At 50.6% G+C, this 139140-nt stretch overlaps 6 protein-coding genes and 2 long non-coding RNA genes across 15 annotated transcripts; 4 read left to right on the forward strand and 4 right to left on the reverse strand.

Annotated features, from left to right (window-relative positions):
- Positions 1 to 1990: 1990 nt before the first annotated feature.
- Positions 1991 to 56624, reverse strand: VAV1 (vav guanine nucleotide exchange factor 1). 2 transcript variants are annotated; one of them, XM_045548485.1, is made up of 27 exons: positions 56311 to 56624; positions 26017 to 26133; positions 25480 to 25538; positions 25295 to 25363; positions 25029 to 25137; positions 24823 to 24918; positions 23554 to 23622; positions 23288 to 23391; positions 22652 to 22751; positions 21873 to 21968; positions 21559 to 21627; positions 21323 to 21409; positions 21134 to 21219; positions 20412 to 20544; positions 19318 to 19427; positions 18505 to 18606; positions 18193 to 18290; positions 18081 to 18103; positions 17871 to 17916; positions 16994 to 17130; positions 16589 to 16654; positions 13042 to 13073; positions 9339 to 9455; positions 7494 to 7581; positions 4623 to 4737; positions 3749 to 3900; positions 1991 to 2299 (listed from the first exon to the last, which is right to left on the reverse strand). In XM_045548485.1, exons 1-27 carry the CDS (start codon positions 56512 to 56514, stop codon positions 2246 to 2248), a joined length of 2538 nt encoding a protein of 845 aa, XP_045404441.1. In that variant the 5' UTR covers positions 56515 to 56624; the 3' UTR covers positions 1991 to 2245. The 2 variants fall into 2 exon arrangements, with proteins under 2 accessions (XP_045404441.1, XP_045404450.1); XM_045548494.1 differs by having other exon boundaries at positions 3749 to 3897; positions 56311 to 56587.
- A 2618-nt stretch (positions 56625 to 59242) lies between these two features.
- SH2D3A (SH2 domain containing 3A) lies at positions 59243 to 69020 on the forward strand. Of its 2 annotated transcripts, XM_045548508.1 has the most exons (10): positions 59243 to 59359; positions 61920 to 62056; positions 63166 to 63515; positions 63880 to 63956; positions 65765 to 66258; positions 66369 to 66484; positions 66671 to 66845; positions 66934 to 67045; positions 67464 to 67649; positions 68421 to 69020. In XM_045548508.1, the coding sequence occupies exons 2-10, from the start codon at positions 61988 to 61990 to the stop codon at positions 68579 to 68581; spliced, it is 1740 nt and encodes a 579-aa protein (XP_045404464.1). In that variant the 5' UTR covers positions 59243 to 59359; positions 61920 to 61987; the 3' UTR covers positions 68582 to 69020. The 2 variants fall into 2 exon arrangements, with proteins under 2 accessions (XP_045404464.1, XP_045404474.1); XM_045548518.1 differs by lacking the exons at positions 59243 to 59359; positions 63166 to 63515 and having other exon boundaries at positions 62004 to 62056.
- Positions 69021 to 69191: 171 nt separating this feature from the next.
- On the reverse strand, positions 69192 to 78119 carry TRIP10 (thyroid hormone receptor interactor 10). Of its 4 annotated transcripts, XM_045548556.1 has the most exons (15): positions 78031 to 78119; positions 76682 to 76797; positions 76534 to 76590; positions 75555 to 75702; positions 75411 to 75473; positions 75166 to 75270; positions 74950 to 75078; positions 74209 to 74355; positions 73910 to 74104; positions 72693 to 72860; positions 72320 to 72429; positions 70327 to 70459; positions 69955 to 70097; positions 69743 to 69864; positions 69192 to 69608 (listed from the first exon to the last, which is right to left on the reverse strand). In XM_045548556.1, the coding sequence occupies exons 1-15, from the start codon at positions 78052 to 78054 to the stop codon at positions 69460 to 69462; spliced, it is 1809 nt and encodes a 602-aa protein (XP_045404512.1). In that variant the 5' UTR covers positions 78055 to 78119; the 3' UTR covers positions 69192 to 69459. The 4 variants fall into 4 exon arrangements, with proteins under 4 accessions (XP_045404512.1, XP_045404494.1, XP_045404485.1 ...); XM_045548538.1 differs by lacking the exon at positions 72693 to 72860 and having other exon boundaries at positions 76534 to 76587; XM_045548529.1 differs by lacking the exon at positions 72693 to 72860.
- Positions 78120 to 80184: 2065 nt separating this feature from the next.
- Positions 80185 to 86875, forward strand: GPR108 (G protein-coupled receptor 108). The gene is made up of 18 exons (XM_045548567.1): positions 80185 to 80353; positions 81105 to 81224; positions 82308 to 82358; positions 82681 to 82763; positions 83504 to 83628; positions 83771 to 83817; positions 83920 to 83988; positions 84083 to 84187; positions 84416 to 84549; positions 84646 to 84721; positions 84858 to 84931; positions 85030 to 85147; positions 85240 to 85370; positions 85474 to 85517; positions 85782 to 85831; positions 86010 to 86093; positions 86193 to 86317; positions 86563 to 86875. The coding sequence occupies exons 1-18, from the start codon at positions 80234 to 80236 to the stop codon at positions 86633 to 86635; spliced, it is 1629 nt and encodes a 542-aa protein (XP_045404523.1). The 5' UTR covers positions 80185 to 80233; the 3' UTR covers positions 86636 to 86875.
- On the reverse strand, positions 84061 to 85697 carry LOC123635919. The gene is made up of 3 exons (XR_006734251.1): positions 85261 to 85697; positions 84399 to 85103; positions 84061 to 84284 (listed from the first exon to the last, which is right to left on the reverse strand). It is a non-coding gene; the product is annotated as an uncharacterized LOC123635919 (long non-coding RNA).
- Positions 86876 to 88296: 1421 nt separating the features above from the next.
- On the reverse strand, positions 88297 to 90949 carry LOC123635921. 3 transcript variants are annotated; one of them, XR_006734255.1, is made up of 4 exons: positions 90768 to 90949; positions 89335 to 89397; positions 88670 to 88778; positions 88297 to 88326 (listed from the first exon to the last, which is right to left on the reverse strand). It is a non-coding gene; the product is annotated as an uncharacterized LOC123635921 (long non-coding RNA). The 3 variants fall into 3 exon arrangements; XR_006734252.1 differs by lacking the exon at positions 88297 to 88326 and having other exon boundaries at positions 88398 to 88778; XR_006734253.1 differs by lacking the exons at positions 88297 to 88326; positions 90768 to 90949 and adding an exon at positions 89917 to 90027 and having other exon boundaries at positions 88398 to 88718.
- Positions 90950 to 92729: 1780 nt separating this feature from the next.
- C3 (complement C3) lies at positions 92730 to 120590 on the forward strand. Its single transcript, XM_045548605.1, has 41 exons — positions 92730 to 92863; positions 93828 to 94017; positions 94598 to 94760; positions 94861 to 94931; positions 96571 to 96665; positions 96769 to 96851; positions 96934 to 97024; positions 97221 to 97323; positions 97414 to 97540; positions 97751 to 97866; positions 97964 to 98113; positions 98747 to 98956; positions 99105 to 99311; positions 99436 to 99594; positions 100082 to 100211; positions 100391 to 100462; positions 100621 to 100818; positions 102428 to 102542; positions 102778 to 102863; positions 105477 to 105619; positions 105712 to 105924; positions 108759 to 108825; positions 108932 to 109018; positions 109683 to 109886; positions 110044 to 110119; positions 110475 to 110634; positions 111925 to 112023; positions 113321 to 113477; positions 113885 to 114048; positions 115134 to 115292; positions 115426 to 115485; positions 115622 to 115712; positions 115832 to 115883; positions 117395 to 117482; positions 117597 to 117686; positions 118720 to 118825; positions 119226 to 119315; positions 119518 to 119601; positions 120003 to 120086; positions 120187 to 120322; positions 120402 to 120590. Exons 1-41 carry the CDS (start codon positions 92790 to 92792, stop codon positions 120541 to 120543), a joined length of 4992 nt encoding a protein of 1663 aa, XP_045404561.1. The 5' UTR covers positions 92730 to 92789; the 3' UTR covers positions 120544 to 120590.
- A 6621-nt stretch (positions 120591 to 127211) lies between these two features.
- TNFSF14 (TNF superfamily member 14) lies at positions 127212 to 132635 on the forward strand. The gene is made up of 4 exons (XM_045548619.1): positions 127212 to 127554; positions 129320 to 129356; positions 129612 to 129653; positions 130570 to 132635. Exons 1-4 carry the CDS (start codon positions 127336 to 127338, stop codon positions 130995 to 130997), a joined length of 726 nt encoding a protein of 241 aa, XP_045404575.1. The 5' UTR covers positions 127212 to 127335; the 3' UTR covers positions 130998 to 132635.
- The last annotated feature ends 6505 nt before the right edge of the window (positions 132636 to 139140 follow it).

The following is a 139140-nucleotide window of genomic DNA, read 5'->3' on the forward strand; positions in this document are numbered from 1 at the left end:
TGTAAAGACCTTATTTCCAAATAAGGTCACATTCTGAGATCCTAGGGGTTAGGATTTCAACGTATGAATTTGGGGCAGGGGGCCTGCCATTCAACCTGGAGACATACACACACACACACACACACACACACACACACACTGTATACAAAGGCCCTTATAAAATACACAAGCAACTGGCCAAAACAGGCACACAGATATTCATGAAAAAAACATCCCCAAAGATACACACAAACACTGACTGCCACGGAGCTGGTTGTGACAGCAAATTAGCTAACGGGTATGAAGCACTTACTGTCATGGCACCAGGCAATGCTGAGTGCTTGACATGGTGCACTGTTTCCATTCTTAGTGTGGTACGGTGACATTTGAAAGTACTAACTTTTTCCCCAAATTAACCTAAAGCACATGGTCCTTCCCCAGGATTGGCTACTCGTGCCAGCCCATCTCTTTGCTTACTAAGGGTTATTCTGGCCACGGTGGTGGCCAGGGGCTGGGGGAAGAGGGAAATGGGGAGTTGCCTTTTCATGGATACAGAGTTTCAGCTTTGCACAATGACAAAGTTCTGGAGGTAGGTGGTGGGTGATGGTTGCACAACGTTGCAAATAGACTTAACACCACTCAACTGCACACTGAAAAATGGTTAGGCTGGTAAATTTTATGTGATGTGTATTTCACCACAATTTTTAAAATAAATAAAGGCTATTGAATAAAAAAGAAATCTGGCCATAAATAATCTATGTAGAAGAACATTCAGCAGTCTGAATGTGCAGGCTATTTTGTTATAACAAGACAGAACAGGGTTCCTCATTGTAGATAAGAACAGTTAGACAGAAAATAGAGTTGAACTCTGAGGAGGTCCAGATCCAGATATGGATGCATCCCTTTACCCTATCAGGCTACACAGATAGCTTCAGGGTGATATAAGAAAAGAGGGTTCTCTGGATCCCCCCCAGAGTCCAGGCTTTTTGTTTGTTTAGAGACAGGGTCTTGCTCTGTCACCCTGGCTAGAGTGTAGTGGCGTCATCATAGTTCACTGCAGCCTCGAATTCCTGGGTTCAAGACATCCTCCTGCCTCAGCCTCCTGAGTAGCTGAGACTATAGGTGTGTGCCACCACGCCTGGCTAATTTTTCTTATTTTTCATAGAGATGGGGTCTCGCTATGTTGCCCAGGCTGGTCTCGAACTCCTGGCCTCAAGTGATCCTCATGCCTCAGCCTCCCAAAATGCTGAGATTACAGGTGTGAGCCACTGCACCCAGCTCCCCTTCCCATCTTTCTTCCCCACTCCTTCCCAGCTGCTTTTTGGAATCATCTCCCAGATAAAGTTTGTACCCCCACATCTTGTCTTGGGGATCTGCCTCAGGGCCAGGGGAGGGGCAAACCAACCTAAAACAGTGACCATGTAATATATCATCCAAACTAGAACACTTTGGTGAATGAAAAGTATCATGATTAATGACACCAGGAAAACAACCAGCATCAGCCCAGGCAAACCAGGATGTACCGTCTGTCGTCTCACCCTGCATTTAGGGGGAAACAGCCAGGTGTCTTGCATGTGCCAACAGGGCAGGTAGAAGTTGCCAAGGACCCAAGGGCCAAGCAGAAAAAACAATGACATCTCAGCAGGTGGCAGTGTGATAAGAGACAATCACTGAGATCCAGCAGTCTCAGCAAAGCCCCTGGAATTTAAACAGGATCTTAAGGAGAACTGGCTGAGATGAAGTTCCTACCACTCAGCAAAATTGAGAGGGGAGATGGACTCAAAATAATATAAGTTCCATTATAGAAAAAAACAAACGAGTTGTACCTATCTGTGACCCTGCATCTGCGAGTGTAGAACTCTTTCCTGCTACAGGGGAATCCCACTTCCTCCCTCCAAGTCCTATTGTAAATAAACAGCAATCAAGTTGGGAGACAGTGGTCGGTAAGTGGGCGTTTTATGATGCTCTCTCCTCATTTTCCCCTTCTAGGTCCTCCTCAATGACACCTCCATTCACTTTCATTGTTTTATTAAAAGTAACCACTTGAGCCCTGCCTTCTTGAGGGGACCCAAAAGGAAATCAGTGTGTTATAAATTAACCACAGCAGGGCATCGTCCCGGGAGCAATGCCAGCTGGACGCTGGCCTCCTACAGTCTATCCTGAACTCTCCACCTGCCTGGGACCTGTCACAGCCCCTGGCCCCGCTGCATGCTCGCCCTGGGCTCAGAGCCTGGAGTTTCTCATCTCTCTGCCAGCACTCCAGGCCTCAGCAGTATTCGGAATAGTCTTCCTCCACATAGTTGGAAGGGAACCAGCCAATCTGAAAAGAGATGAGAGATTCGTCAGGACAACCTCCTTCCTGCTTCTCAACACACCACCTCAGGGCCTTTGCACCTGCTGTTCCTTTTTCTACTCTGGAAAAGCACTTCACCCGCACATACACAAGGCTGACCTCCCTCCCCAATCACCTCCTCAAAGTCTCTGCTTATGTGGCACCATATTGGTAAGGCCTTTCTAACTACCCTATTTAAAATTGCAAGCCCCACCCACCCAACACTTCTTATCCACTTTCTTTGCTTGATTTTTCTCCATAGCATTTATCCGCAACTGATTGATTATATATTTTGCTTATTTATAGGCTTGTTCACTGTGCCCCTCCCCCCACTACAATGTGAGGTCTACAAAGGGGGGGGGTGTCTGTCTTATTCAGCACTGAATTCCAAAGGCCTAGAACAGTTCCTGCCATGCAGCAGACACTTAATAAATATTAGTTGGATGGATGCATGCATGGGTGGGAACTGGAAGGATGGATGCATGGATAAATGGATGGACGGATGGGTAAATTAATGGATAGCTCAATGAATTGATCAGTAGGTGGATGGATGGATGGATGGATGGATGGATGGATGGATAGATGGATGGATGGATGAATGGATGGATTAATGTATAGATTAATGGATTGATGAGTAGCTGGTTGGATAGATAGATTAATGGATGGATGGATTAATGAATGCATGGGTGGGTGGATGGGGATTGGATGGATGCATGCATGGATAAATGGATGGATGGATGAATTAATGGACAGATTAATGAACTGATAGGTAGCTGAATTGATGGATGCATGCATAGATGGATGAATGAATGCACAGAGATGAATGGATGGATGGATGGATCCATGTTGGATAGATGAGTGGATAGATTAATGGATTAATGGGTAGGTGGATGGATTGATAGAAAAACAGATGAATGCATGGATGGATGGATGAACAGATGGATGGAAGGATGGACAGACACATAGGTGGACATGAACAGATGCATGGATGAATGGATGATTTGTGCATGGATGGATGGATGAATCCTTTACATCCCAGACCTTCCTCGAACTCCAAAAAGCTCCCTCAAACCCTAATTGCCCTCCACTGCTCACTAAATTTACCCTCCAATGTCCTTAACAAAACTGTTCATCTAAGCAATCATCTAGATCATTTTTTCACATGTGTTTCCCCCAGTAGAATATAAGCTCTAACCAGTGTCCCCATCTTCATTCAACAGATATTTTTGAGAAATCATTATGAGCAAGGCTGAATTCTAGAGGCTGGGAATTCGTCAGTGGATAAAAAAAAAAAAAAAAGAAGGTTCTCTGCCTTTGTGGAACAAAACTAAGAACTAGGTTTGAAGCCAGTTTGAAGAGTCTTGCAGACCGTTCGACTCCTGACAGTCTGAATTCAAACAGGCAAATGCCCTGGTTACCCAGCCCCGCCTGTCTCACCCGGCCATAGATCTCCCCTCGCCACCAGCCCTGTTGTCCCTTCTTGTTGAGGATCTTGATGATGTCACCCTCCTTGAGGGACAGCTCCGACCGGTCCCGGGCACAGAAGTCATAGCGGGCTTTGGCTGTGCCAAAATATTTGGTGCTTCCTGCTGCAGAGAGAGAACGGAGGTTAGAAGAGGGTCCGTGGCAGATACCCACCCACCGCCTGGAGGCAGTGCTGGGGACACACGCTCTCAGGAGGGCAACTCTGGGATGAAGGCTCCTGAGTGCTCCCTTGTGCAGAGTATTGTGTGCCCTGTACTTTGAGGGAACACCACTGTGCTCCCAGCATCATCCTCTCGGACCAAGCAAGGGCCAAACTTAGGAAATAAGATTGTCTTCGAATTTTTCATGACTCATATATATTTACAGGAAAAGAAATAAGAGGGAAAGCATGAAAAAGTCATCATAGACTGTTAATTTTAATTATTATTATTATTATTATTTTTGAGACAGAGTCTTGCTCTGTCGCCCCCAAGTGATAACAATAATTATCACTTGAGCCTAGGAACTTCAGGCTGCAGTGAGCTATGATTGTGCCATTGCACTCCAACCTGGGAGACAGAGCAAAAAAAAAACAAAAAAAGGTGCAGGTGGAGTCCCCTTCTGGTTCCTGGGATCCTCATCTTCCCTGCCCTGCCTTGCATTCAAGCCAATAAATATGCAAACCACTCAAGAGCAAAGGGACAGACAGGAGTGGGAAGGAGTTCCTGCTGTTGCACAGATACGATCCCTGCATGACCATTGGAAGGGATGTCCATGGCATCCCCAAACCTTCCCTCCAGAATGGGAAGGGGCTGGGGCTGCAAGCTCCCAGCCTGAGACCGCCTACCTGGTGGCTTGCTGATGGCTCTCCTCTCAGGCTCCTTGAAGGGGAACTGCAAGGTGGTGTCCAGAGACTTGAAGCAATCCTTTAGGGAGTTCTGCTGGTAAAACTCCACCAGCTCCTAGAAGGGGGACAACAAGACAGATGCTATCCCAGCTACCCCAGCCCACAAGAGGGCAGAGCTGGGAAGAGCCATATCCAACTCCTCCTATGAAACAAGATTCTGGTCTCCCTGGCAAGTGACTCCTTGAATGCTCCCCCCGATGGGGAGCTCATTACCTTCCTGAGCAGCCAGGACTATTTTATGGGGAAGAGACCACATTGCCTAAAGCCAGCTCTCCTAATAGCCAACTAATTCACTTCATGATAAATTTACCAAATAATCAGCTCATCTGATTCAAAGCCTTCTATGGGGGTACTAAGTGCCTTATTTTTACAGTTAACACATTGACTGCCACGCTAGAAAAAAAGATTTTTTCCCCTGGGGCCATGGTGTTTTATTAAAACAAAACAACTCTTTCTAATTTGTTATTTTGTATTGTTTTCTGTGAGTGAGTTATGTGCAACCCAATCCACATTTTTAGAATTAGATTGTAATATTACTTGTAACAATAAGAACATCAACAAGTAAGATTTTTCACCAACCCACTTCAGGGTTTTGCTTCACGAGGCCCTGGGCTCAAAACTAGCCTGAGTTAAATACAACTCACAGGGCAGTCCATGTGTTCATCATCATCATCACTGTTATTTAAGCACCTACTATGTGCTGGCCAGTGTGCACACCACACATCACCAAAATCTCCTAACAATCCTGAGAGGTGTATACATTCATGATTCTCCCATTTTGCAAATGGAGAAAGCGAGACATCGAAAAGCCAAGTTCTTTGTCCAGGGTCCCATAGCTGGAAAGAAAAAAACCTGGATTTAACCCCTAGGGGAGGCAGTCGAGTGTGGTAGCTAAGAGTCAGCCTCTATAATAAGACTGATCTGAATTCAAGTCTCAGACTTGTTGCATTTATAAATATTTCTTCTGCAAATGTTTGGATGGATTCTAATAGTGAAAAAACAATCAAGTGAGTCAAAATTAAAGGACGTTCTGCAAAACGAAATGCCCTGTGTTTGTAGTTATAGACTCCAAAAACACCAATATCATGAAAGATCTCCCCCCCCCACCCCACCCCCAAAAAAGACTAAGGAGCTATTGAAACCTAGGAGGAGATTAAGGAGGTAAAAACTAAGTGCAACATGTGATAACTAATTAGATCCTGGGGGTGGGGGAACAGATTTTAAAAAGATATGGTAGTAAAATTCAACAGAAATCAAGCAGGTGGGAGAGGGGAGGAGGGGATGGGTAAATTCACACCTAACATGTGCAATGCATGCTACATGGGTGATGGACAAACATAACTTCAACTCAAACTGTACAAAAGCCAATTCATGTAACCAAAACGTTTGTACCCCTGTAATAGTCTGAAATAAAAAAATAGTTACTTTTGTAACATCCAAGTATTGACCAGTATATATTTAAAGTAGATAATAAGACACAATAATTGAATATAAAAATATTGTATTGGAAAGAGCGTAATGAACATTTTGATTTTTTCCTAACCCTTTTTGTGTGTGTCATATTAAACAAGATAACAAGGGTAGCAGGTATCATTTACAGTTATGTCGTATCTTTGTAAAGTCTTTTCAGTTTACCTCCCAGATATTGAGAAAATGTGGATCGCCATGACTGGGCAACAAATCATTTTCCAAGTAAGGTGGTTTTTAATTCTTTGCTTTTGCCCATTTGAAGTGCAACTTCACGAAAAATGGCTCACAATAATTTTTGGTAATATATTACTGTGATTTTAGTCTTCCATGGTGTGTTAGTGAGTCTATAGTTAAAAATAATTTTTATGATAAAAAGATATAATTGGGGCAATTGGGGAGTTTGGCATATGGATGGTATATTAAATGATAATTTTCCATCAATGTTCAACTTCCTGAGTATAATAATGACATTATGGTGAAGTATGAGAATATCTTGGCTCTTAGGGCATTCATGCTAACATATTTATGGCTGAAGGATATTGATGCCTCCAACTTACTCTTAAACTGCAAAGTAAGTGTATGTGTGTGACAGTAAAAGAGGCAGAATATTAACAATTAGTAAACCTAGGTGAAAGGTTCACAGGTGTTCAGGACACTATCCCAGCAACTTTTCTGAAATTTCTTGGAAATAAAAAATTGGGGGAGGGAAATGTTTCTGAATAAAAAGTTTGGGGGAGAAAAAAGATTTGTGGAATGAATTAATCTTCTGGGGAGTCAAGAATCCCTTAATCTAAGACACCCTCTCCAAAAACAATTGCAGATACATGCCATATTCTGGATTTTCTTTAAGAGAACTCACAGCTCCTCAAGGACCCATAGACCACAGGTAAGAGCCATGTGCCTTATACCAATAGGCTTAAAATGTCTAAAAGATGATCAAAAATTACAGGGCACGGAACAGAAGTGAGAACACCTGAAAGGCATTTGAACGCTCAGTGAAATGGTCGTTTGGCAGATTGGGCAGAGCTAAGCTATGGGCTGCTAGTCTGTGACACCAGATGAGAACGAAGCCTCAGTTTTACCCATCTGTGAAATGGACATTCAGAGAGTAGGATGAGGGGATTAATCAGAGTCTGTCTGTAACGTGTCTGACCATAAATGCTCTGTAAGTACTCACTGCTCTTATCCACTATTACTTTTATTGTTGGTCATTAAGAGAATACGTTTAAGGCCAATTGCTCCATAGCACCTTGGAGGGAGGAGGGAGTCCCCATAGAGAGGTGCAGGGAGGGTCCCACCTAGGTCCTGGGAGGCCAGGGTTTGGGGGACACTGGCCCTTACCGTAAGCCCCCGGAAAGCCTTTTTCTCTGTGATTCGGTATAGTCCTTCGGCCGTCATGATTTTAATGTGCTTGACCTCGACGTTATACCTGGAAACGAGGGAGAAAGAGGACCAGGTGGTCACTGAGCCCTGAGTTCGAGGACCAGGCCCATCCCCTGCCAAGCCCCAACTGTGGGAGAAGCAATCCTGGCTTCTCCAGGGAGGGGTGACCACGGGAACCCAAAGACGGAGGCTGTCCAGCAGAACCCCTTCCCTGGAGCCTTTGCTAATCTAAGCCTTGATGTCTTCCTCTCATAGAAGAGGAATCATATCCCCTGACTCACAGGTTGGTTGAGAAGCCAATAAGACCTGGTAAAGAAAGGGATGTTCTAGAATAGACAGGAAGAGATCTCCATTTCCGCCAATATAGACGACCATAGACTATAAAGGATATGGGAGGAGAGACCCATTTATGGCAATACAGTGAACCTCAGAATAGAAAAAAAATATAGAAGACATCCACTTCTGCCAATATGGTGGGCCAGGACATGGGAGAAAACATCTATTTCTGTTCATATGAAAAACTAGATAGCAACAGCAACAAAAAATCCTCCTACTCCAAAACCCCTTGAAATGCTGAGAAAAAAATTGCTGAGCTCTCAAAAAAGTAAGGGAAATCCCCAGTAGCGAAAAATAAAGATGAAACAAGAGGTGAATGTTAAACACACACTGATGCTAGGGCTACCTGAGTGGGTCTGCTGATCTTGGTAACCAAGGAGCTCACACCTTGATGATCACGTGAAAACATGAAATGTATTACTGGGTTTGTGTACAGTGGGGAGTTGGCACTGAGACCTGCTCATACCCTGTAATGCTGGACTGTCAAAGAGCCACATCTGGCTGGGCACGGTGGCTCATGCCTGTAACCACAGCACTTTGGGAGGCCAAGCTAGGAGGATCACTTGAGGCCAGGAGTTTGAGACCAGCCTGGGCAATATAGCAAGACCCCTCCTCTATAAAAATAAATTAAAAATTAGCCAGGTGTGGTGGTGCACACCTGTAGTCCCGGATACTTGGGTGGCTGAGGTAGGAGGATCACTTGAGCCCAGAAGTTTGAGGTTGCAGTGAGCTGTGATGATGTCACTGCACACTAGTCCCAGCAACAGAGTGAGACCCTGTCTCAAAACAAAACAAAAAAAGAGCCACATCCTCAGGAAAAGGGATGGGCTGGAAAAACTCCACCCATCAACATAAAAGAAATGATAAGAAAGCTTGCGTGTCTCAGACCCAAAGCACTCTTGAGAATTCATCACTTTCTACCATGTACATTTAGAGTTGGAACTTAAATCACCTGTGTAGGCTGGGAAGCTAAGAAATTAACCTTAAACACAATTAACCTAAAAAATAAATTAGCCTATCATTGATCCCAACAGAAGCAAATGCAAAATGTCTCTGGAGACCAAAGCAGCATAAGACTCCCACAGGTAAAGCCCCACTTAAGACTGCAACACAAAATTATAAAGCTGACAAGGAAACAAGTCACCATGAGTGAGAAGCAGCACACTACACTACACACAGAAAAGCAAGGGAGCCAGGATCTGCGATCCTTCAGTTCCAATTGTGTTTCAGCCTCTTCCTAGAGGATGCTAAAGGCCTTTTTCAGCCTCTGTAGGACTCCTATCTCCTTGTCGATTTTCAGTCAATTAGAAAAAAATAAGACAGGTCAAAGCACTCAGGACCCAACAGGAGCTCAGAAAGGTGGCTGTTACTATGGTACACTAAAAAGCAAAAACTGAATGCCCTGCTTCCCAGGCACCTGAAGGGCCCAGGTCATGAACAGAGATGGGTCAGGAAGGGAGGAGTTACTTAATGCTGATGGCAAATTCTGCAGCATCCTTCACCCTCTGCCGCACCAAGAACGTCCCATCCGAGCGGTTGGTGAGGATGCTCTCTGCCCCTGCGCGCTCCATGGGGCCAGCGTACCTGCAGAGATACACCAAGGAGAGAGGTCACACAGTCCCCGTACCTGGGCCCTAATATTGCCATATTGATGTTGCTTTCCCCCTGCCCAATCTCCTGATTTTTTAAGTTGGTGACAGCCTGGGTCTAACAGCCCTTAAACATCAAGATAGCCCCATGGGTGGAGGAGTGGCCAGAGCCCAGACTTCTGTAAGTTACTCCCAAGGTTTGACACACAGATTGTGGGGGACAGCTCAGCCCTCTGGGGCTTGCTGGATCTCTGGAATTTGGTGACTGCTTCGATGGGCATTTTACTGAGTCCTCACTGTATGCTGGTCTCTGAGGTCATCAGGATGGAAGTCAGGTAAGGAGAGTAAGGCATGAGCCTCAGGTGCAAAATTTAAGTGGGAGACAAAAAAACACAGTCATCAAGATAAATAACAATAAATAAAACAAATAGTATTTTAATGCAATATTTTTAGAAGTCAAAATGAATGAAAAATCAGCCATAAAAAGAAATGAAGCATCTGATGCATGCTGCGACGTGGATGGACCTTGAAGACATGCTCACTGAGAGACGCCAGACACAAAAGCCACCTGGTGTGTGATCCTGTTTACGTGAAATGTCCGGAATAGGCGAATTTGCAGAGATGGGGCGTGGATTCGTGGGTGCCAGGAGCAGGGGAAGGAAATGGGGAATGACTACAATGGGATGAGGTTTCTTTTGGGGATGACGACAATATTTTGGAGCTAAATAGAGGTGATGGTTGCACACCAGTTTGAATGCACTAAATGCCACCAAATATAATGCAAACATGAATTAACGATGTGAATCTAAATATGCAATAGGAATCATAAACATTAACTATATGTAATATATGATTATATATAATATATAACATAAATGCAAGTATGTAATACAAATGGAAATATATATTCTAATATATAATGATTTAAATGTTAATGTACAATATAAATGATAAATACTAATTATATATGAAATATAATATAATATAATATAATATAAATGTAAAAGTAAAAATATAAATATATTGGCCGGGCACAGTGGCTCATGCCTGTAATCTTAGCACTCTGAGAGGCTGAGGCAGGCGAATCGCTCGAGGTCAGGAGTTCGAGACCAGCCTGAGCAAGAGCGAGACTCTGTCTCTACTAAAAATAGAAAGAAATGATCTGGACAGCTAAAAATATATATAGAAAAAAAATTAGCCAGGCATGGTGGCACATGCCTGTAGTCTCAGTCACTCGGGAGGCTGAGGCAGAAGAATTGATTGAACCCAGGAGTTTGAGGTTGCTGTGAGCTAGGCTGACGCCATGGCACTCTAGCCCGGGCAATAGAGTAAGGCTCTGTCTCAAAATAAATAAATAAATATTATTATATGGTATATAACAATATGACTTAAATGTAAATGCACAATATAAATAATAAATATTAATTATATGTGATAAATGACATAATGTAAATGTAAAAATATATATTATAATATGATACATAATAATATGCTATCCACATAGATATGCAATATAAAATAAAAACAAAAATAAAAAATGTGTGTAATATATAATTATATATAATATATAATATGTAAATATGTAATATAAATGTAAATATATTATAATATATGATATATAATAATATGATATAATTCAATATATAAATAATAAATATTGACGATATATCATATGTAATTATATATAATATATAATATAAATGCAAATATGAATATTAATAGAAATGTCATTAATATTTACATGGTTAATTTATATTAAGTGAATTTCACCTCCATTTTTGAAAAAATAGATGCAAAAAACCTGTGATGAACAAAATGCCAAAATTTTAAACAAAGACAGAATCTGACTGTGCTGGGCTCCCCTCATTCCCCTCCTCCTCCTATGTCCTTTTGGATCCTGCTTTTATTTATTATTTTGTTCTCTCATTTTTTTGCCTTGTTCTTTATTTTTTAAAATATTGCATTAAAATATTATGTATCTTGATCACTGAGTTTTTTTAGCGCTCCCTTACATCTTGCACACAAGGTGACAGCCTCCCTCCTCTCACTAGGGTCTGCATCTCAGTGGGGAAGGGCAGAGCAAGCCCAGCCTCGAGAGACCAGGGTTCAAATCCCGGCTCTACCCTTCACTCACTCTAAAACCTTAGGAACTGATTTTGCCAGTCAGAGCCCCCATTTCCTCTTGTAAAAAGAAGAATATGAAAATACCCACTGCTGAGGGATGTTTTGATAAGAGCAGTAAAGCAGGTGAGGCACAACATGGGGAGATGGGAGCGTCATCACACTCACTCTGTTACTATTACTATTGGAGTGGGACAGTCTTGGGTTCGAATCCCATCCCTGTCACTTCCTCACTGTGTGACATTGAACAAATCATTTCCCCTCCCTGAAACTCCCTTGCAAAAAAAGGATTCCTCCCTGGCAAAAAAAAAAAAAAAGAGAAAGAAAGAAAGAAAGAAAGAAAGAAAGAAAGAAAGAAAGAAAGAAAGAAAGAAAGAAAGAAGGAAGGAAGGAAGGAAGGAAGGAAGGAAGGAAGGAAGGAAGGAAGGAAGGAAGGAAGGAAGGAAGGAAGGAAGGAAGGAAGGAAGGAAGGGAAAGAAAGAAAGAAAGAAAGAAAGAAAGAAAGAAAGAAAGAAAGAAAGAAAGAAAGAAAGAAAGAGAAAGAAAAGAAAGGAAAACTAGCATCTATTTCAGAGGGTTTTGTGAAAATTAAAGGAACGCATTAAAGAGCCAACACATGGCCATAAAAACAATACCATATTGCAGCAAGTCCGAGCTGTCAGCGACTGTTAAATGCACCATTCTTTTACGTGCCATTATGAAAGAAAAATTACTACCTACAAAATTTGGCAGGAGACTGAGCCTCCGTTGGTTGCAAGAGCCATTCCAATGTCAGAGATGTTAAAATGTACATCTTAGAGTGGATGAAATGTTATAATAACAACATCTGATGCTATATGAAGTCACTACTATGTGTCAGGACCAGAACTAAGCATTTAACGGGGTCATTTAAGCCTCCTAACAACACTATGAAGTAGATACTGTTATTAAGCTATTTTTCCAGAGAGGAAAACTGAGGCACAGAGAGGTTAAGTTAGGGGCCCAAAATCACACAGCTAGGTAATATCAGGGTCAGGATTTGAACCTAGGTTAGCAGGCTTCAAGAGCCACACTGTAAACCTCCACCCCTAGCTGCCCAACATGCAATAGATGCTCAAAAACAATTGGGACTGCCATTACCATCACCACAACCACCACCACCACCACCACCACCACCACCGCTGCCATCATCATTGTCATGTGACTATTATGCTTCCAACAAGACCATAATCTCCCAAGATCGGGACCTTCCTTTTTCTGTCCCCTCCCCAGCACCCGAGGAAAAAGAGCCAGCGAGTGAGGAGCTTTTAAAGCACTTTTCTTGTGGGAGGGGCCCTGGGCTGGATTCAGAAGTCAATGCTCAGAGTTCAAAGAATAAGTAACTGATTGATTCAGAGGCCCCTCCCAAGCCCAGCCTGAGTCCCCACCCCAGAAACCTCTAGTTGGGAAAAAAAGGAAGAATGTGGTTCAGTTCTACTCACCAGAGATGAACAGATAGATCCTGTGGAGGGCCCTAGGAACACAGACAGAGACCCCAACTTAGGATAAAGACCCCAGCTTCACAACAGACTGCAGGGCACTTCATTCATTCATTCATTCATCCCACTAGCATTTATTGAGTACCTACTATGTGTGAGGCACTGTGCTATTCATTGGGGATACAGTCCCAAAATCTCATGGGAGAGACTATCCCAGTATCATATATAATAAATCAGGCATTATCCTCCCCCTTGTTTTATCACAGTCCTCAAGCTAAGAATGGTTTGTGCATTCCTAACTGGTTGGCAAAAATCAAAAAAGCATTTCCTGGCATGGGAAGATTATACAAAATTCACATGTCAGTGTCCATGAATTACATGCTATAGGAACACAGGCATGCCCACTCCTTTGCAGATCATCTATGGCTACTTTTGCACAACAGTGGCAGAGTTCATGAGTTGTGAAATTTGTGACTCACAGTGTTGAACATATTTGCTATTTGGCTCTTTACAGAAAACATTTGCCAACCGCTGATCTAAATACATGTGAAAGTGCTCAATTCCATGACTTCACACGCTTCAGGATGGTTACTATCAGGAAAACAAACAAACAAAAAAAAAAACCAGAAAATAACTAGGGAAGGGGATGTGGAAAAATTGGAACCCTTGTGCACTGTTGGTGGGAATGTAAAATGGTGCAGCTACTGTGGAAAACAGCATGAAATTAAATATTAGAATTCAAAAAATTAAATATTAGAATTCAAAAAAATTAAATATTAGAATTACTGCACGATCCAGCAATCCCCCTTTGGGTACATGCCCAAAGGAATTGAAAGCAGGGTCTGGAAGAGATATTTATTTGTACACGCATACTCATAGCAGCATTTTCCATAAGAGGCAAAAGCTGAAGCAACCCAAGTGTTCATTGATGGAAGAATAGATCTTTTAAAATGTGGTCTATGCATACAATGGAGTGTTTTTCAGCCTTAAAAGGGAAAAGCAATTTATGTAACCAAAACGTTTGTATCCCCATAATATTCTGAAATAAAAATAAAGAAATAAAATGAAAAAAAAAGGAAGGAAATTCTGATACAGGCTACAACATGGATGAACCTTGAATACACTACACTCAATGAAATAAGCCAAACACAAAAGGACAAACACTGCATTATTCCACTTATATGGGGTCTCTAGGATAGTCAGATTCATAAAGACAGGAGAAAGTAGAATGGTGGATGCCAGGGGCTGGGGAAGGGGAAATGGGGAGTTGTTGTTTAATGGGCACAGAATTTCAGTTTTGCAAGATGGAAAGAATTCTAGAGATGGATGGTGGTGATGTTCATATCAGAAAGAGAATATCTAGTTCCAAAATATTTTATCTCCCCAAAAGAAAATCCTATACCCATTACCCATTAAGTAATCATTACCTTGTCCTACTCCCCACACCTAGCACTGACAATCATCAATTTGCTTTCTGTCTCTATAGATTTACCTATTCTAGATATTTCATATAAATGGAATATGCTAAATGCAAATGTACTAAATACTTCTGAGTTTTTTACTTGAAATAGATAGTGTTATGTTTTGCAAATTTCACCTCAATTGTTTTAAAAAGAAAAAAAAAAAAGAGATGTTCCACAAATAGTGATATGGCAAGATCCCGAGATATATTAAGTGGGAAAAATAAACAGGCTGCAGAATAGTGGGTATCAAACCTTTTGAATAAACCATGGGAGAACTGAGAATCCATATTTGTATCTATTTATATTTGCATTAACAAATGCCAAATTGCCAAATTAAAAAATAATAGCAGTTGTTATCTTGTGAGGTGGATGGTACTGGAAGGATGGGAACTTGAATGAGGTGGAGAACTGTCATTTTTGGTATCTTATTGGAGCCTTCGTTATAACGGGAGAGGAGGAGCTACTTTAAGTAGGCAGCTACATTTAGGGACAGACATTGAAAAGATGCCCAGATCTTGGTTTCTGAACACCATGCCCCACTGAAAGGACCAGAGCTCCTTGGAGAAAAATGGTTGATTTCAAGACTGGGGCAGGGAAAGCATGAGATAAATATGGCATCGTGTCAGAAAATAAGGAAGTACTCAAAGAATGATGGGGACATGTTAAAAGGACAGAGAAACCAGGCTGAACAGGCTCCTTCTGGCCAAAGCTGGGCCACTTTTAAAATAAGAATCGGTGAGCTGTTCCTGACAGCAGATAGATGGATAAATAGGTAGACAGGGTAGACAGATGATAGATGGATAAATAAATGATAGATAGGTAGAAGAATAAATGGTAGATAGAACATATAGATGATATATGGACAAACAGATAGCTAGATGATAGGTAAATCAATAGATAATAGATAATTGATAAATAGATGATACATGATGGACGGATAGATAGATGATTGATTGATAGATGGATAGATGATGGATGGATGGACGGATGGTAGATGGATGTACAGATGGATGGATAGATGGTGGATGGATGGATGGATGGTAGATGGATGATGGATGGATGGATAGACAGACAGATAGGGTATAAGGGACAGCTCTTCCTAACATCAGAATACCAGCTAATAAATTTGGAAGGAGTGATGGCGTTGGAAACTCATAATTTAAATTGACAGTGGAGAACCCATAGAACCAAAAAAAAAAATCCCTAAGTGACATTTTTTGGGAAATTGGCAAAATTTAAATGTAGACTATGAATTAAATAATAGTATAATGACAATGTTGAGTTTTATGTTTTTTTTAAATCATGCTATGGTTATATACAAGAAGGTTCTCATTCTTAGGAAGTACTCAGGGGCAAAGGAGAATGATGTCTGTGAACTCACTTTTAACTGTTTCAGGGCAAAATAAATCTGTGTGTGTAAAGAGAGCAAACAATAGAGTAAAGGGAAGGAAATGTTAACAACTGGTGAATCTAGGTCGAGGCTCTATGGGAGCTCATTGCTAGAGTCTGAAAGGACATAAAGTTGATCTTAAAACAAACATGGGAGAGAGTTCCTCTCTGTAGGTTCCATTTGGGCTGTGAGGTTGGACAGTGGGATCCATGGGTGTGAATGAGGGAGGAAGCAGGCACCTGAGGTTTGGGGAGAGTGGGAAAGATCTGAAGTCATGGGAAAGAATGAGGGATTAGCTGAGCAGAGAACAGTTGAAGAACAGTTGAGGCCAGGGTAGACAGATGTGTCCATCGGGAGGTGGACAAGGAGGTAGAGGTGGCATGATGCCTTGATAGGACTCAATTCAGTGTCTTTGAAGGAAGCCAGGGACTGGCCCACTTTCTGGACCCCTGCATCTTCCTCTATCGCACCCACATAGGAAGAAGGACTTTCAGATAAAAAGACTCAAGAGGGAACATTCCCAGCATGGCCCCACTCTGGCTTCAGCTGGTTGGACAGGTAAAGCCGTGAGTTGGGGAATGACCTGCCATGATGGGCGCCCCTCCCCAGCTCTAGGGGTGTCCTCCTGAGTCTGCCACCTTCCTGGCATTATCTCTGGACCCCTTGCCCTTGCTCCACCCAGATTTGTGGCACTCACGTGGACGTAGGGCTTCACCCTGTTACAGGGAAACCAGCCAACTTCATTGGTAGCTGTATTCCTGCCCTGAAAACCCAGGAGACAAAAACAGGGACAGAGAGGTTATCCAGGTGTGTATGTGTACATGTGTGTGTCCACCTCTTTGTTCGGTGGCCACTCTGCTTATCTATTTACCTCTGGATGGTCTGGAGGACCCAGAGAGGTACCAACTAGTGTCAACTTCCCAGGAAGATGGCCAGCTCAGAAGAGCCGCCAAGCCAAACCCCAAAATCCCAATCTATAGCATCATTCCCCAGGCACCACCTCCAGAGCCCAGTGGGACTGTGACCCCACTCCTTGAGGTCACCTGAACCCCTAACCCCACACTGGAGTCCTGGCCAGCAGTACCATGGCCCCAGTGCATACCTCCCACCAGTTCTGCTCAGCCTCTGCCTTGGTGAGCTCCACGATGTCTCCAGGGTTGAGCCGCAGAAAAGGCCCAAAGGCACCAGGGGGTGGAGGAAGCCCATAGTATTCCTGAAACACCTCCATCTTGGGTAGACCTGGAGGACAGGGAAGGTGGTGGTACAAGGTGGTTAGTAGTCAAGGACTTTCAAATCTGAGCCTTGCCACCCCCAGAATGGCTAAAATTTAAGACTGGTGATACCAGTCAAGTGTCGGCAAGGATGCAGAGCAACTGGAACTCTAATACATTGCCAGTGGGGGATTCCCTTTGGAAACCTGTTTGGCAGTATCTACTGAAGCTAAACATATGCCTACCCTGCAACCCAGCAACCTAAGAAAAATGAGAACACATCCTCCAAAAGTCATGGGCAAAAATGTCCACAACAGCTTTATTCGCAATGACCAAACACTGGCAGCAAACCAAATGTCCTTGGCAGGTTTAACCATCAATAGCAAATGGTGATACAATCACATAATGGAATACAATGCGGCAATGAAAAAGGAAGAGCTCCTGCTGCAGACAGCTGCATCCATGATCTCACTAGCCATGTGCCTAGACAGCTAAGACTACAGCAGTGGGGGGAGATTGTGAAGATAAAATTGGATGGAAGTCAAGCAGGATGTTAACCAGTATTTCTATGCCCCATGCATTCCCTTCACAGTGTTTGAACAAATGAGTAATGGATTTCAGTTAGTTATGTTTAAACTGCTTTCGGGTTTCATGAATCGCAGTGTTATAAGTGGGACATTCTGCGGGCATTAATATGATGATGGAGATCTGTCCCTGGAGATCAGTTTTCCCACTCCCTGCCCCACACAGCGCCCCCTGTTGACTCACCCAGGTCATTCCTCTTTTTGTCCTGAGCCCTGCGGTGTGGTTTGTCCTGAAAAGAGAGACCAAGAAAGCATCATGGCTACCTATGCTCCATCACTGTCCTCATCCAACAAAGGACCACGCCCATGGCTGGGGCCTCCTGGGGCCTCCCCTCCTGGCCTTCCAGATTCACCATGCACAGAAATGTGCGTGGGGATGAGGTGGGGGTCTTACCTTCTTCATAGTTCCTGAGAAATCTATGGGAGGGAAAAGGGAATAGTTAGGTTGGGAAATTCTCCATGGAGAACCAAGCCCACCTCCCACCCTCCCTCCTTCCCTGTGGTACCTTGTCCATGTCGGCCACACGGAGGGACCCTCCCCAGACACTCCTTGTGTGCAGGTGCTCGGCACCGATGACAGCGGTAGCCCTGGTAGAAGGTGCCTCTGGGATGCAGGGGAGAGAGAAAGAAAAGTCATCTTTATAGACATGGACAGCCATGCTGCTCCCTTGGGTTCTCTTTAGAGCCAGAAAGCAATGGAGAAAATCAAAGTAGAGCTCCCCATCTCCCAATTTAGGGGACCAATTACTGGGGGAGCTTCACTGGAGAGGAAGAGCTGACCATGCCCAGGACCCAGGCCCATCCTCCCCGCCACCCACCTCAGCAGCATCTGGCAAGCCTTGCAGGACGTGGTCTCCTCAAAGGAGAACATCTGGAAGTCATGCCCGTTGGCGGCGGCATTCTCAGGGTAGATGTTGGAGCTGGCGAGGGGAAATGAAAGAAGAGAAGGCCAATATTTCATTCCTTTTTATAACTGAATACTATTCCATGGGCTGATAGAGCACATTTTGTTGGTCCATTCATCCACTGATCAACATTTGGGTTGTTTCCACCCTGTGTCTATTGTGAATAATGCTGCTCTGAGCATTGGCCAAGACAGAAAGATTAGCATTAATAGTGTCCAGGGGCTGGGACAGGGGGAAATGGGGAGTGACTGTTTAATGGGTGTCAAGTTTCCTTTGAGGGTGACGAAAAGGTTTTGGAACTAGATAGAGGTGGTGGTTGCACAATGTAAATGTATGAAATTCCACAAAACTGTACACTTTGATATGGTTGATTTTTTGTTATGTGAATTTCACCTCAATATAAAAAGATGGAGATGGAGGAGGAGGAGGAAGAAGGGAAGGAGGAGGGAGGAGAAGAAGAAGCAGGAGGAAGAGGAGGAGGAGGAGGAAGAGGAAGAGAAAATTCCAGGCTGGTGGCTGACGTTTGCACAAAACCTCAGGATTTCACAGTTGCAGACAGCCTTGAGCCTGACTCTCCCATTTCTCAGATGAGGAAACTGAGGTTCAGAGTGGTCCCATGGCATGTCAGAGCATTCTCTAGGGAGACTAGAGCACTGTCCTGTCTCCTATCCCCTTTCCCCACGAGATAGAGCCCTCTTTCTATCCTCAGAGGGAGGGAAGACTCACATGGCCATCTCAAACTGCTCCATCCACTTCTTCTTCAGTTCTCGTGTCTTGAAGAACAGCTCATAGCCCTGGGCACCTTGGTCCTCAATCAGGAGAAACATGTGGCTCCACTGCAGGGAAGCAGAGCTCAGACCGAGGGCCACGCCCTACGCAGAGGGTGGGAGCACACACACCCCAACCCCTCCCCCTGCAGGGAGCCCAAGGTCCGGCCTATAACAGTCTCTCTGCTAGCACCATGCAAGAGTGTCCTTGTAAGTGGCAGCCTAGGATATCCAAATACACATCCACAAACCCCAAAACCATACACACACACACACACACACACACACACACACACATACACATACACTCTCTCCCTTTCTCTATCCCCCCCTCACACACACACACACACACACACACACACACACACACACACCTTTGCAGAACGCACAATAGACACAGCATGTCATTCATCCATTTGTCTATTCAACAAGCATTTGCTGAGCGCCTGCTGAGAGACAGACACCTTGCTAGGAGCTGGGGACAGAGCAGTGAACACTGCCCCCAGGGCTGCAGCCTGGTAGCAGAGACACACCCATAAACAGGCAATTAAAAGAAAGCAATTAGCACCTCCATGTGGGGGACACAGGGGCTTCGAAACAGGGAAGCAGCAGACCAGGACACAGGGGGGACCTCCAGGAGGAGGACTACAGGGACAGGAAAAGAGTAAGAAGGAGAAAGAGTGGAAGGAAGTGGGGAATGTCAAGAGGGAGAGAGGCCTCAGCTCACAGAGAATATTCCTGGCCAGTGGAGGTAAGATAGCCCCCACCCTCCCACCCTCACTCACCAGGGTCACACCCCGTGTTTTATATTCTTTGTAGAACGCATCCCATAAGAATGTAAGTACCATACAAGAGGGGCCCATGTCTGTTTTGTTTTCCATTTTTCTCCTAGTGCCTAGAAAAGTGCCCAGAATAAAGTAGCTGCTCGATTAAAAAACTGTGAGTGGCTTAATTAACACACACGTCCATGTACTCTCACAAACACACCCATGCGTCCAAGTGGAGAGCTGCCCCTGCTCGCCCCCACCCCCAGTCCTAGCATCAGATCCCCACCTTCTTGTTGTCTTTCTCTCCGGAGGAGTCATCCCGAATCTGGAAACTGTGCAGGTTCACAAAGTCCTTGAGGTCGTAGGAATCCCCCCGCCGCTTACAGATGAGCAGAGCTTTGTCGAGCAGGAAGGCGTACCTGGGAGAGGATGGGGTAAAGTGCCCCTGTCTGGCTCCTCCCAACTGTCCTCATCGTATCTCCGCCTGCTTCCCTCCACCTTCCTGGCCCCACCTTGCCCTTCTCCTCCTTGGCCAACTTGGCCATGCCCACCTGTCCGTCGTGACCTCACCCACGTGGATCCGTGCTGTCCCCACCACCTGTAGGTCTTGGCTCCACCCTACACATCCACACTGGCCCTGCCCAGCCTGTCCAGCAAGGCTCCACCCCCTTGTTTGGATGGGCCCACCCACCTATTTAAAAATCTGTCCCTATTCACACCAAGGGTCCTCCCCAAATCCATGTTGACTCTGCCCACAAGTCTATCTAGGAACCAGGCCCGGTTCTACCCATCTTTCACCCACGCTGTGTTGGCTCCACCCACCTGCCTATCTAGGAGCCTGGTCCTGCCACTGCCCAGGCTCCAACCCACCGGTCCATCTAGGAGCTTGGCCCCACCCCTGACTAGGCTCCGCCCCAGGTTTATGTTGGCCCCACCCACCTGTCCATCCGGGAGCCTGGCCCCGCCCCACCCAGGCTCCACCCCCAGGCCCATGTTGGCTCCACCTACCTGTCCATCTTGGAGCGCCGTTCCACCGAGGTGATCTTGAGCTCCCCGTCAATCTTGGGCCGGCCGTAGTGTGCCAGAGACTGGTCCTAGACAGCACACAGGGGGTCTGGCAAGGGGTCGCCAAGAAGGGCACCAGACACACCCTCCCCGCGTGGCCACACCCTGGCCCAGCCAGCCGCACCACCTCACCAGGTTCTCAATGGACAGCTGGAAGTTGGTGATCTGCCGCAACGTCTCGTTGTCTCTCTTGACCTCGTTCACGCATTGTGCCAGGTCCTGGGGGTGGGACAGAGATGAGCCTGGCCCCACCCCCAACACCTGGCCCAGCCTCCTACCTGGACCTGGGATAGAAGGTGAGCCCCCACCAGGAGGCTTAGAGAAGGTGTCTGCAGCATGTGCGTGACTGTCACCCACACCCCACTCACCCTCATGGCATCCAGGGACAATCGCAGGTTCTCCTTCTCCATTGCGTCCTGCGTGTGTTTCACCAGCTCCTGTGACCCAAAGGAGTCAGATGTCACCTGGGCTTGCCTCCTCCTGGGGAGCCTTCCAAGCAATGCTAGCTTCCCCTAACCCTAACCCTCATCCTGCTGTCTCTGGAAGCTGGGACATGACCCAAATGACCCCTCCCGGACAGTCCTAGATGCCCAACCTCCAGCAGCCAGCCATCCCCATCCCTACTCTTATAGACACCCGAGAGTGGACAGCCCAAGCCCATGCCTGGGGGCGTGCCCGGCACCTGGAGAAGGAGGTGGTACTTGAGGACCCGCTGCATGGGTACCATTAGCAGATCGCGCAAGGTGAACCTCCCGTTGTTTGCTCGCTGAGAACATTCCTGGGGGCAGTGAGAGAACACAGGTATCAAGACCAGGTGGAAGCAGGTGCCCGGGATGAGCCGGTAGCAGGGCAGATCTGAATAAATATATGGGCAGATCTCCACCCCCAGAGCTGTGTGGGTTTTTCTAGAGCTCCCAAAAGATAAGGAAAAAAGAATGCCATGAGGTGAGGGGCAGTTTAAAACTACTGGGAGGCTGGCAAATGCTGCCGGGGTCGAGGCCCCACAATTCTGCCAGCTAAGTGTGGCTGGAAAGACAGGGAGAGGGACAGATCTGGAGGCTCCTCATCCTCCTTGTTCAAGCCCTGTCTGTGTTTCCTCTGGACACATGGATCCAAGGTTCAGGATCAGGGGTCAGCCTGGGATGAGGGTTTGGTGGTGGGATCAGGGCTCAGTATGAAGTTGGAGTTCAGTCCAGCTTGGGCCACAGTGTCAGGGCTCAACCTAGGGCTGGGGTTCAGTGTGGGGGTCAGAGCTCTGTTTAGGGTCAGACTCGGGGCCAGCCCAGTTCTGTCCTGTTCCATTTCCTCTACTCGGCTGGCCAGTACCTCCCTCCCCAGTCCTTGGGCGAATCCCTGGCTGGGCTGCAGCGGAAAGTGGAGCCATCTGCAACCTGGTCACCTCCCCACTGCCTCTAGGGCCTAGGAAGGAGTGAAATAGCCCAGAGGTGGCCGGGTCCCCACCTCCAGCTTCATCTGCACGTCCTCCCGGGCTGCAGCAACGTGGTCCAGGTGCTTGCTGGCCGACTCCACCTGGCTGCAGTAGCGGCCGTAGATGAGGAACCTACAGGAAGAGGACAGGCCACCAGGTAAGGGTGGCCAGCACCAAGGTCAGGTGATCTAGGTGTTGGTCCTGACCTCAATCTTCCCATCTAGATGACCCTGAGTCTCACTCTCCGCATCTGTGAAATGGCCATATCAATAGCACCTCCCACAAGAGATTATCGTACCATTAAATGAGATAACACATAAGTTCTTGCCACAGTGCCTGGCATATCATACCATCTTTCCCACTGCTCATTTATTTAACATACACTTATTGAGCACCTACTGTATGCCAGGCCCTGTGCTAAGCACTTTATGCATCAATTGATTCAGCCCTCTCCACAACCCTAGGAGGTACATTCCTGTACCACACTAAAGCACAGAGAGGTTAAGTGGCTACCCAGTGCCACACAGCAGAGCTGGGAATTGAGCCAGAGATGGGCAGCCCCTTTGGCCATGAGCACACAGCCAAAAGTCCTCCCTGTCCAGTGGTCTCTGAGGGTAAGGTCTCTCAAATGACCAGCCCAGGAAGGGCAGTGACCCCTCACGGCTCACCTCTCCTTGTATTTGATGAAGACTTGGTAGAGGGTGGATGCGCCAGGGGTGGCCAGGGCTTCCTTCATCTCCTTTAGGAAGTGTGTATGTACACGAAGCAGGTCCTACTCGCAGGGAAGGGCAAGGGCTGGGGCCAGAGCCTGGGGCTCTGGGAGCTGTGCTGGTCAGGGTCCTCCACCCACCCCATGCTGCTCAACTCCCAATTCCCGTACCCCAGGGGCAGGAGGGGCCAGCAAGTTATCCCATCTGGACAAAGGCCGGCTCACCTCAATGTTGATAAAGATAATCTCAATGTCTTGGGGTTTGAGGAACCGTTGCAGGGGCTTCAGAAAGTGCTGTGAGACCAGACAGAGAAGGAAGGAACATGAGACCCCCCTCTCTCCAGCCTGGTCCCAGAGAGACAGGGATAAGGAGACAGAGACAAAAAGAGACAACCAGAAACAGAGAGACAAAGACAGAGACAAGGAAGACAAGGAAACAGAGACAGAGAAAGAGACAGAGAGATGGAAAGAGATGAAGAATGTCCCCATAAAAACTTGTACAGGAGGCTGGGCACAGTGGCTCATGCCTGTAACCCCAGCACTTTGGGAAGCCAAGGCAGGAGGATTGCTTGAGCCCAGGAGTTCAAGACCAGCCTGGGCAACATAGCAAGACCCCGTTTCTGAAAAAAAAGAATTTTTAAATTAGCCCGGCACAGTGGCATGCACCTGTAGTCCCAGCTACTCAGGAGGCTGAGGGGGGTTGAGGCTGCAGGGAGCTACAGGCACACTCCAGCCTGGGTGACAGAGCAAGACCTCATCTCTTTAAAAAAAAAAAAAACTTCTAGAGAATGTTCATAGCATAATTATTTATAATAGCCCAAAAGTGGAAACAATCCAAATGTCTATCAACGGGTGAATGGATACATAAAATGTGGTTCGTCTCTATCATGGAATATTACATGGCCATGAAAAGGAACGAGGCTCTGACACAGGCCACAACATGGATGGACCTTAAGGACATCGTGCTCAGTGAGAGACGCCGAACACAGAAGGCCACCGAGTGTGTGACCTCATTTATATGAAATGTCCAGAACAGGCAGATCCACAGAGATAGACAGCGGATTTTGGGGTGCCAGGGGCTGGGGGAGGATGAGACATTGAGGGGTGACAGTTAAGGAGTGTGCAGGTTCTTTGGCGGATATTGAAAGTGTTCTCAAATTAGACAGTGGTGATGGTTGCACAACCTCGTGAATATGCCAAAACCACTGAATTGTATACTTTAAATGGGTGGGTTGTATGGCACGTTAATTAAATCTTCACAAGGCTATTTTTAAAAGAAATAGACGAAGGAATGAGATTCAATAGGGAGAACGTAAGAGAGGCAATAGCAGAGGCAGACAGACAGACAGGAGAAAAAGTCAGAGAAACACAAAACAACAAGGACAAGGAAAAGCCTTGGCGCGCCCCAGAGGCGGCCAGACAGGTGGACGCGCACCTGCCGGCCCAGCGCCTGCGCATGCGCCGTGCGGGGCGGGAGGGGCCAGAGGCTCGCACCTGCTGGATGGAGCCCAGCGTGTCCGTGTACTTCTCCTCCGTCTGCTGGATCTCCCGCAGGCAGCAACATCGCTTGTCATACTCTGTCATCTTGGGCTGAGAGCGGAAAGGACAGGCTGGTGTTGGAGGAGGGGTGCCCAGGGCTGGGCCCCCCCCAACGCTGCGCCCACCCACCTGTCCAGGCCCGGCCCCTCCGCCCCACACACCGGCATGGGCACTGGCTCCGAGCGCATGAGGTCCTCGTAGATCTCGTCGCCTTCGGCCTCCTCATTCTCCACGCAGTCGTACAGGTCCTCATCGTCCTCCACCGTGTCACTGCAGGACGTGGTGTCAGGCAGGGCCACCAGATCGCCCAGACCCCTCCCGGATCAAGGCTGTGTCCCCTCAGACCCGAGGGAAGGGCCATGTGCCCCCCATACCGCCCGCCCCAAGAAAGTGCTCCAGTGAGTCCTGCAGACCCCCCAACACTCACTCGATCTGGTCAGATAGGCCACTGTAGATGTCCTCGTCACCCACACTGTCCTCCTCAGTGGGGAAGGGCCTGGGGGAGGGGTGCCAGGAAGCTTTGACCCAGGGGCCTGGGAACTGGGTGGGAAGAGGGCTTCAAGGAGGCAGAGGATTGGGGCTGAACGTCTCAAAGCCCAGATGGTTACTTACATGATCCCCTTGTTTTGGGCAATCGGTGTCCAGGACAGAGCGGACAGGGTGTAGATGACCTGTGACAAGGGCCACGGCTGCTCAGCAAGCCCCTTACCCACCCCCACAGCAGAACTCAGCCTTGACTCCAAGGGTCCAAGGCTAGACCTTGAGGCTAGACCTCATGCCTCTTGGGACCCTAACTCAGGATTTGCTGTACCTGCCCGTCCCCCATGCCACATCCCCTTAACCAAGCTCCTGTCCCCTATTTGATCTTCATCTGCCATTCAGAGAGGACGGGATGATAGTATTCCCATGTTACAGATGACGAACCCAGGGCTCAGAGAGGCACAGCCACATATCCAAGGTCACACAGCGATGGGTGGAGCAGAGATTCAAACCCAGTCCCATGTGTTCCAAGCCAGTGCCCTTTGCACCCTGTGTGATGGTTTGTTCTGGCTCATCTGCCCATCTTCTGACAGTCCTAGGCTTGTCCAGTGTAGACATTAACGCAAATGAATGGAAATCCAATCTTTGGGCTCTAGGTGCCTGGCTCACCTTCCCGAAATCCTGCACATCAAAGAGGTCGAAAGCCTCAAAGAGCTCACTCCGCTTGAGGCCAAACTTCTCACAGCAGGTGGACAGGAAGGTTCGAATGTTCTTGAGGCACAGGAACTGTGTGGGGAAGAGGGAAATGAGGGTGAGGGAGGGAAGGAAAGGGCAGAAGATAAACTGAGCCCTAGACAGCTTGCGTGGAGAGGAAAATGAAAGCACAGACCCCCCCACCCACAAAACTACACTCTTCTGATAAAGATCAAGCCGTACCTGAAGCCCACATCTACCCTACGAATTTTTTTTTATAAGGTCAAATTCACCAAACATAAAATGAATCACTAACAGACAAACAAATGTGCTCTACCCACACCATGGAATGTTATTCTGCCATAACAAGAAATGAAACACCAACACATGCTACAATGTGGATGACCCTCAAAAACATTCTGCTAAGATAAAAAAAAAATCTAGACACAAAGGGCCACATAGTGTATAATTTCATGTGTGTGAAATATCCCTGAACTTTTGGATACCAGGAGCCAAAAGCCCACATACTGTATGATTCCATTCATAGGAAAGAAATATCCGGAAGAGTTTTGGAGACAAGAAGTCCAAGATCAGGGTGTTGCCAGGGTTTGTTTCTTCTGGGGTCTCTCTCCTTGGTCAGCAGATGGGCCACCTTCTCCCTGAGTCCTAACGTGGTCTTCCTTCTTTCTGTGCCTGTCTGTGTTCTCGTGTCCTCTTCTTTTAAGGACACCAGTCATGTTGGGTTAACGCCCAACCTAATGACCTCATTTTAACTTAATTACCTCTGTAACAACCCTATCTCCAAATACAGCCATATTAGGAGGCACTGAAGGTTAGGACTACAGCATTTAAATTTTGGAGGCACAAAATTCAACCCCTAACACAGGAGAAAATGTATTCCAAGAAGAGGGAACAGCTTGTGCAAAGGCCCTGGGGATCATGTTTGGTGCATTGGAGGAACAGCAAGGGGGCTGGTGTAGCTAGAATAGAGTGAGTGAGGGGGAGGGAAGGAGGAGGGAAGGGAAGGGAGGGGACGGGAGCATTTATTATTAGATATAGTACTTTGTTATGGCAGCCCAAGCAGGTGAATACATCCTGTTGTCCACAAGGTTCCCTGCTACCTTCTTTGCCTTTGCTCAAAGTTCATCTCAGTGAGACCCCTCTGACCACCCTATTTAAAATCACAGCCCCTACTCTGGCATTTTGTACCCCCACTACTGCGCTTCATTTGTTCTGTTTACCATCCTTCTCCCCCAAATAAAATGTCAGTTTGAGGGCAGGGCTGTCATCTGGTTCTTTGATGGATACCTGGCATCTTCAACTGTGCCTGACATGTGGAAGACCCTCCACGTATATTTGTCAAACGAATGGATCACAGTGGAGCCTGGGAATTTGCATTTTAACAACCTCCCCAGGTGATTCTGATATAATTGCTAACTCCTGCTCTGCGCCTTGACCAGGACATTCTTTGCATTTCTTGAATGCCTACTACACGTGGTTGGGCACCCAGATGAATTCCACACTCACAACTATACTGTATTTATGTCCATTTTACCTACAAGAAAGCAGGCTCCGATTGGGAGGGAAAGCTGCACAAGGTTATTAATAGCAAGAGTAAGTCAGTAGAGGAGCTACAACTGAGCTCCAAGATGATGTGAATCTAGAGCCCACTCTCTGAACCACAGCTCCTTCCCCCACATGTACCTAACATGAGCACTTGCCTGCCATGGGCTTAATTCCCAGCACAATACAGAGATAACGTGGCATCTTTGCAACCACCCTGCAAGGTAAGTACTATTATCATCCTCATTTCACAGATAAGGAAACTGTGGCAGGGACACACAGCCAGGATGCAGACTCAGGCAGCATGACTTTGAAGCCTGAATTTAATCACTACGCCACAGCTGCCTGTATGAAATGATGCAATACCCAGTTTTTGTTGTATTTGTGTTTCTCTTCCATCTTCACATTGTATCTTCTCAATTACTGCCACATCCACAGTCTTCTAACCCATTACATATGGAACATGAACTTTAAATTAATGTTAACTCACATAAACGTATTTAAGAAGAGAACATTACTTCCCACTATAAAAAGAAAACTAAGACCATTTGCTACAAACAGAAGCAACTATAAAATAAATAGGATTCAAACAATGTGATTCAATTATAGCTAGATCCTGTGGCTTGCCCAAGGCTTTGACCCAAGGTCTGTTCTCTCTGTCAAAAAGAGAAATTTGCAACAGAGACACATAACTGACAGAGTAGCAATTCAACATTCATTTGTGATTAAAAAAAAAAAAAGAAAGAGGAGAAAAAAATAACTCTTGGCTAAGTAAGGACGGAAGGGAAATTCTGTAAGCTGATAAAAAAAAATCTTCAAAAAACATAGAGCAAAACATGTTACTTAATAACAACATATTGAAAAGATTTCCTTTGAAATCAGAATGAAGGCAACGATGCTGGCCATCACAATTTCTACTCTACATTGTATTGAAGATCTCAGCCGACAATGCAAGACAAGACAGAGGAAAAAAGGAAAGAAAGAAATACTAGTGGTCATTTTTGCAGAAGAAACAATCATTGACCTAGAAAGCCCCAAAGACTATACAGATAAATTGCTGTAATTCATAAAAATTATCTGGTAGTGTTGCAGAATACAAAACCAATATACAAAGTCCACTGTGAGTCCGTACATCAGCAACAATCGCACAGAAAACGTTACCTTTAAAAACAAAAAAAAAAGGTATGTTGTGAAATCTGAGAATAAGCAAAACTAACCTAGGGTGATAGAAATCACATCAGTGGTTGCTTCTGGGGCAGAAGGGAAGATAGAGATTGACTCAGAGAGGCCACAAGTGATGGAAATGTTCTGTGTCTTGATAAGGGCGTGGATTGCACAAGCGTACGCATTTGGTAGAACTGATTGAATGGCAAACTGAAGAATTTAGCATTTCACTGTAGGACGATCAGACTTCAGTTTTAATAGTACCATTTATTTACCATAGGCTAAAAGATGTAAAACAAACCAACATATAAAGCTAGTGACATGTAACAATCTAACAAAAAGATGTGCAAGTCCCTCATGAAGAAAATTATAAAATTTTATCAAAAGACATGAAAGAAGACCTAAATAGAATAGAAAGTATTCCCCCATTATTTTCTCTTCCTTTTCTCTTTCTTTTCTAGGAAGACTCACTATTTTAAAGCTCTCAACTCTTTCCAAAATTGAACTATAGATTCAATGCAATTGTAATTAAAACCCCAAAATGAGCCGGGCACGGTGGCTCACACCTGTAATCCTAGCACTCTGGTAGGCTGAGGCGGGTGGATCGCTCGAGGTCAGGAGTTCGAGACCAGCCTGAGCAAGAGTGAGACCCCGTCTCTACTAAAAGTAGAAAGAAATTATATGGACAACTGAAAAAAAACATAGAAAAATTTAGCCGGGCATGGTGGCGCATGCCTGTAGTCCCAGCTACTCGGGAGGCTGAGGCAGGAGGATCGCTTGAGCCCAGGAGTTTGAGGTTGCTGTGAGCTAGGCTGATGCCACAGCACTCTAGCCCAGGCAAGGGAGGGAGACTCTGTCTCAAAAAAAAAAAAAAAAAAACCCTAAATGGTTTTTCATTGAACTTAACACATGGATCCTAAAACTTATATCAAAAAGCACAGAGTTTTGAACAGCCAAGACACTCCTACAAAGGAAAAATAAAGTGGGGATATGAGTCCTACCAGATATTAAGACATATCATAAATCTACAGTAATTAAGACAATGCCATTGTAGTAGCCAGCCTCCAAGATGTAGCCCCCAGTGGTTCATAGCTCCCAGTATCCATGCATAGTTCTGATGCTGTTTTGTAATCCCTTCCCACATTGAACCAAGACTGGCCTGTGTGGCTAACAAAATATGGTGGAAGTAACAAGATGCAATTTCTCAAGACTAAATAAGAAAAAGCATTGCAGCTTCCACATTGGCCTCTTGGATCACTCATCAGCCACCATGTTGTGAGGCCACTCAATCAGTCCTGTGGAGAAGCCCATGTGGAAAGGAATGGAAGCTCTATGTGACTGAGGCACATGAGCAGTGGATCTTCCAGCCAAACCTTCAGATGACTAGAGGCCCAGCCGACATCTGATTGCAACCCCATCAGAAACCCCAACTGGGAACAGCCCAGCTGAACCATTTCAGAGTTCCTGACCCAAATAATCCTTGAGCATAATAAATTGTTGTTTTCCTTGACTGATAAGTTTGGGGATAATGTGTTACTCAGCAATAAACAGGTAATATAAGGATAAAGACAAATAAACCAGTATAAAGAGTTTTTGCCAACGGTATCATGTTGTTGTAAGGGCTTGACATTTCAATAGATGGCAATTATCATTATCATCATCACTATCATCAACATCACCATCACAATCATCATCACCATCATCTTCATCACCATCACAATCATCATCACCATCATCACCATCGTCACCACCATCACCACCATCATGATCACTATCATCAACATCACCACCATTAGCCAGGTGCTGTGGCTCATGCCTGTAATCCTAGCACTCTGGGAGGCCGAGGCGGGTGGATTGTTTGAGCTCAGGAGTTCAAGACCAGCCTGAGCAAGAGCGAGACCTTGTCTCCACTAAAAATAGAAAGAAATTAGCTGGACAACTAAAAATATATAGAAAAAATTAGCCAGGCATGGTGGCATATGCCTGTAGTCCCAGCTACTTGGGAGGCTGAGGCAGAAGGATCACTTGAGCCCAGGAGTTTGAGGTTGCTCTGAGCTAGGCTAATGCCACGGCACTCTAGCCCAGGCAACAGAGTGAGACTCTGTCTCAAAAAAAAAAAAAATCACCACCATCATACCATCATCTTCATCACCATCCCCATCATGACCACCATTGTCACCACCATCACCACTATCATCAGCATCACCACCATCATCACATCATCTTCGTCACCATCCCCATCACCACCATCCCCATCATCGTCGCTATCATCATCATCATCACAATCATCACCATCATCTTCATTACCATCCCCGTCACCACCATCATCATCACTATCCTCATCATCACCATCATCATCTTAGCTCCAGCCAAGAAGCCCAAGAGCATTCACTGACCCATAAATTTCTGAAACTAGAAAAGACCTCAGATATCAACCAGTTTCCCACCTTCATCACCCAGAGAGCAGGAGAAACCCAGAGAGGGAGAAGGGTTTACTCAAGGGCACAAAGCAAACTGAGTGTCTCCTGCTTCCCAGGCCTCAGTTCTATTCCTGTTGCCTACCTGCAGCAGAGGCCACTAATCACCCTCCACAATCATGCCTTCTCTTCCATAATATGGAATTGTGGCTGGAAAAATGGCTGCCCAGAAAAGGACTACATTTCCCATCCCCCCTTGCATGTGGGTGTGGTCCTGTGATCATGTGACTAGTTCTGGCCAATAGAATATGAGCATTTGCCATATGCATCACTTTCAGGGTGATATATTTAAGAAGTAGAAATGACTTCTCCATACCCTCTTTCTCCCCATTCTCTGCAGGCTGAGACTCTAAGGCATGGCAAAGGCACAAATGAAAATATCCTGGGTCCCTGAATCACCCTGTGGGGAAAAGTCCCCTCACCTAGGACCAGGAACACACATATTGGACTATTATGTGGACAAGAAATAATGAATTTTTACTGTGTTAAGTCACTGAAATGGCTTGTTTATTACAGTAGCTAGTGTTATCCTCATACAGACTACCCTCAGGGCCAGAGCCAGTTGTGATCTCTCTGATTCTCAGAGGTTCCATGACTCTCCACTCCTGTTGCAAATTCTTCCAGTCATTACATGCATAGAGATGAACAAGGACTGGTGTTTGGGCTGAAAGTTTCTCTCACAGCTCCCTGGTGAACTCCTACACATCCTTCAAGGCCCATCTCCAATATCTCTTCATCCAGGAAGCTGCCCCCAAATTATTCAGCTAGGCAGAGTCCTCACTCTCCCCTGACTGCAGGCTCCCTTAGAATATAGTCACTCCCTACCCAGGGCCTGATCACAAGGTCTGTGACCAGCTCTGTCTCCGCCACAAGATGAAGGCACAGCCTAGGGCTGAGTTATCTCCGGAGCCTGAACATCACATGGTGGCATGTAGTAGTGCCCAATATTTATTGAATAAATAAACAAACAACGTGGGAGTAACTAGAAGACTGTCTGGACCATTTTTCCAGCCCAGGGCCAAGTTTTCAGAACAGCTAAAAGCTACTTTTCTTTGTCATCAATTTGTTTCTTTTTAGAGACAGGACCTTGCTCTATCACCCAGGCTGGAGTGCAGTGGCATCATCACAGCTCATTGCAACCTTGAACTCCTGGGCTCAAGCAAGACTCCCACCTCAGCCTCCCAAAGTGCTGGGGTTACAGGGATGAGCCACAACACCCATCCCATTGTCATCAATTTCTTTGCTCACAGCTGGGGAAACAGGTTCATTCATTCAACAATGGGCACCTCAAACTTTGCAGGTTCAAGACTGACATCATTGATGACTCAAACTCACTCCCTTCCCCAGCCTCCCCATCTCAGCGATGCCTCCCTCATCAACCCAAGACTTGTCTTAGGAACCCCAAAATGATTCTCAAAAATCCCCCCTCCTTCACCAACAAGTTACAGTAAGTTTATAGAGCATTTTCCACAAGCCAGGAATGATTGCAAATATTGATTCATTGAATCCTCCACTTCAAGTCAGTCAATCTCCTTTGGATTCTACATCCAAAATGTCTCTCACATCCAAGCCCTTCATGCCATCCTCATTACCAAATCCTAGAGTGGTCATCACCATTGCTCAACTTTGTGACTGCAACGGCCTCCCCCTGATTCATTTTCTACTCCTCGCAGCCCACCTTCACACAGCAAATATGATCATCTCGACCTCTGCTTGAAACCTTGCCACAGTTCCCCATCATCCCCAAGATGAAGTCCAACCTCACCATGGCTCCTTCTGACTTCTCCAATGACTGTACCCTTTTCTTCACTCTACCTGTCCTATCTCTGCTCTAGCCAGGTAGAAATGGTTTCCACACCCTAAATGCAACATATTTTTACTGTCTCTTTTCTCCACGCCTTGTATATTAGGTTGTCTCTGCCTGAATGCCCTTTATGGCAGATTACAAATACTTCCCAACTCCTGCCACCAAAAGGTGGAATCTATTTCCCCATTTTTTGTGCCTGGACTGACTTTTGACTTGCTTTGGCTGATAGAAAGAGCTTAGGCATCAAGAGACCTTGCAACTTCTCCTCTTGCTCTCCTGGAATGTTCCTACCAAATTAAAGAGCTCAGGCTACAGTACTGGAGGATGAGGGACCACATGGATCAGTCCTGGCTAAAGGTGCCCTATGTTAACCTGCCTGCCAAACACCAGACATGTGAATGAAGCCATCCTGGACCACTTACCCCAGTCAAGCTGTCAGTAGACCACATAGATCAGCCGATCTTCCCAGTCAATTCACCAAATCAATAGAAATTACAAATGTTATTTTCAAGCCATTCATTGTTGGGGTGGTTTGTTATGTAGCAAAATCTAACTGATACATTCATCCTCTCATCTTAGACATGACTCCCTCTAACAATGGCAAAGCCTTTTTAGAATCCCTGTTTCACATATTTCCTCCTAGACCAGGTTAGGAGTTGCCTCCAGGCTTCCAAAGCTCCCTGAGATTCCTCTTTATTACCTTTGGGGTATAAACTGAAACTGACCTCAATATACATTCTTCCCTTTTGCATAGCAATAAGGCTCTCAATTTTTAGCTAGGTACATGGCCTCTTGGAATAAAGACAACTTTTCTCAGCCTCTTAACATCTGGCTATGTTAGACAGCATTAATGACCACAGTTCTTGACCTCTCCCTATATCCCTTTGCCTACTCTCCCACTATGGACAGAATGTACTTCCCCACCTCTTGGATTTGGCTTTGGCCATGTGACTTGCTTTGGCAAATAGAATAAAGCCAAAAAGAGTTCTTAGCCTAAGCCTCAAGAGGCAGTGGACGTTTCAACTTTCCCTCTTGCACCTCCACCATCACACTAGGAAGGACCAATAGGGCTAGTCTGCTGGTAGTAGGAGGAGAATGAAAGGCAAATAGGCCAGAGCCACCCTAGCCAAGCCAACTGAGGTCAGCCAATCCAGCCAATGTTCACATGCGTGCTAACTTATTGTTTCACAATGCTGAGCTTTCATGGTTGTTTGTTACACAGCATTTCTGCAGCAATAGCTGACTGATACATCAGGAGTGGTCACACGACCAAGTTTTCTGGCCAATGGGGTATGAAAGATGCAATTTCTACGTTGGGTTCTTAAAGGGGAGGGACACTGTATCATCTTTTCTCTGGCTAGGAAGTGGTATCATGGTGAATTCACTTGGGAACAGAGGACAAAGGAAATATTCCACAGGTGTCACAGCAACAAAATAGAAGACACTGGTCCTTGACACTATGACACGGCCATGTCAGCCTTGAACTGATTAAGCCCAGATCATTGCATAGGAAATCATCTTCAATTCTATGTAAATCCATTCATACACACACACACACACACACACACACACACACACACACACACACACCAGAACCCTGATTTACCTTTGAAAAAAATAGCCCGTTCCCCTTTCTCTTCAAGCCACATGGAATGAGAGAGGTGCCACGCTCAGGTCCAGTCAATTAGTGTAGCCCATCCCCTTTCCCAGGACTATTGGCTCAGAGATCACCATGTGACCCAATTCAGACCAATGGGAGAGTGTGAATCCCAGAACTTAAGCTCCAGCTTCCAGGACAGTGACTTGCTTCCCTCATGGTGGTCAGGGAAGAGGTTGTGAGGTCTGGAGCAACCACAGCCACTTTTCTGCCCTGAGGGGGGAAAATCCTTATATTGCCTGAAGCCTGAAAAAGAATCTATCACAGAGTGACATCCAGCCTTTGATGACATTGTTGGAGCTACTGTATCAAGCCATACCTAAAATGCACATAGGATTTCTGTTGCACAAGTTAACAAATTCCTTGAATGGTGTAAGCCCCTTTGATTTAGGACTTTTCCTGTCAAGGGCTAGATAAGAAAAATGTTCAGCTTTGCAGGACATACGTTCTCAGTTGCGACTATGCCACTCTGCCATCGTAGTGCAAAAGCAGCCATAGACGACAGCATGTAAATGACGAGCCATGGCTATATATGCATCAGTAAAACTTAATTTACAAAAGCAGGTGGCAGCCTTGACTTGGCCCACAGGTCATGGTTTGCTGACCCTTGAATTAGGTTTTCTGTCATGGGCAAACTCCTTGGGGGCTTCCCCTACTGCCTTGATGAACCACCAGACCCTGTAGGGAGCTGAGGAAGGACCCAATAAGCCCCCTTCAGCTTCCATGACACCTCGGTCAGTGCAGTCTGGGGGCTCTAGTCTACTCTTCCTTCCTTCTTTTCTCCCTCTCTTTTCTTTTTTCCTTTCCTTTTTTTTTTTTTTTAGTTATATTAATAATAGATTTTATTTTCTTATTTTTAAATTTCAGAATATTATGGGGGTACGAATTTTTAGGTTACATATATTGCCTTTGCACCACCCAAGCCAGAGCTACAAGTGTGTCCATTCCCCAGACAGTGCGCACCACACTCATTAGTTGTGAATTTACCCATCCCCTCCACCCCCATTCCACCTGCCTGGCACCCGATGGGTATTACTCCCATGTGTGCACCTAAGTGTTGATCAGTTAGTACCAATTCGATGGAGAGTACATGTGGTGCTTGTTTTTCCATTCTTGTGATACTTCACTTCAAAGAATGGCCTCTAGCTCCATCCAGGATAATACTAAAGGTGCTAGATCACTGTTGTTTTTTATGGCTGAGTAGAATGCCATTGTATACACGTACCACATTTTATTAATCCACTCATGTATTGATGGGCACTTGGGATGTTTCCACATCTTTGCAATTGTGAATTGCACTGCTATAAACATTCGAGTGCAGATGTCTTTATGCTAGAATGACTTCTTTTCCTTTGGGTAGATGCCTACTAGTGGGATTGCTGGATCAAATGGTAGTTCTATTTTTAGTTCATTGAGGTATTTCCATATTACATTCCATAGAGGTTGTACTAATTTGCAGTCCCACCAGCAAATGTAAGAGTGTAAGAATGTTCCTATCTCTCTGCATCCATGCCAGCATTTGTTGTTTTGGGACTTTTTGATAAAAGCCATTCTCTCTGGAGTTAAGTGATATCTCATTGTTTTGATTTGCATTTCCCTAATGATCAGAGATGCATTTTTTACAGCAGTTTTAGGTTCACAGCAAACTTTAGCAGAAAGTACAGAGAGTTCCCAAATACCCTCTGCCCCTACACACACACACACACACACACACACACACACACACACACAGCCTATCAACATCCCCCATGGAGTGGTGCATTTGTTACAACTGATGAACTTACATTGACACATCATTATCACCTAGAGTTCATAGTTCACATTAGGGTTCACTCTTGATCTGGGTTTGGACAAATGTGCAATGACATGTCTCCACCATTATAGGATCACACAGAGTAGTCCCACTGCACTAAAAGTCTTCCGCGCTGCACCTGTTCACCCCTCCCTGCCCACTAACTCCTAACAACCACTGATTTACTGTCCCTATAGTTTTGCCTTTTCAGAAACATCACATAGCTGGATTGATACAACACATAGCCTTTTCAGACTGGCTTCCTGCACTCAGTAATATGCATTTAAGTTTCCTCCATGTCTTTTCATGGCTTGAGAGCTCATTTCTTTTAGCCTTGACTAATATCCCATTGTCCAGATGCACCACGGCGTATTGATGCATTCACCTGCTGAAGGACATCTTGGTGGCTTCCAAGTTTTGACTATGATGAATAAAGCTGCTATCAACATCCACGTGCAAGTTTTTGTGTGGACAGAAATTTTCAACTCCTTCAGGTAAATATATTTTCTTTTTAATTAAATATTATACTTGCGTGGTGGCTCACACCTGTAATCCTAGCACTCTGGGAGGCCAAGGCGAGCGGATCATTTGAGCTTAGGAGTTCAAGACCAGCCTGAGCAAGAGCAAGACCCCATCTCCACTAAAAATAGAAAGAGATTATATGGACAGCTAAAAATATATATAGAAAAATTAGTCGGGCATGGTGGCGCATGCCTGTAGTCCCAGCTACTCGGGAGGCTGAGGCAGGAGGATTGCTTGAGCCCAGGAGTTTAAGGTTGCTGTGAGCTAGCTTGACGTCATGGCACTCTAGCCCAGACAACAGAGCAAGACTCTGCCTCAAAAATATATATATATATATATATATATATATATATATATATATATATATATATATATATATTATACTTAGATCTCAAGTTCATGTGCAACACTCCCTAATCTCATTCCCTTTTCTCCTCCCCTCTGGCATCCAAACATGCTTACATATTATTCCTCCGTTCATGTTTGTATTCTGTTACTGCACATACATGTATTCATCAAGCAACACATTTATGCATTCTTTTCTGTCTTGGGTCCTGCCCTCCCTCCAGTGCTACAGCCTCATTTTCCCAGAGTTGTCTCTGAAGTGTCCCCCTGTACATCTACACAGCCCGTGCCAGCCAGCCACTGGCCTCCGGTGCCCCCAGCCCTTCTTGCAAAGCACTGTATGTTGAGGACTTAGCCATTTTCCAAACCTTGTACTAAGGTGGGTTACTTTGTTGCATCCTCCCAATAGTGTTGCTACAGGGATCTATGAAGTGGGCTCTAATAATACGGGTTCCTCCAGTTATTCAGCCTCAAAATGTTGGCATCCCCATGATGTCTCTATCTCTCTCTCACTCCACTTACATCAGCAAATCCTTTTGGTTTCCCCTTCAAAATGTTCCTAGAATCCAGCAGGGTGCAGTGGCTCACACCTGTAATCCCAGCACTTTGGGAAGTCAAGACGGGAGGATAGCTTAAGGCCAGGAGTTCAAGACCAGCCTGGGCAATATAGCAAGACCCCATATCTATAATGCAAAGAATTTTTTTTAAAAGAATTAGCTGGGTGTGGTGATGTATGCCTATAGTCGCAGCCACCTGGATCGCTTGAGCCCAGGAGGTCAAGGTTACAGTGAGTTATGATCACTATGCTGCACTCCAGCCTGGGTGACAGAAAAAGACCCTATCTCAAAAAAAAAAAAGTTCCTTCTTTCCATCTCCACTGCCACTTTCCTTGTCTAAGCCACCATCGTTGCTCAACTGGATGATTGCAAGGCACCTCACTGGGCTCCCTGTTTCTTCCCCAAGGGCACCTATAATCTATTTTCAACACAGCAGCCAGAGTAACACTGTCAATACCTTTCAGGGCTCTCAGACCACCCAGATGCAAACCCAAGTCCTCTCCGCAGCCCACAAGACTCTGCACAAACTGCCCTGTCCCCTCCCTGCCCTCCCCCTCCCCTCCTCCCTCTCTCACCCTCATTCACTCTGCTCCAGCGACATGGGCCTCCTCCTCCTTGCTGTTCCTAGGACATATCAGCAATGATCCAGCCTCAGGGCCTTTGCACTGGCTGTTTTCTTTGTTTAGCATGTCCATCCCCATAGCTCCTTTCCCCATAGCTCCTTCCCTTGTCTCTTTTGGGCCTTTGCTGAAATGTCACTTCTTAGTGAGATTTTCCCTAATCACTCTATTTAAAATCTGCAACACACACACAGACAGCATTTCCCATCTCCCTTCTAGACTTTACTTTTCTCTCCATAGAACTTATTGTCTGGCACACTATATACTTTATTTACTTATTTTATTATTGTCTGTCTATGCAAATTACACATGGACACACACACGGACACACACACACACATACACACACACTAGAACATCAGCTCTATGAGGGCACGGTTCTTTGTGCATTTTGTTCACTGCTGTGGCCTCAACACCCAGTACCATGCCTGGCACAGCACGCAGTAGATGCTCAATAAAAGTTGTCGAATGAATAAATCCTCATTTGACGGATGGGACAACAGAGGCTCAGAGAGGGAATATCACCTGCCCAAGGCCACGCAGGTAGGAATGGGGAACCAGATACCAGCATGCTGAGCCCAGAGGCCTTACCCCTAACCACTGCACCATCCTCCCTCTTTTGAACCACACTAAGCTCTTCTGGGTGCCTCAGAGGAGGTGGCATCGTAGGGGACCGGGGGAAAGGGAGTCAGCACGTGACAGAAAGCACATGTGCCACTCTCCAGCCCAGCAGCCTTTGCAGTTGTGGGCTGGCCCCATACAAGGCTGGCAGATCACCAGAGGCAACAGAGCCCAAGGGAGGAAGTTCCCTCCTGACCTCAGGGAGATCAGCTGAGCCTTTTGAGACTGTTCCCTGCAGTCATGTGACCCCTCAAAGAGGGGAAAGGGGGTATGATTCATCACCCCTCCAGGCTCCCTCAGAAAGCAGCAGTGACTGTGGTTAGACCATCAGAAGGACTTCCTGGTCTACTGAAAGCGTGAGAGAACGTGGCAAAAGACAGAATGCCCTTTAAACAAATGTTGGGGGGGGCATGTGAGGGCAGTTCCTCCCTGTTGGGGGACAACCCCCTCAGCTCCCCTCTTCTTTCCTGCAGGATCTCAGAGAGGGCCACGGGTTGGGCTGGCATCTTGCCCATATGCAAATCAGCACCCCTAGGTGCGCTGAGACTCCCTCTTCCCCCACTTGCCAGCACACTCTCCCATCAGCACAACCCGTGCCCAAGACAAAGAGCCAGAAAGGCCGACCAGGCTGCCACGCTCCTGCAAGGAAGCAGTGTGTGTGTGCAGGAACAGAGGCTCCTAGGGGCTCGGAGAAAGGGACTCAGAGTCAGCTCCCCACCCCCACCCAAGCCCCAGGGAGCTGGCCGGAAACCGGAAACGCCTGTCACCAGGGCTTGGTTGGGGAGATAGAAATAGGGTGGGTGGGGTGGCCTCTGCATTCAGCCCCTCAGCCCCTAATCATGCAAGCTCAGGCTCCCTGAGGGACCCACGTGCTGCCCAGAGAGGCTGGACGTGCCATGCACCCTTTCAAATGTCCGAAGATGGGGTGCAGGGTGTACCCTTCTCGTCCTGGCCTTCAAAGCCTCCTGGGAGCCAGCCTGTCTCTCCTCTTGCCCCCCTCACCTTCCACCTCCGCACACAAGCAACTTCTGGGCACCCGCAGGGGCTGGGACAGATCTGGTTCAACTCCCAGCCCAGCTCAGCAAGCGGAGGGAGCTTGGATGGGGTCGTTTTAATGTTCTGGAGCCTCTGTTTACTCATCTATACATTGGGAATAAAAATACCAACCAAAGCTCTACTCTAGCGCTCAGTGCAAAACTCAGCCATCCCAGGCCTTTGTCATGCATTAATGCGGCAAGCATGTATTGAGTGCCTACTGTATGCTGTGCACAGGACCGTGTAGTGGGCCAAGGCAAACAGAACCGTGTCCCTATGGAGCTTATGGTCTGGCCAGAAGACAGCCACTGAGCAGGTAGTAACATGAGTAACTGATGGATGGCAGCAGTGGTGCGAGAGAGCATGCCACAAGGCACAGGAAGCTGCGGAATCTGATTAAATAAAGGAGGCATCTCCTGAGGCTTTGGGGTGGTGCAGAAATGAGTCGTACAGTGCAGGCTGCCCGCTCCGGGACAAAGAGTTGGAAAAGCAAAGAGGAAAAGCATTCTAGGCAGCTGGCGGGAACGTCCCATGCTGCATCCACTTTGAAAAAGTTGGTCAGTTTTCTTAAAACATGCAACAGGCGTCTACCATATGACCTGGTCCATTCCCAGGCATTTAACTCAAGAGGCATGAAAGTGCGTAGACGTGTCCACAAATGTTCATAGCAACTTGATTCATAGTAGCCAAAAGGTCTATCTACAATCCAAATGTCCATCCACCAATGGATGGATAAACAAAAGATGGCAAGTCCATTCAGTGGAATACTACTCGGTAGTAACCAAGGAAGGGACCACTGAGTCCTGCAACCATGTGGATGGACCTTGAAGACATCATGCGCAGTGCGAGAAGCCAGGCACAAAAGACCACCTATGGTCTGATGCCAGTTCCATAAAACTCCAGGAAATGCAAACCAATCTATAGGGACTGAAACAGCAGATCAGCAGATGTCGGATGTTGGGGGATGGAGGAAGTACCCTGTTGATGGCGGGGTTGGTTGCACACTTGCAAACATATGTCAAAATTTATCAAATCATGTATTTGAAATATGTAATTTATTGTATGTCAACATAACTGTTTTTAAAAAAAAAGCCAGTGGTTTACTTGCTGCCCAACCGTGTCTCTGCCCTAAAAGTAGGAGCATGGGATGAACATTGGCTTTAGGGAAACAAGGGTGAAAGAAGGGGTAGAAAAAGAAGGAAATAATGTGAACCACCATTGGTCAATCATGCAAAACATACTCTTCAGTCAAATTTTTATTCCTAGTCTTGATACAACGTCCTAAATGAGACACAAATATGTAGTCTTTCTATTCAAATTGTTTTAGACGTGAGGAGGGGAAGTGCTCCAACCAGAAGGATCAGCACGTGAGGGGCGTCCTGATCCTGTGTGTCACTAATTCCACAAATACTTACTGAGTACCTACTGTGCGCCAAGCACTGGTCTAGGTGCTGGGGATATGGCTGTGAATGGGAGAGATAAACATTTCTGCCCTCGTGAGGCTGACGCCTGGCAGAGGAAGACAACAGACATATTACTGGAATACGTTGCAGAGCGTGTTAGAAGGTGGTAAGTATTAAGGGAGAAAAATAAGTAGGAAAAAGGAACTCCAGGAGGAGATGCGATTTAAAATAGGGAGGTCTGCAAAGCCTCATTGAGAGAGTGACATTGGAGTAAAGGCTTGAAGGAGGCGAGGGAATGAGTCAGGTCAGTGTCTGAAGGAAAAGCTTTCCAGACACAGGGAACAGCCAGTGCAAAGGCTCTGAGGCTGGACCCTGCCTGGTGCATTGGAGGAACAGTGAGGAGGCCCGTGTGGCAGGAGCAGAGTGAGCGAGGAAGAAAGAGGGAGGGAGGGAAACGAGGGTGGTGTCAGGTGCTGATCTCCCCAAACTGGGGTTATGTAATCAAAATGAAGCAAGTGATTGTCACCCCAAGCACCCCACCATCCTGCCGTATCTCCCAGAGTCCCTGAGAAGGAAGCACAAATAAATGATTGATGCCTTTTTTTTGAGATGGAGTCTTGCTCTGTCACCTTGGGTAGAGTACAGTGGTGTCATCACAGCTCACTGCAAACTCCTGGGCTCAAGCGATCCTCCTGCCTCAGCCTCCTGAGTAGCTGGGACTACAGGCATGCGCCATCACACCTGGTTAATTTTTGTATTTTTTGTAGAGACAGGGTCTCGTTATGTTACCCAGGCTGGTCTTGAACTCCTGGCCTCAAGCAATCCTCCCACCTTGGCCTCCCAAAGCGCTGGGATTATAGGCATGAGCCACCTCACCGGGCTAACTGATGCCTTTTGAATCATTTCTCCCAAATCCCCACCCCAGCACCACACTCAATAGCAGGTCAGGCTGAAGGCAATAGCTCCACATCCCTTGGGGTGCTCGGATGCTGCTGTGGTTTGAATGTGTCCCCCAAAATTCACACGGTGGGAACTTAATCCCCAGGGCAGTGGTGATTAAGTCATGCAGGCAGATCTCTGACGGGAAGGGAGGAAGAAGGCAGATTAGCCGCGTGCTGGTGGCCCATGGCAGGAAGAGTCATGAGAAAGGAGATGTGGGCCTGACCTAAGAATGAACTAAACCCGAAAGCCAGCAGAGCCAGCAGAGCTAAGGAGTGCCTTTTCCTGGGAGATAGCCGTAAACCATTACCTGTCATCCATTCTCAGACAAACAGCAATCATGGCAGCCCCTCTGCATTGAGAACCAGGCACTGTGTGAAGCAGGTCGCGGGCAATTTAATTGGCTCCCCTGCCCTCTAAAAAGCCCTGCAATGAGGGCTTCTTTTCTGCAGGCAATACACTGAGCTCAGAGAGGTAGAGTCAGTTGCTCAAGGTCACTCCCTGTCTTTCCTTAGGGCTACATTGAAGGGAACTGCATTTCCCAGGCTCCTTTGCAACCTGGCTTCCAGGTAGGTTCGGCCAGTGGGAGGTCCTCACAGGTGCCCAGGGTGGGAGGCGAGAAGCCAGGGTCCCTCTCTCTCTCTCTCTCTCTCTCTCTCTCTCTCTCTCTCTCTCTCTCTCTCTCTCTCGCCGCCCCCCGTCTGTCTTCCCAGCCCCCTCATCATCCATTAACCAAGTCCCTGAATCAAATTCTCTCTGTTTGAAAGACCTAAGATGATTTCTGTTTTCCTGGCTGAACCCTGACTGGGAAAATCAGAAATATAAATCCAGGACTGTTTTCATAACCAAACACCTTGTACGACTCACATGCCTTCTTCCCCCACCCCCAGGAAGTAATATTCCTATAGTACTTCGGGTCATAGGTTTGGGGGCCGGGCCACTTGGATTCCAATCCAAGCATGAGTTACGTATTCATGACATCACCTTGGGCTGAGTTACTTAAACTTCCCTTGTTTCCATTTCCTCCTCTGTGAGATGAGGTTGTACTTTCCAAAGATGACCACAAAAATATCACCCTTCTGCAATTCTTCTGCAGTGCGAAATCTCCATTCCCTTCCTCTCAGATCTGGCGGGTCTTAGTGCTTCCTTGTCCCTACAAATGCAGTGAAGTGACACCACCTGATTTCTTAGCAGATCAGAAGCAGCCTTGCAGCTTCCGCCTTGATGTTTTGAGGAACACTTGCTCTCATTCCCCACTTCTTCTTGAAACTCCGTTGCCATGTTGTGGGGAAGCCCAAGCCCACGTGGGGCGGGCACAGGTAAGTGCTCCAGTCTGTAGTCCCAACCGAACACAGCCACAAGTCATCCCTGCCCTCGCACCCGATACATGAGTGAAAAGTCCTCCGGCCAAATCCAGTCCCCAGACAGTCAAGATTTATCACCAGGGAGCTGAGAAGCCATCATCACCATACCCTGTCTGAATTCCTGACACACAGAATCTGCAAGAATTATAAAATCATTTTGGTCTGACATCACTCAGTGTGGGGTGGTTTGTTTCAGAGCAATAGCCGATAACCTAAAGATGTGGTGGTCTAATAACCACACCATAGGTTTGATGTGAAAACCAAAAGAGTGAACAGGTATAAAGTACTTAGAAAAACACCTGCACGGAGTGTAAGTGTCACCTGCAAAATGAACGTGACCTGCTGTTTGTGTGGCTATTCCTGATGCTGAATCTACTCACCTCCACTTCATTAAAACTGGGTGTTTTTTTGTTTTGTTTTGTTTTGTTTTGTTTTGTTTTCAAAGTACCATGACCTCAATGCGGATACACTTTCCTCTTCTGGTCTCTTGACACGACATCTTTCTGGGTTTTCCTCTTAAGTCACTAAATTCTCCTCTCCTGACTACTTCGCTGGGTCCTTCTCATGTCTCCAAATTTTCTGTTGTACCCTAGGACCCGACCTTCTCTTCCCTCTCCACCTGCTCTCCCAAACGATTTCACCCACTCCCATGGACTTATTTCCCAGTCACTCACAGGTGCCTCTTGAAGCACTTTACAACTTTACAATTATTACCTCGTTTTTAATTCTTAGGCCAAGCCCATAAGCTAGAGACTGTCTTTATCCCTATTTGAAAGATGGGGAAACTGAGTCACAGAGAGGTTCGGTCACTTGCCCAAGATCCCAAAGCTGGGATTGGAACCCAGACCCGCAGGCGACTGGAGTGTGTGCCCCTGACACCGAGTTCCTCCGTCTTGGCATTGTTGACATCTGGTGTGAGAGGGTGCTGTCCCCGGCATTGAAGGACACTCAACAGCATCTTAGGTCTCTGTTCAATATCAATGCCAATAGCACACCACTCCCTCCAGTAGTGATAACCAAAAATAATGTCTCCAGGCGTCACCAAATGTCCCCTCAGAGGACAGAGTGGTTCTCCCCTCATCCCCATTCTCAGCCCCTCTGCCCCACGGTTAAGAACCACGTGCCAACCACTGTCCTGCCTTCCATCTCACGATCAGAACTCCTCAAGACCCATCTCTCCCCCGTCTACCCATCACAGCAAATGATACCCTAATTCATGCAGGTCCCTAAGCTACAAACTTAGCCATCAGCCTGCCTCCGTTTGACATCCACCCCCCACCCCTCTCCTTCAACCAAAATGTGAGCCAAATCCACAACACCCCACTCCCCGTCCAACCCACCACCACTTCTCGCCGGGATACCTTCATCCACCTCCTCCTCCTCCTGTCTCCCTCTGATGACACCTGTACCACCCCACGGGACCTCTTTAAGCCACCAATCTAATTAAACCCTCCAAGGACTTCCCATCCCATTTAAATTCCTCACACACATCCGCACAGCCACTCCAGTGAAGTACCTTCCTCCCAAACTTCATTTTCCACCACGCTCCCTTCACTCACCCACGTCCCTCCAGAAGGTTCTTCATTCACATACTTCACCCTGCAGGGCCTTTGCACGGCCTTTGCCCTCTCTGCCCCATGCTTCCCAGAGCTAGTCCCCTCCTCTGGCTCTCGGCTTTCCTGGCTCACCCTCCAGAAAGCATGTCCCTCCCGTTCTTCTCCACCCTGACACCTGGTTTATTTCATCTGTAACACTTATTACAACACACCAATGTTTTGTTGATTTGCCTGTCTGCTAGTTTACCGTCTGGAATGGGCTGGAAAGTGCCTCTCCCGCCCAACCTGCCCCCCACCCCCACCAAAAGAAAGATGCATCCGTGTCAAATTTCTGGAATCTGTGACTATCATTTGAAAAAAAAAAGGTACTTTGCAAGATATAAGTTAAGGATCTTAAGATGAGGCGATATCTCAAGGATCTTGAGATAAGGAGATATGTGGGGCTTACCTGGATAATCCAGGATTCATTAGGGTATATCCTCAATCCAATACCACATTCAATGGGCATGTCACCTCCTCCAGGAAGTCTGCCCTGATTGTATCCTGGAGTTTCCTTTTCTCTGCTCCCACAATGCCCTGGGCTTCACATACCCGTCACTAAATGTATTACACTGTGAGAGACACAGACACACACACACAGGAGAAAACCGCATGAAGACAGAACCACAAGCCAAGGAATGCCTAGAGCCACCAGCCGCTGGAAGAGGCCGGGAAGAATTCTTCCCTGGAGCCTCCAGAGGGAGCGTGGGCCTGCAGACACCTGAGTCCAGCCTTGTGGGCTCCAGAAGAACTGTGAGAGGATAAATGTCCCTGTTTTAAGCCGTCAGTTTCCGGTACTTTGTTACAGCAACCACAAGAAACAAATACACTGTCCCTCTCCCCCACGAGGCCATGAACTCAGAAACGCATGGACCATGTCTGTCATACTCCTTCCCGTAACCCGGGCAATCAGCGCAGCGCCTGTCGCTGATGGTAAAAGAAACAAATATCCTAACTGGAAGAAACCCTTCCTCCCTATTCCCAGCCAGTAACTGTCGGCTCTCTTTGGATCTTCCCCAAGATGGGAAGCTCACTCCCACCAAAACAGTGATTTTTTTTTTTTTCACCCAGGGCGATTCTGCCTCCCAGGGGACATTTGGAAATGTCTGGAGACATTTTGTGAACACAATGGGGGGGCAGAGGTGCTACCGGTAGCAGGTGGGTGGAGGCCAAGGATGCTGCTAAACATCCTGCAATGCACAGCGCAGCCCCCAGGATGGAAAATGATCCGGCCCCAAATGTCAACAGTATCGAGGTTGAGAAACTCAGACCTAAATGTCGTCCTTGATGCCAGTATAAACATCAATTGCTTCCTGACATCTGATTCCCCCTTCTTCTGCTAACAGTCCCTCAGTTTCCCCTATGAAGCCACCCCACCCCCAACTCAAGGAGTGGGAATGTGACCCTAGTCTGGCCAATCAGAACGAAGTATTCTCCTGGTCATCACAATTGGTTCAGGAATGGACATACCACCGCCCCCCCCAAAAAAATATCATGTCCAATGAAAGACAATCCTAGAATTTTGGCTTGAGTGACCAGAAAATCAATCTTCCCATTTTCCACTGAACTCAGAATTGTGGAAATATAAATTTGGAGCAGCTGGGCACCCATATCTGCCTCCATGAAGGGACAGAATGACTCAGAATGGAGGAGGACACCCAAACGATGGCAGAGTTAAAAGATGGAAAGAGCAGGGGTGAGGAAAGAAGTCCTGAGCTATTGTCTGTACCCGTGGATCCAGCCAGACCTGAAGGTGTTTGCTCCTAAACTTCTTGGGTATGTGAGCTAATAAATGTTATTTTTGACCAAGCCAGTGTGGGTTGGGTTTTATGCCACAAGATCAAAGACTCTTGATTGAAACTTCTGCAGAACGAGTTTAGAATTTCCTCAAACCTTAAACTTCTCTAACAGAACACTCAATTTATTTCTTCCACAGTCCCCCAAGTGACCTGACTCCCAAGTTCTTCCTCAGAACACCATCCCTGATCTCAAACAAAGACCCTCTATCTCTACAACGTGGTAAGATCTCTAGAAGCTCAGCTATGCCCTTCCAGCACACTCTCAGGGACCACCCACTTCCTGAGGGTTAGCAAAGAAAACACCCCCTCCAATAGGTCCCAACCTGTCACACTCAATTAGCATGTCACCTCCTCCAGGAAGCCTGCCCTGATTGCATCTGGGAGTTTCCCCCTCTCTTCTCCCAGCAGTCGCTGAATGTGTTACGCTGTGTTGCAACGCCTATTTCCTCGTCTATTCCTGTGAGTTGCGTGAGAGCCGGCGTCTCATTCATCATGGAATTCTCCATCACCCAGCACACAGCCTCTTACAAAGAACTGTCTACGAGGTGGGTGGCATTATCATTAATAGTAGTATTACTATGGTCATCCCCATTTTACAGATGAGAAAACGAAAGGTAAGAAAGCTCAGATGTTTGCCCGACATCACATAACTAGGCAGGATTTATTCAGGCAACCCAGACCCAACCACCACTAACCAGCTACCACCAGCTACCAGTAAAGCACTCAAAAATACCAAAAGCCAGAGATCCATAAACTCCTTCCATAAAGAGGCAATAGGAATTATTTTTGGCATCACAGTTCATAAGGTCTCGAGTACTGGGCTCTGCTGTTATGGTTTGAAAGCCGTCATCGTCAGAATGTCCACAAATGGGCATGACCACATATCAAATAAATCCTGTTTTACAAAACGAGAGGGCTCGGGCCACAAGTTACGGTTTGCGAGCCCCTGGATTAAGGGAATGAATGAAATGAATAGAGTCATTCATTCATTTCATAAATGAATAATTCGATAATTAATTGAGCACCTACTATATGCTGGGTGCTGTCCTGAGGCACTGGGCATACCATTGTGAACAAAATAGACAAAAATCCTTGCCCTGGCATTCAAGTGGGGGTTGCATTTTACTTATAAGCAAATAAGTAAAAACTATGGTAGGGCAGAGACTAGTAAGTGCTATGGAGAAAAATAAAACAAGGAAGGAAGTGGGAAGTTAGAGGGTGGGGGGACAGCTATGATTTTATAGAGGGAAACCAAGAAAAATCTCTCTGATAAGAAATATGAAGGAGATAAGAGAACAATCACAGTGTGTATCTGGGAGAAGAGAGACCCCTGAAGAAACAGCAGCAAGTGCAAAGGTCCTGAGGTTGGATTGTGCCCGGTGGGTTCTAGGAACAGTGGCGAGGCCCGTGTGGCTGCGGTGCAGTGAGCGAGGGGGTGAGAGGAAGCAGGGTAGGGCTGAGAGGTGGGCAGACGTTAAATGCTTAAGCCCTTGTGGGCCACAGTGAGGATTTTGTCTTTTTTGCCAAGGGCAATGGGGAACCATGGGAGGGCTGTGAGTAGGGAGAGACAGGGATTTCCAGCATCCTCTGTGAAAGTCCTGCAGCGTGACATTTCCCAGCCCTGGGCCCACAGAGGAGGTTGGTGAACACAACAGAATGGAATGGAAAAGAAAGGACAGTGCCAGATGTTGACCCTCCCAGGCTTCCGTCCGTGTTGGCCCTAACAGGATGCTGGAAGGAGATCTTCCAATCAGATCTTCCCCACCCAGAACGCTCATCCCCAACTGAATCCCTCCCCCAGCCATGGTTCAGGTCCTCCTGGTTCCTCATCCCACTGAGATTTCCTCTAGATCTCCATGTCTTTTTTTTTTTTTTTTTTTAAGACAGAGTATCACTCAGTCACCCAGGCTGGAGTACAGTGGCATGATCATATCTCACTGCAACCTTGAACTCCTAGGCTCAAGTGATCCTCCTGCCTCAGCCTCCCGAGTAGCTGGGACTACAGGTGTGCACCACCACACTTAGCTAATTTTGGTTACTTTTTGTAGAGATGGGGTCTTGCTATGTTGCCCAGCTTGAACTCCCGGGCTCAAGTGATCTTCTCACCTTGGCCTCCCACAGTGCTGGGATTACAGGCAGGAGCCACCAAGCCCAAGACTGGCATTTCTGAAGCCAGCTAGGCATTGCCCTGAGGTTCTCGGGCAATGACTTCTCTGTGTCCACCCAACCCACTTCTTCTTCCTCCCCTGCTCCCAGCTTAACCTCATTCCCAGTCTCTCTTGCAAGTGGATGGAGCCTCATGACTGAGTTTTAGGCAATGGAACAAGAATCAAGGTGATGGTGCCACTTCCAGACCTGGCCCGTGACACCCTCCCATAGCAACCTTTCTCCTCTAGGAAAGACACCAAGACTTGGGAGGGTGGTTCCATGAGAAGAAAGGAACCTGGGCCCTGGAGGGACTTTATAAAGTAAGGCCATCTGCTTCCAGCCCTCTAGCCAACCCAAACTGAATTGTGATGTAAGAGGTAGACTCTTATTACCATTGAAACAACCCAGTTTGTTATAGCAGCTGACATTACCTACCCCGACTTCCATACCATGGCCTACAGGCAACTCAATGAAATCAAATTAATGAAAATAATGACTCCCATGCATTTAGCACTTGCTGTCTACCTCTATCACCATGCTAGGAATTTAACTTACCTTATCATGTTTAACTCACTGAGATAAAGGCACTATCAACATGTCCATTTTATAGATAAAACATTTAGGGATCAGACAGGTTAAGTAATTTTTTTTTCTCTGAGATCACAAAGCTACTAAGTACTGGACTTGAAATTCAAGCCAGCCTAATACATAAAAAGCTCCCAAAAATCAACAAGGAAAAAGGTCAGTAGTTCTAAAAGGGGACAACATTAGTGGGCAAATGATAGGAACAGATATTATTTTGCAGAGAGAAAATATAAATAGCTCTTAGACATAGGAAACAAGGCTCAGCCTCACTCACAATAAGAGAAAATGTAAATTGAACCATAATGAGGTTCATTTATCATCCATCAAGCTGGCAAAACTCCCAAAGTTTGACAACAGAACAGTCTGTCGGCAAGATGATATTGAAACAAGAACAACCGTGCATGGCTGGTGGTAGTGTAATCGGAACAATCTATGTGGAAACAATCCCGTAAGGAGAACATCTTGGCCATATCTACCAAAAACACAAAAGCTCATACACTTTAGCCCATGAATCCCACTTCTGGGCCAGGTGCAGTGGCTCACGCCTGTAATCCCAGCACTTTGGGAGGCCGAGGTGGGAGGATTCCTTGAGGCCAGGAGTTTGAGACCCAGCCTGAGCAACAGAGTGAGAACCCCATCTCCACAAAAGAAATTTTTAAATTAGCCAGGCATGGTGGGGCATGCACCTGCAGTCCCAGCTACTCAGGAGGCTGAGGCAGGAGAATTGCTTGAGTCTGGGAGTTCGAGTTTGCAGTGAGCTATGATTGTGCCACTGCACTCCAGCCTGGGTGACAGAGCAAGACCTTGTTACTTTAAAAAAAAAAATTATCACATGGATATGTTGTTCATGTGTAAAATAATAATAAATATGGTGGCAATAATAACATTGTCGTGCACCACATAAGGTTATTTTGGCCAATGATGGACCACATATATCATACAATGGTGATCCCATAAGATTATAATATGGTATTTTTACTGTATCTTTTCTATGTTTAGATACACAAATACTCACCACTATGTCATAGTTACCTACGGTATTCAATAGAGTAACCTGCTGTACACGTTTGTAGCTTTGGAGCAACAGGCTGTACCACATAGCCTAGGTGTGTGTAGCAGCCTCTACCATCTAGGTGTGTGTAAGTGCACTCTGTGATATTCACACAGTAACAAAATTGCAACCTCAAACTCCTAGGCTCAAACGATCCTCCTGCCTCAGCCTCCTGAGTAGCTGGGACCACAGGTGCGCACCATCAGGCCCAGCTAATTTTTTTCTTTTTTTTTTTTTTGATTGTTTTTTGTTTTTTGATTTTTGAGCGGAGTCTCACTGTGTTGCCTGGGCTAGAGTGCCGTGGCGTCAGCCTAGCTCACAGCAACCTCAAACTCCTAGACTCAAGCGATCCTCCTGCCTCAGCCTCCCGAGTAGCTGGGACTACAGGCATGTGCCACCATGCCCAGCTAACTTTTTCCATATACATATGTTTTTAGTTGGCCAGATAATTTCTTTCTATTTTTAGTAGAGACGGGGTCTCACTCTTGTTCAGGCGAGTCTCGAACTCCTGACCTCGAGCGATCCTCCCGCCTCGGCCTCCCAGAGTGCTAGGATTACAGGCATGAGCCACTGCACCCGACCAATTTTTTTCTATTTTTAATAGAAACAGGGTCTTGATCTTGCTCAGGCTGATCTAAACTCTTGAATTCAAGCGATCCTCCCACCTTGCCCTCCCAGAGTGCTGGGATTACAGGCCTGAGCCACCATGCCTGGCCAAGAAATTCTTTTTTTTTTTTTTTAACTCCAGCTTTATTGAGACATAAAGAACAAATAAAAATTGTACATATTCAAGGCGTGCAATATGATGATTTGATATACACATACGCTTACCTTCTGTGATCATGACCACAATCAAATTAATCAACAGATCCATCGTCTCACATTTACCTTTTGTGTGTATGTAGGGGTGAGGGGTGGTTAAGGACATTGAAGATCTATGGACAAGGGTATTGATTACAATAAACTTGTCATAACAAATGCCTGGCACAATCCAAGTGTCCATCAATATGGCAGATGGTCACATAAATGATGGTCTAAACATACAATGGGTGGAGGTCATTTAGAGTAATTGCTATGAGTAAGGAGCCCAGACGGCCTAGAATCAAATCCCAACTCTGCCACTTTCAAGTTGGATGACCTGGGGCAAGTTCCTTAACTTCCTTGTGCCTCAGTTTCCCCACATAAACAATGGGGATAATGATACTATCTACCTCCTAGGTTGTTATGAGGGTTAAACACGTTACTGTAGAGACAGTATTTAGACCAGGGATCAACAAACTCGTTCTACAAGGGTCCATATATTAATAGTAAATGTCTTCAGCTCCACAGCCCAGTCTGTTACAACTACTCAACTCTGCCTCCCTAGCCTGGAAGCGGCAGTAGACAACACATAAATGAATGGACGTGGCTGTGTGTCAATAAAACTTTATTTACAAAAACACACTGCGATGCAGATGCGGCCCTCAGACTGTAGTTTTGCCGGCCCCTGGTTTAGACTAATGTCTAGCACATACCAAGCAAAATAAGTAAGTGTTTATTGAATAAATGGGATATCAGGCAGCCGTGTTTTATAAAGAAACAAGACTAGGAGTTAAATTTTCCCCTATACATCTTTCTGTGTGTTTTAATATTCAAGTGATACACATGTATTATTTAACCAAACAGTTAAATGTTTTAAAGATCCTGTTGAATTCTCGGACCCCTCACCCAGGGTTCCTCAACCTTGGCACTTTTGACATTTGGGGCAGGGTCATTTTCTGTGGTGGGGGCTGTCCTGGGCACTGTAGGATGCTGAGCAGTGTCCCTGGACTCCACCCACTCTATGCCAGCAGTACACCTGCTCTAGTTGTGACAACCAAAAATGTTTCCAAATATTGCCAAAATCAGGGGAGAGTGGGGGAATGCGGGGGCAGAATCTCCCCAGTTGAGAACGACTATCCCAGGCCAAACTGCAATCTGGTGTGTTTACACTGCATATGCCCTCACCACCCAACATCCTTCCTAAAAAGACTTTTTAGTGAGAGTTTAGCAGGTACCAGACACTAATAAGGTGCTATTTTTATCCACATTTCACAGATGGGGAAACCGAGGCTCAGAGAGGTGAAGCCAGGAAGCGGAGGTGTCAGGATTTGAACTCAGGTCTGGTTCCTCCAAGCTACTGCTCCCCCAGACCCCCGCAGCCCAGTTCCTACTCTAACTGTCCCCCCTTCTCCGTTCCCTGTCCCCAGTGGCACTACTGTGTACTGGGGCTGGGGACCTTAACTTCATCTGGGCCCCAGAACTTGTCCCCCACCCTGAGTCTAATCAACCTCCACATCCTGGTGGATTTTTGCCACAATCCTTCCCTTCTTCTCCAGTCCCTTGGCCTTCAAGTTCCAGCTCTGAAGCAGATGCTGGACTTTAGGAGAGCAGTGAAGGAGGGTTGTAGCTACAGCTGTTCATGATGGTATCCTGCTATCTCTGGGCCTCAGATCTCGGAGGGACCCGCTGGGTTGGAGACTCACTCCAATCTGACCTGCCCTCAGCACTCCCACCAGCCAGGCCAGTCACTGCCCTGAATATACAGGCACCGACCTCAGGGCCTTTGCACTGGCAGTACCCACCGCCTGGGACACCATTTCTCCAAATCCACAGGGCTCCTTCCTCCACTGTCCCCAGGACTCTGATCCAATGTGACCTTATCAGTGAGGCCTTCTGGACCCCCCTATTCAAAGGTGCCCCCCGTACACTCCCAAGCCTCCTTTCCTGCTTGGAGTCTTCCACAGCGGCAGGTACCACATCCTGACTATGTGTACATTTCTGTATTTGTTCACTGTTGGCCTCCCCCCAAGAATGCAGCCTCCTCAATAACAGGGGTTTGCATGTGTCTTATTCCTACTGTCCCCAGCCCCAAGAACAGGGCCTAGCATCTGTTGTCATTGTCGGATTGTTGGATGGATGGATGGTGGGTGGATGAATCGATGATGGGTGGGTGGATGGGTGGGTGCTGGATGGATGGATGGTGGGTGGATGAATTGATGATGGGTGGATGGATGGATGGTGGGTGGATGAATTGATGATGGGTGGGTGGCTGTGTGGGTGCTGGATGGACAGATGGTGGGTGGATGAACTGATGAATGGGTGGATGGATGGATGGATGGATGGTGGGTGGATGAATTGATGATGGGTGGGTGGATGGGTGGGTGCTGGCTGGATGGATGGTGGGTGGATGAACTGATGATGAATGGGTGGGTGGGTGGTGGATGGATGCATGGTGGGTGGATGAACTGATGATGAATGGGTGGGTGGGTGGTGGATGGATGGATGGTGGGTGGATGAACTGATGATGGATGGGTGGGCGGGTGGGTGCTGGATGGATGGATGGATGGTGGGTGGATGAACTGATGATGAATGGGTGGGTGGGTGGGTGGTGGATGGATGGATGGTGGGTGGATGAACTGATGATGGATTGGTGGGTGGGTGGTGGATGGATGGATGGTGGGTGGATGAATTGATGATGGATGGGTGGGTGGGTGGATGGATGGATGAATATGTTCTTTCCACCCTCTTTCCTGGAAACACAAGTGAGGAACTCTGAAAAGAAATGAGAGGAACTTGGAAGAACTCTAATTCCAGCTCCCACACCTTTACTTATGCCATTGCCCTGTGAGGAGCGCCTTCCCTTTCCTGTCTCTGCCTTTTCTCTTAGCCCATTCATGGACCCACCTTAAATCTGTTGACAGACAGGCACCCAGAAACCCATAAATGTTGTTTCTGTGGCACCTTTCTGTGGCATATTGTTAGTACCTTTCAGCTTCCTACATGTATTCCCACAACATACCACGTACAGGGCTGAGTTTCACAAGGAGACAAAATGGGCAGGGGCAAGAATGAGGCCCCTCACAGGTGGGGAGGGTCGGGGTACACCCCTGCCCCACCTAGGGCCTGACACAACTGAGCACAGGAAGCCAGAACAATGAGAAAACTCCTACTTACTCTTCAAAACCCTAGCACAAGTGTCCCCTCTTGCATAAAGCCCAATTTCACCAGGCAATGGCCTGCCCTCATCCCAGGGCTCCCAGCCCAGACCACATAGGGTCTCCCCCAGCCTGGGAGCATTTGGAGGGCCAGGCCTGGGTTCCCAGCATTGCTTAGGAAAGTACATCTGCTCCCCTAGAGATCAGTGTCCCCCACCCTGGCCCTGTGTCAGAAAACGGGCCATAGCTCAGACACACACAGGAGTCCACATGCAGCTGTCCCCTCAGAGCCTCAGGCAGGGCCGTGTCCCTCACCCCCCAGGGCAGGTGGGGCACGGCCAACCCATCTCTGTTCTCTGTTCCCACCCAGCGGCCTTGGGGACCCAGACAAGGTGCTACAGAGACAGGATCCAGTCCCCATAACCACCCCCACCCCAACCGCATTCAAATAGGGATTTGAATATATTTCCTGAGCCAGTGGGGGGCGGGGGGAAGGCACAATCAAATCCACCTCACCCCTCAGCCCAGAAGAACCTGGGCCCCTGCAGAGATCCCTGCAGAGAAAATGTAGCTCTTCTAGACTGCAAAACCCCGGGACCGGCTCTCCGAGCCCAAGACCGGGCCCTTCCGCAATGTCGCCCACCTGGGATGGATGGGGAGAGGAAACCTATAGCCCGGGACTGCAGCCCCCTACCCGCCTGCCCCACGCTGCCCCAGGCCCAGGCAGGAAGCCAAGAGGAAGGAAGATGTGAGGGGAAGGAAGGGGCCCAGGGCCCCGGAGGAGGAGACACATGTGGGGGAAGAAGCCGGTGGAGGCCCCACCCCCACAGCCAGAATCTGGGGGTGTGGGGGGGATAAAGGATTCCAAAACCTCAGGCACCCTGTTGGCCACCCAGGGGGTTCCGAGGCACCCCCAGTACTGACCCCCCAGATGGCACCACACATATGAGGGCTTGAACCCCACCCAGTAAGGTCAGCCTGGGGCTTGGGAGAGTTAACCCCTGGTTTGCCAGTTCTCAGCCTAGATGCGGGACAGCTCAGCCCATTAACCCATTCAGGGGGCTTGTTAACCTTTGCGGGGGCACCCCAGAATCTCCAAGTGTTACCACCCACAGTGAGCCAGCCCTAAACCTGAAAGTATACCCCCTCGCCCCCCCCCCCACCCCTGCTACTTTCCTGGCCTAGAGGTGGAGTGCATTAGCTCCTCCTGTGTCAGCCAGGGGCGCCCCCCACCTCCACCCCTGGGCACATCAGCCAGCGCTGGGCTCACCTGAGACATCTGGGGTCGCAGGTTGACCTCCCGAAGGTTGATGGCGTGGGGCAGCAGGTTGTTGAGCAGCTGGCACAGAAGGACTCCATCTCGAAGGGCCTGCGCCAGCTCGCACACCTGAGCCCCCTCCCAGGTCACACGGTGGCTGGGCGGCAGCACGCGGCACTGGATCAGCCAGTGGGTACACTGGCGCCACAGCTCCATGGCTGCTGCCTGCCCGGGCCGGGCCGTGCACCCTCGAGGCCTCCACCGCCCACCCGCCCGCCTGTGGAGCGACAGCTAGTGCTACCACTTCCTCTTCTTTGCCTGTAACTGTCGCCCTGGGAGGGGGTGGAGGAGGAGCCGTGGGGTGGAGGGGAGCACCTGCAGCCCAGCCCCACCCCGCGCCTTCCACACTGGATCTGGCCTCTCTTTCCCCACCAGCTGGACACAGACCTGGACAGCGGGGCAGTGGGGCGCTGGGGGAGTCAGGCTAGCTAGACTAGGAGGTCGACTGCCTCCCTCCACGTCCAACCCATTGGCGCGATGAGCGGTGCCGCCTTTGAAACATACCCAGAATCCACCCACTTGTCACCCCCGTTTTCTGCCTCCACCCTGCTCAAGCCGGGGGATCATTGCCTAGACCAGCGCATTCGCCTCGGCCTGGTCCGCTGACTCTAGCCGGCGCCCTGCCTTCCACAGTCTGTTCTCCCTGCAGCAGCCAGAGGGCGCCTGTGAGCATCTGAGTCAGGTCCCCAGCCCTCCTCTGCCTACAGCCCTCCATGGCTCCCACCTTCCTCAGTGTAAAAGCACAAGTCCTCCCTGCAGCTCACCAGGTCCTGGACAACCTGCCCCCATCACTTCTCTGCCCTCCCCTCCTCCCTCTCTCGCCTGCACTCTCTCTGCCCCAGCCACAGGGGCCTCCTGGATGTGCCCCCAACACAGCAGGTGTGGTCCTGCCTCTGGGCCTTTGCACGGGCTGTATCTTCCACCTCAAGCAACTTCATTGCTAGCTCCCTCGCCTCCCACAGGTCTTTCCTCCAATGTCACCTTTTCATGAGGTCTTCCCCAATATCCCTGTTTCAAATCACAGCCTTTCCCCCATCCCATCCCATCCCATCCCATCCCACCCACCTCCCCACACTAAGCTTCTATCATCCTCCAACCAACCAGATATTTATTATATTTATTTCTTTATTGTCTACTTAGGAATTTGTTTCTCTTTTGTTCACTGCTAGCCCCTCCCCCACCCAGCACCGGGCACATACACACAAATATTTGTTGAATGAATAATAAAAAAAAGATTGAAAGCTCTATTGGTTCCACCTCTGTCATCCCAAATCCATGTCTTTAACATCCCCACAGTGGCCACCCTACAAATCCAAGCCACTATTATCCCTCTCCTTATAGATTGGGATAGTGTCATTCATTCATTCATTCATTTAACAAACACGTACTGTCTTCGTAGCCCTTACCTTATAATTATTAGCTGAAATTATCTTCACTACGAGGTCTCTTCCCCCACCCACTTTCCACCCGGCTAGGGGGTAAGTAGCCCCCTACCCCTGCATCTGACACGCTCCCCGCCTTGGGGTTTCTTTGATAATTCTTGTAACCACTAAGAGGCGCTAGACCCCTTCACTGGACAGGCCCCTACCCTCCTACTGTGCCCAAACTAGGCAGGGTGAGGGTTCAGGTTGAAAAACTCTACCCCTCCTGAGCCAGGAGTCTTTTCCATGTTACTGGAAAGTTGCGGGGAGCCCAGCCTGGAAATTCCCTGCTTTGCAATCCTCCAAGCACCAAAACTTCACCCCCAAGCATCTTTAGGTCTCTTCTCGTCACTTTCCTCATCTGTAAAATGGGTGAGTAACTTCCACCGCACGGAAATGTCCTCAGGACCAGAAATAATGGCGAAAGCGACGGAGACAGGATAGCGCCCCAGGGCTCTGGGTTCGAATTCCACCTCTACCACTCCGAGCTGGGTTAACTTGGGCAAATAGATGGCTTAGCTGTCCGGTGCCTCAGTTTCCACATCTGGAAAATGGGGATGATGGAAATAGCACCTACCACCCTTGTAGGGTGGCCTAGGTTAAAACTATTAATAAATGCTTTGAGGCAGGCCGAGCAAGTAGAATAGTCCTGGTATACGGTAAGCGCTCGATAAATGCTAGCTGCGGCGGCTACAGCTTTCAAGACTGTTAGTTAGGATGAGCCTTTATTAATCACCGTGGCCCCCTTTTCTCGTCTGCGGGCATCATGATGGAAGCCCCCCCACTTCCCTCCAACCTGGGAAACCACCTGAGCGCTTTGCCCTCAACACCCTCAAAGGTCCGCCCAGCACCAGCAACGTGCTGGCTCTGGAGGAGGCTGTCGTGTCTTCCCGCATCTCCCTCCACAAAACCGGCCACCCCACTGGGGCTCCTTTCCGGGAAACCCACGGGGGCAGTCTGGAGGAAGCGCTTTCCTCTCTGGGACGTCACAGCCGCAGCCGCCACCCCTGTCCAGGCCTGAGAGTCCCAGGGAGCTGCCCCGCCCCCACCCGGAACCCTGGGGAGGGGCGCGGGGAGAGAGACACTTCCCCGCCCCCGACATGGGTCCCAAAGGGCCAGCCTGGGTGGGACGTGGGGCCAGGGTTCTAAGGGGCGGGACTAGGAGAAGGGGTGGGGTTGAAAGTGAGTGTGGCCAGTAGAGGGCGGGGCTACGCTCAAGGGGGCGGGGCCATCGGAAGGAAGGGCTGCGCTGAGTTCCCCGAAGGGGCAGAGCATGGGAAAGAGGTACATTCCAGAGGGGGAGTGGTTAGTAGCCAAAAAAATTTCTAAGGGGGTGGGACGAGACCAAGGGGCGGGATGAGAGCCTGGGAGGTTACAGTTGGAGGCGGGGTCTGCATGGGGGCGGGGCCTGAAGAGGGTGTGGACAGGTGACAGGGCTCGGTTCCCATTAGGTGCGGCCCGGGGAGGCGGTGCGTGGCTGGGGCGGGGACGGGTGGCGCTGTGGGCAGCGGCCCGAAGCCGCAGAGCCTCAGGCTTCCACCTGGCCCCAGGCTCGTGGGAGCCCCACGGGTCCCTCCCTGGTAAGTGGAGCCCCCGGACAGAGACCAGGGGATGAGTGGGGTGGGGAGTCCTCTCTGTGCAGGTGGGGCCAGCGGCTGTCAGGGAGGATCTGCTGGGGTCTGCCTCCACGCGTCCGCGGACATGGAAGAGGTCTCAGAGGGAGTGAATAGGTGGGTCGCCGTGCGCCACGCATGTCTGTAGCCAGGTGTATGTACCTAGGCGTGCGCCTCTGGGTGTGTGTCCTGTGCAACAGCGAAAGCCTCTGTTTCTATGTTTGCATGAGTGATCTTTTTAAACCATGAATCAGATCGTGTCCCTCCTTCACTTAAAACTCCTCCAAGACGCCCCATTCCGTCCCACTGAGCTTAAAATTCAGGGTGCACCAGTTCCTGAGTGGCCTCCCCTGCTGGTCTCCCCAACCTCACCTCCTCCTCTCTGTTCCTCGTTCATTGTACTCCAGCCACACCGGCCTCCCTGATGATGTAAACTATTAAAAAGCAAGTTCCAGGTCTCTGCCCTTGCTGTACCCCCCACCTGGACAACTCCTCCAAATCTTTCCCTAACCGCCTCCCTCTGCACTGAGGTCTCAGTTCCCATGTCACCTCCTGGGAGAAGCCTGTCCTGATCTTGCTATTTAAAGTGGCCTGTCCACCCCACCCCCCTTTTATCAAATCTCTCTGTCTTAGCACCTTCATTGATTACTCTTAGAAATTATCTTTTTCATTCATTGTGTGCTTGTCTGTTTGTCTGTGTTGCGAAGCAGACTGTGTGTGAGCTCTGGAGGGCAGGGCGGGTGGTGCAGGGCTTTGATCTCTTTAGCGTCATTGTATTTCCAGGGTCTAGGACTGAGCCTGGCCCGCAGTATGTAAGTGCTCAACCAATCAATGTTTGTTCAGTGTCAAGTGTGAGTCCTCATGTCCATCTGTGTCCATGTTCTCTATGCTGGTGTACCCCCACCTCACCCCCGCCATGCACACATGCGTCCCCGAACTAACAAATCATGCCACCGCCCCACACCAGCCCTCCCCACTAAAGGGGGCTTGAGACAGAGGAAGTTGGGGTTGGCAGTGTCTAAGACCAAGGCTGGGCCTGGCCCAGCTGACAAACAGGAAGTGCACAGCATTCTGAAGACACACCTGACTTCAGGTATGCAGGGCCTGCAGCCAGCTCCCTGCATGGGTCCCTGCCCAGCTCAGCTCTCCTCCCCTAAAGCTGCTAGGGCTGGTCTGGGAACTTCCTGCCCCTTCCAGGCCCGCAGCCTGCTGACTCAGGAGGCTGGAATCCTGGTGCTATTTCCCTGTAGACCCCTCCAGACCCAGAAGACCTTGGGGGATTAGGGTAAGAAGCAGATTCTCCTCTTCCCTCCCATCCAGAGCAATTTTCCCCACCAGACACTTGAGACACTGAAACCTACAAGATGATTAGGAAACTACCAAAATGTTTGAGACCTAAATTTGACCATCATAATAACAATAACAAATTGCACTGGCTCCGAGGTACAAGAAAAATCTGCAAACGCCAAATTCCTATTTGCTGACTTTACTACAAAATGTGACCTTTTCACAATCTGAATAGTGGAGTTATATCTAAAGCAATGCATGGGTTAGGTTTCCACACATCCTGAGAATACCTGAATGTGCCCATAGATTGATGAGAAGCCTTGGACATTTGTTAAGTTAAATTCTCCCTGCCTGGAATGTTGTTTTTTTTTTTACCCAGAGAGTCACTCACTCCCTCAAAATCCTACCTGGCCACGCTATCAGAAATTTTTGCCCCACCACTGGAACCTTGATCATATCCTGTCCCTGGTTTAGGTTCTCTGCCTAGCACACTCCAGTGTAGTCTATCATCTAATTATTTCTTAGCCACCACCCCGCAAGAAGAATCTCAGCTCTCTGACTACAGGGTTTCCCATCCATTTTGTCCACAGCTGGGTCTCTAGTACCTAGAACAGCTGTTTGGCACAGCTTCGGTGTCCCATAAATAGGGGTCAGTGAATTTGCTAATTGAATTTTTACAAAACGTGGTGGCATGACATCATCTTCATTAATTTGTTCACTTCATAAAAATTGCATTACCTTTGAAAGTGATGCATATGTTATGTCTTCTTCCTTTGCAAGAATCATGCTGTTTCCATGACATCACAGCCAGTCCTAAATTAAACAAGTTACTCATAGCCAGATTTTATATCTTTTTATACATAAATATATATTTATCTCTGGATAAATATATATAAAAACATATAAATCATCTCTAGATTACTGGTAATACCTAATATCATACAATGTAAATACTATGTAAATTGTTATCATACTGTATTTTTTTATTGTATTGTTATTTTTTATTGTGTAGTTTTCTTTTGCAAATATTTTTGATTTTAAGTTGGTTGAATCTGCAGGTGCAACAGCTGCCAATATGGAAGGCTGACTGTGTGTGTGTGTGTGTGTGTGTGTGTGTATGTCATATTGTTGCATTTTAAGGTTTAATAGAATATGGGCTGCTGTCTCCAAGACCCAGAGGAGCAGAGAAGGAGCTGGCCCAGCTGCTCTGGAAGCAGGGCTAATTATTCCCATTTTACAGATGTGAAAGACTGAGGCCTGTTGAAAGTGCAGAGCTCAGCCCTGGCACCCTCTGTCCCCAAGAGCTCCATGCAGGTACCACAGGATGGAGGGGACCTTGCTGGCCAACCCTGGTACCACGGCTCCCTGTCCCGCCAGGTACTGCCTTCTGCAGGGCCTCAGCTCCATCTAGGGGGAGCCTCTTTCACCCTTGACCTGCTGAGGACTCCTGAGTCCTGGATTAGAGGTGTAGGGCCAGGGTCTGTGGGGAGAGGTAGCTGGGGGCTAGGGACTGTCCTGAAGTTTGGCTGCTTGGGAACTGTCACTCTTTATATTTAAATTATCATTTTCTTTGGGGTGGTGTTGAGGTTGGTGACAGAGATTGAGGAGGGTCTTAATGGCTCTAAAACTACCCTTGGCCCTGCCCATCTCTCCCTCTGGGCCCCATCTGCCTCCTGACATTTCTCTCTCCATTCAAAATTCCCCACCCCCATCTCCAACATAGGTGTCACCCTCAGGAATCCTAGGACCTGAACATCCAGTGAAATCATGATAGAGAGGCCAGGCACAGTGGCTCATGCCTATAAGCCCAGTGCTTTGGGAGGCCAAAGCAGCAGGATCACTTCAGGCCAGGAGTTTGAGACCAGCCTGGGCAACACAGCAAGACCCCATCTCTACAAAAAATTTTTAAAAATTAGCCGGGCATGATGACACACGGAGGTTGGGAGACTGAGGCAGGAGGATTCCCTGAGCCCAGGAGTTTGAGCCTGCAGTGACCTGTGATCACACCACTGCACTCCAGCCTGGGCAACAGAGCGAGACCCTGTCTCTAAAACAAATTAAAAAATGAAAATAAAATAAATCATGAGAGACAGTATAACTTAGTAAACCAATTGGGGGCCAAGTCCATCTTGTGGTTCTGCCATTCCCCCAGGGCTTTGGGGATATCCAGCTGACAGATATGGGACAGAACCAGGACGATTTTATGGGCCAGGTCCAGATATTTGCCACAGCACTTCTACCCCACATCCCATTGGCCAGATCTTGTCACATGATGACCCTGGCTGCAAGGGAGCCTGGGAAATGTAGTTCACACAGGTGTCCATGAGAAAGGGGAAAATGGTTTGATGCAAATCTGCCTAGTCTCCACCTGCCACAGAGGTTTCAGTGGGGTGGCTTTTCTTGGGAGGGCAGTGGGGAGGGAGTCACCACTAACTGCTGGTCTGGGCTCATTCCTAAGCCCCCTGCCCTGTGTCTTCCATTCACAGAAGGCTGAAGCTCTTCTTCAGCAAGATGGTGACTTCTTGGTTCGTGCCTCTGGGTCCCTCGGAGGCCACCCTGTGATTTCCTGCCTCTGGCGGGGCTCAGTCCTCCACTTCGAGGTGTTCCGTGTGGCCCTGCGTCCCCGGCCAGGCCGGCCTGTGGCCCTCTTTCAGCTGGAAGATGAACAATTCCCCAGCATGCCTGCCCTGGTTCACAGTTATATGACCAGCCAGCGCCCACTGTCCCAGGCCACAGGGGCTGTGGCCTGCAGGCCTGTGACTCGGCAGGGGCCTCTGCGGCGCAGCTTTAGTGAGGACACCCTTATGGACAGCCCGGCTCAGGTAGAGCCTCTCAGGTACTCACAGTTTCTCCACCTCCTTGAAAACACCCGACATCCCCCCGGGTTTCTCTATGCCAGCACTATTGACACTTAGGGACCCATAATTCTTGGTTGTGGGGGGCTGTCCTGTGCATTGTAGGATGTTGAGCCGCATCCTTGGCCTCCACCCGCTAGATGCCAGTAGCAAGCCACCCTCCCTTCCCTGCTAGTTGTGACAACTAAAGATGTCTCCACACTTTGCAAGCATCCCCTGGAGGTAGCTCACCTTGGTTGAGTAGACCCACTGGTACAGGGTGACTGGATGCAGGGATTTCTGGGTATTGGTGAGGGCTGCCCTGCTTAGGCTGTTCTACAGGTCTCTCTCACCTCTGTTCCCCAGGGAAAGGAAGTGGAGCAACAGTCAGCCTGCAGACTTGGCGCATATGGGGCGGTCAAGAGAAGACCACCTTGAACCAGGTGAGGGTCTACTAGGACAGCACACAGCTCAGTGATTGGCTCTGCCACTCACCACCTGAGCAGTCTTGGGCAGGTGATGGAACCTCTCAGAGCCTCAACTTCTTGCTTTGGAAAATGGGGCTAATCATGTCCTCAGTGTTGTCACAGTGATCTAAAATACACGAGGACTTTGCCTGTTTACAATTATTCCAAGAAGCCCTATCTGTTTTGACTACAGCTGACCTTTCTAACAACTTTTGCTGCATACCTTCCTCATTCCAATCACACAGCCCTGCTTGCAGTCGCTGGAAACTTTCAGACTTATTTCTGCCCCAGGGCCTTTTGCACTTGCTGTTCCCACTATTGATGGGAACATCCCCATTCCCCTAATCTTTTCCTGAGTGGATCCTCTGCATCCAATGGGAGCTCCTCAGAGCAGTTGACTCCAGCTGTCTTACCTAAAAGAGGACTCATCCGCATGTCCCCTTGTGCTCCTTTTACATGCCCCACCTGCCCCATTCAACATGAGCCCTCACTGCATGGCAGGCCCTGCCCTAAGGGCTAGGACACACCAAAGAACCAGAAAAACAAAGATCCCTGCCTGAGGGAAGCCAACATTCTATTAAAGAACAACAGACCATGAACCACAACAATAAGCCAATAGTGTATGCTTTGGGATAAAAATTAAAACAAAGTTAGGGAGGTTGGGAGAATAGGGATGGAGGTGGATATTGCAATTTATTTCTTTATTATTAATTTATTGAGCAAGGTGTCACTCTGTTACCTGGGCTATATAGTGCAGTGGCATCAGAGCTCACTGCAACCTGAAACTTCTGGGCTCAAGCGATCCTCCTGCCTCAGCCTCCAGAGTAGCTGTGGCTACAGGCCTGCTCCACCAGACCCAGCTAATTTTTTTTTTTTTTTGTAGAGACTATAGGCACATGCCACCATGCTTGGCTAATTTTTTTTTTTTTTTAATTTTGTTGTGGAGATGAGGGTCTCATTATGTTGCTCAGGCTGGTCTCCAACTCCTGGCCTCAAGCAACCCTCCCACCAAGGCCTCTCAAAGTGCTAGGATTACAGGTGTGGGCCACCATGCTGCCCTGCAATTTTAATAGTCCCCAGGAATGGCCTCATTGAGAAAACAAATGGAAGGAAATGAAGGAGGGAACAATGTGGATAACTGGGGAAAGAATGGCCCAAACAGAAGGAACAGCCAGTGCAAAGGCCCTGGGGTAGAAGCAAAAATTTGAACTGTTGACATTCAACCAAAACTTGGCGAGGGTAGCTGAAGCAGCAGGAGTGAGACCCTGGGGCTCTAGAACATTATCAAATGCTTCATAAATAAATACAGAATCTCCCAAAAGTCTTGGTACAGTTTTAAGTACTAATAACCCCAGAGGTAAACATGCCATAAATTATACAAAAGACATCATTTGAAAGTTTAATATGTTTCGTTTCATTGACACTTCTGTAGTTTTTGTGAATTTTGAATACTACATTTTTTAACATTTTAATTGCGTTCAGTCAATGCTTCCCATCTTCAACTAGAGGGGCAAAAGTAAAGAAATCAGATTTTAAATGTAGTATTCAGAATTCAAAAAACTACAGAAGTCCCGAAGGAATGTTTTCAAATCATGGGTAAGTGTGTAGCATTTCTATTGGTGAAGTTGTTCACATTCCAAGCTGCACCGAGATAGGTTGGGATACCCTGTTATTGGCTGAATAATGGATAAATTGGGAGTGGGGTAGCCCATGAACCCCCCACCTACACTCCACCCAGCTATCTTCTCTGCGTACTTCTATTGTCCCTTCTTGTGTGACCCCAGGAGCTTCCACTACGCCTGTAGCTGCCCTGCCCCGAACAGGGAGCGACCCGGTGTTGCTGAAGGCCCCTGCTCTCCTTGGGACTGTGGCTGACACTCTCAGGGCTTCCGATGGGCAGCTTCATGCCAAGGCACCAACCAAGCCCCCCCGGACACCCTCACTGGTGCTGCCTGAGGCCTCTGGACGCCCCTCAACATACTGTGAGCTTGTGCCTAGAGTGGCCAGTGCCCAGGAGACGCCCCCTGGTCAGAGCTGGCCAGAGCCAGAGGCCTTGTGGTGGGAGGCCGAGGAGGAGGAGGAGGAGGAGGAGGAAGAGAACAGATGTTTTAGGAGACCACAGGCTGAGGTCTCTTTCTGTCCCCCTGACACTCCATCCTGCCTGCTGAACCCCCACAATCGGCCCCTGGAACCCGAAGTCCTGCGTAAGCTCCGTGGGCTGTTCCTGGAGCACCATCCAGACAGCACTGCCCTTCACCTGCTGTTGGTGGACTGCCAGGTGGGTCACCTGCCAAGTCGCTTCTCCCCAGGCAGAGAGCTGAAGCCCAGCAAGGCCCTACCGCACCTATATATTTACTGTTCACCTGACCTCCCCATTCCCTCTCACAGGCCACAGGCCTCCTGGGCGTGACCAGGTTTCGGAGGGCCAACATGGGGGTGGCCTCTGGCCTGGAGCTGCTCACGCTTCCCCATGGGCATCGCTTGAGGTTGGAACTGCTAGAGAGGTGAGCCAGCCTCCTGGAACCTTGGTTGGGGGCCGATTCACCCCACTCCCCAGGGTTGGCAAATATCTCCCCCATTCGCAGCCTCCCACAGAAGAGGGGAGTTGGGAAACGCCACCTCCGGTCTCCCCTCACCCCCGCATTACCAACCTCCCCACTGTCCCCAGACCCTTGCCCTCCCCTCCGCAGGCACGAGACGCTGGTGCTGGCCGGGGCGCTGGCCGTGCTTGGCTGTTCTGGACCTCTGGAGGAACGCGCGGCTGCACTCAGGGGCCTGGTAGAGCTGGCGTTGGCACTGCGGCCAGGGTCGGCTGGGGACCTGCCCGGGATGGCCGCGGTCATGGGCGCCCTGCTCATGCCCCAGGTGCGTGGGAAGCAGGGATGGGGAGGAAGCAAGAGCGCAGGTGACGAGGAAGAGGGGAGAGGAGGCATGCTCAGGTCTCCTCCCCCAGGTGTCCCGGTTGGAGCACACGTGGCGCCAGCTCCGACGGAGCCACACAGAGGCTGCGCTGGCCTTTGAGCAGGAGCTGAAGCCGCTGATACGGGCTCTGGATGAGGGCGCTGGTGAGTGAGGGTCCGAGAGCATCCTCTGCAGCCCCAGACGAAGTTTAACAGGAATCCAGTTCTAGGCCACGCCCCTTCGCCCTAGGCCACGCCACGCCCTAAGCCCCGCCCTGGACCCAGTCCTGCCCTGCGCTATGCTCCGCTATCTACGTCTGCCCCCCCAGACCCCGCCCCGATCCCGCCCTTGCCACGCCCATTCGCTGTAGGTCCCGCCCTCCATACCAGACCCGGATCTGGATCCTTTCCCTAGGCCCCGCCCCAGCTCCGTCCCAAGCCCCCCTCCTGCCCTAGGCCCCGCCCCGGACCCAGTCGGGCTCTGCTCTCCGCGTCGGCCGCAAGCCGCGCACTCGGCCCTATGCCCTCGGCCCTATGCCCCATCCTGTGCCCCAAACCCAGTTCAGACCTTCCCGCTTCGCAGGACCCTGCGACCCCGGCGAGGTGGCGCTGCCGCACGTGGCACCCGCGGTGCGCCTACTGGAGGGCGAGGAACTCGGGGGCCCGCTGGACGAGAGCTGCGAGCGGCTGCTGCGCACCCTGTACGGGGCGCGCCAGGTGGCCCGGGACGCGCCCAGATTCCGCCAGGTGGCGGCCCAGCGCCTGCGGGGTAAGCGCCCCCCTGTGCCAGGCTGCCCGAGGGTTCCGCCTTCAGGAACACCCAGCCTGCTCTAACCAGATGCCACAAACCCAACTGCCCCAGGACGGGAGCCTCCTGCCACGCCCCCAGTCCCACCCAAACTGGGACGCCCCCCCCGCCCCGCCCCCGTGAGGTCCTCACCGCAAGCACCTGCTGCATCAAGCAGTATTGACAGGATCAGGGCTCTCCACACCAAATGGGGAGTCCCCGCCCCCATAACCACGCCCCCAGGGCTCCACTCCCAGCCCCCACCTGTGGCGACCCCGCCCCCAGAGGATCTCAACCCCCAAGAACGCCCAGCTCCCTCCAAAATAACTCAGTCCTTCAAGTTGGTGGGAGAACAGCGCCCTCACTGCGCTGAGCCACCTTCTCTTCTGGGCCAGCCCAGCCTCCCAGACACCCCCACCTTCCCTGGTGACCTGAAATCCAGCCCCTGGGGCACCTTATCTCCAGACAGCTCCTAAAGTGGGATCCCCAGAATCTTGAACCTGGAATGGGGCACCCTCATGCACCCCAGCAGAGCCCACCCCCACCAAGCCTCTCAAGCACCCCACCCCCATTCCTGCAGCGACCTAGGAGTCCCCTCCCCACTAACTCCGCCCAGCCATCCCGCTTCGGAGGGCAGAGTCCCTCTGGGTCCCTGCTGGGTCAAAGTCCCCAAGAGGAAAGGCAGGTGCGGGAGGTGGAGGGTCGAGGCGGGAGTCTGGGGCCCGCCCTCAGCCCACCTGACTGTGTCTCCAGGATTCCGGCCTAACCCGGAGCTGAGGGAGGCCCTGACCACCGGCTTCCTGCGGAGGCTGCTCTGGGGTACCCGGGGCCTGGGAGCGCCACTAGCCCAACGCCTTGAGAAGTTCCAGCGCGTCCTCAGCGTCCTGTCGCAGCGCCTGGAACCTGACCACTGAGCGCAGACAGGCTGGGACCCCAAGACTTCTAGGGACCCGCCAAGGAGACCAAGGAAATCGCCCTATGTTTCTCACACAGCTACAGGCAGTGGAGACCTGTCCCCACCAACAGAAGGAAGGGGGGCAGGCTTACAAGAATCCACCCTGCCCCCTAAAAACGCACATGGATCCTGGGGGGTCCTCCCTTATACTGTAAGACCACCCCACATGCCCCCTACAGCTGGGACACTTAAGAAAACAGCAGCAACATTGTGAACATGGTAAGAGAACTTGCAGATCTGACATCAGAGGCCAGAGTTCAAATATGACTCCACCCCTTAAAAGCTGTGTGACTTCTAGCAGATCACTTGACCTCTCTGTGTCTGCCATCAACATGAAATCGAGACTGTGTACTTCCTAGAGGGGTTTGCAGGGATTAAAGCTTGATGTTTAAATGAGATCGTGGGTAGGTGGAGAATGCCTGGTACACAGTAGACACTCAGTAAACACTACCTGTTCTCAGTAAGTGCCACTGCATACAGATGTCTCCCTATACTGGAGTCACAAACAAACACCCACCAAGATGCAGCCCCAATATCTAAATCCCCTAACAAGGCACAGACTCCAAGAGTTTTATCTAATTTTTTTTTATATATAAAACAAAACAGCCCAAGTTGAGTGGCAGGAAGAAAAGATTTTGAAACATGAGTATGTACATCAGTGGTGGAAGGCACAGCGGGTCCACTTAGAGTGACACGTGGGATCAGGGAGGAGGGCAGCAGGTTACACAGGTCTCAGCCAAAGCCACGGGGGCAGAAATAAAGTGCATAGGTCCTGGGGCTCCCCGTGGCCCAGAAGCAGCAGCTGACAGCCCCTCCTCTTCCTGCCTCTGGCAGGGTTCAGTTGAGCGTGACTCGCAGGTAGGAGGTGGGCACATAGCCCTCTCCTCCCTCTTTCCGCCTAACGCGGGTCCAGCCATCGCCTTTGTCCTCTTCCATGAGGCTGAGACCTTCACCCTCAGCCATGGAGATGGTGCCCTCGCTGGACCCTGTTGTGGGGTGGGGGTGCACCCAGGGTTAGCGTTAGGGTTAGGCACATTTAAACAGAAAGCGGCCACACACACCCTCTGCTCAAGCAACTGCCCTGTGCCCCTGCCCACAAGCCCACCCCAGCCATCCTCACCTTCAAAGTGGTAGATGGCCACACAGTGGCCTATGGGGGACGCAGGCTCCTCCTCAAAATCCTCATCGAACTCCGTATAAATGGGGGCATCTTGGCCCTCCTCCGAGGGAGGCTCTTCCGAGCTGGTTGGGGAGAATTGGGCAGATCGAGATGGCCCCTTCCTGGGTCCCTGGGGCTGGACCTCTGGTCCCTGCTCTGGCCTCCCCGCTCACCTCTCCTTGTTGTCCTGCGACGCATTGCTGTTGCTGCTGCTGTCTGGTGGGGCGCTGGCTGGAGGGTCCGGAGGCCGTACGTGCCGGCCCAGGCTGTCCCCCTTGTTGCTTAGGACCCGGCTTTCGGCTTCTGCCAGCCAAGTCTGGGAGGAGAGGGTGACAGGATCAGTTCCAGGGCAGGGCTCCGGGGCCAGCCCCCCCTGGACCTGGAGGTTTCCTGAGATCACCATGCACACCCAAGGCTGTGATGAGAAACAGCTGGAACCCCCCCCACACCCACCCGCCCCAGGATCTCCCTGTCCCCTACCCCACCCAGGCGGTGACTCAGCCAGCCCCGCTGGCCCCCACCCCTCCCCAGGGCCCTTCCTTTACCTCATACTTCTGCACTTCCAATTTCAGCCGTTCGATGTTGCCCAGGGTTTCTGTGATCCGGGGCTCCAAGCTGGCAGGGTCCCCCATCTGGGGTGTCTTCTCATAGACGTCCTTCATTTTCTTCAGGGCTTCCCTAGGGCAAGGCAGGCAGGCAGAAAAGAAAGTACAGCGCCATGTGATTTAACAAGCAAAAGACCCCAGAGGCTTTGCTTCAGTGGTTAAGAACTCAAATGCTAGTGCCAGACTGCACGGGTTCGAATCTCAAAGTGAACATTTCCTAGTTTTGTGGGCTTTGCCTATGAAACCCCTGCCTCAGTGTGCTTACCTTGAAAATGGGTACAATGACACATATATCTCATTGTGGATCATTCTAAGGACTAGAACAGTGCCTGGTACCTAGTAAGGTACTATTATACAGTAAGTCCTAGTTATTATTCAATTATTCACTATTGAGTGCCTACTGCATACCAGGCACTATTGTAAGCATCAGAAATATGGCACTAAACAAGTCTGGATCCTAACTCTACTTATAATTGCTCAAGAAAATTTGAGAATTCTAGTAAATCCATGTTTAGAATGGTGCCTGGGATACAGTAAGCAATCAATAAATGCACAGGTGTTATCATCATTAGTCTCCCATCTGTCTCCTCTATGTCTTTATATATAGGTGGTAATGACTGTCTCTAAGAATAGACCTTTGGAATATATCAGACCTGGGCTTAACTTCCTTCTAGTTCTAATATCTGACCAACTTTACAGATGAAGAAATTAAGGAATAAAAAGGTAAAGGGAGCTGCCCAAGATCTCAGAGATAGAGCTATAATAGAAATCAAGACAGTCTTTCCTGGCTGGGCACGGTGGCTCACACCTATAATCCTAGCACTCTGGGAGGCTGAGGCAGGAGGATCACTTGAGGTCAGGAGTTCAAGACCAGCTTGAGCAAGAGCGAGACCCCATCTCTACTAATAATAGAAAAATTAGCTGGGCATCGTGGGGCATGCCTGTAGTCCCAGCTACTCAGGAGGCTGAGGCAGGAGGATTGCTTGAGCCTGGCAACAGAGTGAGACTCTGTCTCAAAAAGAAAAAACAGTCCTTAACTCCAGAGCACACACCCTTAACTCCTCCCCACCATAAAAACCCAGGAAATGTAGCGTTCCGAATGGAACTTTACACCAATAAAAACCATTTTGTCCAAGAGGTTACATGCAGACGGCAAAATGTAACTTGGCTGCCTGTTCACAAGTGGCAAACGTCATTCCTATTATGTAACAGGACTGGGAAGAGGATTTTGTTGCTTGGAAAGAGTAAAAGAATTTTTTTTTAACCTGGCAGAAATTTTATTGTTCGTATTTTAAGTGTTTGAATTATTAAACAGACGACCATATAGCTTTTTTTTTCTTTTAGCCAATTAATATGGTGAATTAGATAGATAAATACTTTGATATTGAACTATCTTTGCATTACAGGGATCACACCCAACTGATCGTGGGGTTTTTTTTTAAGTCTTTTTAAACATTTTTTTATTGTAGTAAGATAGAGGATAACATAAAATTTACCACTATGGCCAATTTTTAAGTGTATAGTTCTGGGGCATTTAGTACATTCACATAGTTGTGCAATCAGCAACACCCCATGATGTATTATTTTTGAATATGCTACTGGATTTGCTTGGCTAGGATTTTGCATCTAAGATGACAAATGAGGTAAAATGAGCCTGTAATTTTATTTTCTTGAATTCTTGGCCACTGATTTGGGCATCCAGATTCTGCTAGCTTCCTAAATAAGCTGAGAGTTTTCACTCTTTTCTGCTTGCTGGAATGAATTGTATAAGATAAGAAGTAACTGTTTCTTGTAAGCGTGGCAGGAATCACCTATAAAACCATCAGGACCTGGGGTTTGTTGGGGAGATCCGTGAGTACCATTTAAATGTAATTCATTTATTATTTTATCGTGTTCTTTTCCTGCCTCCCCTCTCACCCCCAGCCTGCCTTACCTCTGGTCCACCTCCTTCTGAAGTTCACGACTGCGTTCTTCCAGCTGCTGTTGAAGTCGCTTTCTCTGCTGCTCCGGGGGCAAGTGGCTAAAATCCTCTGTCACCACTGTCTGCAAGGTGGGGAGAGGAGTGAATCTGGGATTGTGGTGTCTAAGCTCCCAGGCTCTGCACCCTTCTGAGACATACCAAGTCCACCTTCCTCCCCATCCAAGGTTCTTGGGGGCAGGGCCATGCACAGAGCAAAGCAGGTCTAAGTCAGGCAACCCGGGAAGGGGGTGCCCAGCCAGCGGCAGGAAGCGAGCCCAGGGTCCCGCCACCCGGCCGCTGGGCAGGCTGAGGCCAACATGTCTTCCTGCCCTGAGGCCTCACTTACCCCACGGCTGCCTCGAAGGCTGCGGAAGGATGCTAGCCTCGGTTTGACCGACTTACTGATCTCGCTCAGTATGGCCAAGGGGTCACGGCCGGAGCGGGGGGACGGGGGTCCATTAGGCAATGCCGAGGGTAGGGGGCCCCCCAGGGGGGAGAGGGGTGGGGGGCGAGGCTACCGGCAGGAGCCGGGGAGGAGGATGGGTCGGGAAGGTCATGGGAGGTAGGAGGATGTAGAGAACGAGTTCGGATGGACGTATGGACGGATGGACACACACACACACACACACAAAACGAAAACAAGGAAAAAACAAAATGGAGAAAGAAAAAAATAACGGTAAGAAAACCACAACTCAAGATGTGCACACACAGAAAACACTCGAGAGTAACACAAAAATCTGGGAGGTGGCAAGAATGACACATCAGACTGTGAGCCGGAAGGCAGACCCCTCTGTCCCACCCGCATCTCCTACGTCCCTTGAATGGGACGTCCAGGAACTAGCATGGGGCCCCGGGAGGCCCACGTCTCTGTCCACCTGGCTTTCTGGGCTCACAGTCTAGCAGGTGGGGGCAGACACATGCAGGAAATCGGGGTCTCAGACGGGAATAGGGCCACAGAGGCCAAAAAGAACAGGCTGAGAGAAGAGTGGAAGGCTGGAAATATCTGATGGGTTAGGGGAGTGGAAGGTTTAAGCCGGGCAGTGGCAGGTGGAAGTTGAGGAGGATCCCAAACTCTAAGCAATACGAATCAAAAGTATAGTATAAACCGGGGGGCAGGCAAAAGTCTACACTAGGGAGAGGTGAGTTGTTGAAGGTGTAAACCAAGGGTGTCAAGGTATATCCCTGACATCGAAAGCCAAAAAACCTCAAGAAAACAGAGCGTGCAGGGCGGGGACCCAGAGAAACACCCGGGAAGTCCCCAGGGACAGTGTCTCTAGCCCTTGGGCCAGCCCTGAATTCCAAAAGCAGGTCTTCTCCCAGCATCCTGAGAAGCAGCAGACAGACGCCACAGGCCTCTCCACCCTGCCCCCCTCCGCCTCGGGGGACTCCCAGGCCAATCGGCCGCCTGCCTTCCTTCCCTCCAGCCTGGGCCCGCAGCCAAGAGGAAAATTCCTGCCCAGGACTCAGCGTTCAGGCGGCTGGGGCTGACTCAGTAGGGGCCCCGCTTGTCCCCACTAACTGTCCTCCAGCCCCCCACCCCACCCCAAGGGCCCTGGCCCCCACCTTGTTCTTCTTGCCGAAGGGCCAGCGCTTGGCACGGCTGCGGCCCGAGCCCCGGAGCTCGGGTCGTCCATCTGAGGGGGTGCCCAGGCTGCTGTCCGAGGGCGCACGGTTCATGGGCTGGCTGAAGTCTTCGAATTCCACGTCGCCCGGGCGGGCAAAACCTGACTTGTGCAGCTCTATAAGGACCTGGGAATCCTGGGGAGAAGGCACAGTGGGTGGGCAGTCAGGGGCAAAATGAAGTGCCCAATCTTTGGGGAGCCTCCCTCTGCCCACTGGACACCCCCAGACCAAGCACCCACGTTTTTGGGATCCACGGCATCTGCGGCCACCTTCATGCCCTCTAGGCACTTGGCGATGATGGGAACCACCTGCAGCTCCGCCTCTGACAAGAGCCCGTACCCGGCCCCCAGGTGGGTGGCCCTGCGTTCGTCCATGTCCTGCAGCTTCTGTAGGGACAGGGCAAGGGTGCCTCAGGGATGCTAATGGAGGGACCAGTGGCAGAGTGATTCATTCTGCAAACATGACAGCACTCCACAATGGCCCCAGCCCCAAGCCCAATCTGGTCGGGGAAACAGACTAGAGAACAGAGACTCCAGCCCAGTGTGGCTGGGGAGAGACACAGCAACAGGGGGGATTTCAGAGCAGGTCACTTGCCTAGGGAGTTACAAAGGCATCTCGAAGGAAGTGACAAGGGATTTGAAGGAAAAGAAGTCCTGGCACAGATACTCCCAGTGCCAGGGCTGGGACAGACAGTAGAGTGCAGGGCTGAAACAGAAGAGGGGAAATCCGAGGATCTTTTGGAGGATTGGTTAGAACTGGAGCTTAGAAGAATGAGCAGAAGTTTTAAAAGGAATGAAAAACATCTCTGGCATAAAGAAAAGCGGGAGTGAAAGCACGGTTCAGTGCTGCTATAGGTTTCTGATTCCCTTTCAGTCTAGGGATTGGGACACTGCAGCTGGGGTTTTGACGTATGTATAGGAGGTGGTTTAACTTTGGGATGATTTTGGGGGAGGTGTGTCTGGGAACTTGGGAATACACACATCAAATATCTGGGGCATCTGTGAGAAATAGAAGTGGGCTTGGTCTCGGTTAAAGCGCTGTAGCTGGGCTGCATATTCATTTTTGCTTTCCTCTGCCATATGACTTCGAAGGTGTGCTTGTTGCTTGGCCTGAGGAATATCGAGACGGAGATTACAGTCAGCTTCTGCCCATGTCCCACCCCAATCCCCAGCGCCTCACCCAGATGCCACACACACCTTCTCCACATCAGCCTTGGTGGCGTTGATATCCTGGTCTAGCCGCTCAGCAGTCTGGGCTGCCTTCTCTGCCTCCCGACAGTCCCGCTCAAACTTACGCTTACTCTGTGTTAGGGGACAAGGGGCACGTTGGGAACCCACAGAGGAGAGGAGGTCCAGGCCAGACAAAGGGGGGCAGCTCTGTGAGCAGCAACCCTCACCCTGCTCCTCTGGCCCAGAGCCACCTGCCACCCCTGCAAACTCACATTCTCCAGCTGTTTGAAGCCATTTTCCAGCTGTTGCTGGGCCCGGCGTCCTTCCTGGAAGTGCTGTGGAGAGAAGGGCAGTGAGGCTCGACAGGGTTCTGGCAGGGACCCCACCAACAACACCCAGAGAGGGGGTTCCCTCACCATCTTCCTCTCCTGTTTGATGTCCTGGGAGTACTTGGCCAGTTCAAGACACACGCGGATGCCGAGGTTCTCGGCCACCAGCTCCCGCTGGCCTGCAAAGTCGTTCACCTCTTGGAGAATCTGCACAAAGGACTGTTGCTGGCTGAACCTGGGGTGGAGTGAGAAGTGGGGAGCATGGAGTCAGGCATTCCGGGGAGCCAGATGCCCCAGGACCCACCTCTAAATGGGAAACGGTAACCCCGAAACATTCATCCCCAAGGCAATGATAAATTCTGATCTGCATTCCTTACCCCCAACCCTTAAGCTGAATGCTTCTACAATGCATGCAATGCTTATGCCATCTCTGTATACATCACCCCAGTGGGGCTGGGGGGAGAAACCTATAACAGAACACCATAAATCTTTTACAGTGAGAGGCATTAATATTCACACGAAGTGGGATTTAAAAAAAACAAGACTACAATGAACAATTCAGGTCAGCTCAGATCGCAGGTTGCCCGCTGCCTAACAGCGTACCAAAAAAAACCTTTGGATTTCTAGAGCTTTTCAGATTTTAGAATCAGGGGACTCAGAATAAAATCAGATGCTCCTTAAAACTGGGTACTGTTTCAACACATGAACTCAGTTGATGTTCATGCAAGCCCTGCGAGGCAGGCAGCGTGGTCACACATGCCCATTTCACAGATGAGGAAAACAGAGGCACAAAACTTAAGTCACTTGCTCAAAGTCGCTGGTTTGGTAAGTGTTGGAACCTCCCATTTAACAGGTGAGGAAAACAGAGATAGGGAACTTGAGTCACCTGCCCTGCTAAATAGTAGTGGATTTAGGATTTCCAGCCAGGTAATCTGGATCTTGCATCCATGCTTTTACTTCTACAGGGGAATTGAGGCGGGTCATGAGTCTGGAGTGGCCCAGTTGAGGCAGAGGAAGTGAGACCCCAAAATGCAGCGCCCCCCCCCCAAGAAGTCTCCAACCTTACTTGGATTCAGGGTCATCTTTGACGGGTCTCTTGGGCAGATATTTTTTCACCAAGCTTCTAAGGGGAGACAAAGGCGTGAAGGCTGAGCCCCCTCAGACCTCCAAAGCTCCCCCTGGCCTCCCAGGGCATGTCCACCCTAGGGTCTCACCGCAGCTGCTTCGCATAAGCCTGTTCCACCTCCGTGCGTTCTTTCACGAACTTCACGTATCGGTCCAACAGGTCCAGCCCCCACTGCGTGTGGCGCTCGAGCACCTCGAACTGATCCTGAGGTGGGGGACGGGAAGGGGAAGAGAGTGGGGAGGGCCGGGGTCACGACCTGGGGGACCCACAGCCACCAGAGCCTGCAGACCAGGCGTCCCGAGAGCTCCCAGGCTGTGCGTGCCGAGGAGGAGGAGTGGCTTCCCGGCGCCGCCCCGGCGTGGCGCGGAGAGAGGCAGGAAACTGGCGGGAACCCCCTCCCCTTCCCGGGAAGGGCCGGAGAACAGGGCCCGGGCCCCAGCGGGACGACAGGGTCTACAGTCTCGGGACCGCCAAGAGAGTGTGGAATGAGGCAGGGCCACTCCCCTCGACTCCTACTAATCCCCCCAGATTCCGGAAAATCCGGCCGGCCCAGCGTGAGTCAAGACCAGAGGGGCAGGGTTCCTCGCAGCTCTGGGGGGGCACCCCCCCAATGGCCAGGGGGCAGGCATCACGTTCCCTGAGTCACCATGCTCCCTGGGGTCCCCCGATGTGTGACTCAGTTTCCCCCACTGACTCCACTACACCTCCAAATGAAACCCCAGGGTTGTAGGTAAGGCGGGGTGGTGGGGGAGACCCGCAGCCTAGTTACCCCGCTGTGCTCAGACGCAGGGATTCCACCGCCCCCAGAAAGGGGAGGGGTCAGAGGTCCGGCTAGGATAAGAGGAAACTTCTGGGGCTTCCAGGGCTGAGGTTAGAGCGACCAGGGGGCGGCCCCGCCCTGTGCCTGGGGCGAGCCAGGGGAGGGTGGGGAGGGGGCTGAGGCCGACCCTCGCAGCCCCCTCCCCTTTCATGAGCGTCCCAAGTCCCTAGGTGTTGATTAAAGACGACCGAAAGGGCGGTCAGGACTTCTAAATCCCACGTGGGGGTGAGGGTGGCCAGAGGGTCCCCTCCCCCGCCCAGCCGGACAGGCGGGCGGCGGGCAGGGACCCAGGGGCGGTAAGATAAGCCGCCCGGCCGGCCAGGGCGCTCAAAATAGGTGACCTCTCCCGGCCGCCCTGGCCTGGTCGTAGGACTACTTCTGTCCGCCTCACTCTCAAGCCCGTGCCTCAGTTTCCCTGCGCCGCTCCTGCAAGGTCGCCCTGAGCCCCTGGTTGTGCACACAGACTCCGGGATAAACTCCGAGAGGTGGGCGGAGGGTGGAGGGCAGGGACCCGGGGTGGGTGGAAGGGAAAGCGCGGAGCCCCCACTAAGGTACGCTGGGGACAAAGGGGGGGACCCCAACAAGGGGGAACTTGGAGCCGGGCCGATTGGACTCACCCACAACTCGGTGCCCCAATCCATGCTGTCCCCGCGGCCTCCTCGCCCGCTCCCCGCCGCCCGCCGCGGGGAGACTCAGCCGAGGGCGGTGCTCCTGGCCCCGCCCCGCCCCGCCCGGACCCGCCTACTCCAGGCTAAGCCACGCCCCTGAGCGCTCTGCCACGCCCCCGCTCGCGGAGAACACAAGCGCGGCGCTCTAAGGGCGTGGCCCTAAGGAGGCGTGGCCCAACGGACGCTCCGCCCCCTCTTAAAGGACCGGTGCCACCCGAAGCCACTGGACCGACCCCTTAAAGGACCCCCCACCCACCCATTTAGGCCCTTCTCATCCTCCCATCCTCCTCCTCCGCCCCAGATGGTTCTTCCTTTCCCCTCTCCCTTCATCCATTCCTTAAAGGACCAGGACACTGAAAACCCCAAACCCAAAAAGTCCTTCCCCCACCCCGTCGCAGGGAGAAACTGAGGTCACCTGGCTCTTGCGGGCCGGCCCGGCTCCAGGCGTCTACGTTCGTCCCACTAATGGCCTGGTCCCTCCGGCCACAGGGCGGATGGAAGGACTTCGATTTTGCCCAGGACGCGCCACTGCCAAGGCCGGGTCCATTAGCTCAGGCACCGCATCCTGCCCTCCCTCCCCCAGAGTCTCCGCTGGGAAACTGAGGACGGGCCGTCCTTGGGGCGCCCGGCCCAGGCCTTTCCCCGGCTGCAATCCAGTTCGTGCTTGCACTTGCCCGTTTTCCAGTCTCAGCCATGAAGGTTTAATTATCGGTATTGCCCCTGGGAGTCCGACTCCTCCCCTCTCCCAGACGCCGGGGCCCTGGGGCATGGAAGACTGTTACCTCCTCTATAAAAGTCTGTTCGCACCTTGTAAATCCCTTTGAGGCTCCGGGATGAAAGGGGAGACAGGCACCATCAACTCCTACCCCCATTCTCTCCGGCCTTTGGCGCTTTCTCTGCAGCTACAGAGATGACAGACGTTTCGCTGGGGCTGGGATGGCCCCCCCCCCAACCCCGGGACAGGTTTCCTTTACACAGAGCTCTGGGGCTCCCTCTACAGAGAAATACTCGGGGAGCCCGGGGATGGGGGGAGCGGGGAAGAGGGGAGAGCTCGGGGAGCCCACACTGGGACTGATGGCTCTGCTGGGACCTGGCCCCACCTGCTGGTGGCTTCTAGGCTAGAAAACCTCGGGTTGCAAAGTGGGCTGTGCTCCAGTGGCTTCAGTGGCTCAGTCGGTCTGAGTTTGGGATTCAGCCCAGCAAAGTTCTGAGCTCAGCTCTAGTCAGCGACTCCAACTGGAATTGGGGTTCAGCCCAGGTCATTGGGATGGGGGTCTTAGACTGGAGTCGGGGGCTTACCCAAGTTCCAGCAACCCCGTAAAGGGTCAGGGACTCGAACTTGAGTCCAAGGGTCTGGCCTAGTCTGGATTTAGGTCGGGGGTCGGGGATTAAGCCAGAGTTTAAGGGTCAGTGTCAGGGAGTGGGGTGGGGGGAGGTCCGGGGGTGGGATCAGACTTTCAGGCTGAAGTTGAGGCTCAGCTGCAGGTAGGGGGTTCACCTTAGGGTGAGGTTTCAGCCCACGGTCAAGTCTAGCCTGCATCCGGGTGTGGGTAGGCCTCCAATTGCCTCACTCTGGGATAATCGGAGGCTTAGTCTAAGGCTGGGGACTCAGCCTGGGGTCATAGGTCATGCTAGGGTCAAGATGTATCCTGGGGCTAGGTTTAGGCCTCTCTGTGGACCAGGAAGATAAGGAGAACAGGACAGGCCTCAACAGATGCATGTGTTTACCAAAAGCCTGAGCTCTGGCCCGGAGCCACATCCCTGTGGTAAGAAAGAGAAGTTCGTCCTTGGGGATACTGGGAAACGTAGTTTATTTAATGCCTTGTTGAGCTTGTCTGAACCCTCTGCATTCTGGGTAATGTAGTCCTGGACCGTGAAGAGTAGGTGGAGGAATTCCGCTTCAAGGGACGGCTATGAGGTCCATCATCATTGGTTGAATCAACCGCTTATCAAATTACATCCGGGAAAAGCTTTCTGATGATTGGTGGGCGTGGAGGAGGGGTTAAGCGGTATCAGCACTTCCATTTGGCGTCGGTGCTGTCCATCTGGTGTCGTACGGCAGCAGCGGGACACCGTCGTATGGCGATTGGCTCGTCAGTAGGCGGGCTTGGGGGCGTCAGAGGCGGAGTCGGGGAAGGCGGTGGCTCCAGAGATGGCAGTGAGCGAGAGGAGGGGGCTCGGCCGTGGGAGCCCCGTGGAGTGGGGGCAGCGGTTATTTCTGCTGCTGCTGCTGGGCGGCTGTTCTGGGCGCATCCACCGGCTGGTGCTGACGGTGAGACCCACCGCGCAGCGGGCGGGGGCGGGGGCCAGCAACTTTGTCCAGGAGAAGCCTCCGGCTTGGAGTGGTCTCGTCCGACCTCCCCCGCTTCCTGCGCGGGATGGAGCGGTCCGGCGCCCCCCGTTTCCAGGCCCGTAGTGGTCTCGTCCCAGGATCCCCCTCGGTCCTCGGAATAGAGTTGCCTGGCCGGCCCGGCCACGCTTGGGTCGCCCCCGTTGGGGGGCGGGGATCCATGTCCTAAGACCCCCGAGTCTTAGCCCTTTAAATTCTTGGGGTCACTATGGGGGCTCCAGGGACCGCGGGCGCCTTCCGTGGGGTGGGGATGGGGGGTCGTGGGAGCTCTGGAGTGGGTTCCCCTGGGCGCTCATTGGGATCTTTGGGGCTCAGTTGAAATGTCTCAGCACGCTGCGGGGGGCTCAATTGGAACCTGAAAATTTTCCAGGAGGTGAAGGCCAGGCCCACCGTGGGGAATAAGTGCTCTGGGGGTGGCACTAATCCCGTTGTGGGGGGACTTCCAGGTGCCCCATGATTTCCCTTCCTGGACTCTCAAAACGGCAGTCGGAGGACCTGCGGCCACCCTGTCCCTGCAGGGAGGCAGGCTCTCTTAAGCTCTTTTGTCATGCTGTGGGCTTGTCTTAAATAAAGGGGTACCAAGAGGCCCTTTGGGAGGTCTCGAACCAGAGCCCTAGGGCTGGGCTGGTGGAGACAAGTCTGAGCTGCCTTTTCTTCCTTGCTCTCCCGGCAGGGGGAGAAGCGAGCAGACATCCCGCTGAACAGCTTCGGCTTCTACACGAATGGCTCCCTGGAGGTGGAGCTGAGCCTCCTGCGGCTGGGCCTCCAGGAGAAAGAAGAGAAGTCCCTGCTGGTGAGGGGTGTGAGGAGTTTGCTGGAGGAAGGCAGGGTGCATGGCCTTCACACACACCCCATTCTGGGTTCCCATCCTCCTAGCTCTGCCTCTCACCCATGTGATCCTGGGCAAGTCCCTTGGTTTTTCTGAGCTTCGGTTTCCTCCTCTGTTACCTGGCAATATGTGCTGAGTGCTTTTCTTTTTCTTATTTTAGAGGTGAGGTCTTGCTATGTTGCCCAGGGATGGAGTTCAGTGGCTATTCACGGGCGTGATTGTAGCTCACTGCAGCCTCGAACTCCTGGCCTCAAGCGATTCTCCCACCTCAGCCTCCCAAGTAGCTGGGACTATAGGCACGCACCACTGCATGTGGCTAATCTTTTAATTTCTGTAGAGATGGGGTCTCACCCCCAGGCTGGTCTCAAACTCCTGGCCTCAAGTGATCCTCCCACCTCAGCTTCCCGAACAGCTGGGATTAGTGCCACCAAGCTCAGCTGCTAGGTGGCTCTTTTCTTAAAGAGCTGGGGGACATAGCAATGAATGAATAAGACAGCCCCAGTTCCTGAAGTCATAGTGCATAACTAGCATTTATTGAATGCACACTAGGTGCTAAGTACCATGCAAAGCATTTTCCATGCACCTGTTTCCTCATAACCACCTCTCAGGGATGCTACAAAAATTCACTGAAGCCAACTCTATGGGTATAGTCACAAGCTCAGGTATGTGGCTTGCTCAGTCACACAGTTGGGAAACTTGACAGCCTGGATTCAAACCTGAGTGCGCTGGGATTCCAGAGCCCCAGACTGGGGAAACCATTCACATTTTAAATGGGAAAAAACAGGGTGGGATATTGAAGGTCTCCCTGAGGCAGTGACATGCAGGTTGAGTCAGAGTCACAGGGGATGGTTAGGAGTTAAAGGAAAAGGATGGAGGGACAGGGGGAGGTGGTTGGGAAGTACAGAGAGAGAACGTGGGACCTAGCACATGGTAGGTGTTCAGTGAATGTGAGGTTAGTTTTCTATTACTACTGAAGGGGATGGCTTGATTGGGGGGTGGTACCTGCTGGGGTCCCTCATATCCTCCCCGTTTCTTTCCATCTACCAGGTGGGGTTCAGCCTCAGCCGGGTCCAGTCTGGCAGCTCACAATCCTACTCAGTGAGTGGAGGTGGGGAGGGAGGGAGGGGGTGTGGGTGGTTGGGTGGTGCGCGCAAGCACGTGTGTGTGTGTGTGTGTGTGTGTGTGTGTGTGTTGTGTGTTGTGGGGGTGTAGGTCTTCTGCATCCATGTGTGTGTGCGTGCTGTGTATTGGGGGGATGTAGGTCTTCTGCATCTGTAACCCAGAGGCCCCTGCCGCCTAGAGACAGGAGCAAGAGGAGACCTGGGTGGATGGGAAGGGAGGCAGGGCAGGGGAGGGAGGCAGGGCAGGGCCGGACCCATGGGAAGGGGTAACCTAAGCTTCCTTCTTGCCCACTCCCCAGACCCGGGATTTTCATGACTGCCCTTTCCAGAAAAACAGTAGCAATTTCCTGGTCCTCTTCCTCATCAACACCAAGGATCTGCAGTGAGTTGGCGGGAGAGGGGCGGGGAGTGGGTGCGGGACCTCATTAAGATCCATCATTTGTGTTTCCCTGGGCATGATGTACCTGAGCCAACTGGGTAGAATGAGAAGCTGGCTGTTTAGTGAGAAAGCCACTCACTTTTTAGTGTCACCTTCAAGCCTTCTGATTATTGGAAGGGAGGAGAGGGAAAGGTACTTGGGAAGTGCTGGGATATCAGGAGAGAAGACCTGGATGCAGAGGGCTGCTGTGAGAATGAATGAGCAATCGTTCGTACTTGCTGAATGCTTCTGGTGTCCAGGCAATGTCCTGAGGGCTTTAATGTGTATAAACTCATCAATCCTGTATATTGTTATTGTCCCCATTCTTCGGATGAGCAAACTGAATCCCGCAAACTGGGATTTGGACCCAGGCAGCCTGGTGCTGGGGTCTGACAATACCATGTTGCCTCTGTGTAGATATGCTGGAGGTTTTTTTTGGTTGTTTTTTTTTTTTTTTTTTTTTAATAACACACTTAAGTAGAAAGAGTGGATTGATGTCGTGGGAAATGACAAATATTATAATTTCTAGGCAGTGTAGGAATGTGGCAGCCACCTGTCACCTTCGTGGGTAGTGGCCAAATGCTGAAACCTGGTGACCACTGACTCAGCTGGACGCCAGCCCCCAGGGAGGACATGCAGTGGGCCCCAGAGGCCTGTCCCCAGGGTTCAGCCTCCTAGCCTCATCTCCCCTCCCCTTACCCCAGGGTCCAGGTGCGACAGTATGGGGAACAGAAGAAGTTACTCATCTCTCCTGGGCTCCTCCCCGAAGTGCCCTCTGAACCAGAGCTCCCAAAGCCAGGGCCCATGGTCACCCCCAAGGTGGATAGTGGTGAGTGGGCCCGGCTGTGCGGGCAGAGAGGGGTGGAAGGGCAGGGCTGCCATATGTGTCTACCCCCCCACCCCTGCCACCCCATTTTCCTGCCATACCTCTGTCCATCCACCTTTTAAAAACATTCACCCGTCTCCTACAGGGACCATCACAGTCAACAAGGCCAAGTCACAACCTGCAGTGTCTCAGGTTTGGCAGAGCTAGGGCAGCAGGGAGAAAGGCCTACCCCAGGGTGGGGGGTGGGGATATGGAGACCTGGGCCCAGCTGATGGAGGGGTTCTGTCCTCTCAGGGCACTGGCAGGAAGGACAAGGAGCTGGTATTGGGTCTGGGCCACCTCAACAACTCCTATAACTTCAGCGTGAGTGTTTGTGGCACCTGCAGCCCCTGCTTCCGCCACCCCCGCCCCAGAGCAGTGGACCCCCAAGCTAAGCCCCCCTTTCCCCCTCACCCAGTTCCACGTGGTGATCGGCTCTAGGGCTGAGGAAGGCCAGTACAACCTCAACTTCCACAACTGCAACAACTCGGTTCCTGGAAAGGAGCATCCATTTGACATCACGGTGAGTGGAGGGTGAGCAGCTGTGCCAGGGAGTGCCCACCATCCTCCAGAAGTTTAGCTCCCGACAGTCCCCCAGTGGCAGTGGGAGGAAGTGGAAGCTGTTAGACCCATTTGAGAGATGGGCCAACTGAGGCTTGAGGGCAAGTCACCCAGCTAGAAAGCAGGAGAACTGGGAGGGGTCTGGCCAGGACTGTGCCACCACCAGTGCCCACCTCTGTCCCCACACCAGGTGATGATCCGGGAGAAGAACCCCGAGGGCTTCCTGTCCGCCGCAGAGATTCCCCTTTTCAAGCTCTACATGGTCATGTCTGCCTGCTTCCTGGCTGCCGGCATCTTCTGGGTGTCTGTCCTCTGCAGGAACACGTAATGCCCTTGCCCCTGGGGGTCCCCCACCTCCCCTCGCCAGAGCCCCCATCACTGCCCCAAGCTGATGCTCCGTGTCCCCTTCTCTCCCGCCAGGTACAATGTCTTCAAGATCCACTGGCTCATGGCAGCCTTGGCCTTCACCAAGAGCATCTCTCTGCTCTTCCACAGCGTGAGAGCCTGGGGCCAGAGCCAGAGGGGTGGGCTGGGAGGAAGACAGCAACCAGGCCACCCCTCGAAATGTCTACGGACCCTGGGCTTGTGGGAGGTCCATCTGTCTGACTGTCCATCCGTCTGTCCACCCCCAGATCAACTACTACTTCATCAACAGCCAGGGCCAGCCCATCGAGGGTCTCGCGGTCATGCACTACATCACGCACCTGTGAGTGGCCCCTCTCTGCCTGGCAGGTGGCGGGAGGCGGGCAGAGGAGGCCGGGCCCCACCTGACTTCATCGCCATGCCGTCCCTCCGCTCCCCCAGGCTGAAGGGCGCCCTCCTCTTCATCACCATTGCTTTGATCGGCTCAGGCTGGGCCTTCGTTAAGTACGTCCTGTCTGATAAGGAGAAGAAGATTTTTGGGATCGTCATCCCCCTGCAGGTGCATGTGGGGGCGTGCCCCGGGGGAGGGCAGAGGGGACAGGAGGGGCACGGGTCAGGCAGCACCCCGCCCACCCTGCCCCGGCCACACAGGTGCTGGCCAACGTGGCCTACATCGCCATCGAGTCCCGTGAGGAGGGCGCCAGCGACTACGGGCTCTGGAAGGAGATCCTGTTCCTGGTGGACCTCATCTGCTGTGGTGCCATCCTCTTCCCTGTGGTCTGGTGAGGACCCCGGCCGCCCCCAAACCTCGGCTGAGACCCCGCCCTCTGCGCACATGGGCGGAGCCAGTGCTGACCACACCCTGTGTCCCCCCACCTGTCCCAGGTCCATCCGGCATCTCCAGGAGGCATCTGGAACAGACGGGAAGGGTGAGACGCTGCCCCTTGAGAACGTCTGCCCACGGCCCCTGCTTTCTGTCCTGAGATGCCCCTCCTAGCCTCTCTGCCCACCCCCCTGGTCACTGCCTCCCTGGGTGCCCCAATCTGGCCTCTCTGCCCCCTTGACGTCCCCTACAGACTTGCTGCCCCTGGGACACTCCCCCAGATCCCTCTCTGTCCCCTCCCCCAGGCCTCTCCCCTTCCCCCCACCCTCGGTCTCCTTCCCCTGACCCCCACTCTGTGCCCACCCCTCAGTGGCAGTGAACCTGGCCAAGCTGAAGCTGTTCCGGCATTACTACGTCATGGTAGGAGCCCGCCGTGCTGGGGGCGGGGGTGGGGGTGAGGAAGGGAGGCTGGCAGCGGCAGGAGACAACCAGCCCCTTGGCACACTCATCCTGAGGCCCCCCACCCAGACATCCCCAGCCCCACAGTCCCACTGTCCCCAGTGTCCCCTCTGTCCCATGCCCACCTGTGCCCCTGCAGGTCATCTGTTACGTCTACTTCACGCGCATCATCGCCATCCTGCTGCGGGTGGCCGTGCCCTTCCAGTGGCAGTGGCTGTACCAGGTGAGCCCGGAGGCCCCAGGCGGGACAAAGGGTGGGCCAGACAGTGGGGGTGGGGCAGGGGTGCACCTGACAGTAGGGCTCTGTCCCTTGTCCCCGCAGCTCTTGGTGGAGGGCTCCACTCTCGCCTTCTTTGTGCTCACGGGCTACAAGTTCCAGCCCGCCGGGGACAACCCGTACTTGCAGCTGCCCCAGGAGGATGAGGAGGATGTACAGATGGAGCAAGTGTGAGTCCAGACCAGAGTGGGTGGGTCTGGGGGCGGGGTTGTGGGGGGAGAGAGGGGGCTAGGAAGGAGGGGCCAGGACTGCTTTAGAGGTGGAGTGGGCGGGGTCTGGGCCCGCTGTGGAAGCAGGGTGGGCGGGGCCAGGCAGATCTGGGGGCGTGGTTATAGCCGCTATGGAGATAGCAGGTGGGATGGGCGGGGCCTGCTGCCCTTGAGCTCCAGACAGCCTCTTTGGTGTCTGTCTGCAGAATGACCGACTCTGGGTTCCGGGAAGGCCTGTCCAAAGTCAACAAAACCGCCAGTGCACGGGAACTGTTGTGATCATCTGCACATCTGGAACCAGATGGTCCTCCTTCCCCCACCTACTGCTTCTCACTCCTGCCCCTCTCCTAGTGGGTGTTGGAAGGTGCAGGGGACCGGCACAGATGAGGCACCCGGCTCCTTGGGACCCGGGTTCAGAAGACAAGCCCTTCTTCCCTTTCTAAGTATCGGGCAGCTCTGTCCTCACCCAGGACTACCCTTCACTTCCAGCTGTACAATAATGACCAATCTGTTTTGCTACCGCTGTTTCTTGCCTTTCTGGGGGTTGAGGTCTAACACAGACGTCGCGTTTACAATTTAGAAACCTGCATTTGCTGTTGGGGGAGGGCGTGGGGTGCCCATGACTTTACACGTTTACTGAGTATCAGTTGAGCAACCACCGTGCTGGGCCCTATGCCAGGTGAGGACAGAGCAGTGCGCGAGACCCACCTGGCCCAGCCCTCGAGGGGCTCAGCACAGGGTGTGGGCAGCAGGGAGAGGGATGTGTCACCAGGTGGCATGATCACTGGGCCCTCAGACCCATGACGGGAGCTGCACAAGGCCCTGACCCAGCACAGAGATCAGGGAAGGTGAATATCATAGAAACATGAGGGGAGAGGTCATGCCCAGATGAGGGGATGGCATGACAAAAGCTGGAGGCAAAGGGGAAAACAATGATTTGAAGACTAAAGAGTAAAAGTAAGAATAACAGGTGGTGGGTGTGGTGGCTCACACCTGTAATCCCAGCACTTTTGGAGGCCAGGAGTTCAAGGCCAGCCTGAGTAACATAGTGAGACCCCGTTTCTACAAAAAAAATTAAAAAAGGAGACAGGCATGGTGGTGCACACCTGTAGTCCTAGGTACCTGGGAGGCTGAGGCAGGAGGATTGCTTGAGCCCAGGAGTTTGAGGTTGCAGTGATCTGTGATCACACCACTGCACTCTACCCCAGGCCACAGAGCCAGAGGGAGACCCTCTCTCAAAAAACAAACAAAAAGTAATAAAAATAGGCCGGGCGCGGTGGCTCACGCCTGTAATCCTAGCACTCTGGGAGGCCAAGGCAGGCGGATCGTTGGAGCTCAGGAGTTCGTGACCAGCCTGAGCAAGAGCGAGACCCTGTCTCTACTAAAAATAGAGAGAAATTACATGGACAGCTAAAAATATATATAGAAAAAATTAGCCGGGCATGGTGGCACATGCCTGTAGTCCCAGCTACTCGGGAGGCTGAGGCAGAAGGATCGCTGGAGCCCAGGAGTTTGAGGTTGCTGTGAGCTAGGCTGATGCCACGGCACTCATTCTAGCCCGGCAACAGAGTGAGACTCTGTCTCAAAAAAAAAAAAAAAAAGTAATAAAAATAGAAGTTGACATTGAGTGATTGCTGTATCCCACGCCCTATACTAAGACTTCCATGGACCTTAACTCATTAAAAAGCCTGCGAGGTATAGAGAGGCTAAGTAACTGGCTCAGGGTCACACAGCTAATGAGTTAGTGCGAGACTCGGGGCTCAAAAGTTGGACACTACCACTGTGTGCATTGCCACTCTGCAGCTAGATTCCCTGGAATCAAACCTTTCAACCATATTCCCGTTTTCTGTGTGACGCCAGGTCACTGGCTTAACATCTCTGTTTCCTTGCATGTAAAATGGGGCCTCATTAGTTCGTTGAGTGTCACATACCTGATCTCTCGAGGACCTGCCCTGAATCTTGTGGAGTGACTGCAGATTATAAACAGAGACCCACCTGGGCACACAGTTAAAGGGCTGATTCCCAAGATGTTTCTCCCTTCCCCCACCCGCTCACCCTTCCACTAGAGCACCCAGAACCCCTTTGGAAGTGCTGAGAAACATTTCTCAGTGGGGCCCACAGGCATGGGACAGGGGTAGGGGACAGGGGTGGGGGTTGGGAGAAGTCTTCCTGTAAGTGCAAGCAGGCATAACCAAGGCCTTGGTGACTAAATAGCCCAGCTGGACGAAGAAGGAAGTGGGGAGGCATTGCAGGCTCAGGAAGTTATGTGAAGAAGATGGGGAAGTCTGGAATAAAATAGCTTGCAAGTCTCACCACTCGGCTGGCGGCGGGCAGGAGGAAGGCAGCAGTAGTTGGCAGGAGCCTAAAGACAGGCAGGCACATTTGGGGGCTTCATGCTGGGATCTGCAGGGGCCCTGGAAGACTTTAAAGCAGGGAGCGGAGTGGCCCTATAGAGTCCACGTGTCCTTCCATGTGCACACTGTGGTATAGGCACAGTCGCGGTCCCCACCGAAGATGTGCACATCCCAATCCCCATAGACCTGAGAATATGTTCCCACTCATGGCAAAAGGGACTTTGCTGGTGGGATTCAATTAAGGATCTTAAAATGGTGGGATTATCCGGGTGGGCCCAATGTAATCACAACCATCCTTTTAAGAGACAGGCAGGAGGGTCAGAGTCAGAGAAGGAGAGGCAATAACAAAAGCAAAATCTGCAGTGATTCTGGGAAGGGGCCACCAGCCAAGGGATCCAGGCAGCTTCTAGAAGCTAAAAAAGGCAAGGACATAGATTCTCCCCTATCGCCTCCAGAAGGGAACACAGCCCCAAGTGGCACCTTGATTTTAAGACTTTTAACTTCCACAACTGTAAGATCATAAATGTATGTTATCTTAAGCCACGAAATTTGCTGGGATATGTTACCACAGCAGGAAGAACTCGCACAGTTTTAAGAGCACACGCTCTGGAGCCCAGCACGTACCAGGATCTTGGCCAAGGTTACCTCAGGGGCTTAGGCAAGTGGATGAAGTCTCCATTTCTTCATCTGTAAAACAGGGTAATAACAACACCTACAGCATGTGGGGCAAACAAGTTAAAATGTGTGAAATAGGTAAGATGCCACACTGGGTGTCCCATAGGCATTTGCTGTCATAAACATGTATTTTGTCACAGGAATACAAAGATAAGTTTCAAAAAGAGTCCCCAGGCTCATGCCTGTCATCCCAGCACTTTGGGAGGCTCAGGTGGGAGGATCGCTTGAGGTCAGGAGTTCGAGTCCAGTCTAGGCAACACAGCAAGATCTCCTCTCTATTAAAATTTCAAAAAAATTTTAAATAAATATATGGTTCAAACACATTGAGTGCTCAGTATGTGCAGGGCACCAGGCTGAGCATTCTCCTTGCTTGGTGTCACCGGATTCTCACTCCAAGACTAGCAAGGAGGTTCGGTGCCTGTCGATCTGCAGTTGACAGATTAGGAACTGAGGCTGTTAGAAGGGAATGGGCCTTGCCCTCGGACTGCCCCGCCACACACACACACACACACACAGAGCTGGAATCCAAACCTCTGCTCTCTGTCTTCCAAGGGTGGGGGGGGTCCCCCGTACCCAGGCCTCTGCTGAGTGTATGTGGGGGAGTGGAGGGAAGGGGCCACTGTCTCGTGGCAGATTGATTCAGCCGGGTCAAGGTTACTTGCAAGTTAATCATTAATGGGTGGGAGAAGGGGGTGGCCTGGCTGTGCGTCCTGGAGGGAAGTTCTAAAAAAGCGGCACCCCAATCTGGCATTAGGGCGTAGGGGTTTGAGGGGTTCCCTGCTGCTCTCACTTCTGTGGAGGAAAGGGTGGGTGTGGAGTAAGCGAACTCAGGCAGGTGTGGAGTGGGAGCGCCTGGGCCCCGTACCCAGAAATCATCCCCACTTCCTTCCCTTTATTTTCTGCCTGCACCCCAGCTAGGGCTGCCAGACAAAATATTAATGCAAGATGCCCAGTGAAATCTGAATTTCAGATAAGCAGCAGATACTTTTTCAGAGCATGTGTATCCAGATCTCCCACTGAAGGGCAGCTCAGGTGTCCCCGCGCATGATGCGCACGCGCCCTCTCCACCCCCACCCCCACCCCCACCCCAGCCCCCATGCCCTGAATACAAGGGCTGGGTGGGCCGGAGAACTATGATTCCCCGCGACCTCTCCTTCTCGCCCGCATGTTGCCTTATCTCATGCACCCCTCCCAGACCTCTGCACACGTCCCCTAGGAAAACGTCACCAGGGCTGAAGAATTCCCCCTCTCACCGCCCTCCTCCTTCCCAATAAGCCCCGCTCCACTCCAGTCTCCTACCCTCTCTGGTCACTTCCCAGATGTCCCCTGAGGCTTCCTAGATCCCTAGCACAACAGGCACAGGCACGGATGACAACAACCACCTGTTATTGATCCTTCCCTCAGAGCCAGGGGGCTTCTAGGAATGTTGCATCGGTTAATTGTGACATCAGCCACATTGAACATCAGTCCTCTTGCTCAGATGGAGTAACTGAGGCTCAGAGCAAAGAGCAACTGAGCCCTGCCTCAAGACAGAGCCCAGACAGGAATTTCCTTCTGAAGGTCATCAAACCACAGAGCCCGGAATGCTTAAGGCTAGAATGAAACCAGGAAATGGGGTGGCTTGGGAAGGGGGGGAGAGAGGGAATTGAAGAAAGTCTTGGGGACAGTTGGGGGCAGCCAGTTTCAAAAGCTTAACCCCAGTTCTGGAGAACAAGCAGGTGTTTGCTTTCTCCCTCCTCCTTCTCTTACCTAGAGAGTGTGTTGCAATCACAGCAGACAGAGGCCAGGTTTTTTCTCATTCTCCCCGCCTCCCCCTACCCCTGGCAAGGCCAGGAGGCCAGGAAAAGAGGGTGGTTTACAGGAAATCAGAGCAAACGCCCCGTTAACCCCTTCATTGGAGTTTTGGAAACCACCTGTCCAGGGATTGGCGGCCTCCACCCACACACCGTTCTCCTGGCCTTAACCATCCACCTCCTCCTATGCCCAGACAGTAACGTTGCTGAGCATCAGAGGAATGCAAATTAAAATGACACTGAGGTACCAGGTTTCACCCACGAGCCCGGCAAAAATCCAAAAGTTTCCCAACGTGCTCTGGTGGAGAGTAAGTGGGGAAATTGGCAATTAGTTGCATGTAGCAATGGTAAGTGTAAATCAATACGACACCTACGAAGGGAAATTCGGCACTATCTAGCAAGATTGCTAGTGCGTCCAGATGTTCACCCAGAATTATTTCTTTTTGTGGCAATTTTACATGGGGAAACTGAGGCTCGGAGCGGTTATCAGTTACTTGCCCAAAGATCACAGCTGATGGAAAATCATCCAGGTTCACTGCAGGGAGCATGGTTTGAAACCACAGAAAAATAACTGTCCATCAATAGGAGGCTGGTTACTTTCACACAGTGTAATAGGAGGCAGATACCCATAAGAATGAGGAAGTTCTCTGTGTGGTATGAAAAAATCTAAGGTACATTCTTCATGAAAAAAACAATATGTAACCCAGGAGACCAGGAAGAATAGTATGTAGAATATGCTGTCAGCAGATATGAGAGGAAGACCACATTTCCCTGGATACCTAGATGTTCATCCATATGAATATATTAACTATCCACACACACACAAAATCAATACAACTTAAAATAACAATATCCTAAAGGGATGTTCATGTAAGCTAGCAATGAGAACTTTCCTCAATTTTGACTTTTTTTCACCAACAAAAGTCACTTAGGTATCCTGACAAGGGTAAGTGAAGGGAGCTTCCCTGGAAAATAAGCTTCCCTGGATAGTTAACTCCTACACATACTTCAAAGCCCATTGGAAATAGCCCTTCCTCCAAGAAGTCTTCCCTGACCCTCCAAGAAGCAGAGCTTTTCTTCTTCACTGGGGAAAACACTCCAAGGGGCTGAGAGTGTCTGTCTCTCCCCCTCCTTCATCATGGAAGGGGACTCTAGCTCCCAGCATAGAGAGGGACTCCTAGGTTTGATTAATAAATGCATGGGCAAAAGTGAACTTAGGAATGAGGCCCAGATATCTGGGGTCAGGGTGAGGGTGGAGCTCTCCAGATCTTAGTGTTTCTCTACTACAAAGTGGGTGCAACAGGGAAAGATCTCTGTTCAGCTGGCCCTGACCCTGAGAGAGGCCAGGGCAGGGTGCAGGTATGTCCATGTTGCAGGGGAACGTGCCCTCAGGTTATTCACCCCACCACCAACATGTGGGCCCCAGAGATTGAAAAACGTAGGAAATGGTATTGAGAAATCTGGGCCGGCCCCAGGGAGGGGATAGGCTACTGGGAGGAGGGGCTGAGTGGGGGAGAGGAAAGAGCCAGATAAGAGGCAGCTCCAGCAGCTGCTATTCAGTGCTCCCCATCCATTCCCTCTGTCCCTCCGTCCCTCCACTGTCCCTGCACCATGGGACCTACCTCAGGTCCCAGCCTGCTGCTGCTGCTGCTGACCTGCCTAACCCTGACCCTGGGGGATCCCATGTGAGTCATCACTACTCTCCCTCCAAACAAGGCTACTTCTGGGGTGGGAGCAGGCATTTGTGGGTACAGGTTCCTATAGGCTATAAGGTGTATTTGGGTGTTTGCAGATTCAGGGGTTAGCAGGTTGAGATGTTTATAAATTTGGGCTGCCTGTGGGTTCGGGTGTTTCTGGGTTGGGTGTCTGTGGAATCTAGGTATTGTGAGATTGGGGATTTGGAATTGAGAATTGAGGTCATCTGTCGGTTTAGGATGTGTGTGGTGTTTTGTGATTGTGTGCTTGGGTGATTTGGAGGTTTGGGAGTTTGCCCTTTACAAGATTTGGGAGTTTGCCGTTTGAGAACTTACGGATTTCACTGTAGGTTTAGAGATTGGGCACTTTGGGTTCATGTAGGGTTGGGGTGTTTGGATTCGGTTGTGTTTATTTATAGAATTGGAGTGTTAGAGGTTTAGGTTTAGGGGGCTTTAGGATTTGGGATATAGTTTGGGTGCATGTGGGTTTGGGCATGTGGAGTTTGGGGTGTCTGAGGGTTTGACTGTTTATATATTTGGGGGTGTTTAAAGGTGTAGAGGTTCAGAGGTTTGGGCGCGTGTGGGTTTAGGCGAATGTGGGTTTGGAAGTCTGAAGACTTGGAGTTGCTGATTCTGGTTTTGAGCTTCAGGGTTTGATGAGGTCCGCAGCCCCTAGTTTTCCAGGCTTTCAAAGGCCAGGCCTAGCTGGCTGAAGTTGGAAGTCATGGTGGTTGGCGTCCTGCCCATGTGGATGAGGCGGTGTCCGGCTCAGAGAGGCGCAGGTCCAGATGTTGGCATCCCGCAGGTGCCCCGGGTGGTCATTGGATCCTCTCCGGGGCCAGAGACTGGGGCACAGCGCCTGGGAACAGAGGCTCAGCCAGGCGCTGTCCCCGGTGAGGGCCGGAGTGTCGCATGCCTGTGATGACAGCTCTGCTCCGGTGCCCCCCTCCCACAGGTACTCCATAATCACCCCCAACATACTGCGGCTGGACAGCGAGGAGACCCTGGTGCTGGAGGCCCATGAAGCGCAAGGCGATGTTCCAGTCACTGTCGTTGTCCAAGACTTCACCAGGAAGCAAACCCTGGCCAACGAGAAGACCATACTGACCAGTGCCACCGGCTACCTGGGCACCGTCACCGTCAAGGTGGGCGCAGGCTAGAGCGGGGAGGGGAGGTGCTGCAGACAGGCACCCACAGCCACGCCCACCGCCCCCTGCTGAGTCTCCCCTTCTGAGTCCCTCTCCTTCTGAGTTTCGGCCCCTTCCAAGCACCACCGGTTTCTGAGTCTTCTCCCCAAGTCCCTCCCCCTGAGTCTCCGCCCCTTACAAGCCCCTCCCCTTTGGTCTCCTCCCCTTCTTAGCTCCTCCCCTTATGTCTCCGCCCCTTCTGGGTTTCCGGCCCTTCCAAGCCCCACCCCTTTCTGGGTCTCCTCCCCTTTTAAGTCCCTCCCTTCTCTGAATCTCCTCCCATTCCTGGGTTCCCTCACCTGTCAGCCTGCTCCCCATCTCAGACCCCTCCCCCTTCTGAGCCCCTCCCCCTTCCTTCCGAGCCCCGCCGCGCTCCGAGCCCTCCCTTCTCAGAGTTCCCTCTCTGCCCAGAACTGGGCAAACCCGGGGCCCGGGAATGAGGGGTGGGCTCCGTTGCCAGGAGAGCCCCAGAACCCTGACCGCGGGCGCGGGGCTCGGAGCGCACCCCTGACGATGCGCCAGCCCGGCCCTTGCCTAGATCGAGGCCACCAAGGAGTTCAAGTCAGAAAAGGGACGCAAGTTCGTGATCATCCGGGCGAGCTTCGGGCCCACCGTGGTGGAGAAGCCGGTGCTTGTCAGCCTGCAGAGCGGGTACCTGTTCATCCAGACGGACAAGACCATCTACACGCCCGGCTCCACGGGTGCGGGCCGCGGTGGCTCGGGGCAGGGGTACGGGAGGGGCGGGGCAGGTGCTGAAGTGGGGGGCTCACCAGGCCTCCCTGTCTCCCCCACCCCGTCCAGTTCTCTATCGGATCTTCACCGTGGACCACAAGCTGCTGCCCGTGGGCCGGACGGTTATGGTCAGCATTGAGGTACCAGCCAGCCGGGCCCAGCGACAGGGGCAGAGACTCAGAGAGACAAGGAGGGGACAGACAGAGAAAGAACTGGAAATGGCACAGCAGCAGAGACCTGGGGCAAGGGCTAGAGAGAGACACAAACACACAGAGGCCTGGAGGTGACGTGCAGACTCCGGGAGACCAGACGGATTCTCGTTTCAGATAAGCCCCTGGTCTTTCACCTCCCTGAGCCTCAGTTTCCTCCCCTGAACACTGGGATGATGGCAGATAATAATTCTATATAGTCTGTTCTGCCTACAGCAGCCAGAGGGCGCCTGTGAGCACCAGAGTCAGGGCCGGTCCCTCCTCTGCCCACAGCCCTCCATGGCTCCCGTCTCCCTTGGGGTAAAAGCCCAAGTCGTCTTTGACGTTCATCAGGCCCTGCACGACCTGCCCCCGTCCCCTACCCCTCTCCCCACCTCCCTCTCTCCCCATTGCGCACTCTGCTCCAGCCACACGGGCCTCCTCACTGTGCCTCCAACATGCCAGGTGCAGTCCTGCACCAGGGCCTTTGCATGGGCTGTTCCCTCTTCTTCGAAAAGCCTCTTCTTCCAAATATCCACACAGCTTGATCCCCCACCTCCTTCAAATGTCACAACGTGTCAGTTTTACAGTGAAGTCTCCCTGAGCACCCTGTAAAGTTGCAAATCCGCACCCTGTAAATTTGCAAATCCACACCCTGACCCCAGACACACACACACACACACACACCCCTCCTGTCTTCCTGCACATCCTGAAAATGGGAATTATTCATTTGGTAATTACCTCTCCCCTTGCCCTGCCCTCCAGCGAACCTAAATTCCATACAGGGAGGGATTTTTATGTTTGTTCAGGGTCTTATCTCCTGAACCCAGGGCAGTGAGTGGCATATAGTTAAGCTCAGTAACCATAGGGCCAGGTGAGGGGCTGGGGTGGGGCCATAGGACTGTCCTGAGGATTTATTGAAATCATGTAACAGGGGCCAGGCAAATGGCACATCTGGCTTCAGGGATTGATGGGGTCTCTGGAAAACTGAGACCGTACACGTCCTGTAACGGCACAGCAGCTGCTCGCCTCCAATCCAGTGTCTCCTTGGGCTGCACCAGCCACAGAATTTCCCAATTTCCAAGAGAAGCTAGAAAACCAGATGTTGCTGTGCTGTCTCCTGATGTTTAACTGTTAGCAACAAACAAAATAACCTGTGTAGTAGGTCAAATGACACGAAATGGCTCTTCTCGTAGTTGAATGTAGACAACTATGCGTGGTTTTGTCTCATGCTTAGCACAAGGTCTGGCACCAATGCAGGTGATACATACTCGTTATCACTGCTATTCAGAGAGGCTCTGAAAACAACAAACTCTCGTTTATGTGAGCTATGTCCCAAGCCAGTGAGGAAGGTGCCATTATTATCTCCTTTTTTCTAGATGAGCACAGAGAGTTTAGGTAACTTGCCTAAAGTCACACAGCTTGTAAGTGGCACAGCAGGGATTTGAACCTAGGCTAACTGTCTACTGTCCCTGTAGACATGGAGCAGAGAGAGTGGCCAGATGCAGAGAGGTTGGAGAGAGCTGAGAGGCTAAGCCTGGCCTCCAAAGGGCCACTGTATCCCATACCCCTTCCTCCTGTCTCCTCGCAGAACCCCGAAGGCATTCCTATCAAGCAGGAATCTTTCTCTTCTCATAACCAGTTTGGCATCTTGCCGTTGTCTTGGAACATCCCGGAGCTGGTTAAGTATGTCAGGCTCCTTAGAGGGGGGTTCAGGGGTCCCCTAACCCAGGAGCGGGTTTGGGGGGCTGTAAGTCCTGGCCAGGCCACTCACCCAGCCTCCCCGCAGCATGGGACAGTGGAAGATCCGAGCCTACTATGAGAATTCACCAAATCAGGTCTTCTCGGCTGAGTTTGAGGTGAAAGAATACGGTAAGAGGGGGAGGGACCACAGTGGGGGAGCCTGGACCACGGGGCCCAGAGCTGGCCCCGCCAACGCCATGTCTCACCCCAGTGCTGCCCAGTTTCGAGGTCATAGTGGAGCCTGCAGAGAAATTCTACTATATCTATGACCAGAATGGCCTGGAGGTCACCATCACAGCCAGGTAAGGACCAAAGGAGAGGCCAGATGAAGGGCTGGGGGTGGGGCCAGGGGGGGCCAGGGGAGGGGCTGGGGTGGGGTCAGGTGGGAGCCAGATGAGAGGCTGGGAGAACACTGGGGTCTTCAGCCACAGGCAGTAGAAGTTGGGAGAAAGTCGGTTTTCCAGGAGGGGAGGCTCTGAAGCCCTCCTTGCCTCGCAGGTTCTTATATGGGAAGAATGTGGATGGAGTCGCCTTTGTCATCTTCGGGGTCCAGGATGGGGACCAGAGGATTTCCCTGGCTGAGTCCCTCACTCGTGTCGAGGTACCTGAAGAGGGCCCCTCTGAACCCTCCCACCGCCTCTGAGCCCTGCCCCCAGTCCCCTGCCTCCTCTGAGCCCTCCGCCCTCCCCAGATCGAGGACGGCACCGGGGAGGCCTTGCTAAAGCGACAGGTGCTGCTGGATGGGGTGCAGCCCTCCGGAGCTGACTCCCTGGTGGGGAAGTCCCTGTACGTGTCCGTCACTGTCATCCTGCACTCAGGTGAGACCCAGGACCCTCCCTGCCGGCCGGTCTGGGAGAGGAGGCCCTGGCAGAGGAGGAAGGCAAATCTGAGGCGGAGGCCCAGAGTGAAGGTGGGGTCAGGTCCGATGGGTGAGGCAGGCCAAGTAGGAGAGCGGGGCCCAGTCTGATGGGGGAGGCCTCGTCCTGAGGGGTGGCCCAGGAGCCCACCCTCACGGTTGGTCCCCTCAGGCAGTGACATGGTGCAGACGGAACGCAGCGGGATCCCCATCGTGACTTCCCCCTACCAGATCCACTTCACCAAGACAGCCAAGTACTTCAAACCAGCCATGCCCTTTGACCTCATGGTGAGACCCAGGGCGGGGCCCCAGTCCCCTCTTCCAGAGCCCGGGCCATGCCTCTGAGTCCGCCCGAAACTCCTCCACCTGCCCCGCATGCCCACAGGTGTACGTGACGAACCCCGACGGCTCTCCTGCACGCCGCGTCCCCGTGGTGGTCCAGGGCCACGAGAACGTGGAGGCTCAGACCCAGGACGACGGCGTGGCCAAGCTGACCATCAACACGAAAGACACCCGGCAGCCCCTGAGCATCACGGTGAGCCTGGGCTCAGCCTCCGACCCCCCACTGGGAGGGAGGTGAGGAGGACGGTGAGGAGAGGGACTGCCACATGCGCAGTGGCCGTTTGCATGGAGATATTTTCATCTGCATAGAGGACTTCTCCTCTGCACAGGGGGTCCTGTTGTCTTCAGAGAGGGGTCTCCGTTGAGACAGTGGGGGTTCTTCTGCTTGCACACCTTGGTGTGGCTCCAGCCACGCACACAGTCTTCCTGCTCTCGTGGGCACGGTGGGCTCAGTTCTCCTGGCTTTTGTGGACTTCTCTGCGTTGCCCCTCTCTGGGAGGGAAGCAAGGCTCATGTGCACACTGCAGAGGTGCACAGATGTCCCCTGGGTCCCTCTCTATCACCCCCTTGCTAGAAGATCTGCCTCGCGGAGCTTAGCATGTATACGAGTCTCCTGTGGCTGCTGTGACAAATCACCATCATTTAGTGACTTAACACAAATTTATGAATGGTCCCGTCCTAAAATCCCTAACTTAATCCCATCTGTAAAATCCCTTTTTTGCCACAAAAGGCCACATATTTCCAGGTCCCAGGGATGAGGAGATGGGCATCTTTGGGAAGGGGGTGGGGGTCGAAAGCACACATTCCTCTTTCCCCACCCACCCAGGTGCGCACGAAGAAGGAGGGTATCTCGAACGCAGAGCAGGCCACCAACACCATGCAGGCTCATCCCTACAGCACCATGGGCAACTCCAACAACTACCTTCACCTCTCGGTGCCGCGTGTCGAGCTGAAGCCGGGCGAGACTCTCAACATCAACTTCCACCTGCGAGCCGACCTCAGCCTGGACGCCAAGATCCGCTACTACACGTACCTGGTCCGTGGCCTCCTGGAACCCTCAGCCGCTCCTCTTGGCTCCGCCAGCGTGCCCAGGGACCGCCCCCCGCCCCGCCCCCATTCCCAGATCCCTGCCCCCACACCCTGACTGTCCGTCACCCGAACCTGATGCCCTCTTGTCCCCCTAGATCATGAACAAAGGGAAGTTGCTGAAGGTGGGACGCCAGGTGCACGAGCCCGGCCAGGACCTCGTGGTCCTGCCTCTGACCATCACTAAGGACTTCATTCCTTCCTTCCGCCTGGTGGCTTATTACACGATGGTCGGCACAAATGGCCAGAGGGAGGTGGTGGCCGACTCCGTGTGGGTGGACGTCAAGGACTCGTGTGTGGGCACGGTAAGCATGTCCCGGTCCTCCCTCCTTCTCCCCCCCACTGTCTGTCTCTCTGTCTCTCTCTCTCTCTCCTTTCTCTCCTGGCAGCACTGACTTGTCCCTCCTGCTTCTCCACACATCCCCACAGCTGGTGGTGAAGAGTGGTGGGAAGGATGACCGGAAGCCTGCACCTGGGCAACAGATAACCCTCAAGATAGAGGGTGACCTGGGGGCCCGAGTGGGCCTGGTGGCCGTGGACAAGGGCGTGTTCGTGCTGAACAGCAAGAACAAGCTGACTCAGAGCAAGGTACGCACCTACGTCTCCGAGGCTGGGGGAGAAGATGGCAGAGGGAGAGGGATGGCGTCAGGGCGAGGAGATGGGGACGGGACCAGAGAGGGCAGCGGGGTGGGGCTGGCAGCGGGTTGGACAGGACAGTGGCTGGAGTTGAAGGCAGACGTGGGGACGGCCAGTGTCAACTCGGGCACGGCTCCGATAGAGCAGCAGCGTGTGATGACGCTGGGAAGGGACTGAGGATAGACTTGAGGATGAGGTTGCCCATGACCATGGGTTGGAGACAGGGTTGGGTGGGGAGGGGTTGAGGACGAGGATGGAGTTCCGGCGGGGATGAGGGTGGGATGGGGAAGAGCTGGGATGGAGGTGGCAGTGGGGATGAGAGAGGTGACCGTGCAGGGTGGGGACATGAGGATGGGATGGCATGGTGTGGGAAGAGCCACGCAGGTGGGTGTCTTGGGGAGCTGGAGGTGGCACTGCCGGCCTGGCCTGTCTCCTGCAGATCTGGGACGTGGTGGAGAAGGCAGACATCGGCTGCACCCCGGGCAGTGGGAAGGACTATGCTGGCGTCTTCACCGATGCAGGGCTGGCCTTCAAGACCAGCAAAGGCCAGGAGACCGCCCAGAGGGGAGGTACGGACACGGCCAGCGGCTGGTGCAGGGAGGGGCAATGCCGCCACCTCCCAGATACTAAGAGCTGGGCTCTGGGGTCAGGGGACCTGGATTCGAGTCCCCACGGCTATGGTGAGGAGCAGACCCAGGACACATAGCAAGGCCACGTCCATCTTGTTCTCGCTCTGCCTGTCCTTCAGATCCCGAGTGCCCGAAGCCAGCCGCCCGCCGGCGCCGCTCCGTGCAGCTCATGGAGAAGAGGATGGACAAAGGTGGGATCCGGGATGGGCCCAGCCTGACCTTGGAGGAGGCAGAGAGGGAGGAGGGAGCGCCTGGCTAGGGGGAGGTTCTCCCCGGGGGTCTGTCCTGAGTCCCTCCCGCTTGGAGCCACTCGGCTGAGGGTCTGTCGTGGGGGGGTGTGCTCCCACAGTGGGTCAGTACTCCAAGGAGCTGCGCAAGTGCTGTGAGGACGGCATGCGGGAGAACCCCATGCAGTTCTCGTGCCAGCGCAGGGCCAAGTTCGTCACCCTGGGTGCGTCATGCGTGAAGGCCTTCCTGGACTGCTGCAACTACATCACCGAGCTCAGGCGGCAGCACGCGAGGCTCAGGCCGCTGGGCCTGGCTAGGAGTAGGTCACACGTTGGGGGAGGGGTGGGTGGGCGACCTGTCTGAGGGGGAGGATGGAGCTGTCTGTGGGGGAGGATGGTCCTGTTTGAGGGAGAGAAGGACCTAGTCTGATGAGGGGAGGAGGTCACTGTCTGTGGGGGGAGGATGGTCATGTCTGAGGGGGGAGGTGGTCCCTGTCTGAGGGGGGAGATGGTCCCTTGCCTGAGGGCAAAGGCGTTTCCTGCCTGGGAGGATCATCCCAGCCCCGCCCCCGCCAGTCTGAAATTTGACATCGCCAGAGCTCAGGACACCCGTGGTCTGAGGTAAACTTCTAGATGATGGGGCTGGCTCGCCCTAGTTCCTAACGGGAAGGCTAATCTTCATTCTAAGCTTGTTTTCACCAAAAAAAAACCCAATTTATGTTGCCTTCCAAGGAGAGCTGCCTAACTCAATAAATTCACAAGCAACACTTGTTCATTCATTCATTCATTCATTCATTCATTCAGTTTTAAATAGGACCAAACATGTACACACTTGAAACTTTAGATCTCAGGCCAAATAAATCTTAAGCAAAGCAAAGAGAAATTTATCTTATAATAAGCAAATCCAGAATGGTCTCTTTCACAAGGAGGAGATAGTCTGAGGGCTCCTTGGGAAATAACAAAACCTCTAATCTACTGAAATATGGTTTACATCCACATGGATTTTTTTTCCCCAGCATTGTGTAATTCCTTTAGTCCATTGGAGATCAGACAAAGAATGGCTTAAATGTTAATATTGGCTGGGCAGGGTGGCTCAAGCCTGTAATGCCAGCACTTTGGGAGGCCAAGGCATGACGATCACTTGAGGCCAGAAGTTTGACACCAGCCTGGACAATATGGCAAGACCCCATCTCTACATAAACTTAAAAATGAGCCAGGCTTGGTGATGTGCACCTGTAGTCCCAGCTACTCAGGAGGCTGAGGTGAGAGGATCGCTTGAGCTCAGGAGTTCAAGGCTGCAGTGAGCTACAATCACACCATGGCACTCTAGCCTGGGTGACAGAGTGAGACCCTGTCTCAAAACAAACAAACAAACAAAAAACAAAAGTTACTACCCAAAGGCACTTTGATGGATTATTCCAGAGTATGGGTAGATTTAGGCATCTGTGGAATTCCACCTACTTTGTTGTTATAGAGAATCCAGAACCCAGTTAAAATCTGTCCATCATGTTTGAGGGAAACTCAGCCAGGGTTGAACCCTAGTCCAGTCCAACTGTCAGGTTGTTTTCTGGGGAATGTTTTGTTTTGTTTTTCAGACAGAGTCTCGCTCTGTTGCCCAGGCTGAAGGCTGGAGGGCGCAGTGTCTCAGGACCATGAACCTTTAAGAGGCACACACGAATGCTTTCATTTCTTTAAAAATCAGAGGAGGAAAAATGAATATAACCCACCCTGTGTTCTTTGTACCAGTACAGTTGTGAAATATAATTTTTAATTTTTTTTTATGGAGGAATGTGCCCCAAAGGCCAATGTGCCTGGGTGGGGCTCACAAGAAGTTCATCACACCCTCGGGAATCCCTCCAGGGCACAGATATGGTCTAAGGATGCTGCCCCAGAGGACGGGTTCCAAATGCTGATCTAAACCCCCTACAGGCGACCTCGATGAGGACATCATCCCAGAAGAACACATCATTTCCCGAAGCTATTTCCCTGAGAGCTGGCTGTGGATGATTATTGACGGGGGGCTCAAGGACCAACCGAAAGATGGGTGAGGCTGGGGTAACCCCCCACTCAACACACCCCCGTGCACCTGTAACCACCTGTCTTTTCTGGACTTGTTGTGCCCCCTCACAGCCCAATCTAGAAAAGTCAGGAATTGGGCTACCTACGTGTGCCCACCCCCCATCCCCCTTCCAACCTGTCCCTTGGGGCTTTTCCACGCCGGCTCCCCCCTCCCCCTGCTAGATGTCTTCTTCTAACGCCCGGACTTCTCCCCCACCCAGACTGGCCACGAAGCTCATGAACGTGTTTTTGAAAGACTCCATCACCACTTGGGAGATTCTGGCTGTGAGCTTGTCAGACAAGAAAGGTGAGTGAGGGCCGGCACGGTGGCTCACGCCTGTAATCCTAGCACTCTGGGAGCCCGAGGTGGGTGGATTGTTTGAGCTCAGGAGTTCGACACCAGCCTAAGCAATAGTGAGACCGCGTCTCTACTAAAAATGGAAAGAAATTAGCTGGAGAACTAAAAATATATAGAAAAAATTAGCCGGGCATAGTGGCGCATGCCTGTAGTCCCAGCTACTCGGGAGGCTGAGGCAGCTGGATTCCTTGAACCCAGGAGTTTGAGGTTGCTGTGAGCTAGGCTGACACCATAGCACTCCAGCCCAGGCAACAGAGGGAGACTCTGTCTCAAAAAAAAAGAAAAAAAAAAAAAAAAAAAGAAAGGTGAGTGAGGGTAGGGGCTTGGTTCCAGGGAAGCAGGGACCCCCTAGGACCCCTCACTGTTTCCTCGTTCCATCTCAACCCAACAGCTCACACTCTGCCCCTGGTCACAAAGCTAGACTGTGGGGATGACAGTCTCTAAAATTGGTGCTTTAAAAAAAAAATACACTTTATTTTTTAGAGTAAGTTTTAGGTTCGCAGCAAAATCGAGGAGAAACTTCATATGCCTTCCCTGTCCCCCCCCACACAGCCTCACCCCACTCTCAGCGTCCCCCACCGAGCGGCACATTGGTTATATTTGATGAACCTCCATGGCCACATCGTCCTCACTCCAAGTTCGTAGCTCACATTAGGGTTGACTCTTGGTGCTGCACATTCCATGGGCTTGGACCAGTGGCTGATGACGTGCATCCAACATCATAGTTACGACACAGAGTTAGTGACAACAGAAACTCTTCAGCAGTGATGTCCACATGAGGGTGGGCAAAGCAATGAAGAAAACATACCAGGGGAAGCAGGATGAAATGCATGATTGAAACATTGGCGGCCAGATTGTGCAACAGGACAGAAAGGGGGCAAGGGGTGGTCCCTTTCCCGTGTACCTGTCCCCGATGCCAATAACCTGATGTGAGATCCTGACTAGCCAGGGTAAAGTAGGGATAGTTGACAGCAGGGCTGGGAGTAGGGTGAAGAGAGGGAGGCTCTGTCCTTGGGCACAGACGTTAAGGGCATGCCCAGTCATCACAAAAACTAATATTCTAATGCAATATTTTTTAAAAATCAAAATGAATGCAAAAAAAGTCCATGAAGAAGAAAATATCCAAATTTTAAATAAAGACCAGTGTTGTGCCAAGTCATATTGGAGGCAGTGGCAAGAGGAAAAATTTGCACCCAAAATATGTTTTACATATATTTTAAAAGTTAATTTTTCTCAGAACGTTTAAGTAGATGAAAAAAGATTGAAACATTAAAAAGTAGGTGTATTAAAGTTCACACCATTGTTATTATACTTTTATTTTGTTATAATTTATAATAATTTATTTTAACATGTATTATATTGGTTATCATTAACATATTAACATATTATATATTTTATTAGATAATAGTATATAATATAAATTCTATATTAAAATATAGAATTAATGTTTATATTTATGTAAATATAAATATAATAAATATATATTTTGTAATACAATATAAATTATATTATAAATATATGTTATGTATATATAATATAAATATAGTATAATATAAATAGATAATATATGATAATGATACAAGATAAATATTAAAAGTTATAAAATTACATAATATTATATACCATATACTATAAACATCATTTATTATTAATTACATAGTTATAATCATAGCATAATTTATTATAACACATTTTATTTAAGCAAAATATATCCAAAGTAGTATCATTTCAAAATTTGTAAAAAGTTGCAAAGCCACTATCCCATTAATAATAATGTTGCTACAATAAATCTTTTAATATTTAATAATAATTTATTAATATACCAAAATTACTAATGATCTGTTTTACTAGGTCTTCAAAATCTAGCATATATTTTACATTCCAGGGCATCTCACTCATGATGCTAGAGTTTCGTTGGGAATACTTTGATATGTAATTTAGGTGTCATGAAATTTACAGTTGAAAAGGTAAATTCTCATACTCAAGTTGTTGCAAACACACTTAAACATTTCCCAGCCCCTGAATCAAGCGTCACCTTTTAAAAGTGGAGATTTCAGTCACACACCGTAAAAGTCACCCTTTGAGAATGTGCAGTTCAGGGGTGCTCTGTGCATTCACAATCAGCGTCCATTTTTAAGTTTTAATCTGAGTTAAATTAAACACATTTAAATAAAAGTGCACTCAGTAAAAGTAAAAACCCAGTTCTCCCTCGAACTAGCTACATTTCGAGTGCTCAGCAGTCACAAAGTGGGGGCTACCATTTTGTAGATGCGGGTGTATCTTGGAGACCCTACTTCCTCCCTACACATCTATGTCTGCAAAGAGAATCGAAATCATTAAAGAATGGTAACGCCCAGCCACCGCCACAGATGGAGGTGCATCACCATTGATAGTGTTCCGTCCATGGGCCTCTGCAGACAGGCTGAACTAGGGGCAGCTCCCAGGTTGGGGGGTAAGAGCGGAGACCCGGGAGGGGCAGGAACTTGGACCTGGAACCTGGGTCTGTCTGCTTGTCCCACTCCCCTGCCCTTGACACTGCATGTTCTGTCTCTGCCCGGGCAGGGATCTGCGTGGCAGACCCCTATGAGGTCACAGTGATGCAGGACTTCTTCATTGACCTGCGGCTGCCCTACTCTGTTGTGCGCAACGAGCAGGTGGAAATCCGAGCCGTCCTCTACAATTACCGGGAGAAGGAAGAGCTCAAGGTGGGCCCCTGGCGTGGCAGAGGCCTCATGGAGGCTGGAAGGGGGCAGCCCGTCGCACACCCTGTCACCTTCATACCGTGTCTCCCTGCCAGGTGAGGGTGGAACTGCTCTACAATCCAGCCTTCTGCAGCCTGGCCACCGCCAAGAAGCGCCACCAGCAGACTGTCACCATCCAGCCCAAGTCCTCGCTGGCTATACCTTATGTCATCGTGCCCCTGAAGGTTGGCCTTCACGAGGTAGAAGTCAAGGCTGCCGTCTACAATCGCTTCATCAGCGACGGTGTCAGGAAGACCCTGAAGGTCGTGGTGAGTCCTTGGGGCACCTGCAGCCCCTTGTCCTTCAGGGAAGGCTCCTGGTCTCTGGACTGTTGACCCATGTTGGAGACCCAGGCTCTGGGACACAAACAATCACTGTGCCCAGATTAGGAAATTTAGAAGTTCTAGAAGTTCAGGAGCACAACTAGGATTATGCTAAGGTGGGTGAGATAACAACCCAAGGCACAGAATTTTAGGGAGTGCCAAAAAGCTCAGTAAGGAAGATCAATGCTATTTTTTAATATTTTTTTAAATTTCATTTTATAATCAATACGTAATAATTATATATATTTATAAGGTACATAGTGATGCTTTAAAACATGTAATGTGAAGTGATCAGATCAGGGTAATTAGCATATCCATCATCTCAAACATTTATCATTTCTTTGTGTTGGGAACATTTAATATATTTGAAACTATATAATATATTATTGTTAACTATAGTCGTCCTACAGTGGTGTAGAACATTAGAACTTATTCCTCCCATCTAGGTGTAATTTTATATCCTTTATCAAATCTCTCTATCCTTCCCTCTCCCCTTCCCAGACTCCAGCAGTATCCTCCATTCTACTTTTTACTTCTACAAGATCAACGTTTTTTAGCTTCCACTTATGAGTGAAAACGTGCAGTGTTTAACTTAGTCAGCAGGCTTATTTCACTTAACATAATGTCCTCCAGTTCCATCCATGTTGCTGCAAATGACAGAATTTCATTCCTTTTTATGGCCGAGTAGTATTCCACTGTATATATGTACCACATTTCTTTACAAGACAAATAATATATATATGTATATATATATATATTTTTTTTTTTTTTGAGACATAGTCTCGCTCTGTTGCCCAGGCTAGAGTGCCGTGGTGTCAGCCTAGCTCACAGCAACCTCAAACTCCTGGGCTCAAACAATCCTCCTGCCACAGCCTCCCAAGTAGCTGGGACTACAAGAGCACACCACCACACCTGGCTAACTTTTTTCTATTTTTTTCAGTTGCCTAGCTCATTTTTTCCATTTTTAGTAGAGATGGGGGTCTCAATCTTGCTCAGGCTGGTCTCGAACTCCTGACCTCAAGCAACCCTCCCGCCTCAGCCTCCCAGAGTGCTAGGATTACAGGCATGAGCCACTATGCCTGGTCATGATCAATAATATTTTAATGCAATTTAAAAACTATTATCACTGCTGTGATTATGACGTTAAATGGTATTTCCTCTTATTCCTTTTTATTTCAATTTTTATTGTGGCAAAATACACATGACATAAAAATTAGCATCTTAACCATTTTTGATTGCACGGTTCAGTGGTATTAAGGACATTTGCATTGCTGTACAACCATTACCACCCTCTGTCTCCAGAATTCTTTTCATCTTGCAAAACCTATACTCTACACCCTTTAATGGAATATTTTAAGAAATCAAGAGATTAATAACAAAAAATATCAACCGTGAACAATTATCAATATTTTAAACAGAGACAGGCTTCTATAGTGTCAAGCCAAGCCATATAAGAGCCTAAGGCAAAAGGAAAAACAAGTGCCCTTGTGTACTTGTTTGTATGTTAATTGCATGTTAATGTTAATGGTTAATTCTTCCAAAATGTTAACATGCTTGAAAAAATATTGAAACACTGAAAACAGGTGTATGAAAACTGACAATGTCGTTTTGCCTTTAGATGTGTTTCTACTCAAAGCAGAATTTATTATAATTTCTATTTTCGAGCTTTAATGGAAACATATTCATATTTTTTTCAATGAATGCTGTGAGATAAAATGAACCATTAAAAAAGTACATGAAAACATATACTTAGGGACACAGGTGTGTTTGCTTTTGCCTCTGGCACAGAAATGTCTCAGTACAGAGCTTGTGGGAGTAAAACCCAAGAGTGTGTTGGCGCCAATTGTGCCCAAGTCTTCCCAACCCTGGATTCATTGCTGTTGGTAGCTTGAAATCAATTGTGCTGGGGGTGTTTACACCACAGAAATTGGCAGTGCTACCAATCAGAGCTTTGTCTTCCTGGAGAGCTGGCTATTACTCTTTTGTCAGCATACTGTTGGAGGAAATTTACTCTCCAAAGGAAAATCTGGGCATTATTACCAGGTGAAAGGAGAATTCAGTTCTGGGAAGGCAAAAACAGCAGCTGTCCACCATGGGAGGTTTTTTTTTTTTTTTTTTTTTTGTAGACACACATGAGAGCTTGACTTGCACTTTTAATAATACTAACATAGCTTCCAATTATTGAGCACTTACTATGTGCCTGGCACTGTGCTGAATCCTTTATGGACATTCTTTTATTTAAGAGACATCTGAGAGAAACTACATTAAAAACACAGGCTCTGGAGCTAAACTACCAGGTTCAAACTCAAACCCCAGTTCTGTTCTGCTAGCTGTGTGACCTTGGGCAAGTTACTTCACCTCTCTGGTCTCCTCATCTTTAAAAATGGGATCGGTAATAGTAGTACCCACCCCATTGGGTTGTTGTGAGGATTAAATGAGTTAACCCGAGTAAAGCTTCTAGGCACATGTGAAGATTTCTAAAGGTTTCATGATTTCGTTATTAATTTATATTCTGTGATGAATTGGCACAACACATCACATATGTGGTGTAGGGTAGGTGTGTTTGTATTGCCTCCTTGTAAGGGAGGAAGATAAAGCACAGAGAGGTTAAGTAACTGATCCGTAGTCACACAGCTAGAAGGGGGCAAAGCCGAGTTCAGAGGCGTTGACACCTGTGCTAGGGTAATCCTCAGAGCAGTGCCCTCCTGACCCTCTGTGTGTCTGTCTGTCCTTTTATTCACCCGACCCCTCCTGCCACCGCCACTACCACCACTGCATAGCCGGAAGGAATCAGAGTCAACAAAACTGTGGCAGTGCGCACACTGGATCCAGAACACCTGGGCCAAGGTGAGTGAGTTGCAGGAGTTGGCACCACGCCCTGGGCATGGTGGTAGAGGGCAAGGTGGGAGGAGGAGGGGGCTGGTGCCATTGGTGTCTCTCATTCACCCTGCAGGGGGCGTGCAAAGAGAGGACATCCCTCCTGCAGACCTCAGTGACCAAGTCCCAGACACAGAGATTGAGACCAGTATTCTCCTGCAAGGTGAGACGCCCTTGGCCCTGACCCCATGGGATCCAGAAAGGCCCAGGATGGGTGGGGGACATGAGCCCTGTGAAGCGGAGAAGGGAGCCGAGTTCCATCTAATCCTGGAGGTGTTTAACCACTGCACCTCCCTCCCCACCTTCCACTAGAGCAGCCCTTCTGTGATCTGTTTTATAGCCGCCTCCAGGCACTTTCACTGGTAAATAGGTTTCAGGAAGAAGCAATATCGTTCAAGAGCAGAAAGTCTGGAGCTCATTGCTTGGGATGGAAGAAGGGGCCTTGCAACCTGCGAGCTCTAAGGCAGCTTTGGGGCAAGATCCTTGGTTTCCTCCTCTGTGATCAGGGGCCTAATAGTATCTACCTCCAAGGGTTGGTGTGAGGATTAAATGAGATACTAGGTGGTGTTCTTAGTTCAGAGCCTGGCAAGTGACATTAAGCATAAGTATTCATGGATCTTGTTACCAGAATTATTTCACTACTGGTGAAACAAAAGAAGCCCCCTGTGAAGCACAAGTCCTCCCTCCCCCCAAATGCAGACCCCCACCCCACTCACGTTCTCCCAGCCCTCACCTGCCCCTGACCACTTTGGCCCTGGGCAGCCGGGACCCTCCTCACTTCACAATGGGTCACTTGGCTTGAGCAATGTTCTGCTGTCTGGCTGCAGGGACCCCGGTGGCCCAGTTGGCAGAGGATGCCATCGATGCTGAGCGGCTGAAGCATCTCATCGTGACTCCCTCCGGCTGCGGGGAGCAGAACATGATTGGCATGACACCCACGGTCATCGCCGTGCACTACCTGGACCACACAGAGCAGTGGGATAAATTCGGCTTGGAGAAGCGGCAGGAGGCCTTGGAGCTCATCAAAAAGGGTGGGTGGCCCTGCCTCTCTCGGGAACCCCAGGACCCCTTCTCAGAGAGCCCCTCATTGTCTCCGTGTCCCCTCTTCTGTGCCCCCCACCTCCTCTCCCTGGGGTAACCCCTCTGCTCAGCCCCGGCTCCTTTGGGGACACTGTCTGTTCCCTGCAGGGTACACCCAGCAGCTGGCCTTTAAACAACCCAGCTCAGCCTACGCGGCCTTCCAGGCCCGGGCCCCCAGCACCTGGTGAGTCTCCACCGTCAGGCCGGCCAGCCTCGGCCTTGCACCCCACTGAACAAGGCCTGAACCCCGGCCAGGGGTCGGGTCCCCTAGGCCAGCCTCGCCCAAACAGCCCTGTGCGTGACACCACCCTGGACCCCTCTGATTGCAGAATCCACTGGCTGAGTGTCCAGTGGTCACGGAGCATCATTTAGGTACCCACTGCAGGCAGCAGCTGGGTTCCCGGGCCTGGGGCAGAGAAACGGGGCAAACCCATCAGGCCAGGCCCTGTTTCTCCCTGCTCATTGGCTGGCTGGGGTGGCAGTCTCTGGATCTTAGAGCCGATTGGCTCACGCTCTGTGCCCACCCCCTCCTCCACCAGGCTGACCGCCTACGTGGTCAAAGTCTTCTCCCTGGCTGCCAACCTCATTGCCATCGACTCCCAGGTCCTCTGTGGGGCCGTGAAGTGGCTGATCTTGGAGAAACAGAAGCCCGATGGCATCTTCCAGGAGGACGGGCCCGTGATACACCAAGAAATGATCGTAAGAGACTGGGGTTCAGGACACAGTGCGGGTACCTGAGCCTCACAGCGTGGTCAGGAGAAAGACTCCCCCGTGTGCCCACTGCCCGGTTCGCTCTGTGGGGTTGGGGATGATTGGGGGACAGGGAGAGAAATAAGCCGTGAGTGTCCCTCCAACATTGCAAAACAGAGACCTGTGAAGCCCAGTGCGAGGTGAAAATGCATGGCTCCTTGTTCAGAAATTGTTAGGAATTTTTAACACAAATGCAGAGGCTCTGGAATCCCCCGGTCACATCCAGCCTGTCCCCAGCTCCTGACCTCTTCTGCCGCGTGGATGTTGCAGGGGTCGTCCCTTCTCCCCATCGTCACTGCTAGCCCCTGGCCCGATCACTCCTCCCCTTCCATTTAGACCTTGCAGAAGCCACTACGTGGTCATTCTCCCACTTTCATTGACACTTGGCACCATAGCAGCTGCGGTGATGTTTTTTCAAATCCAATTGGATAAGTCCTTAGAAAGCCTGGTGGCTCTTAAAATAAAAACAGAACTCCTTAGAGTAGCGATTCTCAAAGCGGGTGGTCTGCAATCCAACAGCAGCAGCGGCGGCCATGAACTTGTTAACAGGACCCCAGACCCACTGAATCTGAAATTCTAGGTCCAAGAATCTGAGTTTTAACAAGCCCTCCCCAACCCCCCTCTCCCAGGAGATGCTGATGTGTGCTCAAAACGCTGCATCAATCTGACCTTTCGGGCTTCCGGTCTTGCCAACATCCCCCTCTTCCCACATTCCATCCATATTGATAGGAGTCGTGCTCTATCCTGTCACAGGGCCTTTGCACATGCTATTTCTGCTGCCTACCATGCTAGCCCTTGCCCTCCTTGAGAGGTGACTTCCTCAGGGACACCTTTCCTGACCTCCTTGACCAGGTCACACTCCCACAACTCATATTCACTGCTGTGTCCCCTCTTCTGCACAGCAGTCATCAGTTTGTAATTATATATCTCTCGAGGAGTTGGTGGGTTCATGTTCATCTTCCCTACTAGACGAGGAGCTCCGTGAAGGCTAGGGCTGGTGTCTGGCTGTTGTCCATCATTGTACTCCCAGTGCCAGCACAGTGGCCTTCCATGAACGTTTGCAGGATGAACAAATAATTGAATGAATACTAAAGAGTTTGACTTTCCTGGGTCAGTGGAGTGGGGGCACCAGGAAGAGATCCAGTTCTGACCACACCCCCTGAGATTCTGCAGGGGGTGTTGACTGGCATGTGTGGGCACACTGGTGACCCCATCCTTTCTTCCTGCTCCCCATCCCAGGGTGGTTTCCGGGAGAACACGGAGAAAGACATGGCCCTCACCGCCTTTGTCCTCATCGCGCTGCAGGAGGCTAAAGAGATCTGCGAGGGGCAAGTCAATGTAAGTGTCCCTTCCCACCCCCCCAACCTGCCCTCCACATCCCCCCTGGGGGTGAGATCTTGCACTCTGGACATTTCCAGCCCTCCCCAGGGCAACAGCTGCCACAGTGGCCATAATACACCTAATGCGGACTGAGCACTTAAGAAACCCACCCCCGTCTAGGAGTTCCACACGATTAAGTCCCATAATCCTTGTCACAGCCCGAGAGAGACTAGTCTGCAGATGAGAAAACTGAAGCACAAACAGATCAAAGCTAAGGTTGTTTCTGTCTACTTTACCATTTTCAAAGAGTTTTTAGCCCATTTCCAAAAGCTCCTTTAGTGTAAGTGCTTTCTGTGTCACTCCTGCATGGTCACAACCTTTGCATCCTTGCTGCTCCCTTAGAGAAAACTCAGGATTCAGAGAAAGATGATTTCCTTAGTCCAGAGGATCTTGCAGGAGATGTTCAAAGGGGTCCCCGACCCACGTGGGAAACAGTGAAAACCATTGGTTCATCACTGTCCATTTTTCCTCTGGGTTTGATTCTGTGGTGGAGAAGTTTAGAGAGATGGTCCCCTGAGAGTCTGTCATGGCTCCTTCTGCTTTAAACTGGGGTATTGAGAGAGCGTTGTTTACTAACTTCAAATCCTCACTCTCAGGCACTTCCCCCTTGGGCCTCAGTGTGTGCATCTGTAAAACAGGGGTGATAATTTTTGTATTTATAGGATTCTCTGTAGGTTTGGATCCTGACTCGGCTGCTGACTACCTAGGTGGTCTTGGCAAAACTACTGCATCTCTCGAGACATCAGTATTTCCATCTCCTAGGGTTTTATGAGGTTCAATGAGTGGATAGTGAGTGAGCTATGGTGAGGAAGATGATGGTTGGATGAGACGTGTTCACAGTGGTGTGCTCAATCTGATACATGTGACAGCATATGAGTGGCTGTTTGGAGCAACTCTTCCCAATACTTTGTCCAATGATGCCACACTGATGGCTTGAAATTGGCCCTGGTGAAAGTATTTACATCACAGACACTGGCAATCATTCTACACCAGTGCCCCTCTCTGACCCTCCCACTGGAGAGCCCATTGTTAAACACGTAGCAGCACACCACTAGAGGTATGGACTTCTCCAGGTACATACTAGGTATTCACCAATGAGGCAGCTCATGGTGGCTAAAATATCTGGGAAACCCTCAAAAATAGGCAGATCCAAGACATATATGTCACAAGGACAGAAACCCCTGGTAACCAGGAAATGGTGCTTGTATGAAACCAAGGTGGCAGCAATGACCAGGGTAACTGATCTTTCTCATAGAGCCTGCCAGGTAGCATCAACAAAGCAGGAGAATTCCTCGCAGCCAATTACCTGAACGTAAAGAGACCATACACTGTGGCCATTGCTGCCTATGCCCTGGCCCAGATGGACAAGTTGGACGGCGCCATCCTCGACAAATTTCTGAACACAGCTACAGGTGAGGGGCTGCCTGGCGGGGTGAGGGGAGATGCACGGCTGGGTTTTGGGGTGGGCGATCCTGAGCTGGGATGCTCATTTTTTAGCTGAGCTGGAATGGATGACTCTAAGCCAGTCTGGGACAGATGGTCCTAAACTGAGCTGGGATGCATGGCTCTAAGGTGTACCAAGTCCTCATTGTAAACCACGCAAGAAGCTTTGATGCATTGCTCATTCAACAAGTGTGTATGGCGCATTCAGTTCAAACGGAGGCATGAGGGTTGGCGGGAGAAGAGAGCATTGAATGTCAGTGGGGACACCTGAACGCTGAGGAGTCTAGCATGAGTCTTTCTCGGAGCTTTTCCTGAGCCATCCTGAGTCTGGACAGAGCAGTGAGCGTTGGGGTTGGGTGGGGTGTCCTCTCTGCAGAAAAGAACCGCTGGGAAGAGCCTGGGAAGCAACTCTACAATGTGGAGGCAACATCCTACGCCCTCTTGGCCCTGCTGCTGCTGAGAGACTTTGACACGGTGCCACCTGTCGTGCGCTGGCTCAACGAGCAGAGATACTATGGCGGTGGCTATGGCTCCACCCAGGCGAGTGGGCCCCCGTCCTCCGGGCACACCCATCCTGTCCCCTGTAGCCCCCCACTGGCCTCCTGGAGGAGACACTGAGACCCAGAGGGGCAGTTCTGTGTTTTGAGTCTCCTCCTCCCTCCTGGCGTCTAGACTGGGTTCTCAGCGCCGAGGTTCAGGTATAAGCCTCTCTCTCCACCTTGTTCTGGGTTCTGGGCCATGTTCTCAGTTCCACCGGGCTCTCAATCTTATCTTCTCTTATTGTTGGGTTCTAGACCATATTCCAAGTTCCACCAGACTTGGAATCTTACCCTGTCTCACCGGTGGGTTCCAGATTATGTTCCCAGCACCACCAGGACTCCTGATGTCACCTGATGTCACCCTCTGTCACCAGTGGGTTCTAGATCATGTTCCCAGTTCCATCAGGCTTGGAATCTTACCCTGTCTCACCAGTGGGTTCTAGACTATGTTCCCAGTACCACCAGGACTCCCGATGTCACCCTCTGTCACTGGTGGGTTCTACCTCATGTTCTCATTTCCATCAGGCTCCCGATGCCACCCTCTGTCACCAGTGGGTTCTAGGCCATGTTCCCAGTCCCACCAGGACTCCCAATGTCACCCTCTCTCACCAGTCGGTTCTAAAGTAGGTTCTCAGTGACTCTAGGGCAAAATCCAGCCCCTCTCTCTCCCCAGTGGCTACTGGACCACAGTTTCAGTAATTCTAGGCTCTGGTTTGACCTCCTTTCTTTATGGGGGGCTCTCAGTCACATTCTCAGTGTTATATTCTCAGTGTCACTTTTGGGTTCCAGAGCATATGCTCAGCGTTTCCAGGCTCCAATTGTGTTCCTTCTTTCATGAGTGGATTCTAGATACATTCTCAATGTCCCCAAGCCCTGGTCTAAGACTCTGTCCTCTGGACGGGACAAAATCACATCCTCAGGGTTGCTAGACCTTCAATCTTATGTCCAGATTTCTGATGGATTCTAGACATGTTCTCAGCATCTCCAAGCCCTGGTCTAAGCTTCTGTCCCTTGGAGAGTTCTGGAAAATATTCTCAGTGTCTGATGACCTCCAATCTTACTCCTGTGCTCTCTGGTTGGTTCTAGGCCACCTTCATGGTGTTCCAAGCCTTGGCCCAATACCAAAAGGACGTCCCTGACCACAAGGATTTGAACCTGGATGTGTCCATCCACCTGCCCAGCCGTAGCTCTGAAATCAGGCACCGCATCCTCTGGGAATCTTCTAGCCTCCTGCGGTCAGCAGAGGTACAGTCACCTGGCCAAGCTCTCCTCATGGTCACCTTCCACGCCAGTCAGGGTTTGCTGGGAGGCAAGAGGGAGGTCAGATGACCAGGCTTGGTTGCCAACACCATCTCTTCTCTCTCCTCACTCTCCGCAGACCAAGGAAAATGAGGGTTTCACATGTAAAGCTCAAGGAAAAGGCCAAGGCACTTTGTCGGTAAGGAAGAGGAACCCACACCCACCTGGCCCACTACCTTCTTCCAGCCCCTCTGCCCTGGAGAGACCCTCTCCTTCCTGTACCCAGCAGTCCCTAGTCCCACGGGCTGACATTTTTCTTCCCTCCCATCTTGCAGGTGGTGACAGTGTACCATGCCAAGATCAAAGGCCAAATCACCTGTAAGAAGTTCAACCTCAGGGTCACCATAAGGCCAGCCCCAGAAACAGGTAAAATAAATAAAGACTCTATCTGTCACCTTCCTTCCACCCCTATTATAATGACTGCCCCACTCTTGAGTTAGAACCTCGGTATAACCCTCCCATCTTTCTGTCTTCTCTGTTTCTAGAAAAGAAACCTCAGGATGCCAAGAGCTCTATGATCCTCGACATCTGCACCAGGTAAGAAGCTAGGTCTTCTTGGCCTTCAAGCTGGCTTCATCTTGGCCATCCCTCTGTCTCTAGCAAGACTTCTTACAAGTAATATCCATGGTGTCCAATATTTTCCAAGTGTACTGTGAATCTAGTACTGTTCTAAGTATCCGCCACGAGGCAGAGAGCACAGACGGTTCTTGCTTTGCATGGCAGTGTGCATGACGTAGCAATGACCATGGAAGTTGAGACCATCAAAGTGATCTTCATAGTCAGCGGGGAAAGTGACACTATCATTCCATGACCTTTAAACGTTTCCATCACAACATAAGGATATAGGGAAAATGAAAAACATAGTAAGATGAGTTTTTGAGTATGCTGTAATTTAAAACACTAGAACATTGAGATAAAGGTGGGGTTTTTTTTCCTTTGTAAAACACTTGTGGGGAGGACTGTAGTTTGGACAACGCTTGACTTCTCTTTGTATCACTTATGATATAGAGTAAGCATATTTACTATGTCATAGTAAATGGTTATGCCCCTTTCTAAGTTGGGATCAGCTTCCAACATTTTATCCTTTGTGCTTTCAATGTTATGAACTTTCTTCAAGACTTCCTTTAAGGTGAAGTCCTCTCCACCAACCCCCCGCATCCCTTCCTCTGGGATATCTTCATCCTTTTTGTGTCTAGCACCTTCCTCATTTATGCTAAATTTCCCTTCACTAAGCTCCTCTGAACGCCTATCTCTTCTTTTGCATGGCAGCAGAGTCCACATTCCCATGGTCTGCTATTCTACAATTCCACTGATGTTCTATTTGAAGTTCATTTCTGCCATCATCACTTTTCATTTCTTTGGTGCGTTTTCATTTTGGTTGGCCAATTCCCTCTTTTGACGATCCACTGCTATAACACATCATGTGGATTTATCACCAGGAGACAAGGAGGCAACACAACTACGTGCTTTGCCATCTGTGCATGACCTGAATGACGGGTGCTTGGTGACCAATCACCAACGACCTCGAAAGCAGGGACAATGACTGGTCATTGATCATGAGGCTCATCTGTTATTTACGTAGCGATCTGTGGACTGAAGAGTGAGCCACTAAATTTATGCTTTATGCAATTACTCATAACTAATATACTGAGGTACTGAAATTTGAACCATGCCGTTGGTGGACTAGTGTTATTTAACTGGATCATGGTAACTGAATCATGCAAAGTGAGGGCTGCCTGTATTCTTGTCTTCATTTTCTAGAAGAACTCAGGCATGGAGGTGTCAAATAACTCATCAAACGTTCTACAGAGCTGGGGTTTGAACCCATGCAGTTGGGTCCAGAGTGGGAACTCTTTAATTACCTAGACTGTCACACTACCTTTCCTTTTTCCCCCCTTGGGGAAGTGTTTTCTAAACTTTAACATCCCTGTATGCTGATATGTGGACACTAGAAGCCTCAGCCCCTGACTAGACTCCCTTGTCCAGGCACGACCCCCTGGGGCTGACCCCACTCTGGGACCCTATGCCTTTCTTCCTGCTCTGTCCAGGTACCTGGGAGACAATGACGCCACCATGTCTATCCTGGACATATCCATGATGACTGGCTACGTTCCTGACATGGATGACCTCAAGCTGGTATGAAGGGTTCAGCGGATGGGTTCAGTGGGGAGGAGCCTCTGGGGTCTGGAAGAGGCTGTAGGGAGAGAAGGAGCCCAGGAGGAATTTTTCACAAGCTCCACCCTTCCCCAGCTGAGCACTGGTGTGGACAGATACATCGCTAAGTATGAGCTGAACAGAGCCTACTCGGAAAAGAACACCCTCATCATCTACCTGGACAAGGTAAGGCTGCACCGTGCCCTAGAGCTTTAACCTGTATCTGGCTGGCCTTTTCTTTTCCACTCAGCCTTTGTCTCCAAGTCACGCAGGCCCCAGGCTAGGGGAGACAGAGTCTGTGCTGTTGGGTGGTAAGGGAAGAAGCTTGGAAAATAAGGTAGTCAACCCAGGACCTTCTATAAACAGGTCACCTTCTGGCCACTGATGTTCCAAGTTTATTTTGCACTTCCTTCCTCCAACTGTTCATCAGAGTCTTAAACAACCATTGAAGAAGAGCCACCTTGGTCATTTAAAAAAGTGCTTCATAGAAGAGACTTGCCTTGCCCCCTGCCTCTGTCCCCACCTTTGTTCCTTTCTCTGCATGTTTCTCTCTTCCGTTACTTTCTCTCCATCAGGAATTCTCCTGCTCTCTCCATCTCTACCATGATTTGGGCCTTCTCCTCTCCCCTCCCTATTTCTTTCCATTCTCCCATCCCCATATCTTCCCTGATAATTCTCAATGCCCTCAAGTCCCCGCCTCAATGCCACCTCAGCATAAGTAATACCAGATACTAGAACAGAACCCCTGAGAATATGGGGTCTCAACACAGCAGACTTGTATTTCTCACTCACGTAAAGTCCAGTTCATACCTCTGCTCCACGCAGTCACTCAGGGATCCAAGCACCTTCCATCTGGGAGTTCAACCATCCCTTGGATCTTGGGAGTCCTCTGCAGGATCCATTCTTTCTAGAAGAAAAGGAGATCATCATGCATGGGATGTTTTTACGGACATCAGTAGCAATCTGTGGGTCAGAGCTCAGTCACCTGGCCACACCTCATGGAAAGGAGGGGGCGTCTGGGAACTGTAGTGTAGCTGTGAGTGTAGGAGAACAAGAAAATGGATTTGCTGAACTGCTCATCCATCTTCTCCACTTCCTCTTCCCCAACCACCCGTACCCTTCCTGGATCCTTTAGTTTCTCCACCACTGCTCCAACTGCCAGGACGCTATGCTGGACCCCCCCCACACCCCACTGACCAAGCGCCTCCTTCCCACTTAGGTCTCACACTCTGAGGATGAATGTCTGTCCTTCAAAGTTCACCAGTACTTTAATGTAGAACTTATCCAGCCTGGGGCAGTCAAGGTCTACTCCTATTACAACCTGGGTGAGCCGCCAAACCAGGGCCTGGGATCTGAGGGTCCCAGGGATCTGAGAGTTGGGGGTCTGATGGTTCCAGGGGTCTGGGAGTCCCTGGTGTATGTGAGTTACGGGGATCCAAGACTGAGGGTCTAAGGATTCTAGGGACCTGAGGGTTGGGGGTCTGAGGGTCACAAAGATTTGCAAGTTGGAGATCTGAGGGTCCCAGAGATCTGAGAGTTGGGGGGTGGTCTGAGGGTCCCAAAGATGAGAAACTTGGAGGTCTGAGTGCCCAACGAATCTGAGGGTTGGAGACCAGCATCTCCAGCTCCAAGGGACTGAGAACTGGGGACCTGAGCCTCCCAGGCATGGTCTCTGGGATGGAGACCCTAGCCCTCTGACCCCCTCACTGTCCCCTCTGCCCACAGAGGAAAGTTGTACCCAGTTCTACCACCCGGAGAAGGAGGATGGAAAGCTGAGCAAACTCTGCCACAACGAATTGTGCCGCTGTGCTGAGGGTGGGTGCCCCCAGGGGGTGAGAAGGGGTGGGCCTGAGTGAGCCACAGCCACCCCGATCCCCCACTCCCATGGGCTAGGGGGCACCCAGGAGACCCCAAAGGCCACACCCAGCGGACATCAAGAAGGGTAGGCTCCTAGGGCTGGCCACACCCTTGGGACAAGATGAGGGGCTAACACCCTGTCCTCATCACCACCCTGCAGAGAACTGCTTCATGCAAAAGTCGGAGGACAAGGTCACCCTGGAGGAGCGTCTGGAGAAGGCCTGCGAGCCAGGAGTGGACTATGGTGAATGGGGGATGGGCCAGGGGATCGTGCACGGGGACAGCGTGCATGGCCGTGGCTACGTGTGTCAGATGGTGTGGTGGCAGGTGTGGGTGTGGGTGACTATTGGGTGTGAGTGAGAACGTGAGAAAAGGTGGCGTGCGTGCAGCTGTGAGGTTGTAGTTTTCCATAGCCATGGTTGTGGGAGGCTGTGATTGTGAATGGCTGTACATGAGCAGCTGTCCTTGTGTATGTGACTGTATTTGTGGGTGGCTGTAATTGTGTGCGAGATGGTGACTGTGACTGGCTGTGACCCTGCATGTCCCTGCTGGGCTGGGAGCCACATGCCCAGTGCCCTTGCAGGCCAGGGTACCTCCCCTGCACGAGTGGTCAGCCCTGCCCATGACCCACGCTGTCCCCCGCAGTGTACAAGACCAGGCTGATCAAGTCGGCACTGTCGGAGGACTTTGACGAGTACATCATGGCCATCGAGCAAGTCATCAAGTCAGGTCAGCCCCTGCCGCTGCTGTCTCCCCACAGTCGCCGCCACTGCCACCACCCACATCCCCCCACCCTGCAAGGCTCAGCTTCCCTGTCCTTCCCCTCCAGGCTCTGACGAGGTGCAGGTGGGGAAGGAATGCAAGTTCATCAGCCACATCAAGTGCAGAGATGCCCTAAACCTGCAGGATGGGAAACACTACCTGGTGTGGGGCCTGTCCTCCGACCTATGGGGGGAGAAACCCAAGTGAGTGCCCGCCCTGCGCCCCTCCCCCGGGCCCGCCCCTCCCCCGCCCCTTCTGACCTGCCTCCCCTCCCCCACCCAGCACCAGCTACATCATCGGGAAGGACACGTGGGTGGAGCTGTGGCCCGAGGCAGAGGAATGCCAAGACGAGGAGTACCAGAAGCAGTGCCAGGACCTCGGCTCCTTCACCGAGAGCATGGTTGTCTTCGGCTGCCCCAACTGACCGAACTGCCACGCCCCGACCCCCAATAAAGCTTCCTTTCTATTTCACGTGTCTCCTGAAGGCTGAATTCTTCGAGAGAGGGCAAGAGGCGATCTCCACCTGCCTCTCCAGCAGCCCAGCTCAGCCTACCTAAACCCTCACCTGCCCCAACTTCATTTTGTTCCTTTTCCTTTACCTGCGAGAATGTTGGCTCTTCACCCAAAGACGGCGGGACCGCCTCACCTGCACCTAGCCTCACCTGCACCTGCATCTCACCTGCACCTGCATCTCACCTGCACCTAGCCTCACATACACCTGCATCTCACCTGCACCTAGCCTCACATACACCTGCATCTCGCCTGCACCTAGCCTGACATGCACCTGCATCTCGCCTGCACATGCACCTGCATCTCGCCTGCAGCTAGCCTGATGTGCACCTGCATCTCCGCTGCACCTACCCTGACGTACACCTGCATCTCGCCTGCACCTAGCCTGACGTGCACCTGCATCTCCCCTGCACCTAGCCTGACGTAAACCTGCAACTCACCTGCACCTAGCCTGACATTCACCTGCATCTCGCCTGCACCTAGCCTGACGTGCACCTGCATCTCGCCTGCACCTAGCCTGACGTGCACCTGCATCTCGCCTGCACCTAGCCTGATATACACGTGCATCTCGCCTGCATCTAGCCTGACATGCACCTGCATCTCGCCTGCACCTAGCCTGACATACACCTGCATCTCGCCTGCACCTAGCCTGACATGCACCTGCATCTCGCCTGCACATGCACCTGCATCTCGCCTGCAGCTAGCCTAAAGTGCACCTGCATCTCGCCTGCACCTAGCCTCACGGGAACCTGCATCTCGCCTGCACCTAGCCTGACATACACCTGCATCTCGCCTGCACCTAGCCTGACATGCACCTGCATCTCGCCTGCACATGCATCTGCATCTCGCCTGCAGCTAGCCTAACGTGCACCTGCATCTCGCCTGCACCTAGCCTGACGTGCACCTGCATGTCGCCTGCACCTAGCCTGACGTGCACCTGCATCTCGCCTGCACCTAGCCTGACGTACACCTGCATCTCTCCTGCATCTAGCCTGACATACACCTGCATCTCGCCTGCACCTAGCCTGACGTGCACCTGCATCTCGCCTGCACCTAGCCTGACGTGCACCTGCATCTCGCCTGCACCTAGCCTGACGTTCACCTGCATCTCGCCTGCACCTAGCCTCATGGGCACCTGCATCTCACCTGCACCTAGCCTGACATACACCTGCATCTCGCCTGCACCTAGCCTGACCTGCCTCTGGATCTCACCTGCACCTAGACTCACATGCACCTGCATCTCACCATCGTTCTCACCTGCAGATTTACCTGCATCCTAAACTGGATCCACCTGCATTTTTTTTTTTTTGTCTTCTCACCTGGCTCCAATCTACATTTTTATCTGTAAACTTACATTTATCTTTACCTTAATATTCTTACCTTGTCACCTATTTTTCCATCTGCATTCTCTCGGACAGGTATATTTTCTCTGCCTCGTAACTGGGGCCTCTCCTCTATATTCTCCTGCGTCCTTTTCTGGGTCTCATCCTGTGTTCTTTCCAGAATTTTCTCCTGCAGATTTACCTGCCTTCTTACCTGCACCTTCCCCTGTGTCCTCACCGGCATCCCGAACCTACAGTCCTGCTCTGCCTTCTCACCTGTCCTCATTTCCACCCCTCCTGCAGGCTCACGTCACCAGCCCCACTTTGAACATGGGCCCCAGCAGGCTAGTCCGAGTCTTGGGGTGGAGTGTGCCAGCTCCGCTGCACCAGAGAAAGTGGGTGGGCAGGGCGATGTTTCCACTGTTGCCCCAGGGGAGGGGAAGACGTGAGTCAGCAGTCAGGGAGGCAGTGTGGGGGCCGTTGTGGTCACAGCGTCACCAGGACTGCGTGGGGAGCAGTGGCCACGGGTGTTGGGGGCCGCTGTTGCTAAGGGGAACTGGGGCCCCCAGCGCCTCTTCTCACGGCACCGCTGGTCCCTTGGAGACTGGGACGGTGCCTGTGTTAGCGGTGGGATCCAGTCTCCCAGCTCCGCACCAGGTCATCATGGGACACACCCCTGAGCCGGCAAGTCGCTCCGGCATAGCCTCCTTCCCCTCCCTGGGACACCCTGGACCTGGAAACCCCCACTTCCCAACTCCAGGGTTATGGGGACATAGGGACACAGCCCACCCTTGTCCCTCTAGCCCTAAATGCCAAAGTGCCCCACAGAGGGGAGTCCCAAAGTGCCTCTGTGCTCACTGGGAATCCCAGCCAAAGACGTCTGCCAGGCCACCACTCTACTTCCCGTCCCTCTCACTTCCTTTCTCGTTCCATCGCCCTTTCTCCTGCTGTGGATTCATTTTATTATTCAGTCCTCGAACACCTAGGGATGTTTTTTGGTTTTGTTTATGCCTGTTTTTATTTTGAGCTCAAACCTGTTGGTGGAGGCTGTGACTAGCACAGACAGGATTTTGTTTTTAGGCACAGGGTCTTGCTGTGTCACCCAGGCTGGAATGCAGTGGTGGGATCACAACTCACTGCAGCCTCCAACTCCTGGGCTCAAGCGATCTTCCTGCCTCAGCCTCCTGAGTAGCAGGGACTACAGGTGTGTGCCACCACACCTGGCTGATTTTTTTTTTTTTAATTTTTTGTAGAGATGCGGTCTTGCTGTATTGCCCAGGCTGGTTTTGATCTCCTGGCCTCAAGCAATCCTCCCACCTGGGCCTCCCCAAATGTTAGATTGAGTGATGTGAGGGTTAATTTTTTGTGATCACTTAGCTAGGCTATAGTGGCTGGTTGTTTGGTCAAACACTAGTTTGCATGTTGCTAGGAAAGTATTTCTTAGATGGGATTAGAAAATGAGCCCTGGTCATGTGGGTGGGCCATGTCTGATCAGTTGAAGGTCAGAGGAGCAAACGCTGAGGTTTCTTGCAGAAGGAATTCTGCCTCAAGCCTGCAACATAGAAATTCTGCCTCAGTTTCCAGCCTTGAGGCTCAAGACTGCAGCACTAGCTCCTCCCTGAGTCTCCAGCCTGCTGGCTTGCCCTGTGGATTTCAGACATGCAACTCTCAATGATCACGTGAGCCCATTCCTTAAAAGAAATCGAAAAAGTCTCTTTCTCCATCTCTGTTTCCCTATCTCTCTCTGTCATTGCCTCTCTGTCTTCATGTCCTGTGAGGAGGGGGTTCTTGAATCAAAACACAGGTCAGGTATGGTGGCTCACACCTGTAATCCCAGCACTCTGGGAGGCCGAGACAGAAGGATTGCTTGAGGCCAGGAGTTTGAGACCAGCCTGGGCAACATAGCAAGACCCCATCTCTACAAAAAAATTTTAACACATTAGCTGGGCGTGATGGCACATGCCTGTAGTCCCAGCTACTCAGGAGGCTGAGACAAGAGGATGGCTTGAGCTCAGGAGTTCGAGGCTGCAGTGAGCTATGATTGCACTACTGCACTCCAGCCTGGGTGACAGAGTGAGATCTTCTCTATAAATAAAAAAATTTTAAAAAGAGAGAGAGAGTGAGATGACAAGGAAGAGGCAGCTTCGGGAAATCCGCGGAAGACTGTTCCCAGCAGCAGGAAGAGGAAGCGCACAGGCCCGAGATGCCTGGGGCAGAGTGGGCATAGTTACAAGGGCCCCCAGCCCAGTGGAGGCCCCAAGTGAAGGCCTCTGGCGTCTCTCCTGAGCTCAAGGGCAAGTTCGGCTGCAAGCTTTTTCTATAAAGAACCAGATAATAAGTATGTTTGGCTCTGAGGGCCAAAAGGTAAAATCGAGGCTATTATGAAGGTACTTATAAAACAAGAGAGGAAATTTCTGGCCTGCCATGCCCTGTTCGCTTGGAATGGGCCATCCAGGGTGGCAGGCACGCTTTGCTCCCAGCTGGCGGAGGCGTTCTCTGGCGGAGAGCGCCTTGTCCAAGGGGGTGTAGCCTGGAGGTACAGGCAGGTTGGGTGAGGGGGTGAAGGGTGACCGCTCCTCTGCCCCAGTGACAACCAGACCCCAGAGCACCTTTCTCTCCAGAGAGCCCGGCTCTCACCTTGAGCAGTGGGCCAGAGACCAGGCAACTTACCCAGCTTCCAAATCCCAGAAGGAGATTCCACCACTTGGCACCGGGCAGCTGCCAAGAGAAGAAACCCCAATATGGCCGCCAACACAACCAGCTGAGGCCTTGGACAACGGCAAGGTGTTGGCCATTGGTTGGCCAGGGAGGCAGGCTTTGGGAGAGGGATGGGGCACAGGGACAGAGGAGGCCACCACAGCGGGGTCTCCAATTCTCACCAAAGTGCCATTGTTCCTTTGACTAAACAGAAACAGGGGTGGATTTGACCCACGGGCTGGAATTTCCCAACCCCTGGAAGCCATTGGTAGATTTTAATAAGCAGTGAATAGCCACAATAGCCAAAAGGTGGAAACAACTTAAACGTCCATCAACACACAATGTGGTCCATCCATGCAGTGGAATATTACTCAGCCATCAAAAGGGATAAAGCTCCAACACATGCCATGATGTGGATGAGCCTTGAACCTCATGCTTAGTAAATGAAGCCAGACACAAAAGACCACATATGTTTCTATTTTTACAAAATACCAGAACAGATATATTCACAAAGCAGGGAAGCAAACTAGTGGTTGCCAGGGGCCTGGGCTGGGGGGTGGTAAGGGAGTGGGGGAAGAGATGAAATGTGGAAAAATGCTTTGGAACTGGAGTTAGTGGTTGCACAACGTCGTGAATGCACAAAATGGCACCAAGTTTTTCATTTTTAAATGGTTTTGCCTGGGTGTGGCAGCTCACACCTGTAATACGGGCTGAGGTGGGTGGATCGTTTGAGCTCAGGAGTTCGAGACCAGCCTGAGCAAGAGCGAGACCCTGTCTCTACTAAAAATAGAAGGATATTAGCTAGACAACTAAAAATATATAGAAAAAATTAGCCAGGCATGGTGGCGCATGCCTGTAGTCCCAGCTACTCAGGAGGCTGAGGCAGTAGGATCGCTTGAGCCCAGGAGTTTGAGGTTGCTGTGAGCTGGGCTGACGCCACGGCACTCTAACCCGGGCAACAGAATGAGACTCTGTTTCAAAAAAAAAAAAAAAATGGTTTTATGTTACGTGACTTTCGTGCCAATTAAATAAAATATAAATAAATAAATAGGCAAGCTCATACCAGCAAAAAGACAGAGGATGAATTTTAAGGAGGCAAGAGGTGAGGAAGGACGTCCAGTTGGGAAGCTACTGCACCAGTCTGAGTGAGAGATGGGAGTCCCTTAGGGTCTCAGTTCACGCTGCTATAACAAAATATTGCAGACTAGGTGGCTTAAATAAATGGCAAGCATTTATTTCTCACAGTTCTAGAGGCTGGAAGTCCAGGTTCAGGGTGTTGGTGTGGTTAGTTTCTGGTGAGGGCTCTCTTCCTAGTTTGCAGTGTCACGTGGAGGACAGAGTGAACATCTCCTGTCCCTTCTTATGGGGGCACTAATCCCATCATGGGGCTCCACTGACACGAGCTAATTACCTTCCAAAGGCCCTACCTCCTTATACCATGACATAGGGGATTAAGGCTTCGACATATGAATTTAGGGGAACACAAACGTTCATTCCGTAGCACTTAGCTAGGGGAGTAGCAGCAGACATGGAAACAGGTGGTGGGATTTGAGATCTGGTTTGGAGGCTGAATCCACAGGGCTTGCTAGAGAGGGAAAGGAGTGCAGGACTCCCAGGTCTTGGGTTAACTGGGTGGACAGTGGTTCCACCCCCGACTATACCTTTCAATTAAAAAATTCATGCATGTACACACACATATGTGTACACACACACAAACATGAAGCTACCCTCCACATGTATGCACCCACATACATTCGCACAATGCACACAAATGCATGCACATGTACACACACCTGCACACGACAGATAAATGCACACCCATGTGCACACAGGTACATGCACACACAGGCACACACATGCACACATGCACATGTGCACATGTACACAGACCACACACAGAGATGCACCCACACATGACACCTGCTCACATATGCATGTACATGTACATACCTGAACACACGCACACAGAGACAGGTACCCGCACACATGTATACACATATACACACATGTATGCACATGTACACATGCCTGCACACACCTGAATACACACGCCCACGTGCAGACAGCACACACATGCCTACAGACTGGTGCACACACATGTGCACACATGTGTGCACACACACACCCCTCACTCCACTCTTGTATTTTTCAGTGCACTTGTCACCATCTAAACACTACATATTATTTTCTTATTTATTCTGTTTCTTGTCTCTCTCAACGCATCTGAATAGGCGCTCGCTCCGTACAAGCAGGGGCCTTGGTCTCCCTTGTTCACTGCTGCGTCCTTCAAACCTTAAGCGGTGCGTCGCACACACAGGAAGTCCTCAGTCAGTATCTGGTGACCGAGTGAACGCAGCAGCCAAGAAGGGAAAGCTGGGGCCTCCCCTCTGCAATCCACACCTGAGTCACATTTTCAGAAGCCTCTGGAAAGCGTGAGAGACACTGCGTGAGTGAGAGTGAGATGGCCGGGGCCAGGGGTGGCGGGGGACAGGAAGAAGAGGAGGGTGAGTGGGAAAGGGGGTGGGGCTGAGCCCGGGCTCTAAAGGCGGCCCCGGGGCCCAGGGGCGCCTGTCTGCAGCCTGCGCAGCCCAGGAGTGTTGGGCAATTTCGGTTTCCTCTGAGGCTGAAGGGACCCGGGCGTGCCAGCCCTGCCCCCCGGGGCGTCTTGGGGCCGCGTCTGTTCGGGCATGGAGGAGAGAGTAGTGCGGCCCTCGGTGTTCTCGGTGGAAGGACAGACGGACATCCCGTTCAGGAGGCTGGAACGAAGCCGCCGGAGACAGCCCTGCAGCGCAGCGCGCGTGGGTCTGGGTCTCCTGCTTTTTGTGATGGGGGCCGGGCTGGCGGTCCAGGGCTGGTTCCTGCTGCAGCTGCACTGGCGCCTGGGGGAGACTGTCGCCCGCCTGCCGGTGAGTGGGCCTGGGGGCTGGCAGTGTGGGGGACAGGTCTCCTGTGTCATTTGTGTCCCTGTGTGTATGTGTGTGTGTGTAGGACGGGGCACAGACTAGGAGCATCCACCTTGACCCTGAGTGGCTGCCGCCAGCCCAGGACAAGTTAATTCACCTCTCTGAACCTCGGTCTCCTCATCTACAAAACAGAAGCACCTACTTCCTAGGGAATGAAGTACCATATGGCATGGCCGGGCGCGGTGGCTCACGCCTGTAATCCTAGCTCTGGGAGGCCGAGGCGGGTGGATCGCTCGAGGTCAGGAGTTCGAGACCAGCCTGAGCAAGAGTGAGACCCCGTCTCTACTAAAAATAGAAAGAAATTATCTGGCCAACTAAAAAATATATATACAAAAAAATTAGCCGGGCATGGTGGCTCATGCCTGTAGTCCCAGCTACTAGGGAGGCTGAGGCAGTAGGATTGCTTAAGCCCAGGAGTTTGAGGTTGCTGTGAGCTAGGCTGATGCCACGGCACTCACTCTAGCCCGGGCAACAAAGTGACACTCTGTCTCAAAAAAAAAAAAAAAAAAAAGTACCATATGGCAAACGTGGGGACTGGCAGTGGCTGGCCCACGGCACGTGCTGAACCCGGCAGAACCGACACTCCGGTGTTCCCAGGATTATTAGCTATACCCTCATCAGTGTTATCGGGATTGTCGCTAATCCTCTTTGACCGTCTCAGCCTGTGGGAATCTCTCTGTCCGGCTGTTTCCGGCTGACCGTGGAGGTGTCTGTCTGTCTGTCTGTGTGCCGCCCCTGTGGGTCTGTGTGTGCTTCACACCGTGCCCATGTGCACTGGCCCCTTCGGGTCTTGGATCTTCATGTCAGTTCTCCTTGTGTCTGCGTCTGGTGGCTGCATGTACCCATGTGGTCATGTGCTGCCATCCTGGGTACATGTGCCCACGTGTCCCTGAGGCCACCTGTCTACAGCCTGGTGCTGTGTGTCTTGTCTCTGGTCTCTGTGTCTGCAGATACACATGGATCCATAAGCCACATGTCCACGTGTTTCAGTCTATGTGTGTCTTTCAGCGTACCATGTATGTGTTGCGGTCTGTGCCCTGTGTCCAGTGTCCGTATTCTCGGGCTGGTGTTCGTATGTCCAGCCATCTGGATGTCCACGTATTTTTTTTTTTTTTAGAGACAGAGTCTCACTGTGTTGTCCAGGCTGGAGGGCAGTGGCATGATCACAGCTCACTGCAGCCTCAAACTCCTGGCCTCAAGCGATCCTCCCACCTCAGCCTTTCCAGCAGCTGGGACTACAGGCATGTGCCACCACACCTGGCTAATTTTCTAATTTTTTTGTAGAGGTGGGGTCTTGCTATGCTTCCCAGGCTGGTGTCAAACTCCTGGCCTCAAGTGAGCCTCCTCCCTTGGCTTCCCAAAGTGCTGGCACTATGGGCATGAGCCGCCACACCTGACCCTATTTTTTTAATATTCCTTATTTACTAAACCCTTCTATAGTGCATACTATGTGCCAGGGACCCTAATACGCTCTACACATATTAATTCATGAAATCCTATGCAGGCAGTATTCACACCTGCACTTACAGAAAAGGACACTGAAGCATTGGGTGGTTATGAGGCTGCTGGCAGGATGCGTATGTGCATGCACGTGGCCCTGTGTGCGTGTCTGATGGTGATGTCTATGGCCACTGGCCATGTGTGTGAGTAATGCCAGGGTGTGGCCCCTGCCACAGGTTCTCACCATGGGCTCTTTGTGCATTTTCAGGACAGAGACACAGGCTCCTGGGAGCAGCTGATGCAAGGTGAGTCGGGGTCCCGGTCCCCGGGAGGGAGATGGGATGGTTCCCACGCTGCCCCCACCCCTCAGCATTGCCCAACGTGATTTGCACAACTGGCCCAAACCCCACAGGTGCCCCTCCCCCAGGCCTGAGAAGCAGAAGTGTGGGTCACTCCGGAAGGGGTGGGGTTCACTCCAAGAGGTGGACGTGATGACCCCTCGGGAGGCCGGCCCTTAGCCCCACGATCTTTGCTTCTAACTTCTGACCCTCTTTCCCCAGAGCGGAGGTCCCACCATGTCAACCCGGCAGCACACCTCACAGGTGAGGGGGACCCTGGGTCCTGGTATGGGGCAGGGGCAGGGTGTCCTGGGAAGATGGGACAAATGCCTCAGCATGTCAGCATAGTCATTCATCCACTCGTTAAATATTTATTCACAGAGTTGCCCAGAGCACAGGCTCTGGGCAAGGGGAGGATAGGTCTTTCTAATTTTATCTATTTAACCCTTATATAGTGCTCATGAGGTGTCATACACTGTCACACACTTTATATATATTAATTCATTAAATCCTTTGAGGCATGGTGGCACACGCCTGTAATCCCAGCCCTCTGGGAGGCCGAGGCAAAGCTCCGGTCCCACCTCGGAGTTTTCATGGGGCAAAGGAAGGAGTGTGGCGGATCGAATGTGGGTCAGACGGGCTGAGACCTCAGAAGGTCCCACGCAGGCTGGCTATTACTACATGTGACCAGGAGTTCGAGACCAGCCGGGGCAACATTAGCAAAACCCCGTCTCTACAAAAAAATTAAAATTAAAATATTTAAAAATAATTCATTAAATCCTAAGCAGGTACTATTCATATCTCCATTCTACAGAGACAGAAACTGAGGCACACAGAGGTTACGAGGCTCCTGGAACCAAGGTGTGTTTCACTCTGGTTCCTTGGTTCTGCCAACTTGCAAGTTTTGATGCTTTCTGGCAAGTCACTTCATGGCTCTGTGCCTCAGTTTCCCCACCCGCAAAAGGGGATGCAATGATTTAAGGCATATATACTAATCCAGTTGCTTTGCTTCTCTGTGCCTCGGTTTCCCCAATCTGCAAAGCGGGGATAAAGTGAATTAAGACATACAAGCAGGCTAGCAGAGAGATGGAGGCTCAGAGAGGATGCAGACTGGCCTAGCGTCACACAGCAGGAGTAGGACATGTGCTGACCGGCAGCCCCCTTTGTCTCTCTCCCCCAGGGGCCAACTCCAGCTTGACAGGCAGCGGGGGTCCGCTGCTGTGGGAGACGCAGCTGGGCCTGGCCTTCCTGAGGGGCCTCAGCTACCGCGACGGGGCCTTGGTGACCACGGAGGCTGGCTACTACTACATCTACTCCAAGGTGCAGCTGGGCGGTGTGGGCTGCGCCCAGGGACTGGCCGGCGACTGGCCCGTCACCCACGGCCTCTACAAGCGCACGCCCCGCTACCCCGAGGAGCTGGAGCTGCTGGTCAGCCGGCGGTCCCCCTGTGGACGGGCAGCCAGCGCCCGCGTCTGGTGGGACAGCAGCTTCCTGGGTGGTGTGGTGCACCTGGAAGCCGGGGAGGAGGTGGTCGTCCGTGTGCCAGAGGAGCGCCTGGTCCGGCTGCGCGACGGCACCCGGTCCTACTTCGGGGCTTTCATGGTGTGAAGGCGGGAGCGCGGGGGACGGAACGTGGGTCTGACGGGCGGAGACCTCAGAGCGTGTCTCGGGGAGACAGAAAAGCAGAGGTCTTGGAGGGCCCCAGGGAATCCAAAACTCAGAAGACGGAGAGCTCAATGGACGCCTCCAGAGACCAAGAACTCGTCATCCCGAGAGGCCGAAGACCCCGTAGGCACCTCTGGAAGACCCACTAGACTGCAGACCCTGCCACAGACAATACTAAAGACAGAGACTCAGGGACTTGGAGTCTGCAGGCCCCCGGTGTGGGGTAAAGCGGATTTGCCTGATATTCAGGAAGAACGGGTGAGGGGTGGGTATTTATGCTTTTGATTCAAAGAAAGTGGGACTTGGGATTCCAGGGAATTGCCTGGGGACAGGGAACTTCATCAGCTTCCCCACTCTCACGAGTAGGAGCAGCGGGGCGGGAGATTTATCATCGAGACTGATCCGGGCAGAGAGCCCGGGCCCACCCCACCTACAGTCATGGTCATATACTCAAGTCCCACCCACGGACTGGTGGCCACACCTCAGCCTGGTCACAAAACGTTATGCTCAGAGACAGGGCACAGCAATGTGCTTATAACTGTTTAGCAACCAGCTTTCCTGGGTGCAAGGAGAGGCTTTGTGGTGTTTGTTTGCCCATTTCCGTGGTGTAAATGCTGCCACTGTGGCTGGTTTCTGGCTACCCGTATGTCACCAACCGGCTGGCTGTGTCCCGTCATTGCTAAGCAAACATGACACAAGGACACCACTGCTGTGCTCTCAGCAGCCAGCCCAGTGCTTGCAGATTGAAAGAAAGGAAGAAAGAATGACCACACAGTCAAACCTATGGCATCACACAGAATCTATCACATGGCTGCGTAACGTCCCTTCCATTTCACAATGACAGACTCACACAGACGGGGCCTCGGATCCCGACATAATCACATGGAAGTCATAGCATTGCAAACAGTCATGGCACTGCACGGCAACCGTCTACAACAGAGCCACACACAACTCACAACCACAGGGTCACCCACAGGGGTGTCACCGTCACATGTGGCAATGCTCATCCCATCAGATACAGACACACCCATCACGGCCAGACCTGGTGACACACACACAACATCACAATGATAAACACACAACCATATCCCCCCCCACACACACACAGCCTCAGGGTTCCTCCCTGGCCAAGACTGACACATCCTAGGGTTAGGACCAGACTTTGTTCACAGCCCTGGGCCTTTGACTACTGGTGCATGAAATAAATGGGAAACGGTGGCTCCTGGATCCATCTAGTTCTTAGGGGAAGCAATTTGGCGTGGGATGCCAGGCCCAAAGAGCCCCATGGCAAAAGGAAGAGTCGGGGAGAGGGGGGCAACAGTTAGCAACAGGTGTTGGCTCATAGAGGCAGAGCGATGGATGTTATGACCCACAGAGGTCATTTTAGCAGGAGAGTAACCTGAACCCAGTTAGCCCAGCTCCCTGCAGGAAATGTCGGGGAAACCAAAGACCCCTCAAATCCACAATTCCTGAGGAAGGGGAGGCTACCCCCTGCAAGGCACCGTTATTGGATGCATGCAGGAAGGAGTGGCAGACCACCAAGCCAGCTGCAAGCCTGAGAGTTAAGTGAGAACATGGCAAGTTGGGGTGGGGGGGGAGGGGCACATAATGATATGCATGCAAATCAGATGATCTATGCAAATGAGAAGTATCACAATGTGGCTAAAGGGAGGTCTTAATTCCTGGGACTCTAGGATGAGGGCTTAGATCCCAGAGGTGAGTGAATTATTATTATTGTTATTGTTGATATTGTTCTTGTCATCGTTGCATATTTGCACGAGGGTGAAGTAAACAGGCTTTGCAATCAGATGGTCCTGGGTCCCAAGTCCTCTCTGCCACTTACTAGCTGTCTGACCTGGAGCAAGTCCCATTACCTCTCAGTGCCTCAGTTTCCTCATCTGTAAAATGGGGGCAGGGGGAGGAGTGTAACAAGAGTATAGGTTGAGCATCCCTAATCCAAAAATCCAAAATGCTCCAAAATCTGAAACTTTTTTGAGCGCTGACATGATGCCACAAGTGGAAAATTCCACACCTGACCTGCGGGGACAGGTTGCAGGGCTCGCAACACATAGTTTACTCAGTGTGCCCAAGGGAGAGCCCTGTCTGCCTGAGATATATCTTTCCTCACATGCCAGATATATAGGTCATGTTTTTTACTGTTAAGTACGTATGTGTGAATAAGTTTAAGAAAATGGTTATCAATAGCCAATAAATTCAGAGTCAGGAATGATGGTTATGCCACACAACCACAGATTATTCACGTGGGTGGCTGAGAGAGTGACACCTTTGCTTTCCATGGACACAAACTTTGCTTCGAGTACAAAATTGTTACAAACATGGTATGAGATTGATTACCTTCAGGCCATATGAAATAAAGTGTGTAGGAAGCATAAATATGTTTTATGTTTAGATTTGGGTCCCATCTCCAAGATATCTCATTTTATATATATATATATATGTATGCAAATATTTCAAAATCTGAAAAGCTATGAAATCTGAAACACTCCTGGTCCCAAGCAATTCTGGGTAAGGGATGCTCAACCTGTATTGGCCTCCTAGGTTCACTGTAAAAATTAAATCAGTTCAGGTATGTGAAAAATTGTTTGCTATGGTGCCCAGTACACAGTAGGAGCTCAATGAGTGTGCATGTGCCATGAGGCATTGAGAAATATTAAGTAAGAATGGCATTCATTGGGCACATTCCTAGGCCCGGCATCTTGTTGTGAGTTAGTTACATCTTTATGTGACGTGCCTTGGCCCTGGGCAGAAACTGTCATGGTCTTGACTATTTTAAATGGAGAGAGGGAGAGATGCACGACACCTCTGCCAAGGGAGCACGATGAAGCCAGGACCATTTCGTGCCTCCCTGCCCTTGCCTGGCTGGTGGGAGGTGGGAGAGCCCCACATGCCCGACTTCAGCCCCCACTGGAGTTTCCTTCGTTCTCATCAAGGTCTTTCAGTTTCCGTGGCTTTGATGGGGAAACCAAGGTGTGGGGACAACGTATTTATAAAAGCCGGCAGCAGCAGCTACCAACTTCCGCCTGGGGATGGAACCTCTTGCTAAGTTTAGCCTCCAAAAATCATTCTGGGAGGGGCCTCGCAGCCTTGAGGAGCAGGAGAGGAAGAGGAGGTGGGGGAAAAAGGAGGTGGAAAGAGAGGGAGGAGGGGAGGAGAAGATGGGAGGGGAACACGGGAAGACCCTCCACAGGCAAAAATCCCAACTTGATTTTAAAGAAAGCATAGGGGCAAGGGACTCCTAGCTCAGGCCACTGACCTACTTTGTGGTTTCTGAGAAACTTATCTACTTCGCTTCCGCTTTTCACCTCCTGTGGTCCAGGATGCATCCTCCCCCACCCTGCCCCCACCTGCCACCGCCACCAGCTCTTCCTCAGGACCTGAATTCCACCATCCTCCCCATACCCTCCACACCCCAAGCAGGAAACCCCTCCTCCTGCTCCTCTCGCCAAGACCCAGAGGCAGTAGAAGTAAAAAAAATAATGATACTAACACAAATTATGTGCCAAGCACAGTGGGCATTCTGAGAGGCCAAACTGGGAGGATCCCTTGAGGCCAGGAGTTCGAGACCAGCCTGGGCAACATAGCAAGACCTCATCTTTACAAAAAAATAGAAAAATTAGCCAGGCATGGTGGTGCACACCTGTAGTCCCAGCTACTCAGAAGGCTGAGGCAGGCGGATCGCTTAAGCCCAGGAGTTGCAGGCTGCTGTGAGCTACGATGACACCACTGCACTCCAGCCTGGGCAACAGAGTGAGACTGTCTCAAAAAATAAAAAATAAATAAAAGTAACATCCAGTCTTACTTGTGTCAACAGAGAAGAACCCAATCTCTGTAAAATAATTTAAAGAGGTTTATTCTGAGCCAAGTATGAGTGACCATGGCCCGGGGCAAGTGGTCTCACTGTGCTTGGGTTACAGTTTGCTTTTATACATTTCAGTAAGACAGGAATTACCCATGAAGTCATAAATCAATACACGGAAGGTGTATGTTGGTTTGGCCCCAAAAGGCGGGGAGACACCTCGAAAAGGGGGTGTGGGGGTGATTACAGGTTATAGATGGGTTTAAAGATTCTTTGATTTGTAATTGGTTAAAAAAACGAAGCTTTGTCTAAAGGCTTGGAATGTTTGAAGTTAAGATAAGGAAGTCTGTTCATCAGAGACAAGTCACTGGATGTATACCCAGACTCATGAGATCTGGAGGGTAAACTGAGGACCTACAGGTATGGTTTAAGCTTTGTCTCACATGACCTTAGGCCTGTTAGTGAGTTACAAAAGATATCTCCAAGAAGGGAAGGGGGCATGATGAGACAGGTCTGACCTCCCTTCTCATGGCCAGCAACTCAGCTTTAGGGTATTTCTGGGGTCCCCTTGACCAAGAGGGGGTCCGTTCAATTGACTGGGGGGCTTAAGACTTTATTTTAGTTCACATTTCACATTTGTGTTAACTACTTGGCCCCATAGGCGTTTGAGTTTGCACCCTTGAATGATAACAGGCATTGTGACCGGGATGTGGGGACGTGAAGGGGACTGACATTTGATCTTTGAGTTGATAAGATAGAGAGTGGGAGGGAAGAGAGCTCCAGTCTAAGGGAGCAGCCTGTGCAAAGGTCCTGAGGCAGAAAGGAGCTTGGAGACATCCAAGAATCAAAGGGAACCAGAGTCTCTGGAGCTCAGGGGTAGTGAGGTGTGAGCAGTGGTCAGAGGGGTGAAGGGGATGTGACATACATGATTTTGTATAAGCCATTAGGATTTCAAATTTTATCCCAAGTGTGATGGAAACCACTTGAAGATGTTTTTTAAACTGTTAATAATGCCTAGAGACTTAAAAAAAATTATTAGGGCAATTTATAAGCGTGCACAAAAAGGAGAGGAAAAGGGTCTAAAAATCACCGCCCAGATTCAGTAGTTTCACTGTCCTGCCATGCTGACTTTATCAACTACCCTCTTTTTAAATTTGATATCAATTCAGAAGTCATCCTATTTCACTTCCTCCCCCAATATTTTGAATGCATCTTTAAGAGATAGGGGCCATATATGCATACTTCTGTGTGTATATGTACACATACATGTTATATATGTGTGTATATATATATATAAAATCATGCAGCCATGATCACACTCAACAAAGTAACAAAATTCCCTAAATAACACAAATTATTCAGAGTCCAACTCCACCCACAGAGCTTGTTGTGTCTTTCCCTCTCTCCCAAAACCAAACCCGACTCTGATCAAATGTCATGTCTCAACTCCCACTTTACAGCAGAAGTTGGCCAACCCTATCCACCCCCAGTTTTTAAAGGGTTGAAGAAAATCAAAAGAAGAATGATATTTCATAACATGTAAAAATTATATGCAACTCCAATTCCAGTGTCCCTGAAAAGTTTTATCGGTACACAGCCACCCCCACGCATGTGTGTGTTGTCTGTGGAAGCTTTTGCACTTCAATGGCAGAGTCGAGTAGTTGTGTTATAACAGGGGCTGCACGAATCACAAAGCCAAAAGTATTTAGTATCTGGCCATTTTCAGAAAATGTTTTCCAAGCTGTGATTTATAGGAAATGTGTACGATGACCTCACAAGGGTATATCAGCATAATCCAGGACACTGGGAGATTCTACAAGGCAGACAATCTGCTGTCTTCAATGGTTTGTATAAAAACAGGCACCAGGGGCCAGGTGTTGTGGCTCACACCTGTAATCCCAGCACTCTGGGAGGCTGAGACGGGAGGATCACCTGAGGCCAGGAGTTGGAGATCAGCCTGAGCAAGAGCAAGACCCCATGTCTACAAAAAAAGAAAGAAAGAAAAATTAGCGGGACGTGGTGGCATGGGCCTATATAGTCCCAGCTACTCAGGAGGCTGAGGCAGGAGGATCACTTGAGCCCAGGAGTTTGAGGTTGCTGTGAGCTAGGATGATGCCACGGCACTCTAGCCCAGGCAACAAAGCAAGACTCTGTCTCAGAAATAAATAAATAAATAAAATTAAGTAAATAAAATAACATTAACCATCACATCAACCCTAAAGAGGTAGATATCTTGGAGACAATTGTGGAAATCGAACTTTGGAGATATTTCAGCAGGGGACTGATGGAATTAGATTTGCAATCCAGAAAGTCGCCCCCGCAGCTGGAGGAGGAGGAGCAGAGGGGGGTGGGGGCCAGGAGGGTGGAGACACAGCAGCCTGCTGGGGAAGGGGGCAGATGGTTAAGAGAAGGGAGATCGGATCAGAAGAGGAGCAGCAGGCTCTCCCATCAAAACTGGGAGGGAAGCGTTAGGGTAAGGAACAAACAGATAAGCTCCAGCTTCTGTCTACAGAGCATTTCCTGAATCCTGCCCGTGGCCCATTTTCCTCCCACCCCACCCCACTCCTAGGTCCCAGCCCTGATAACCACACGGAGCTAAGAGTATCTTGTCCAGCTGGGGGACTCCTCCACCCAGCCCAGGGGATCCTCAAAGGAAGAGCCTGTAGATGAGTCATTTTATGGTCCCCCACCTAGAGAGGGGTCCAGGAAAGAGGTTCTACAGGATTTCTGCAAAGGGGAGAGAGCTTAGTGCTCTGAGACCATAGACGGCTGGATGAGGACCTGGAAGATTCCAATGCACAGGGCAGAAAGTGAGTCATAGGTCTAAGGCTGCAGTGGAGGGTGTGACGTGGCAGGGGTCACAGAGGAAAGTGAGGCAGGACAATGGACGTCGTAAACGCCAGCGTGAAGAATTGTAGTGTCACTTATGGGCAATAGGGAACCTTTACTGTTAACACCACTTCACAGATAATGGATGGGATTTGGTGGACAAATAAATACTCAGCTTCTCTGTCCCCAGGGTGGGACAACTCCCAGGCATGTGCTGCAGTCCCTGCTGCACCAGAATGCTGGAAACCTGCTATCAGTCAATTGGGAACAATCTTCTACACGCTTCTTTCCCAAGATTGTCAAAGTTCCAGGGAGCTTAGGAATCGCTGAGGCATCATGGATGAGGAAAGGACCTCATGCTTGAGCTACACATCCACATAAGCGCCCACCGTGGGTCTGCTCCTGATCCGTCAGCCCTCTCTGCTTGCCTTTGCCACTTACAAAGAGCAGTGCGTCCTCTGCTACTCCTGCACCTTGCTCAAGAGGCTTATCTTCGGCCGAGTTGAGGCACAGGAAGTTCTTTGAGGCTGTCTGTGGCTTCGACTGCCCAGAGACACCATCGAGTCATTTCCTTTCTGGGGACCTACAGCCTCTCTGGTCTCTGTTGTGGGGAGCAGAATCCAAGCCCCTTCTGTCTTTGGGTTCCCCTCGAACTCCTCTGGGGAACTTTCCATGTATGTGGGTCTCTATCCAAAAAGCAGGGCACAGGCAGCCATGTACGAGCCAAGGAAAGAGATGTTGGAAGAAACCAACGCTGCCAACGCTTTGATCTTGAACTTTTGGCCTCCGGAATTGTGAGAAAATAAGTTTCTGTTGTGTAAGAAACCTAGTCTGTGGTGCTTTGTCATGGCAGCCTTAGCAGACTAATATACTCCCACCTCTCCTCCTTCTACCAGTTCTGAATAATCTTATTCTTGACTGGCAGGAAGAGCGGGGCATGGGAGGTGGGGTACTTATAAGTGAGAGGAAGAGGCCAAGAAAGAGCTATGACCACAGAAGCGGAAGTTGGAGCGATGTGATTTCTGGAAAGGGCTCACAAACCAAAGAATGTAGGTGGCCTTTAGATGTTGAAAAAGGCAAGGAAACAGAATTTTCCCTGTAACATTCAGAAGGAATGCAGCCTTTTTATTAACAAGGCAAAGTCCAGTCATCCATGGGAGAGAATGGGTGAACAGAGAGGTCCTAGGGGGGTGGAAATCATGAGACCGAGGTTGTAATCGTTCTCAGATGAGCTGCTCCAGCCTGTGGAGCTGAAGTGACCCATCCCTGCCAAGCTCTGCCCGGCCAACTCACAGAATTGTGAGCAAATGAAACAGTTGTTATTTTACAACACTGAGCTTTGAGGTGGTTTGACATGCATCAGTAGGTAACGAATAGGCCTCACAAGCCCTTTTCTAAAACCATACAGACAGAGATGAATGCATGGATGAATAGGTATTT

This window comes from Lemur catta, chromosome 1 (genome assembly GCF_020740605.2).
Source record: "Lemur catta isolate mLemCat1 chromosome 1, mLemCat1.pri, whole genome shotgun sequence".
In the NCBI taxonomy this organism is placed as follows: domain Eukaryota; kingdom Metazoa; phylum Chordata; class Mammalia; order Primates; family Lemuridae; genus Lemur; species Lemur catta.

Coding starts and splice junctions, on each gene's coding strand:
- VAV1 (XM_045548485.1), bottom strand. CDS start 56,514: ATGGAGCTGTGGCGCCAGTGTACCCACTGGCTGATCCAGTGCCGCGTG. Junction 9,456..13,041: donor GATCTATCTGTTCATCTCTG/GTGAGTAGAACT, acceptor GTATCTCTGCAG/GTACGCTGGCCCCATGGAGC. Junction 3,901..4,622: donor AGCCATCAGCAAGCCACCAG/GTAGGCGGTCTC, acceptor CTCTCTCTGCAG/CAGGAAGCACCAAATATTTT.
- TNFSF14 (XM_045548619.1), top strand. CDS start 127,336: ATGGAGGAGAGAGTAGTGCGGCCCTCGGTGTTCTCGGTGGAAGGACAG. Junction 127,555..129,319: donor AGACTGTCGCCCGCCTGCCG/GTGAGTGGGCCT, acceptor GTGCATTTTCAG/GACAGAGACACAGGCTCCTG. Junction 129,357..129,611: donor CTGGGAGCAGCTGATGCAAG/GTGAGTCGGGGT, acceptor CTCTTTCCCCAG/AGCGGAGGTCCCACCATGTC.
- C3 (XM_045548605.1), top strand. CDS start 92,790: ATGGGACCTACCTCAGGTCCCAGCCTGCTGCTGCTGCTGCTGACCTGC. Junction 97,867..97,963: donor CCATGCCCTTTGACCTCATG/GTGAGACCCAGG, acceptor GCATGCCCACAG/GTGTACGTGACGAACCCCGA. Junction 100,212..100,390: donor GGAGACCGCCCAGAGGGGAG/GTACGGACACGG, acceptor CCTGTCCTTCAG/ATCCCGAGTGCCCGAAGCCA.
- SH2D3A (XM_045548508.1), top strand. CDS start 61,988: ATGCAGGTACCACAGGATGGAGGGGACCTTGCTGGCCAACCCTGGTAC. Junction 66,259..66,368: donor TGCTGTTGGTGGACTGCCAG/GTGGGTCACCTG, acceptor TCCCTCTCACAG/GCCACAGGCCTCCTGGGCGT. Junction 66,846..66,933: donor GCGCCCTGCTCATGCCCCAG/GTGCGTGGGAAG, acceptor CTCCTCCCCCAG/GTGTCCCGGTTGGAGCACAC.
- TRIP10 (XM_045548556.1), bottom strand. CDS start 78,054: ATGGATTGGGGCACCGAGTTGTGG. Junction 74,356..74,949: donor AGATGCCCCAGATATTTGAT/GTGTGTATTCCC, acceptor CTGTCCCTACAG/AAGCTGCAGGACATGGACGA. Junction 70,460..72,319: donor CAGAAGGAGGTGGACCAGAG/GTAAGGCAGGCT, acceptor GCCTTGCCCTAG/GGAAGCCCTGAAGAAAATGA.
- GPR108 (XM_045548567.1), top strand. CDS start 80,234: ATGGCAGTGAGCGAGAGGAGGGGGCTCGGCCGTGGGAGCCCCGTGGAG. Junction 83,629..83,770: donor CACCCCCAAGGTGGATAGTG/GTGAGTGGGCCC, acceptor CGTCTCCTACAG/GGACCATCACAGTCAACAAG. Junction 84,932..85,029: donor ATGCACTACATCACGCACCT/GTGAGTGGCCCC, acceptor CCGCTCCCCCAG/GCTGAAGGGCGCCCTCCTCT.